General features: G+C 37.3%; 3 protein-coding genes across 5 annotated transcripts; all 3 read left to right on the forward strand.

Annotated features, from left to right (window-relative positions):
- The first annotated feature begins 2,442 nt into the window (after positions 1-2,442).
- On the forward strand, positions 2,443-82,105 carry cdc42bpb (CDC42 binding protein kinase beta (DMPK-like)). 3 transcript variants are annotated; one of them, XM_059513038.1, is made up of 37 exons: positions 2,443-3,265; positions 30,060-30,151; positions 43,325-43,408; positions 44,325-44,420; positions 45,254-45,402; positions 50,776-50,869; positions 52,824-53,024; positions 53,361-53,609; positions 53,747-53,981; positions 54,533-54,652; positions 54,919-55,052; positions 56,690-56,932; positions 57,644-57,754; positions 58,696-58,943; positions 59,152-59,257; positions 59,359-59,483; positions 59,687-59,792; positions 62,050-62,198; positions 62,443-62,540; positions 63,124-63,203; positions 64,612-64,662; positions 67,279-67,362; positions 67,604-67,678; positions 67,798-67,903; positions 68,035-68,171; positions 68,326-68,465; positions 69,007-69,088; positions 69,186-69,402; positions 69,922-69,984; positions 70,066-70,662; positions 71,944-72,041; positions 72,136-72,220; positions 73,752-73,872; positions 73,963-74,080; positions 79,133-79,241; positions 79,326-79,393; positions 80,417-82,105. In XM_059513038.1, the coding sequence occupies exons 1-37, from the start codon at positions 3,091-3,093 to the stop codon at positions 80,543-80,545; spliced, it is 5,175 nt and encodes a 1,724-aa protein (XP_059369021.1). In that variant the 5' UTR covers positions 2,443-3,090; the 3' UTR covers positions 80,546-82,105. The 3 variants fall into 3 exon arrangements, with proteins under 3 accessions (XP_059369021.1, XP_059369022.1, XP_059369023.1); XM_059513040.1 differs by lacking the exon at positions 64,612-64,662 and having other exon boundaries at positions 2,444-3,265; XM_059513039.1 differs by lacking the exons at positions 64,612-64,662; positions 79,133-79,241; positions 79,326-79,393; positions 80,417-82,105 and adding an exon at positions 77,221-77,542 and having other exon boundaries at positions 73,963-74,085.
- A 1,008-nt stretch (positions 82,106-83,113) lies between these two features.
- On the forward strand, positions 83,114-98,098 carry vipas39 (VPS33B interacting protein, apical-basolateral polarity regulator, spe-39 homolog). Its single transcript, XM_059513634.1, is given in 18 exon segments — positions 83,114-83,434; positions 87,468-87,573; positions 87,661-87,802; positions 87,895-87,907; positions 88,920-88,976; positions 89,317-89,409; positions 89,528-89,539; positions 89,541-89,562; positions 89,674-89,776; positions 89,970-89,997; positions 90,851-90,924; positions 91,007-91,090; positions 92,512-92,520; positions 95,388-95,505; positions 96,567-96,608; positions 97,012-97,188; positions 97,273-97,362; positions 97,721-98,098. Coding segments are annotated over 18 exon segments (1,347 nt in total). The 5' UTR covers positions 83,114-83,338; the 3' UTR covers positions 97,802-98,098.
- A 3,272-nt stretch (positions 98,099-101,370) lies between these two features.
- On the forward strand, positions 101,371-105,039 carry gpr132b (G protein-coupled receptor 132b). The gene is made up of 2 exons (XM_059513546.1): positions 101,371-101,541; positions 103,244-105,039. The coding sequence occupies exon 2, from the start codon at positions 103,246-103,248 to the stop codon at positions 104,332-104,334; it is 1,089 nt and encodes a 362-aa protein (XP_059369529.1). The 5' UTR covers positions 101,371-101,541; positions 103,244-103,245; the 3' UTR covers positions 104,335-105,039.
- The last annotated feature ends 6,378 nt before the right edge of the window (positions 105,040-111,417 follow it).

The raw sequence follows: 111,417 nt of genomic DNA on the forward strand, positions 1-111,417 counted from the left end.
ATTGCGAGCAATGGGCTGCTGCTGCTTGACTAAGTAAACAAAGACAAAACTACATTAGCATATTTACAGATGAAACTGACCTGCACCTGAAACCTGAACAGAAGTGTCGCTTCTCTGCTCCAGCTGTGCGCTTACACAGTTCACTCCGGTCTCTCTCTCGCATTGATTACTCGGAGTCTGATCCAAACCGTTCGGCGGAGGCGCGGAGAGCGCGCGAGCCCAACCATTGCCAGTCACGACTAACCGATTCATGATTTATTAGAGATTTAATCATCGAATGGCGGATTCGGAAATAATCGCTTTAGTATATTCGGCCTGCAATTATACAATAACAATATTAAAGTAGAAGTCCAAATCGTCTGCCAGGCCACTGGGAATAGTCCCGGTTCTCCCGATGTCAAGTCAGCGCCTGATTTCCACAGACACGCAGAATGTGCAGGATTCATATTCAGTCTTTTTGCGGCTTAATATTCACAGACATAAGTCCATATCGGGTTTTGATTCAAGTGTACTGACCTAATTTTGATTTATTCGTCCAAAATGTGGCATATTGCGTCCGCGTTATAGGCTGAATTCCATTTTTATGACTGGATTCTACGAATGTGTTTTCCGTGTCTCGGATATTATGGGCCATATGTCTTAGTGCAATTTGGGAAAGAAATAAGCTGTATGTGGATGTGTGTAAATATTCAAATGTAATCCTCTTTGTAATCGTAACAATTTTCATAAGTAACTGTAATTTAATTACTCATTTTTTCTTAGTAACTGTAACTGATTACTGTTACATTTATTTTGTAATTAAATTACGTAACGCCGTTACATGTAACTAGTTACTCCCCAACACTGTATATATATATATATATATATATATATATATATATATATATATATATATATATATATATACATACATACATACACACACAGGGTGCGATTTTCCGGGGGGGATGCGTGGGATTTCCCCCTTTCTGGTCAATGTATCCCTGCCTCTGCTGAATTATTTTTATCCCCGGTGGGGATACATTTATACCCCCCTCAAAGTGATCAGTGCTATACACTAGTGGCGAGACGGATCACAAAACTTATCACGGATCCGTGGTTTGATTAAAGTCAACTTTATTTTAAAATTCGCTACATTGGCTGGCTCTGATATAGCTGCCGCGCAGCCTCTCTGTATTCACCTCTCTGCAGACTTGCTCAATGTCCCGCCCACGGCGCTAACTGATTGGTTACACCTCACGAGTAATAGGCTATCAACACTTGCGAGACGGTTGAAGCCGGTCCGCTGGGCAGTGGAGTTGCTAACTTGGCGACTTTGTCTCTCGTTTTAGCGACTTTTTTTTTTTTTTTTCAAAAAAGCGACTAGCGACAAATCTAGCGACTTTTTGGGCAATCATTATTAAGTCTCTGAGACTCTCTGGTGCTGCCGTACGAGCGCGAGGTCTCTCTTTCCCAGCAGAGAGCAGCAGCATTTTCAGTTAAAAAAAGAAATATATTCTGTTGCTTCTAATTCTATTTTACAAGCAAGTATAGCCGACATCAGTCACAGCACAACCACTGACTTTATCGTATGTGTATTTGATTTCATTAGTGCAGATTAATGTTTGAGAGCTTAATGGACCGCGTTTCAGTCATTATAATATTCATTCCGTTTAACATTAAAATATAGTAATAAAAACAGTTTAATTGAGAATTAAATTAAATGGCTAAATTAAATTGCAGTATGTGAGCATAGGGAGGCGCACTTACGTCATAAATATGCTAATTAGCACCTGACGTCATCTAGTTCACGTTCTCATTATTTATTTTTATGAATTAAAATGTTTCAAAACATCCCCCCCTCTGTTTTTTCACAAATCGCACCCTGTATATATATATATATATATATATATATATATATATATATATATATATATATACACACACACACACACACAAATGAAATTATATTGCAAACATGTTCAATGATAGAAAGTTATGAAGAATAATTTTTTTAAAACTGCAATTACACAAGAATGCTACGTGAGAAAAGCAATTACATTTATGGAACAATAAAATATAACAAAATATTATAAATATTAAATATTTCAACAGGTAACTATGTTAAAATATTATAGAATGTATACCATATTAAAATAAATATTATTAGTAATACTAATGTTAAATTAAACACGTATGTCTGTATATCCTGCAATGAAATTTGACATTATCATCTGAAAACAACTTTACTTAAAATAAACTACATAAAACAGCAATTACATCTGCAATTGCTAAAGTTAGTTTTTGTTGCTCTAACGGAGTTTTTCAGTCTGGTGAGTGAGAAGCTCCTGATGAGGTCAGCGCTAGCTGCCTCCCGGCATAGACATGTAAAGCCTTTCTATACATGTCTATGCCTCCCGGTGTCAATCAAACAATGGCGTCATATATCCCCAGCGCTTCCGGTGCGAGTGGGCGGGGCTCCGCGATCCCGGTCTGGATTCTTCACTCGGGAGCGCGAGACGAGTTGAACGCGAATGCAGCCATATTCGGCTTCACCGAGAAGCACACCGGTAGCGCAGGCTTACACGTAACGATTCGCCTACTCAGAAAAAGCGCCCAGTCCAGGCTTTCGGAGGGCATATGTAAGTAGTTTAAACGCGTGTGTAGTTCATCTGGGAGTTTATAAGTGAAGATTTCCTGTTGAGCGGAATGAGCGTCCGGTCATCCTGAGATACGACGGGAGGGAGAAAAAGACCGACACATCCCGCAAAGTGGAAAGTACAGATTTGTCCGGATTAAGGCAAATGGAGCCGACAGGGCCTCGGGAGTGAGGAGGGGGTGGAGGCGCTGGAAGCCAGCGGACAACAACGGGGTTAGGCGCATTAGGGCTGCGTTTATCAGAGCACAATGTTGGGCACATTTTGCTAGCTGGCTAGCTGGATGGCTGGCTAGCAGTTGGAGTCTGGGACTTCCGAGCTCCACACATATAAGTCAGATAAATACTATTTGTATACATTTATAACGCTATTCCCCGTTATATTAATTTCGACAAAAGTTGTTTTATCCTCTCTGGCTCTGGGAGTGGTAGCCAGGCCGCTAAACTGGTAGAAGATGTCTGCGAAGGTGCGCCTGAAGAAGTTGGAGCAGTTGCTGCTGGATGGCCATCAAAAAAACGACAAGTCATTGAGTGTGGAGACGCTGCTGGATATCCTCATATGTTTATACAACGAGTGCAGCAACTCGCCCTTAAAACGGGAAAAACACGTGACGGACTTTTTGGAATGGGGTAAGTTGATGTTTTTGGGTCTATTGACTGCTTTAGGGAATATAAATCAGTGCGTGTCCCTTTAAGACCTGTCTGTCTGTTATTACATTTGCCTTAATCACCCAGATGACTTCAGGCTATTGTCAAAATTGCTGCCGTGATATTTGTCTTAGGATTCCTGGCCTCGTTGTTTGGACAATACTTCTTGTCATGTAGTTGTTTCAGCTTTAATATTTATTTATACAGGTTTATGGATAGTATAGGGAAAATGGTGCACAGTAGATGCTGCTATTGAGTTCTATTCAGCTCTAAATTTGCATACGTGTTGCATCAGATTTAGTTTATACATATTTAATACTTTCATGGCCCACATTGTATGATATAGTGAGAGCATGGAGGTCATCCTTAAAGTGGAAAAACGTGCATAAGTTTTATTAGATTTTAAGCCCAAACCGAGAATAAATATGCAGATAGATTTTTTTTGTAGTCAAAAAATAAGATGAAATTCTGATAGCTTGATATGTAGGCTACTTGTAATTACTGCTTGCATAAAATGCATGTAAATATCGGTTGTTACGATACATCTTCGAAAAATATGTAAATGCTCAGTTCCATTATAAAAAGTATGAGGCAGAACATATAACATAACGCAATGCAATACAATGATGATTGTAAAAATTTGATACATAAATTTTACAATTTTCAAAAAAAAAAAAGACGTACTGATAATCAAGTAAACCTAAATTGCTTAGGCCAGTAAATGTTCTAAAATGTATTTGTGGCAGTATAGGTTATTCTTATGTTTACCTCATTAAAAAAGGTTTCACAGCAGGAAGAAGTGAAGCGCAACCAGTTTTAAAATTCTTTACAATAATATTTTCATTACCATTATACTGAAAGGCATTATACCTTTTTAGTAACTATTAATCAGACAATGAAAGACGTGTAGCAGATTGTGTACAACAAGTTTTGGTCATGTTGATGATAAAAAGACTATAGAAATTCATCAAGTGTGACCCAGTAGGCTTTATGGGGTTAATCAGATATTGCTGAGAAAAAAAAAAAACAAGTTGTACTTTGTTTTCAAGGGCAGTGTAAACGTTTCCCTTCATAAAGTCTGGGGACATTGATTCCTGTTGATGTTCTTGCATTCATGCTACATTAGCTTTTGCTATTGCCATTACCGTTTGCATGAGGGTGATGCTCATTAATCAGTCTGACAGGATTGTCTTTGAGTCACTGTGATCTTTAAGAGTCTGTTGCTTTCTAGTAGAGTTCAGTTTAAAATTTAAACAGGACAGCAGTGGGTGGGATGCCCCTTTTGGGCTCTTCCTGGTCCTGTTGATTAAGGTTGGCCTTCACAGTGAGTCGATTCTCTGTTCTTGGTGTTGGGTTGACGTCAGTAATGAGATTACAACCCAGTGTGTCTGCTCCTCTAAAGAGCGCCACTGTCCTCGTGCAACCCGTCACTAGCAGGTGCCACCTCACATCCCATCACTGTGAGTGAACCATAGTATGACCCAATTTACAGGAGTCATGAACTCCTCCGTTCTTGTCTTACTATAACACTGGCAGGCCACTTGCTTTCTTATGGCGCCCTTGATTGTGGAGGTTAATGATTTACATGGCGGATGTTATGCTGGCGCCGGTTAAACACGAGCAGTGCACTAACGTCATTGGAAAGTACAATACTGGCAGAGTGGTAGCTCTCTATACGTGCTTTCCATTTAATAAAGTGCTGCTCAAGTGAAGAGCTTAGCAGGCCCTTTTAAATGTGGAATTGCTGTGAAGTTTACCTTTTCTGGTAGATGTACCATATCTGCTTTTCGCACATGGTTTTCTGTCTTTTAACTTTTATCATCTTTGTATTTCTACTGCTGACATGTCAACTCCGAAATAGTGTTAAATCTCTGATGTTGTTTGCTGGAAGTGAATGATAAACCGCTTTGTTGGAAATATAGTCCGATAAGAGAAGCTGTGGGGTTCTTCATTCGCTGATAGAGAGAAGCTTAATTTCAGCATCCAATTTGGTGGCATTTACACAATAAAGTTTTTTTTTTTTTTTTTTACTCCTGCCACAATAGTGTTATTGCATCAGCTCCTTCAAAACTTTCTGATTGACTGAAACGCTCTGACTTCAGACTAGGGATGGGATGGTATGAAAATTTAATATCACAATTATAGTGACTAAAATTATCACGATTATCAATATTATCACGGTTTTGTTGAAACGAGATGAAAGTGTTCAAAAATAGTTGATGCTCACACTGAAAACATTTCAGCAAGTTTTATATTTAATAATCAACAAACAACTAATAAAACAAGCAACTCTATGCACTTAATTTAAAGAAAGATTAAATTCTGTGGCATTTCCTTCCTTACAATAAAAAGTGTAGAAGCATAGAAAAGCATAGAAAAGTCACTGACTTTCGCCATTCCTTCTCGAAAAAAAAACAAAAAAACATTGTGCGCTGCGCTTGCGTCAGACTGTTGCTGGCTGGACATGATTTAATAGCGAGTTATTAAAACCGCGATAATCAAACACGGTTTTAATGATAATTCATTTTTAAACGATATTACTAACCTTCAGCACATTTTATCACGGTTATCGATAAAACCGGTTATCGTCCCATCCCTACTTCAGACTGCTTGTTTAAGAGTGTCCTGACCTTATTTGTGGTGAAATGCATCATTTTATGGCGGCTTACAGAATTTGAAACTGAAACTGTCGTTTGTAGCTTTAATACAGAACCTTTTTTTCTAGGTATTATTAGTGATAAGACAATATTTAGCCATTTTGAGAATATTGGCCGTTAAAAACACCATGAAGTCAGAATATTGCAGTGTTTACTATTATAAATGACTCACCCATGCGCATCACTCTTTTTTTTTTCCTTATGCACTCAATTAGCAAACTACAACCATACAATCAATAACCGCTGGATTAAATAGTCATGCACTACTTTATTTTCTCGGCCGAGAAGTTGTTTCACTCAGAAATAGTTACAATTGGAAAGAAAAGATGACAGTTTGCGCTTTATGCCATCTTGGAGTCGTGGCACACTTAGGGATGGGTACCGAAACCCGGTATTAAAATGGCCCCGGGGCTAAATTATGAAAGACCGTAGTCTCAGTAAGATCTGACGGTATCGGTTCTGCTTTCGGAACTGGAGAGGAAAAAATTAATGTACTATGTATTTTTGCTTAATAATGTTATCGTGCACATTTTATCTCACCAAACATTTCTAATGTGCGATTATATATACGTTTGTCTGTGAGATCTGCGAGATCTCTCATGCGCAGCGCGGAGGCTGTCTGTCAGTCACACACACACAACAAGAACAAGCGCGTTCAAGGGGCCGTTCACATATCGTGTATTTTGCGCGCTCAAGTTCGTTATTTCAAATGTAGGCGCGTGGAATGCGCGCTCATAATGGAAGCGACGAGGTCGCGACACGCGCGTTTTTTCCAGGCGCGTTCGCACCGCATCGAATTAAAAACATCTCAACTTTTCAGAATGTCGCAAGCGCACCACAGGTCATGTAGCTTCCTCACCTTTTCCGTAACAACGTTGAAAGCTCAGCCAAGATGAAGGAACAGCTGATAGTTGTATGTGGATTTTTTTATTAATTTAGTAGCAGTGCTACTGCAAGCAGTTTTTAGTGCTGCAAATCCATTTATCCATTGCTGAAATTTCCGCGTCTTCATGGAGAGAGCAGGTCATGGTTGCTTAGCAACGGCAGACTCCTCAGGAGTGCAAGTGCCCGAAGGCTTTTTTGGAAAAAAAAAAATCAGAAAGCGGCGTGCCTAGCGTTTTCCACGCATTTTTAAACGCGATATGTGAACGGCCCCTTACAGTACGAAAACTCCCGCTTAATACAAAGAGTGACGATGGCAGAGAGAGCAAAACGTTCCAAAGTGTGGTTATACTTCACTAGAGTTGATGCAGACAACGCTGGTTGTCATAAGTGCAACAAAATTTTTGCATGTAAGGTCGGAAACAGAAGCAATCTGTCGAAGCATCTTTCAAAAGTGCATTATGTGCAGACCGAGAAATGCAAAGTTTTCGACTGCCTAACACAACACAAAGTAACACAACAAAAAGTACCGATAAGAATACCGTTAAAGTACCGGACCGTTAAGCAGTATCGGTGAGTGTAGTAATACCGTTAAAACCTTAACAATACCCATCCCTAGGCACACTTAACCAACAACAAATAATTAGAAGCAGCGAAAGCTGATTATGAATATGAATATTATTCATCACTCTCTTGAAAGCGTTTAGGCAACATTTCACAGGCGTAAAACACCCCCCCCCCCCCCCCCAGAATAAGTAACATGCTTAGAAATTCCGCAAACATTTTTGTGTCCGAGATCCCTACAGGATCCGCACCTCATTATCGCTGACAGACATATTGACAGTGCCTCACATTCTTCTATTGACTGGATCTGTTAGTTCACAGTCCATCTTGTCTCACTGGGGCACTTTTCCAAGAGAGGACGAGCTCTTACTGGAGAAATTCCTCCTCAGTGTTGCACAAGACATGCTAATGAACCTGAATTAGTGCATATGAATCCATTTTTGTAAGAGCCTGACAGGAAGTCAAGCCTGGCTAGTTCTTGAATTTATCGCATTCTCCTAGTTTAGAAGTCTCTTGCCAGACGTATGAACAGAGCACTTATTAATCTTTGCGATGTCTTTCTCCATTGCTCGATTCCTGTGCATGAGAGCTCTCGAATGCAATGCAGCACTATGAGCTGGCTTACCAAGGTCAGTGGTGACAGAGAGCGGTATGCAGGTGTTTATGCCTGACTTCCTCCTTGACAGCAGACTGAAGACTAGGATTAAGCAGAATAAACACATTGGCTAGTATTTACCCTCCTTGGCAGGTTTTGGCATGAAGTTTCAATGTTGCTGCTGTTGCTAGATGCACAGGCTTGCACTGATCCAACTCCCACAGTGTTGCTAGCATTCAATTTGATATTGTGTATTGTATTTACCTGCTTTGTTACAAATGAAAGACATGTATGCTTGAGGCACATAAAAAGGTATTTATATGGGCCAAATTTGGAATAGCACAAATTTGAAGTGTAATTTTCTCACTTAAAAAAAATGCTTTTATGTAAAGTAGGAATGCACTGATCTAAAGATATGAATGTTTTTCAAAATTAAATACTCAATCCATCCATCATCTTCCGCTTATCCGGGGCCAGGTTGCGGGGGCAACAGTCTAAGTAGAGATGCCCAGACTTCCCTCTCCCTAGCCACTTCCTCCATAATAATTAATTACTATTAATTAAATACTAATTAATCCAAATAAATGTAAAATAAAAGCTTAAATCATTTATTTAAATGCAATGAGTTATTTGACTTGTATTGCATATATAATTTCTATATTAGAATTACAATTGCTGCCCAAAAATTGCATTATAACACAATCTATAACATAAGTAGTAGGGCTGGGACAACGCGTCAAGGTCATCGATGACGTCGACGCAAAAAATACGTCGACCTGTTTTTATTTCCCTAAAAAACGTTTGCAAAACGTTTACCTTATGTGCGCTGAATATACGCGATGGCCGGATCAACATTCTGTCCAACGTTATATAACCAATCCAGGGGTTTTTCTGCATTGATCTTTCTTTTTGGCGGCTGTCAAAGCCTTATTTGATCGGTGAGTGACAGTGACAGGGCGCGTACGAGAGAGAGCCCCGGCTGCGCGCGCACTCAGTCTTCAAACAACACGAGCGCTTCTTGCTCTCTCTCTCCCTCTTTCTCTCGCTCCATCGTGCATATTAACCAAAATCATTAAACACGATAGAAAAAGGGCGAAACACCCAAGTTTCAAGCGCACTCGCGCACTCACAGTCTTCAAACTACATGAGCGCTGTCTTGTAGGGGTGGGCGGATCGATCTAAATATCGATAGTATCGATGGCAACACTGGTATTGGTATCGGATCGATACAATTGTAATTGAATCGATATTTTAATTTAAATATCTCTCATCTACATTCCTTATACTTTGCTCGTGTCTTCTAAATCTACAATCCTGAGCAAACGCTGCTTTCACATCCTGGCCCACTTTGCTACCCCCCCCCCCCCCCCCCCTCCTGCTGCTTTGCTGTGAGTCGCAGAGGAGCAGCGAACAGAGTGAGCGTTGCTGATAGCACATTGAAGTCAAGAAGGGGGGCTCAGGGAATGTAATTGCACAGGTATATTTGTTCTTCAGTAATAATTGTGTGCACTTTATTTCATTTGCTTTTAAAACCAGAAAAAAGTGAGAGATTTTTTTTATTCTTTATTTATTTTTTATTTTTTTAAAAGGCTGTAAAGAATTCATTCTACAGTGCCTAATAACTAATAATTTTGTGGACTTCAATACATTAATAAAAAATATTGCCTAAATAATTGATCATTCATTCACCTCAGAATCAGAAATAATGACATAGACCTACTGCTCTCCTACACAAAATTTTTTTTTTTTAGTAGAAAGTATCGTACTGGTATCGGTATCGGCAATATTGACCCTATATGTATTTGGTATCGGATCGATACCAAATTTTGCAGTATCGCCCACCACTACTGTCTTGCTCTCGCTCTCTCTCTCTCTCTCTCTCTCTCTCTCGCTCCATCGTGCATATTAACCAAAATCATTAGACACGATAGAAAAAGGGCGGAACGCCAAAGTTTCACGTGGAGCATTCAGAGATTTTTTTTTTCTACATGACAGGCTGCTGGCTCCCACTGTTAATTTTTATTTTTTGGAAAATCACTCTCTGTATTGGCTTAAAGCCCTAAAGTTTACATTGGTTACTGTATTCTTTCAATTGCTCTAAACAAGTATTTTGGGTGAACTATTTTATTGAATGCTAGACATCAAGTTGTTGTTATTTTCATCTGAAAGAAGAACTTTTTTTCAGTAAGCTAGGCCCTATGTGTTCAGTAAGCTTGTTTCAGTAAGCTATGTGTTTTCAAGGCTACAAGGTCTTATTGAATGCTATCTCTATACAAGTGCAAAGTAATGCATTCTTAGTCAGTCTTTTATTTTGTAATTTTAAGAGAAATAAACATATATTGCAATGCTAAGGAATTCATGTTTTTTTTCATTCAGATATGTAAATCAACATGTATAAATTGTTAGTAGTCAATTAATGGGGAGATAATCGAAATCGAATCGGTCTGAAAAAATTAATCGTTAGATTAATCGATGCATCGAAAAAATAATTGCTATATTAATCGTTTAAAAAATAATAGTTTATCCCAGCCCTAATAAGTAGGCTATTTAGCAAATCTCACAATTAATATCGAGTTCCATAAACAGTAGGGCTGTGACGGTTGCCGTGACAACCGCTTCACCGCGGTGGTCGGTTGCTACCGCGGTTGTCTACTGCCACCGGCGGTAGTGCACGTGACGTCACAAACTCTATAGCAAGCATAATACAAAGTTTTGTATATACGTGTAATAACTGTAATAGTTGCAAATTATAAGTCTATGGTAATTAACAAATTACCTCAAACACAGCGTTTCCTTTAGATTGGCAGATTTGAGTGCAGGAAAACACATGCATTCATCAAATTAGTTTAGTGTTGGGCGATGGATCTTGTTGGGAAAGCAAATACCACATCGCCGATCTGGAGTCATCTGCATTCATGTCACCCATCGGCGTTTGCACAAGTTCTCGTGATCGCAAACGCTGGCTGGTCAGGTTTGGTGAGGCTTTCTCTCCAAACTGGCCAAATACAAACGAGACATCGATAAATAAAAGATGGTAACAAAAAATATGGCAACAATTCCTATTTCAAAGAGAGCACGTGCAGATGAGGAGTTAATGAGCTCGCTTGGTGGCGGAAAAGTAAACCGGACGCAACACAACCGCGTTGCGACAGGTTGAGTCTGTCTGTCTAGTGTCTATACATGACATTTGAACTCTGTGTCAGTACCTCACAGACCGGACAGGGATTTATCATGTCGTGTTGTGCTACATCCAGTGTAGCGCACTGATTATAATGAGTATTTTGTCGCGCTGCGTCGCTCGCGTCCATTAGACAGGGGGTATTTAACTTTCTTATTTAGGCTACTTTCTTGTTTAACTGCATTATTTCTTTGATACTTATTTTAGTGTTTTGCAGGCGGCGTTCACTGCCAGAAGTGCTCAAATAAACATGAACTGACGAGTTAAATAGGATGTGTTAGATGAGTGAGACAGTGCTGGTCTGATTTCATAGACGTGCATACATATATATATATATATATATATATCCTGTATATAATATATTACATGCATGCACAGTTTAAGTCCGCTTTAATCGCCTTTTTTGGTAATTCCATGAATTAACTGACCACAACACTGCTTGCACAGTTTATTTCGCAGTTTGATATACGCACAAAGAAAGCCCGCACCGGCGTCTTTGAGCACAGGACCTTTTCCACGCTCGATCGACTTGCACCTGATAATAGAATGAAGTCAGCGCGTGTCTGAAACGTCTCCTGTTCAGTCATTCTGGGACTCAATAAATTCACTTCTTGTCAAGTGTCAGAAGCAGCAGCTGTGAGTGGGTGGCCATCCCTGCCCCTACGTTAAATATTTTGATACGTTAACCTGAAAAAAAAATGATCGCCTTCGTTAACGAGCAAATTTTCACACTATATATATATATATATATATATATATATATATATATATATATATATATATATATAATTTTTTATTTTATTTTTATCAACACTGCGCCACCGGCGGTTGTTAGTCCATGACTACCGCGGTGGTAAAAATCAGCCACCGTCACAGCCCTAATAAACAGTACATTATAATGTTGAAATTAGGGCTGGACAATCATTCAATATCAATATGTATCGCGATATAATTTTTTTTCAATAATGGTGATATGATTTTTAGACAAGTTTCGTATATTTCGATATATATTACCAGTGTTTCCAATTCAATGATTTATTTGTGGCGTTTCACTTCGTTGAATATACATGATCACTGCAGGTTTCAAAATCTAAACCAGTCGTAGGTGATTTATATGTGAATGTATCTCTGAAGGGAAAGGATTGTCTTCAGAAAAATGTTCGATGGCGTTTTGATTATCTGATAAAGAAGCATTCATGAATGGAGCTGCTTTGATTACAGCTGTTACTGGATAAACCCCAATACCAATAATGTGATCTTTAGACCCTAAAATGCGAATTTTACCTAGGCATTCCTGCCAAAAAAACATGTATTTTAACCCCGGGACGCAATTTTTATCGGGGAACCTCCTGGAAACACGATTGGGCTATTTTTGGACTAGTTTTGAGAAGCAACTAGGCAGGATTTGTTTTGAAAACCTGGCAACCCTGATCTGAATGCGCCTGCTGGAGATATACTTCTAATCACAGGAGCGCCTTTAGTGACAAGATGCACATGAAAATCGCATTCGATTTTATGCACAGCCCTAGAATGTTACTATTTTTGCTGTATTTTTGATTAAATAAATGCAGGCTTGGTAGGCAGAAGAGAAATCTTTAAAAACATTAAAAATCTTTTAACTGGTAGTGTAGGTTTTCCTATAGTTTGAAGTTAAAGATATTAATATAAATTAGGTGAGTCTGATATTTCACTTTTTTGTTTGTATGAAGGCTAAATACAAATAAAAGGTGAACGTTAATTTATTTGTGCTGTTTTTTTTTTTCTAAATTATTATACGGTTATATTTGAGATGTCATGGACTTGGCAAATACATTTTTCATAAGTTTGTATGCACAGACATCTGTTGTGGGCACTCTTGGCAGTTTTTACGAGGCTTTTTTAAATAGTGTTCATATATTGGATATAGGGCTGGATGATTATGGCCTAAAATCAAAACGTCAATTAATTGAACATTTTACCTCGATTACGATTAATGAACGATTATATTGTTTTGGTTTTGTTTTTTTTGCCCTCATAGTTCACTGACAAGGTTTGTACTGTAAATATGATTGACTATCAGCAGTTATTTTATCTATGTTCGTAACATTTCTTACTAGGGTTGGGTATTGTTTGAATTTTATCGATTCCGATTTTTATCGATTCCGATTTTTATCGATTCCTAGTTTCGATTCCAATAAGATGAAAAATCCAGTATAAAAAAATTAAGTCAAACATTTAGATGTCAAACATTTTTACAAAGCATTCTGTTGCAGCTGAATAACATGAGCAAAAATAAGCAGCCTACAAAACACTGCAAGAGGAATTTTGCCTGTGATTAAAAAAAAAATACCATAGCAAAAACAACTAGATTAATATAAATTTCAAATTTTAAAGTGTTAAAGACAAGTAATAAGATAGGTCAGTAATAAGAAAGGAACAAAAAAATCAATAAGCAATATCATAAATAAATACAACTAAACTAAATTTCTGGTACAGAAACTGTAATTAAAAGTTTAAAAACACTGCATAGTTTTCTTTTTATAAATAAAATAAAGATTAATCAAGTAAAGTTATTAAATATATTCAGTCAAGATCAGTGAATGATTTTCTTTTGTTCTTTGATTAACATTAATGACAGGCAGCGCGTTTATTAGGCTGTTGTCTCTTTAAGCAAAAATACTGCACATGTGTGTTTTCTTTCTCCTCTGTTTATGTTCACGTAAGACAAAAACGGCTGCGTTTATGATGATATACTGATGTAGTTTTCTGTATCATAGTTTCAACTCGGAACAACCGTTTCTACAGTTAAAATACACAGTCCGAGAACGGACACAAACCGGGAACTCGCAGCACGACCACTGCTCTCTATGCACACGCTTGTGCTTCATGTGCGCTGCACACAAACATGCTATAATAAGTTTTGAGATTCTAAGCTACTTTAGTGATAAATCACAGGACAGCACTGACAACTAGTTTCTGTGTTTCTCTGTGCGCGCGATCTGCATAGCTCCTGTTTATATGAGTGTTCGTGCCACAATGCAGCTGCGCGAACATGGTAGCTCGATATAAGAAATCACATCCGTTCATCTAATCGCTTGAATGTCCAAACCATAAAAAAAATACAACTGACAAAGTTTAGAAAGACGCAAGGCTCACCGCTCACGCGCCATAAGTATGTGTTGAACCGGCGTTCACCTCAGTGTTTTGCTTTTATGCCACTGACTGGAGAGCAGAGTGATGTGGCTACACACGCGCTAGTATGCTTAACAGGATTAGTAAGTGTTAACAGGATTAAAAAACGAAATAGCCGACATGGGAAAATTACGTTGGTTAGAGGTTATGAATTTCGGTTTTGATTATTTTTCGATTAATCGTCCAGCCCTAATTGGATATCAGAATTGTATCGTATCGACTGAAATTAAGAAATATATTGGGATATAAATTTTGGCCATATCGTCAAGCCCTAGTTGAATTTCACATGTGGAATTTAAATGATTGGTTTTAATTTTTTATATTTATTTTTCATTCATCAAACAAAAAGTACTGAATTTCCCAATGCTTTGAATAAAAAGAAATCTGCCAAATACATAAATGCAAAATTATTCCTACTTATGAGTCTGTTGATATTCGTTTTTAGCTTTTCATTTTGTCTGAATATGTGGAAAAATGTTGCATTTTAAGATCAACCATTTAATGTTTATCTGTTGTACAATAAAAATAATTACCAGCATACCTACCAATATTACAGAAAAAATGTATCTGTGTGCTGACTGTGCTGTCTGGGAGATGAACTTGTGGCCTTGGCAATGCCAGTCATGCTGTAGCAGTTGAGCTACAGGAAACGCCCAGAGCCTCAGTCTACTCCCAGTGTTTGTACAAAAACAGCCCTGCGTGTTCACCCTACTGTCCTAATCAAGCTGCAGAGCAGGTTATGCCTCTCTATTGTATTTCACCTCTTTAATAAAATAGGGAGTGGGGCTTGTAAACAGTAATGGCTTCACAGCTGGCATCTGCTCGTGGGATCAGCACCGTTCCTCACGCCTCAAGCATCATGGTCTCTTGAAGTCAAGTATACTATGTCCCAACAGGGGCTTTAAACAGACGATATTCCCCTCATGAGCCTGGGTTTCAAAAAGAGGGGTCTTCAAAGTAGGGCTGGACGATTAATCGAAAAATAATCAAAACTGAAATTCATAACCTCTAACCGACGTAATTTTCCCATGTCGGTTATTCGGTTTTTTAATCCTGTTAACACTTCCCCCTTGAAAGCATACTAGCGCGTGTGTAGCCACATCACTCTGCTCTCCAGTCAGTGGCATAAAAGCAAAACCCTGAGGTGAACGCCGGTTCAACACATACTTATGGCGCGTGAGCGGTGAGCCTTGCGTCTTTACTAAACTTTGTCAGTTGTATTTGTTTTATGGTTTGGACATTCAAGCGATTAGATGAACAGATGTGATTTCTTATATCGAGCTACCATGTTCGCGCAGCTTCATTTTGGCACGAACACTCATATAAACAATAGATGTGAAAATCGCGCGCACAGAGGGACATAGAAACTAGTTGTCAGTGCTGTCCTGTGATTTATCACTAAAGTAGCTTAGAATCTCAAAACTTATTATAGCATGTTTGTGTGCAGCGCACATGAAGCACAAGCGTGTGCATAGAGAGCAGCGGTCGTGCTGCGAGTTCCCGGTTTGTGTCCGTTCTCTGACTGTTCTGTGTATTTTAACTGTAGAAAGGTTGTTCCGAGTCGAAACTACGATACAGAAAACTACATCAGTATATCATCATAAACGCAGCCGGTTTTGTCTTACGTGAACATAAACCAGGCGGCAAGGAAGTCGACCGGAAGTTGAAGTCGGCCGCGTGCCGCCATCTTGTAGCAGAACTTCACTTGCGTTAGCCATTCCCATTGACTCCCATTCATTTTGCCGTCACTTTGACAGCGAATAACTTTACATCTGAGGCGTTTAAAGACTCCGTTTGTCCATTATTTCTAAAGAAACACGACAATGTATAAAGGGCTCCATTACCTTCTATGTTACATTATGGCCCCGTAGAAACCGTTTTTGTAAAAATAGGCTAACGATTGCGTCATAACTACTCGACTCTGTCGCATTACCGTACAGACAGGAGGAGAAGCTCGCAGGCAATTAACTTAATATGGCGTACTGGCGTTACATTTTAAAATACTATACAAAATAATTAATCAGAATACTTACTCCTGCTCACTCACGCCAAAGAACTCCCCGCTCAAGCTCGCCGTCTCTGCAAGATTAACGATGGCAGTTTGCACGCACAGCTACTAGAAGATTTACATCTGTCAGACAGGTTGCTGACGTCATCAAGCTTAGTTTGAGTCTGCGCGTCAGAAACGGAAGTGCTAAAAAACGCTAAAAATGGGCTTCACTTGTCTCAATTGAGTTCCAATGAGGTCGCTGTGTCCATTTCTTTTACTGTCTATGACATAAACAGAGGAGAAAAAAAAACACACATGTGCAGTATTTTTGCTTAAAGAGACAACAGCCTAATAAACGCGCTGCCTGTCATTAATGTTAATCAAAGAACAAAAGAAAATCATTCACTGATCTTGACTGAATATATTTAATAACTTTACTTGATTAATCTTTATTTTATTTATAAAAAGAAAACTATGCAGTGTTTTTAAACTTTTAATTACAGTTTCTGTACCAGAAATTTAGTTTAGTTGCATTTATTTATGATATTGCTTATTGATTTTTTAGTTCCTTTCTTATTACTGACCTATCTTATTACTTGTCTTTAACACTTTAATATTTGAAATTTATATTAATCTAGTTGTTTTTGCTATGGTATTTATTTTTTAATCACAGGCAAAATTCCTCTTGCAGTGTTTTGTAGGCTGCTTATTTTTGCTCATGTTATTCAGCTGCAACAGAATGCTTTGTAAAAATGTTTGACATCTAAATGTTTGACTTAATTTTTTTAATATTGGATTTTTTATCTTATTTGAATCGAAACAAGGAATCAATAAGAATCGGAATCGATGAAATTCAAATGATACCCAACCCTAGTAAGAAATGTTACGAACATAGATAAAATAACTGCTGATAGTCAATCATATTTACAGTAATATTATTTACAGTAATATTCTGTAAATATCTGCATATTTACAGAAACGGGCAAAAAAAAAAAAAAACGAAACAAAATAATCAATTAATCGAGGTTTTGATTTTAGGCCATAATCGTCCAGCCCTACTTCAAAGTGTCTTCATGGCACCAGGGCTAATTGTGCCCTCTTGATGAAGGAATCGTCTTGTTTGTTGCTGTGTTCAGCAGACGTGCACTTGTCCTTATTTACAGCAGCTGCTGCCTCTTATTCCCGCAGGTTTTTGACTAGCCTACTTTCACAGCAAGCAGCAAATAACCTAATAAAAAACTGCAGTGACTGGAGAGACTGTTTGAAACTGCTAGCAAGAGAGAAGGTGGAAAGCTGTTGACCCTGTCATTTAAGCTTGGGTTCTGGCCCTCTGCTCTGTTTACAGGCACTCTTTGCAGCTTTGCAATGCTTTAAGTCTTGCACCTGCTGAGATTTTCTCTCTTCCTCGTTTTCAAGACTTTCCTGGTTGCCGTCCTGACACGCACACCATTTTGAAGGCCTTGCCAAGGATTTTTCTTTGCTTTTATTATATGTTAATTATCATTATCACCCTCATTAATGGGAATATCCTCGAGTGAAGCTCAACTGTAAAGTTTCTTTTTTTGGTACTCTTTATAGTGTTGCCTAATTTAGACCCTCATAATGTCATACATTAAACTGCTACTCTTCACAGCAAGATTAGAAATTATATGCTAATTAGGCAGACTAGTAAACTGTTCATCGTTTGAGATGGTTAATTTTATTGTTCATGCTCACAGATGTTCACAGGAGGTTGCTGAAACGAAGTGCACTTTTAAATCAAACATTTTATGTGTCTTTCAAACAATGCTACTGAAAAGTTTGGTTTTGGTAAGATTTAATACTTAAAGAAAAAATACAGTTAGAAATTCTATGAGCATTACAATTAAAAATAAATGTTTATTTGAACATATTGCAGTGATGGTAAAGCTGAATTTAATGTCACACGATCCTTCAGAAATTATTCTAATATGATTTGTTGCTCAAACATTTTATATTATCAATGTTGAAAACAGTTGTGATGTTTAATATATTTGTGGAAACTGGGATGCACATTTTTTTCAGGATTCTTTGATTCGAAAAGTCAAAAGTAGCAACATTTGAACAGCATTTATATGAAATAGAAATGTTTTGTAACATCATAAATGGCTTTTCTCTCCCTTTTGGTCAAATTAATTTGTCCTTGCTGAATAGAAGTATTACTTTAGAGTACCCAAACTTTTGAACAGTAGTGTATATTTGAAATCACCAGTCTGGTTTTCATTTAAAAAGGCAAAACGCACTGACACGGCAAAGCAAAAGGTAACACTTTCATGGTCCACTTTCTTACTCTGTCTGTGAGGCATCTCAGTGGATTTCACCCTCTTGAATTCTGTAAAGACACAACCTCATTAATTGGGTCAAACAGACCAGTTCGTCCAGCCCTGGGATCTGCTTCACTCTTAACAGGAGGAAATGAGCAAGCTGCAACTCCCATTACATTGGAAATGTCTGGAATGTCTTCTGTCCAGAACGAGTCCTTTTGCCCCCTGTGAACTGGCCAAATGGTCTTTACTGTGTGAGGCATCTCTCTTTTCACAGCACAGGCCACCCTGAATCACTGCACACCACTCCGACATGTACTCTGTGTGCTTTAGGTGCAGAGTCAGGACAGGGCTTGTGTCAGGAATGCCTCCTGTTCACTCCAGATCTTTATAGATGTGTAGACCGTGACGCCAGGGATTTGAACGCATCATAATCCACCTCACGGACTGCAGGAGGAACATTTTAAAGGGTGGTACATCATCTCAAAGTCGCTGTCCCCTTAGGACTTGAAGTCACCTGACCCAAAGCGGTGGCTGGACTGAAGAGAATTCCAGTCATTCCTGCTAATATCCTCCCCCAACACAAGGCATGTGTGGGCGATCTCCCCTCCCCCTCCTCCGCTTTTGGGCTGAGGGGCGCAAGCATGACACAGATTAGCCTGTAAAGCCTGGTCTATAGGCACGAGGCCTTTACTTCATGTTGTGACATACCATACAATTGCATTTATTGGTAGAGTGGCACAAACTTTTCTGGAACATCAGCTGATTTTTTCTTTTTTGCTTTCTGATTTAGGGTGAAGGTGAATAGAAGGCACGGTCTTCTCTTTTCCAGATTTAGATCTGTCATGCCCGAACAACTATAAATGTTTTCTCCTCGTCTCCTCCTTCAAGGTTTTTTGACCCGCCCAGAGAGACGATGGGCTGTTTTTGTCGTAACCTCAAAGTGCGTTCTCGCACTCTCTCTCCAAATTTCGCAATAATATGGCATGGACAGGATCCTCATCAGTTGAAGTGCCAACCTCCTGAGGAGATCTTAACTCCAGATGAATGTTTATCTTCTATTCCTGCTCTTTCTGACATGTTGCAGATGCACTGTTCCTGTCAGCGTTGCGTTTTAGGAGAATAAGAGCTGCTCCATTGAAAACTTGACCTCAAAATGTTTTTAATACAGTCATCGTTCCCTTGTGCTCAGGTTTCACCTCTGTATCAGTTTTCAGTTTAGACTGTTTGATCAGTTTTTACGGTAGAGTTTTGCTAAGACTGAAGAGAATATTTAATTGATTTGTCCATTGGAAATTTGCATGCATACACCATTTTGTCTGGGCAAGACTTTCAAGCGATGCACCTAGTCTTGCTTGATGGATGTGACTTGCGTAAATGTCTGGCTCAACAGCTGAAGACGCAACTAAAGAATGACACAGAGGCTCCGTCCCTGAGATGCACTGCATTGTCTGTTCGGAAAGTCACTGACCCATTCATGCCAATGGTGGTGACTGTTACCATCAGTCCAATTGTGGTGGGAGGCCACATTTTTTTTCCCCCTTCAACATCTTTATTATTGTGTAACACCAGCTGAGTTCTGGTTCAATGTCCATATAAGGATTTCAGCGGCTTTTGCTGGATCAGTTACGACAATAAATGTTGTAATCTTGATGACAGTGTTGTTTTAACTTTCAGTAGTGCTAAAATAAATAACGTTGCATCAAATGATCTTAGTATCAGCAGCTATTCTGGTTTTCTGCTGTTGGATGATGATAATGTTTGTGGCTAGTTATTTGCCCTCAGTTCACACTGATTAAATCAAGAGATGTATTGTGTTATCCTGATAAATCTGTACATTTGTATTAAAAGTAGTGCTAGGCGTGTTGTAATTATTTACAAAATCCATTAATAATGACCGTTGAAGAAAACTACAATTATTTTATAGAATTCACTATGCTTTTGTGATGCTTTTTATTTTGCCATCCAAAAACTTTACATTTAAAATCATTATATTTGTGTATACTAAAGTCTACATGATGTATATTTTTTTTAACATTTTTAAAATATATCATACTAATATAGGAGAGAAAAATATATAAAAATATAAAGTATACAGTGTAAAATGTGCTTTCATTTATTGATGATAAAATGCACTATAGAATTTTCTTTGTTGATTTGATTAGTTATTGCAACATTAGTTTAATTATTATTTTTTTTTTCATATGCATTATGAACTTTTGGATCAAAATGCTTTGTTTTATTGCTATGATTCACACATCTGCACTGAATAAAGCTGTCTTTAATGTATATTCAATACACCCTACAGTGACATCAATACATCTGGTTAAAGTTACTATTTTAGCTTTATGACTCTTTGTACTGTAGTGTACACGCATCTGGCAGCTCCTCTGAGGAAGGATGATGGGAATCGTTGTTATATTGAGCTTTCTCAGTGTCATATTAGCTTATTTTAACCCACAAAAGGAGAAGTTGTGGACAGGGTCATGATACGGGGAAGTTATTTTGGGGTTGGTTCTGCAGAAATCTGAGCTGAGCTGAAGACAGCAGATGTTAAATGTGTAAGATCAAGTGTGAATATTGGATAAACATCAACCTGTTACCACAAAAGTAAGATTTCACTCTACTTTACTGGAGGAAGCATATGATGGGTAAAAAACACAAATCTGTGTGAACCATAAAAAAAATAAATACTCGTATAGAAATATACATATTTTAAACGGCTATACAAGTATTTTCTAAACACTTAAACGCGCAGTATGGAATTTTTGGCCACCAGGGTTTACTCAATCAAAACAATAACATGAGACGTACTTTGATGACGTCGGGAAAGAGCGTAGGCTCATGGGGGGAGTTGTTCATTGGAACACGTGCTCTGTCGCTCCCCACATTCCTCACTCATTTTAACTGAGGCTGGCGACACACTGGATGCGTGGCGCAAGCGTCTCAGCTGCGTGGCGTGTCAGTTTTTAATTCGGCTCCCATGTTAATAGGTTAGAGCTTGCAGACTGCCTGTGTGAGACGCGTGTCTCAGGCGCGACTCGAGCCGCGCGGAAAACGTGTGCATGCTAGAAATAGAACCGACGCCTATTTTTCACGCGACACGCACGCGTGTTGGAAGCGTTTCCAGGCAAAATATAATAGGAAAATATGTTTATATGTAATTTTGTACACAAATACATATTAATTCATGACATTTTGATGTTTGAAAGTCTATAGGTTGACATAAATTCAGATATAAATGTAATTTAAAAAATAAATAAATAATTATCGATTTTCAAATATTGCACCTGTCAAACATAAGTCTATTTTGCCGTCAATACTGTTGACGGTGTCCTTTATCAGTAGGCTTTATATTTATGTTCAACATGAAGTATAGATATTGTTGTCATGAAGACAAGAGCCTGGTCTGTCAGCTCTGTCTTCGTCTCATCTTTGCTTCTGTTCACCTTTGTATTTGGCGGCTCCGCCGGGTTCCGCAGGAAGTTAGATAAACTAGAGGGGTCAAAGTTTATATGACGCCATAGACGGGCGACAAAGCGGAAATAAAGAAACGTGCCGTGTCTTCTAATTAAACTATCATTTTCTCCGGATTTTAAAGTTCGTGGAAACTGTCGGGATAATGTAAGTACACAACAAAAAAAAATATATAACATAGATATAGTGATATCTGCTATTTTTAAAGCAGAAGGTTCAGTTTAGGAAATGCTTGCATATATTTGACTGTCTTGAAATGATTTGGTGAAAAAAAAATCCCTTATCTCTTAGATTTTTGAAATGAAATTATTAGAACGGTTTTCTAAACATTTCCTTCCTTGTTTTATCTCAAACTACAGAACAACGTGGGATAAAAGACAGGCAGTCTTAGTGAAAGGCTTCTGCAGGAAACTTCTACTCTGAACGTGTTTTTGTGTCATTTTTAGAGAAAATCTGAACCTGAAAGACAAGTCTAATACTAATATTGTTTTTTCAGAAATTATTATATGAGGAATATGATTCCCCTGAAGGCAGTCTTGAAGGAGATGTTGATCGTAAACCCGTGTTAACCTCTCTGCCATCTAACTCCATATCTAGATGTGAAAAATCACCCCAGCCCACCTCAAAGCTAGGTGAGCCGGCACCGGTCTGTGCGGCCAGGGCGGTGAGTCTCTCAGCAGGAAGCTGCCAGTAAATGGCTGTTATAGTGGGGGCTGGGAGTAAGTGGCAGCTGGTGCAGGATAATGGATTAACCCGGGGCGAGGCCCTGATGCTTTTACCTCCTGCAACCAGCCAAACTGTCCAGCAGCCATCAGTCCCTCTGCGGCTGTCTCAGGATGACTTCCTCATCAATGTTTAATAGGCCATTTAGTGGCGGTCAGGCTTGCTCACTGAATGAGCCCATCAATAGAGCACTCTTCATGATATTGACCATACCACAGTGAGTCCTCCAAGAATTGTCTGAGATCAAATATTGGTCTTCGTGTGGTTCGTTATGTCTTCAGACTTTGCGCTTTTAGTGAAAAGTTAAGAGGTCTTATTGGACTTTTAAACCATTTTTATTTGACTTATCAAGTTACGTAAATGTAAAGCTCCAGTAAACGTATACATAATGCGGCAAAAGATTTCAAAGAATTCTTGTGAAAATGTATCACAATTCCCACAAATGTTAAGCAGCACAACTGTTTTCAACATTAGCTATGTTTCCATCCAAAGTTACGAATTACACTTGTGCGCTAAATTGGAGCACTGTTTCAATCCAGCGAGTTGGAAGAGAACAAAAATGCGGTCATGTTATCTTATTTTAGGAGCCAGCTGTTTGTGAACACAGTTTTGGGAGTTAATTATAACGAAGCTCTTTGATGGGACCTTGCTCAAGCAATTTAGAATGACAAAACTAGCATTTCAGATGCTGCGCCATGACATGGGTCATTTGGTTGGTCCAGTTTTATACGGTCCTATTGCAAAGTCTTGTCTTTTTTTATGCGCATTAATGAATTTATTTCAGTAAAACTGTTTACATTGTAGTTTATGAGTATGTTTTCTTACTGGATCATTTTTTTCTTTATCTGACTTAGTTCAGGAAATACGTTTTTTTAATGTGCATATTTAGATTTTATGCACATCTTTGCGTTTCCATCCAGCATTTCTTTATGCAATATCCTAAAATGTGCAAAAAATAGGTGGATTGAAACATAGATTGTTTCTTGAGCAGAAAATCTGGCTCTTAGAATGATTTCTGAATGATCATGTGACACTGAAGACTGGAGTAATGATGCTGAAAAGCACAGGAATAAATGGCATTTGTTAAATATATTAAAATAGATAATAGCTATAATACTTCAAATTGTATTACTGATTTCTCTTAAAAAATACAATGACTTGGTGAGCATGAGACTTCTATATGATAGTGATAAAGTTATGTCTAATAGCAACTCGCATGTCACAAAATTCACTCTTTATTTTAGCTTTTAGTATTTTTTTTAATTTGTTAAAAACTACAGCATTTTAATATCAGCCATTAATCAGCTATGATATGAAAATAATTATTTTGTCTTATCTGTAATATCGGTGCATCCCTAGTATCCCATACACATTACTTTCCATGATTTTTCAGTGCCTTTTTAACTGGTGGTTTCTTGATTATGCCAAAGCACGATCCAGGAAAGGTCTTTGAAGTTCAGACTTCTCCTTGGCTAAGTGACTTGAGCAGAAGATTACTGCTAATGTCTCTCATTCAGTCCAATTGATCAAGGTTAAAGTCATGAACCCACTTGAAAAATCCCTGTTGTGCCAGTGATTTTTCTCCCTTCCAGGCTGTTATTGTGTTCCATTAAAGTCTAGTTTGGATTTTTAATGTGTCCCCCGGTGATCATTCCTTAAATGCTTGGTCAAAGCTATGGCACAGACTTGCTCTTGCATTTTAAGTATTCGACCTAGATTTTCTTTGGATGAAAGATGAGTTAGCTTAGCACTGATCATCTGTAGCTATGGCTGTAGCTCAGAAGAACTGTGTTCTTGGGGACTTGTGCCTCATGATGATAGCAGCCTCCATTTTCTGCTCCCCAGCTCCTGTCTGCGGTCTCTGGGTGAATATGCTTGTTACTCACTGGATAAAGTTTCATCTTAAGCAGCCACTGGATGCCCAGCAGTGCTGTGGTGTATAGGCTTAGGGTTTCTATGGAATGCATTATGCATGCTCACAGACTGGTGCACTGCTTTTAAATGCTACCCACCTGCTTAGAAATACCCGATCAGACATTTAAATGAGATGCTGGATTATTTTATTTGAACACCAACCTATATATATTAGTTATAATTTGCAGTATTGGTGAGAATCTTCGGTTTAACCTTGTTTTATGTATGCTAATCTATAGCACGCTTGCTCACCAGGCTAATTAATAAATAAAAGATGTGTTACTAGGGAGAATCCATGTCTAGAGCAGCACTTTGAGCTCCAGAGCTGATCAGGGTCTCATAGTCTGTCATTTTCAAGTGTCTGGTTCAGTGAAGAGTGTGTGGATGTTTAAAACCAGGTAAATGAAACACAAATATAGACTGAAAGCATCTTCACTTCACAAAGCAGTTATTTTATATCTCTGAACACATGTAGAAAATATCTCTTTCATTGCATCCAAGAACTCAATTTATTTCAGGCAATGGATTCTTGATTCCGCCGTTTTCTCTTCTCTCTCATCCTGATGCACTTATTTGATACATAATGGCATTTTTCATGACTACAAACCAATGGCTTTAGGGGTGTAACGGTACGCAAAAATCACAGTTCGGTACGTACCTCGGTTTTAAAGTCACGGTTCGGTTCATTTTCAGTACAGTAAGGGAAAGAAATGCAAACATTAAACTGCAGGTTGTTTATTACTATAAACTTTTTTTTTTAAATACTTAATAAAATATATAAAATTAAAAAAAGAATAAGAAATAAAATACTGCTGCAAAGTTCTCCACTAAATAAAATACTCTCAGTCTCAAACCAATATCATATAATAAAATATAATGAAAAATATAAATAAATAACTATGATTACAGTGCAGCATTACCAATCCCAGCTAGTTGGCCTGTTTCACCAGAACCGTGCCTGACGCGGCTCTGACGTGGCACTGGCGCGCTGCTGCTGCTGTAGGTGACATAGAGGGAGGGCGCCGACAGACCAGGATCTTGTCTTCACGACAACAATATCTATACGTCATGTTGAGCATAAATATAAAGCCTACTGATAAAGGACACCGTCAACAGTATTGACGACAAAATAGACTATGTTTGACAGGTGCAATATTTGAAAATTGATAATTATTAATTTATTTTTTAAATTACATTTATATCTGAATTTATGTCAACCTATAGACTTCAAAGTGTCATGAATTAATATGTATTTGTGTACAAAATGACATATAAACATATTTTCCTATTCTATTTTGCCTGGAAACGCTTCCAACACGCTTGCCTGTCGCGTGAAAAATAGGCGTCGGTTCTATTTCTAGCATGGACGCGTTTTCCGCCGCGCCTGAGATTCGCGTCTCATGCAGGCAGTCTGCAAGCTCTAACCTGTTAACAGGGGAGCCGAATTAAAAACGGACACGCCACGCAGCTGAGACGCTTGCGCCACGCATCCAATGTGTCACCGGCCTTAGAATCAGCTGCAGGGCGGGATTTGCGCTGAACACAGAGACTTCCGCCACTTAATATGTTCGTTTGGAAACACGAAAATGTACTTATGTTCCGCGCACAAAATATTGCATTCCGTCATTCGGTACACACGTGCACCGTACCGAAAGCCCTGTACCGAAACGGTCTGGTACGAATACACGTACCTTTACACCCCTAATGGCTTGGTAATAAACATTTTCTCATCCCCTGATCGTAGTGTGGCCTCTCTAGCTCTGTGTTGTGACCTGGTGGGTAGGGCAGAACAGTGTAGGTTGTGTTATCCCAAACTGGAGGAAAGCGTCCCACTCCCTATGGCTCACTCCGAACAATAGCCTTCTCATCTCGTCAGTTGCAAAAAATCTCTTTGATGAATGACTCAGTTAGGATGAATGTAAAACTAATATTGTCCTGTTGGTCATCTGTTCCGATGGAATCATACGTTTATAGGCTTACAGAGGCGTGCTGTTGGGAAAATTTCCATTCAGAGAGCCACAGTCATTCAAATTGCTGTTTGTTTGGAGGCTAGTGGCTCTACAGTACGCCAACATTTAGTGGTCTGATTCCTCTGATTGATGCAATAAATCAACACAACTCAACTGAAGCCTAATGTCCTTGGTGCTATAAGCATCTTTTTTGTGGAAACTATTGCTGTTATTTGTATGAGGAGAAAAGTGTGATTCTTTAATGACAGTAAAACCTAACTTAAAAACAAGTAATTGTAACAAGTAATTGTGAAAAAAGTTGTAAATTAAGCAGATTATTGGGAGTATGTTTTGCAAGAAAATACTTCTATTTCAGGTTTTCTAAATCAAAATTTCACAATGTGTAATTGCCATTTCTTTGTAATTATTTGTAAAATTATCTAGCCATTTATGAGTAAAAACAATTTTTTTTTCTGTATAAAAAAGTATTTTTTATAAAGGACTATTTTAGTTTTTGTTCAGTATGCATTTTAAAAACTATCGGTTAATTAATTGGTATCGGCCTGTGTGGTCCAACCTATCTATCGGTATCGGCAAAATCCACTTATCAGTCGACCTCTGGTAATATTGTATTAGTAAATGTTTAAACAAACAAACTAAGGTTACTAAATGCCTTAGAAGTATTCTTTGTTGTCATGTTAACTAATGTAGTTACTGGCAGAAACTTGACAAAATAGGGCAGAGCATTTTCATTTTGCTTTAGATTTGCTGTGACCCATCATCGTTAAATATTTAATTGTCATATTGATTGGAGATGCTCTGCACTGACACTCATGGGATAATGCAGTATATTTTAAACTCATTTTTAAGCTGGAGCTTTTATATGTCAGGACATGTGTGTTCAGTGGATTTTTTATTTAATTTAAATTAGTTTTTTTACCCAGACATTTAAAAATAACACATTTTAGAGCTGTAACAATACAAAGTGATATTTTTGCTGAAGGTTGTCATACTGTGAAAATCTCATACCAGCCCATGCCTACAGTCTAATCTTTGAGCACAGGGCTCCAGTGTCATGTCTAATGGAGCGTGCATGCTAACCGCAAAACTCTGCTGGATGCAGGAAGTGATGCAGCGTGTCAGGCAGAGAGACACTTACACAAAAACTCTTAGGGATGGGCCAAAATAGTCATTTATATATTTTGCTGTCTACAATCTCTAATATATTTTTCTATTTTAATATATATATACTTTTAATATAATCTATTTCTGTCAAAGCTGTATTTTCAGCAGCCATTACTCCAGTCTTCAGTGTCACACGATACTTCAGAAATCATTCTAATATGCTGATTTGCTGCTCAATAAATATTTCTTCTTCTTATCAATGTAAAATATTTTTGTGGAAACAGTGATCGATTATTTTTTTCAGGATGCTTTTCTGAATCGAAAGTTTAAAAGAACAGCATTTATTTGAAATAGAAATCTTGTGTAACATTATAAATGTCTCTGCCGTCCCTGTAGATCAATGTAATGTGTCCTTGCTGAATACAAGTATTAATTAAAAAAACTCCAGACTTCGGAGTTTCACTTTTGCCTTTTGTTTCTGTTGGCCGCAGGAACTTTTCTAGCAGCCTGTTTTCATATTTTCAGTCCTGCAGCTGGTGTTCTGATGTTGCCATAATCATTTAGTATGTGAGCGATGAGAGTTTATTGTAATTGAGAATGTGATCCTGGAGGGGATGAGAGGATTATCATATTACATGCATGGAAAAAACAAACAAACAAAAAAAACATGCAATTTTAAATATGAAAGGCAGTTTTTGTCTTCAAGGAGTGATTTTAAAAGTATTGTGTGTATGCTAGTCTATTGTTTTTTGGTGCCTGTGTATATAATTTATTATTATTATTATTATTATTAACAGAAATTGTTTTATTTCAACTTAATGTATTAAATTTTTTTCTGTAACATAAATGATTTTTCAGATTTGTGGGTGCCCCTGAGGATCTAATGGTTGCAGTGGTTTAAAGTTAAAATGGAGTTTTAGTAAGTTTTAGTAAGATTAGTAATCAACAGCGAAATGCATCATGGTTCCTGGTTCTGTAAGCTGGGAAGTTATGCATCCTAATTCTCAGAAGACGACATAACTTGCATCACACATTCCCTGAATGGTCCACGTCGTCCCGTCTGAGGCTGAGAGTAGGTGACAGGAAGAACCGCTTTGCATGGTCAGTGGCTTAAGATACACAGTGGTGCACCACCAGTTTATGACTCAACATTATAAACTTATGTTGTCAGTGGTGCTGTTAATACTGGAAGCTTCCTAAATGAATGATAATATCATACTACTTTTCTTTTTGTTGCTGCTGTCTTGGGAGTGACATACCAGTTCGCTGGCCTCGTCCGTGCTGGGCTTTAAAGCTGTCCATAGATGCTGCGCCACTTTGAGGGATCTCCTCATTAAAAGCAGATGATGCTCTTTCCATGCAGCTCCAAGCATGTGGCTCTGTCTGAACGGCTGAGGCGCAGGCCTGCCGTGTGTTTAGAGTTTAGAGCTCTTATGAGTGATAAATGTCTTTTGTAACTACATGAGACTCAGTGTATGTCCTCATATGGCGAGGCGTTCGGGCTGACTTAGCTGTGTCTTGGGTGCTTGCCAGGCCCCCAGCGGTGCCTCGTAAAGCAGAAGGGATGACAGTTTGACAACATGAAATTTAATGCACACTGTTTAGGTTACATTGTTTCTTTAATCTCCTGACGGCTGCATTTGATGGATTCACTCCGATTCACTTTGTTGGAGCTCCGCCTGTATACAGATTGTGGTGACATTTAGATCAAAATACATAATTTCAGTTTTTCATACATTTATATGTACTCATGCAGTATATTGCTACTTTTGAGATGATCATGGTAGTACCATAGCAGTTTTCTGGACATTTTTTATTTTTATTTTATTTATTTTGTTTAAATTTACATAAACACATTTACATACATAAATTAAGAAATATATAATACATTTTCATGAAATGAATACAGACATTAAACATAAATATATATATATATATGTGTGTTTGTGTGTGTGTGTGTGTGTGTGTGTATGTGTGTGTGTGTGTAACAAATATACACATTACACATTCATATTATATAACCTAAAATTTTATTTTGGATGCGATTTAATCATTTGACAGCTCTATTTGGCCATAATTCTAAATTGTAATTCTATATTATCATTATCGGCTTATTTGTATCTGCCAACATTTTAATATTGGTGCATCAATTTCAAGGATTGCTTAGCATGGCTGTGACAGCATCTTTCTCTATTGCCCATTTCAAAGCCTTTTATTTATTTATTTCCAACCATTAATCATAACTAATTCTCTCCATCTCTCTTCACAGTGAAGCCATTCACAACCACTGTGAAGGAGATGCGCCTTCACAGAGACGACTTCGAGATGCTCAAAGTGATCGGCAGGGGAGCCTTCGGAGAGGTAAGGTACTCTGCGAACCCTCGCTGCCATTATGGCATTTGTAAAAGTGCAGGGAAATCCCCTCTGAATCATTGCAGCCTTTGCCATATTGTGTGTATTTCGGTATTTCAAAGCTTTGTTTTCATGACCCATTTTGTGTGTCCAATGAAAACCCCAAACTATCAGAAAAGTATTCATGTCCCCTTCAAGCATCTTATCAGCAGCCACAAACCAAACCCCTTCATCTCATCCGAGTTTCCCTTCTCTCCCCCTGAAAACCCCCTGGGGACCTCGGCCTGGCGTTGGACTGCTATTCTTGGGCCGGCACAAATCTAGGCATTTTAGACGGCTCGTTTGTTTTACAGGGGAATGTGCTACTCCTTCCTGCAGTAAAACACTTGGACTATTCACTTCACACACACTGCACTTTTCTTTTCCCCTACCACTCTGTCTTCTATCATTGCTACATTTTCCTTTTTTGCTTTTTCCTCTTCCTCCTTTTCACCAAAATGGAATTAGATTGCTCTCAGTGGAAAAAACCTGTCATGTGTTATGGAAAAAAAAAACGTTATTTAGGCCCTTATATACTGCTTTTAAGCTTCAGTTCACTCAAAACCAACTTTGATTTTAATACTATTCCACTTGTATTTTGATCTGAATCAGTTTTGCATCATTAAAAAGTATGTTTACATGCATGGTTATAATTGAAGTACAACAACAGTGCAACAGTCGGGCTCTGGAAGTAAAAATTCTATGAATTTTCTCCATAGGTAAATACATTTTTAAAGAGAACTTATAAAACTGTTAAAAAAAATCTACTGTGAACTACTAGGTTGTTAATTGATGGTATATATTTGTTTAACACTGGAATTCCTGGTGACAGTCTAATACTCATGATTCTCCCAAATCAACACCAATCAGAGACATGCAAATCAGCTCTTTAGTGCCATCCACTTCTGTGAAGCACTGCAGATGACATAACTGAGTCACTATTAGGGCTGCAACAAAGGTTTATTTTGATAATTGATTAATCTAAAGATTATTAGAACGATTATTTAACTGATTAGTCATTAGACATTTATTGATTATTCAGCTTTTGCAATTAAAATATTTACACACATTCTAACAAATAAATTAAGGTAATTCAGCTTTTGAAAGTCGAATTAAGTTTTTACAGTTATACAATTATACAAATATATTTGGCACATAAAATGAGATGACAGAGAAACTCTCTTATTCACCATTTAATCAGCTATATGAAAAAGTAACTAAATGCGCTTCATTCTGCCTAGCATCTCTTTTTGTAAGTCATATTTTAAAAAAACAATAAAGGTAAGTGATAGGACGTTTTATTTTTGGAGGAACTAATCTCTAATCTCTAATAATCCCGTAACGTAATCTCTCTTAAAATACCTTAAAGGGTTATGATAATCAAAACAAAAGTCCTGAGCTAGATCAAACTAAATTAAAACTTTAATGAAAAAAAAAAAAAACCCACAAAAAATAAAGATTTAATGATTAGCTAGCTCCACACTGGAGATTTCTGCTTTATAACAGAAAATCAAGTTGTGATTCTAACTGAAAATGACACTGACTCTGGTTTCTCATGTTCAGTACTGTAAAGTTGCTTGATTTAAGGCTATCTATTGCATGAAGTACTGTTATATAAATAAACCAGACGTGACTGGACTTTACTTTACTAGAGTGCCTAAGTTACATCCACATTGCTGTAATCAAATGTGTTCTTAAGTGCTGCTTTCACACCGCGTTCAGTTTTTGTTGTTTATTTTGTTATTGAGAGGAAAGCACGCAGCATATATTAACAAATTCATCCAGCAGCTCAGCAGCTTCAGGTTAGGCTGCATTTACTCTGAACTGAAGCGCTGTCTTCTCTTGAATTACATCCGGGAGGGCTGATTTACAGTCTTGCGTAACAGCGCCACACTGGTCAAACCGTGTTATTGCAGGCTCTCACATTGGGTCATATGAGATCTAACGACTACTCCACAACAAAAATATTTGTCAATTTTTTATTGTCAACGTTGTCGATAATGCAGACTAATCATTTCAGTCCTAGTCACAATATATAATGAATATATTTAAATCATTTGTTTTATGTTTTCTCTGTTGTTTTTAAATCGGTAGTCATTCACAGTACTTCAAGGAATTGTAGTTCTTGCTGCCGTTAAATCCATTAAAGGGATAGTTCACCCCTAAATTACAATTCTGTAATCAATTATTCACCCTCATGTCATTCCAAACCTGTAAGACCTTTCTTCATCTTCGGAACACAAATGAAGATATTTTTGATGAAATACAAGAGCTTTCTGACTCTGCATAGACAGCAATGCATTTACCACGTTCAAGGCCGAGAAAAGGTAGTAAGGACATCATTAAAATAGTCCATGTGACATCAGTTGTTTAACCTTAATTATATTAAAAAATAAAACTACATTTTATTCAACAATTTCTTCTCTTCTGTGTCAGTCTTTGATGTGCCTTCATGAGAGTACCACGACACGTGCGTGGTGCTGCTTATGATGTTTACAAATACTGTATAGCATGTGCATTTACATCCGGTTTCTATGTCAGAATGCCAGTTTCTGCATCAGCAGGATCTCACCCATGCGTCATTATACTTTCTTAAACGTGCATTAGGTGTGCAGGATATATATCAGTAGGGCTGCAACTAACGATTATTTTGATAATCGATTAATCTGTCGATTATTTTTACGGTTAATCGATTAATCGGTTTATGTACTTATATTTTAGTTTTTCCCATTTTTTCCCCAAGTAAATTATTAGTAAATGGTCTTTATCATTCAGCATAGATTTAAGAGATTTTAACCATTTTGCACTGTCATATCCTAATCAAAAATATACCTGGAGTTGTTTTATTGTGTTAGTAATCCTTTGTCGAACTCTTCTGCAATCAGAACACTGACCCATACTCTAGCAAATTTCACAAGGAGATTTCAAATAATGTTTTCACCATGGCAGTCCTTAGAGCTCCTAAAGTAGTTTAACATCCCGAACAAAGCTTATTAAGGAATCTTTCAGAACATATTTTCACGAAGAATAAGGATAAAACAGAATAAAATTGCAGTGCATTGTATTTTATTATTTACTGGGAAACAGCTTTATAGCTTATGCTGTGAAATTGTAAACAATCCTTCGAATAAAGTGCCAATGGCATGAAACCTGAATGGAACTCACAATTTAAAGTAAAATCCATCAGAAGGTTGTCCAGAAAAAAAAAAATTGGACAGTCACACACAAAAAACCTGCTGTGTGAAAAAGAGCAGTGAATACTTAGAAAAAAAGTGCATTTCAAATATCTTTAAACATTTACCTCTCTCATTCAGTCATAATTAGGCTGCACGACTGAATTATGAACTGGTAAACGACAAACTGACCACAGAACATGTTTGTAAAGCTTTAAATGTTAACTGTTAAAAAGCAATGTTATCAGCTTTTACGACTAAACATTTGCAAACAACATTGTACTGGAGAATCTGCACAAATAAAAGTCTTAGGGGCCGTTCACATATCGTGCCTAAAAACGCGTGGAAAACGCTAGTCGCACCGCTTTCTCCTTCTTTCCAAAGCGCTCGGGCAGAAGCGCCCCTGAGGCGTCTGCCTTTGATAAGCAACCATGACGTGCTCTCTCCTTGAAGACGCGGAAATTTCAGCAAAGGATAAATGGATTTGCAGCTCAAAAAATCACTTGCAGTAGCTCTGCTACTAAATTTATTTCAAAATGGAAATCCATATACAACTATGATCAGCTGTTCCTTTCATCTTGACTGAGCTTTTAACGTTGTTACGGGAAAGGATGAAGCTGATTGGTTAGTTCTTGTCACATGACCCGCGATGCGCTTGCAGCATTCTGAAAAGTTGAGATGTTTTTAACTCGATGCGGTGCGGTGTTGGAAATAACGAACTTGAGCGCGCAAAAGACGCGATATGTGAACGTCCCCTTAAACAGTTCAGTAGTGCAGAGTTTACAGGTTACTCTTCTTTTTTGAAGGCTCAAAGTAAAGTACTCCCAGTCTCCCACATCCCGCTAAATGCTGCAGAGACGCTGTTCGGGAAGCACGTGACATAAAACGAGGCCAGCTATTGGCTATTCGCTACTTCTCCGTATGTACTGGCTGAGTAAAACCTCCGATGGCTCATTACTGCCACACTTTGGTCACCGCAGATTTGAAATATGCACGAAATGAGCCGCTTACGGCAAATAAAAGTTATTTAGCAACGAATCGATGACTAAATTAGTTGACAACTATTTTAATAATCGATTTTTATCGATTAAATCGATTCGTTGTTTCAGCTCTATATATCAGTCGATGATTAATGCGCATCTCGTCAGTAAAGCCAGTTAATTCCATCAGGTGCGTGATTTCACATAGAGCAGCTGTTACTACAAAGAGCCGTTGTTAACTGAGCTGCGCAACGTTCATTATCAGCTTGGATTTGCGCAACTTGTCAGTTAACAACGGATATTTATTGTGCACCCCTTACGTGCATCTAAGACTGACGCAGAAGAGAATAAATTGTTGAATAAAGTCATTATTTTTGTTTTCTTTTTGCGCAAAAAGTATTTTCGTAGCTCCATGAAGATTAAACCACTGATGTCACATGGTCTATTTTAAAGATGTCCTTACTACCTATCTGGGCCTTGAACATGGTCATTTTTGTTGCTGCCTATGCAGATTCAGAAAACTCGGATTTAATCAAAAATATCTTAATTTGTGTTCCGAAGATAAACCAATATCTTACAGCTTTGTAATGACATGAGGATGAGTAATTAGGCTAATGACAGAATTAAATTGCATTATTTTTTGTTGAATTGTCACTTTAAATAGTCTTTTACCTTTTGTCTTTTCAAATACTTTTTTGCTTCAAAACCAAGTTAGTAGTTGTGATTTACCTCATAGCTGGTTGGTTTGGTTCATGGTTTATAACTCGTAAATGACTTAGAAAAATCCCTATCGGAAATTAATGAGGAAAGGACTTGTGCAATCAAGACTGCTAAAGAAGTGGACGGTTGCTCTGTTGCACTCTACAATCTCCATCTGACTGTCTGATTATATATAACACCATGTGTGGTCAGATATTTGAAGAATGAAATGTATATTACATTAATCACACAATGCTTAGCTAGATATAGTCGGATTAATGAGTGTACTTGCTAAATGAAGCCAAACTCACATTATATAGGTCTGTAAGTCTGACTTCACAAATAAAGGAAGATTTCGGCTTTAAAATGACCAATTATTCATTTTAAAAAGAACAATTATAGATTTAGCATGAAACTCAAATTCACTGAAATTCACAGTAAGATAAACTATTGTGTGGCATAATAGACAGATTATCAGATATTTCTCAATTATGAGAGAAACATTTGCTGTGTCACATATTTCTGATGTTTCGTTATACCTCCTTCGTAAATGAATGTTGTGTCTTTGACTCATTTCCTTGGGAAAATGCATCCAAAGTAAAACTTCTGCTTTTTCTTCAGATGAACGGAAGTTAACTCGGCTTAAACAAAAGAATATAGGATGCATCACTTCCTGATTCAGAAGCTGAATTAAAGCTTATTTTGAGGTCTGTGGATAAATTGCTTGTTTATCAGTAGGTTTTGCTTTGATAAATGCTTACGGTCTCTTAGTTGATTACAAAAACAGGGAAGAGGATGTGCATGTGAACAGAAGAAGTGTTCATCTAAATGCTCTGTACAACCAAGTTCTCCTCTTTACCGTAGATTCCTGTCAGGAATGTCACTTGTGGCACAGGAAGCCGGGCAGGACGGTGCAGCTTCCAGGAAAGGCTCAGGAAACCAGAACCTTCTCCAAGGAGTGACTTTCGTAAAAATAGTGTTGCAATCCGCATGTAATTTGCGCTGTTCATTGTCCCTTCCTCAGCCACGAGACCTCAATAACCCTTCCTTCTCAGTCTTTTGGCTTTTTTTTTTTGTGAGCGTCACGTGGTTCTAATGATGAGTCAGTTCTGTGGGGGGTTTTGCAGTCTTTCTGTTATCATCAAGCCAGGCTATTGTTAGTGTGCTGCAGCTTGTGTCGGTTTCAGAGCACTCGGACTCATGTGTGAACATGGTGCTGCTGTTTTGTTCCCTCTCCCAGCCGTTTCCTGTGGTTCTAACGTTACAGGATGTACTTCCAGATAAATCTCTTGCATTTCCTGTTTATGATTGATGGCGTGATCCCAGCTTAAAGGCCGAAATTTGGGACTACATAAAGGAATAGTTTACTCAAAAAAAAATCTAGAAAAAAATCTAATGTCACTGCAAGCTTGACTTTCTAACTTCTGGGAAATGGCAAATCAGATGCTCAGCAGAGTGTTCATGCTGCTCTTGTCTATACAAGCATTATTTTCTGACCATAAAAGTACAAATTGGTCCATACAACTCTTACACTATATTCCAAGTTTACTGAAGCCATAAAATAGCTGTTGATGAATAGCTGAGAAATTTTAAAGGTATAGTTCACCCAAAAATAAAAATTACCCCATGATTTACTCACCCTTAAGCCATGCTAGGTGTATATGACTTTCTTCTTTCAGACTAATACAAGCAAAGTAATATTAAAAATAGGGGTGCACCAAAATTTCGGCCGCCGAAAATTTTCGGCCGCCGAAATTTTTTTTCGAAATGGCATTATCGGTTTCGGGCCGAAATAAAAAAAACAGCTGAAAACGTAAACCGAAAATGAATGTCACCCGCCCCTCCCATCCGTGCGCAAGTGCTTAGGTTTCACTCACGGTCGAGCTGTTATCACGCGTCTGCCTATCAAAGATTAAGCATGTCAAAGGGCTGTCACAATCAAAAAAAGCTTGTCACAAAAGCTGCACAATCGATCGGACCAACCAACACAAGTTTCGAAAACGAAAATAGGGAATCGATTTTAACGGCCTTCTCTCGGAGCGCGTCCAGCTCGTCACTATATGCTCGCAGCGAACGCGCGTCACACAGCAACTGCAGGTTCTGACACACACACACACAGAGCCTATTAGTGCATAATATCAATGTAGCCTTCAGTAATGTTTTTCATTGATGTTATGGCTGTCCACATTGCTGACTTGTGCGCGTCTCAAGCGCCCTCTTCACGTTCGCCCTAATGCCTGTTTAGTTGTCGGTGGATTTGCCTATATTTGGCGTTGAAAAACGGATCAACGCCAAATATAGGCAATTTACTAACTATTCTATGAACACTTTGCCTATGTCTCAAAAATCTAACAGGATTTTTTTTTCACAAAAGTGACAGCCCTATACGAGAGGACACCAAAGTTGCAATATGTAACATTTGTTCTGCAAAAATCTCCAAAATTGTGGAGTTTTTTGCACAATTTTTAAAAAACTATTTTATTTGATGGAACATAAAACTTGAAGAATAATTATTATTTATATTTATTGTAAAAAATATTTTATATTTTGTTATGTAACTGTTAATAAAAGTTTGATTATTATATTGTGATTTTTCAATTCAGATCCATTAAATCCAAGCAATATATATATACGTTTTTAAAAGAAGCCATTTTCGGCTTCAGTTTCGGTTTTAGGCCAAGTGCATCCTAAATTTTCGGCTTCGGCGCAGAATTTTCATTTCGGTGCATCACTAATTAAAAAATGTCATGGCTCTTCCAAGCTTTGTAATGACAGTGAATGGGGGCTGAGATTTTTGAAGCCCAAAAAAGTGCATCCATCCATCATAAAAAGTGCTCTGCACAGCTCCGGCGGGTTAATAAAGACCCTTTGAAGCGGATCGATGACAAACTATATTGTCTCAGTCAAGGGTTTGTCTTCGTTTTATCATTCAAAACGTTTATATGTTCTGTTTACTCAGTTACAGCTGTTATAGCAATGCCTTTGTCCATATAAGTGATTTCCTGGAAGGTCATGAGTTCCGCTCTAATGTAAACTGCTAATTGTTTAGAAAGGATATCGGCACATTCTCGCGAGACCGGTGCGATTTTACCACTATTTCTCTTCACATCCTGTATACTCGTCATATACTCTGTTTTAAAATTACACCACTTTTTAAATACCTGAAAGTACACTCTTAACATCAGTCAGTCAAGCATTAAAATATGATATCTGGATAATCAAGTATTATTTAATAATAGATCTTTACCAGGGAAAACCAGGGAGTTCTTTAAAGCTGAAAAAAAATCCAGAGGAACTCCATTATTTTAACAGGAAAACACAACAAAGAATATAATTTACATGTAGCGCGTCAATTCTGCATGTATGGTCTCGTGGACTTAACGGACACGCCCACGTGGCGGCCATTATAAGTCCATAAGACCACGAGTGCACAAGAAGTGTTCCATTTGGGACACGGCTTGAATGAATTGAAAAATGGCACAGATTACTTGAGTGCTCAGTCAGAGTGTTTGAAAAAAATATGTGTGCTAAACTTATACTTAGCCTCCAACTCACACACTGGCAGGTAAAATCTGAGAATTTATTAGCCATTGGCTAATATTAGACAGTGAAGATTTAGTCGCATATTCGAGTGATTTTCCCGCAATGTAGAGCATTGCTACTGTTGTAGAGAGAGTGCCATTCCATCAGATGACGTGTAGCATAAGCTACAGCAGATTTGATAATGATTGATTTTTAAGAGACTGTAAATAAAGCTCTCAAGTCATATAGCTACTTTTGTTACTACTTTTAGCTTAACCGGCCATCTGGGAAAAGTAAATATCTGGGTTTGTAATGACATGTTTGAGTGTATTAGATGACTGCATTTTTACTTTGACTGTCCCTTGAAAGAGTCTAGTGTTTGACGCATTCTTAAATGGCACTCCTTTGTGCCTCACCTGAGACTCTAAATAATTATTCTGTTAAATAGAAAATGAAAGAAAAACATGGAACAGAGGGGGGAATCAAGGAGAACTAGATTGAAGCAGACGTTTTTTTAAATATAATTTCACAGTGAGTCACTACAGTCCAGACAAAACCACCTGTAATAACTGCTACAGAGTGAGAGTTCTACTTGAGTATGAGTGCTGTTCTCTTTATCTGTTGTATTGATTAAATCACTCATGTAAAGAATGATTAGGTCAAAGTACATGACAAACCCTGTCCTCTGTGTTGATTTTGAGAAGACAGTGGCTTCTGTTCTCTAAAGGTATACTAAAAAAAATAGGATTGTTAATTAAGATTCTAAATTAAGATACAAAATTAAGATTCAGCTCCACACGCTGGTATTTCTCTGGCAGAAGTCTAGTGTTTTATTGTTTCAGGGCTTCTGATGTTCCTAAAACATCTTGAATAGTGTTATTATTTGGCATTGGCTTGGCCAGTATCAAATCTGGTATATATTACACAAAGAGAACTGTATTTATCTCAAAGAGTCTATGGATACTGATTCTGAACTTTTATTGGATTGAAAGTAGGGTTGCACAATATTATCGGACTGATATCGGAATCGGCCGATAATGGCTTTAAATGGTCAGTTATTGATGTCCTAAAATAATTTAGTATGTTTTGATTTAAAGGTCAGAATCTACAGCTTACATGAAAAAAAAAAATCACAAACATGTTAACTTAACTAAATAATTTTACATTTTCATTAATGTGTAATATATTCCAACATAAGCTCTAAAAGATTTTCAGAATTTGTACAACTCTTATGCTTTAGACCTTCTACAAATGTTAAGTCTTAAAATAAAATGTTAGGGATAACACTGAAAAATAAATCTTTCTGGGGAAAAAAAAAATTGTGATTTAATATATAGTTAATTTATAGTTATTTTCAAAGCTTCAATGTACAGTCAAAAAAAAAACCTTCATTTTTGTTTAATTCTAACAATTAAGTTCTTGTTAAAAACTAACCAAAATTGTAAAATATTTTGCTTATTTCTCCACAGGAAAGAAATTGGTGTTGTTTCCGATTTAAAGGAAATATATCGGTATTGACCAAAATGAGTTGAAAAATATTGCCATATCAAATATAGGGCGATATATCTAACGACATGATCATGCGCACCTAGTCAGTAAATCCAGTTACGTGATTACCGCTAAATTGCCATCACCTGCTTTTAAATGGAGAGGCATTCAAGATGAATCGCCTTTGATAATGAACGCGATATTGCGTAGCTTGTCAGTGATCTACGGCTCTGTCTATGATCATATCGTTAGATATATCGTCCAGCCCTATTCAAATATTGGCAAAAATCCAATATCGTGCATCTCTAGTTGAAAGCTATGAGACTGTTTATATCAGTGTTTTCTGGCTTTCAAAGGGCTGATAGTTCACCAAAAAAATTCCATCATTTACTCACCCTAATATTGTTAAAAATGTACATGAGTATTGTTGAAAACACAAGATGATACTTTGAAGCATGTTGGTAACCGAACATTTGTCATTGACATCCATAGGTTGTTTTTTTTTTTTTCTTCTTTTTTTTTTTTCATACTATGCAAGTCGATGGCTGCCAGCACTGTCTGGTTGGGATGGTCTGATGGCCCAGGGCTGGTTTAAGAGGGTCTTGGTACGATTCATAGGACTCTCACTTGCCTTATTGTGTCAACGTTTACACTTATTTTAAAGATGTTGTATTCATTTTTTTTTACATTTAACAAACATTTATTCTTTCTTTCTTTTATTCATTGATTTAAAATTGTAAATTTGAAATTTACTGATGGTAAGTAAAGTTATCTTGCTGAATTATCTGATAGAATAGAAAATTAGAAACCAATTTAATGATCATCTTCCCCATATGCAGTAATTTTGTGGTAAAGGTTTTTGTTTCGATTTTATGATTATATATTATTTTAATTATTATTAATTTATTATTTTAATTATTCAGTTATGTTAAGTGAAAAATAATCTGACAAGTAGAAATCAGAACTATTCAATCGACTGGACCAGTATCCTGAATTTGTGTTATTGAGCCCAGTATCACAATCTGTGTTGCACAATTAAGGCCCAAAGCCAGTTTAAAATTTTACATTGCATGTTCAGAGTGATGCAACCCCTTCCTTGTCCTCAGGGTTTCACGGTTGCTTAGCACCTGTCTCACTGTATAGATCTGTACGTCAGAATCTCTCTGTGAACTCTGACCTTTGATCCCCTAGGACCTTAGCGCTTGCATACATGATCTCTCCTTTGGACTGGAGTGCATTGGTGACAATTGCATTGCAGTGTCCACTTTGGTCACCCGCTCCTCTCATTCTCCATGTACCTCCCCTGCATTTTCAATCAGGTCAAGCCGACTGCCTTTGTGAAAATGTGTGTCTAAAAAAAGGAGAGAGGGAAAGAGGACAGGAATTGGGGGTTTTCTGAGCACTCCGGGTTCGGTTTGTTTTTGTAATGAGGTCAGTTATCTGCTGCGGTTTGGAGCCTTACAGATAAGAAGTATGTGTGTGTGATTTAAGCCTCTGTTTGAGTTTGTCGTCAAAGTGAACCTTTCAGATACTTTGATTTAGGCAAAAACACACTCAAAAGGACATCAAAGGGGGTCGAAAAGCAGAAAACAGCAGCAAGGCTCATAATTTGCCCTTAGAGTATGCAAAGTTAGCACTGTGTTCTTTGCTGAAGCAGCACATTGTGCTGTGGGCAGGTATGCGGGTGTGGGTCCACGTGAGGGGAACACTGTTTCTCCGCTGAGGGTAAACACACATCATGTGATGTGTCCCGGGCAGCAAAGTACAGGGAAATTCATAATTCCACTTAACATTAGCCGACTAGACGGTCAAAGATAGCCAGTGGACAGAAGATAGCTGAATAACAGAGGTTTATGTTTGAAAGTCATAGGGGAAACAATGAAATCTCACAGAGATGTTTATATTGTAGATTTATGAAGCCTGGTTTAAAGGCTTATTTTCTTTAAAAAAAAAATTATACTCCGTTCCAAACTCGTAAACTTGACTTCTTTAAAAGGAGATGTTTTGAGGAATGTTCATGCAGCTATTTATTTATTTATTTTTTTTATAGTGGCTGTCAGGCCTCTTAAAGGGGGAAAGGAATGATTATACAAATGTTCCACATGTACACTACTGTTCCACAGCAAGGATGCAATAAATTGATTAAAATTGACTGCAAAGAGATTTTATCATGTTGTGGATGATTCTATTTCAAATAAATGCTGTTCTTTTGAACTTTCTGTTCAAGACTCCTAAAAACTAATGTATACAAGTTTCTACAAAAATATTAAGCATGAAATATTAACTGTGATTAACTTTAAGAATTAAGTAGCAAATCAGCATGTTCGAATGATTTCTGAAAGATCATGGGACACTGGAGTAGTGACTGCTGAAATTTCAGCTTTTTAAAAATGGAACACAGTTATTTAAAATTCTCATCTTTCACAAAATTAATGTTTTTCCTGTATTTTTGTTCTAGTAAATTGAGTCTTGGTGAACAGAAGAGACAAAAACATTTTGAAACATCTGGAATGGTGATTTTTTTTTTTATTGGACACAACAGCATGACAGCAATTTAGTCACTAAAATTCAGTGTGTGGAAATAAGTGTTGTGAGCAAAAGAAATCTAATAGTGTTGGGCGAAATGCTCCATAGTCATATCATCCTATCTTCAGCCTGTAAAATCTCCAATACACGATATCATAATTCATTTTTGATTAAACTGTTCCTAAACCGGTCTGTATTTAACGCTTAGGTTTTGGATCTTTGGTAACAAGTTAGTTTTTTACTAATGTCATTCACCAATATCACAGACTCTCACTGCATTTTTACTGCATTCTCCTTGACTGGTGTGTCTTACTTCAGGCAGGGTGTTTGCTTTCCCCACCCCACATGAATAACTTCCAACAAGACACTGCTTTCCAACCTGTCCTTGTCCTAATATTGAGTCACTCCCCCTGCAGGAAAAGACCTTAGTCACCCTTGACATTTTTTGATGGGCTGCAGTCGTATGGCCTACATTAACTGGTTCTTGAGTGCCATCTCTTCTTTTTTTACGCAAAAAGTCAGCAGCCTTATGTCTCAGCTTTTCCTTTTTCTGATTTTCAGAGGCATCAGAGATCAAAAGCATATCATTCAGAGGGTTTCTTTCCCCGTGGGGTTTCGGTCTAAGTGGGCCGCAAGTGCAAGCAATGAATAAATGAGGGAAATAAAAATGCTCAAATTCAAAACCACAGCCTCTAAATCATGCTGAGTTTTAATTGTTTGTAAGCATTGGCTAAATCCTCATCTCATCGGTCTAGGTTGCTGTGGTGAAGATGAAACACACCGAGCGTGTTTACGCCATGAAGATTCTCAACAAGTGGGAGATGCTGAAGAGGGCCGAGGTAAACCGATTTCTGTGACATGTGAATCACAAACAAATGACTCTCTTCAATGAATTAGTCCAAATGATTCACAGTCATACTTCAAAGGCACTTTGAATTAGACTCACTCATTCAGTGAATATTTTATATCCATTACTGTTACCTTGAAATGAACCATGAATAGTTGTGTGTACTTTAGGTGTGTCAGACTTAATATTAGTCATATTACTTGTTGTTCATCTGACAATGTTAAATGATCTAAACTGGACAGCCAAAAATATCCATCTAAATTGAGCAATTCTGTAATTTGGCAACTAAAGCTGCATTATTTGCAAGAACTAGTGAGTTGCTAGTCCTAGTTTTTCAATAAGATCTCCATAGCATTTTCCCATATAGTCAGTAAATTGCCTCTTCCTAATGGCTCGATGACTGCTATCAAACCCTATCAACTGAAGTGAATAAGAGTGCAAGGTCATTTTCCATTCTACTCCAGCTCATTCTTGCCCCGGTTTCAGCCTGATCAGTCCTGACGGTGCCCACGTGCCTCCCAGAGGCATGTCAGGAGAACTTTTGTCGCTTGGGCTTGTCAGTAATCCTCTTTGAGCTTCACTGGGCTCCTTTTATCCTCCTCACATGTCCAGAGTCCCAATTCAAACAGATATGAGATCCAAGAATAACATCTACAATGGGAAAGTCATGTACATCATCACTGCAGGTGGATGTACATTAATGTATTGAATGAGTTAATTAATTCTTGATCTCCAAAAACTAGGGCTGCACAATTAATTGAAAATGAGGAATAGAGTAAAAAAAAATAATAATAATTTATTTGTGTCAGGTTTTTTTTTTTATATAAGGTTGTCAAAGCAAGGTGTAGAAAAAAAAAAAAAAGTCTTGGAATGTTTTGATGTAAGAAGTCTCTTCACATCTAATGTAGACGGCGTGTTTCCGGGAAGAGAGGAACGTCCTGGTGAACGGAGACTGCCAGTGGATCACTACCCTGCATTATGCTTTCCAGGATGACAACTACCTGGTGTGTGTCTCTATCTCTGCATACACTTATTCTCAGAGGACATAACTGAACGTTTGATGTCATTTAGTGAGTTGTTAAACCTCAACACTCGCAATCTTTTTAGACCTACACATCTCGAACATTATATAAATCAGAATCTAAATTATTAGCAGTAATGCAATGTTATTATGTTATTTATATACGAAAGTAATATTTCTTAAGATTAAATTAACATAATATTTAAAAAATAAAAACTTTCAATTACAATTTTAGTTTGTGAATTTACAGGATTTAATAATTTATTATTATTTTTAATAATTCTATTTAGCTTTCATCTTAATTCAGTTTTAGCCATTTAAATATCTAAGACAAAATTTTGAAATTACTTATGTATTTTTATCTTTATTTTAGCTTTAGTTTAATTAAAGAAAGCTATTTTGAATAGTTTTAGTTAACAATAACAAAACTGAATGCATAAATATCACCCATTCTGGGTGTATTTAATGTAAGCTATCTAGATAAAACCACTAAGCCATATATAGTTAATGTAATTAATCTGTAATTATATGATGTTTAAAGAATTATCAGTGTAATGATGGCCATGATGAAAATGTCATGTTTATCAGAGTGACTGATGATTATTTGTAGCAAACTCTGATAGCGCAGCCTTCAAACATGCTAACATCGAGTACTGGAGCTTAGGGCACGGTGCATTCTTTGTGGTTGTGTGATAAATATTTGTTAATCATACTACTCTTTGATGTCGTTGAGTTGATATTATGAAGTGCCGAGTCAGTGTTTGTGTAATTGAATGGTGTTGTGTGATAAGGGATGATAATGTTCTCCTCCTGCAGTACTTGGTGATGGATTATTACGTGGGAGGCGACCTGCTGACTTTGCTTAGTAAATTTGAGGACCGACTCCCGGAGGACATGGCCAAGTTCTATGTGGCAGAGATGGTGCTCGCTATCCACTCCATCCATCAGCAGCGCTACGTACACAGGTGACATGATTGTGTGTTTCTGTGTGACACAAGTGAGAATCAGATGCAGACTTGATTCTTAGTTAGCTTTAACCAGCAATACTTAGTTTATCACAAAGATCATGCTGGTAGACTGGCACCTAACTAGCACAAACCAGCCCAGACATTTACATTTATACATTTAGCGTACACTTTTACCCAAAGTGTCTCCGCTCACACATTTCCTGGTAATTGAACCAATGACGTAGGAGTTGGGTTACTAGGTTATAGTCCTGGGGCATTCATGCTGGTCTTCTCAGTAGGGTTTTTGCTTTGGTCTAGGCGTTTTATACATTTTTTGATTTACCATTTCCTAAAATTATGTAAAAAGCAAACTGTGGTTGATCACTTTAAATATCATATAACCCCTTCCTGTCCAAGTGAGCCATTTTAAGCCTGAATAAGCTGCAATGTGGACCGAACTTTATGCTGATAGTCAAGTTTTTAATCACAAGACTAGATCCAGACAAAACGATATGCCCCAGCAAATTTACCCAATGTAGGATTCTGCCCAAGTGTTTGAACATGTACTCACAAGCATAGTTGAGTGGTCATTGGCCCTGTGTGAGTAATGTGCACACTGGAGATCAACAGCACCTCACATATATGTACACTCCCACATGAAACATTTAATGAAATGACCGCAGGTGGCTGTGGATCTGTTCAGGTTCAGGGGCCTCTTCCTGGCTGCTTGTCCTGGACTGCCATCCGTTCCAACTGAGCCCCCTCTTCCTTCCTTCTGTGGAAGCGTCACCTCTAATGCAGTAGCAATATTCAAATGGTAGTTTGCCAAAAAATGAACATTTACTAACCCTCACCTTATTTGCAACCTATAAAGAGGTGTTTAGCAGCATGTAAGCACTTCATGAATAAAATAAAACTCAAATAGTGGTATGGCTTAGTGTGATTATGGAATTGCAAAAGCTGTTATTTAATTAAATGAATACATGCACTGCACTGTACTTGTTTTATAGCGAGGCACAGCACTTTTATACACAAGCACCTTATGATCCCCTATTTTCAGTGTTTGTGTACTTGTTTCGCGGTAAATGCTACTCCAAACAAACTACATTTGGGATACAGCTTACAACTTTGAAATGCAACGTGCCAATAAAAGCTCAATGCACTCTATTTTTGAAAATTTGGGAAACTAAGATTTAAAAAAAAGAAGTATTTTACCGCAATTTACTGTGATTATTTTTTTTTTTTTTGTATTCTCGACATTTTTAATCAGTGAAATTACGATAAGAGTATTTCTTATTTTGTGTATTATTTTACTTTATTAGTAATAATACTTCTACTACTGCTACTAATACTGCTACTATTAATATTTATAGTCATGTAAATATATGTTATTGATATCAAGTCCTAGTTGAAAAACTCAATATCTTTATTTTTTTTAAGACCATAGCAAAATGTTCACACTGCTTTTGGATTTGAATGGCCACTGCTGTCAAGCAATATTTTTTAGAGAATAACAACCTAGATTTCAGTATTTTTCTCTCAAAAAAACTCATTACTTCAGAAGATTTGGATTATAGTGCATTAATTTAACAAATAATGTGATTATTTAAACTTTGTTCCTATGGTGCTTTTTTTTAGCTTAAAGGGTTAGTTCACCCAATTTGCTAAATTATGTCATTAATAACTCACCCTCATGTCGTTCCAAACCCGTAAGACCTCCGTTTATCTTCGGAACACAGTTTAAGATATTTTAGATTTAGTCCGAGAGCTCTCAGTCCCTCCATTGAAGCTGTGTGTACGGTATACTGTCCATGTCCAGAAAGGTAAGAAAAACATCATCAAAGTAGTCCATGTGACATCAGAGGGTCAGTTAGAATACTTTGAAGCATCGAAAATACATTTTGGTCCAAAAATAGCAAAAACTACGACTTTATTCAGAATTGTCTTCTCTTCCGTGTCTGTCGTAAGACAGTTCATAAACAAAGCAGTTTGCCATATCCGGTTCGTGAACAAATCATTCGATGTAACCAGATCTTTTTGAAACGGTTCACCAAATCGAACTGAATCGTTTTAAACGGTTCGCGTCTCCAATACACATTAATCCGCAAATGACTTAAGCTGTTAACTTTTTTTAATGTGGCTGACACTCCCTCTGAGTTCAAACAAACCAATATCCTGGAGTAATTCATTTACTCAAACAGTTCACTGACTGAACTGCTGTGAAGAGAGAACTGAAGATGAACACCGAGCCGAGCCAGATAACGAACAAAACATTGTTTCTTTCATGAGTCAAAAACCGTTTCTGTCAGATGCGTCCGATTCGAGAATAGAGGAGCTGATGATAATGCGCATGTGTGATTCAGCGTGAAGCAAACCGACACACAGAGCGTCTGAACCAAACTGATTCTTTTGGTGATTGATTCTGAACTGATTCTGTGCTAATGTTATGAGCCCAGGTAAACCGAAGGCTTGCAATCATCGCCAATGACGCCATTACGTCGAGCGCAAAAGAACCGGTGAACCGTTTTCTTCAACCGGTTTATTGAATCGAACTGTCCGAAAGAACTACTGGTGATCCAAAAAAAACCGATGCAACCGGTTCTTGACTCGTGAACGAGTCATTATCTGGCTCGGCTCAGTGTTCATCTCTCTCTTCACAGCAGTTCAGTCAGTGTACTGTTTGAGTAAATGAATTACTCCAGGATATTGGTTTGTTTTAACTCAGAGGGAGTGTCAGCCACATTGAACAAATTAACAGTTTAAGTCATTTGTGGATTAATGCGTATTGGAGACGCGAACCGTTTAAAACGATTCAGTTCGATTTGGTGAACTGGTTCAAAAAGATCCGGTTACATCGAATGATTCGTTCGCGAACCGGATATGACAAACTGCTTTGTTTTGAACTCTCTCTCACAACAGACACGGAAGAGAAGACAATGCTGAATAAATTCGTAGTTTTTGCTATTTTTGGACCAAAATGTATTTTCGATGCTTCAAAAAATTCTAACTGACCCTCTGATGTCACATGGACTACTTTGATCATGTTTTTCTTACCTTTCTGGACATGGACAGTATACTATACACAAAGCTTCAATGGAGGGACTAAAAGCTCTCGGACTAAATCTAAAATATCTTAAACTGTGTTCCAAAGATAAATGGAGGTCTTACTGGTTTGGAACGACATGAGGGTGAGTTATTAATGACACAATTTTCATTTTTGGGTGAACTATCCCTTTAACAGCATCAGTTCTCATTTTACGGAAAAGAGCAGCATTAATTTAATTAGTCATACAGGTTTGTATTGATATGAGGGTAAATTAATTAAAACCTTTTCCCCCAACCAATAATAACAGTTCTCTTAAACACATTGCAACATTCTCACTTATAGTAAACAGCTTGCCAGCCCAAAGCAGCTGACTAAAGTCATGCTAGCGCTCATAAACATGCGTGTGTCCACGGGTACATCCCTTCGTGCTTATACTGACACCCAGTGAGGTTGTGAATGGTGTGGTGTGTGTGTGTGTGTGAGTTTTGATACCATGTTTACTCTGTACCCGCTGTGCTCGCCATGGTGCCAGGGCTGTGAATCAGAGGGCACTGTGTGTGTGGCCCAGTCGTCGAGAGACAGGGACTGAGTGTGTGTGAATGGGGGAGGGTGAACAAAGGCAGGCTGTTTACATGGAGAGCAAGGCATGGCTGGGCATGGAGAAACAGCCACCCTGCAGAGCAGACGCAGGGTGGGTTGCCCACTGGAGTAATAACACCTCACAGCGCAGGGCAGCGTCAGCTGTGTGATTAACGGCGCTGAGTGCCATATTTTTTTCGCCTCTGTCAGCCATCTTTATAGAGATGGTTCTTAACTGATGGGTCATGACCCAAGAATGAGCCACAGGTCTGTGCTTAATGTGAATAATAATATGCAACCTACTGGGGTGGGCAATATGATCAAAAGCTTATGACAATATAAGTAATTTTATTTCATGGTAACGATATATCACAATGTAGTTATTTTTGCTTTAAATTTTTTGCAAAACTGGAATACCACATAAAACATTTGTGATTTAAAGCACCATTTCCATTCAACAAGTCAAAGAGAACAAAATTCTTGATGAACTGGCACTAAATATCTCGGAGAAAACTAGGAGAAGCCACTGAATATAATAATTTTCATAAGTAATAAATTACTTGCGCATCGAAGAGATTAGACGTAACACAATAAATGCGGTCATTGCTTTTAGAGGTGGGAACACAGTCATGTACGACAGTAATTATACAGAAATACTTTGACACACTTTCCTCTGGCATTTCAGAATGACCAAAAGTAAGAAATACTTCGTGACCACTTAATACAGCAAACAAAGTCACATGAACGTGTAACACAGATTGAGACAATAGTCAAAAATCTCTACCAGTTAATCAGGTCTATTGGTATATCGCTCACCCCAACAGCCTTCAATACAAACATGCGTACATAAGCTAGCATGGTCACTCAAAAAATTGTTCAAAGAAATCAATACTTTAGCAAGGATTCATCAAAAGGGACAGTAAAGTAAAAGTAAGAAATACTTCTTGAGCACAAATCAGCATATTAGAATGATTCATGTAGGGTCATGTGACTTCAAAGGCTGGAAAGACTGAAGACTGCTGGAAATTCAGCTTTGACATTACAGGAATAAATAACTTATGAAAACTCGTTAAAATAGAAAAGGTTTTTTGGAATTGTAAAAATATTTCACAATTTTCCACGGTTTTTGACTCTTTAGCATTTATAGTCTTTGTTAATGTAAGTTAATAAAATACAATTCATTGTTTGTTCTCAGCATATTAACAAATGTTACCAACATATTTGATTTATTTTAAATGTATCAGTTGAAATTACAAACAAATAAACATAGTCAAATGAAACCTTTTGTAAAGTGAAAAAAGAGATTTATCAGCCATTTATTATATCTAGCCAAATAAGGTGGATGCCAACCTGGACTGGTTGCATGATATACCCTCATCCTCAAAAACCAAAACTGCAGATGGTTAAGAAGATAATGATACTACCTAGACGTCATTAATTGCAAGTTAACATGCAATGAGGGTAAACATGGTTTCCGCTGACCACATTGTGTTTAAATACTGAGAGCATGAAACCACTGAAATTTGAGACATTTACAAACCAAAATTGTTGATTTTCCTGGTCATTCTAAGTGATGTTAGTAATTCGACATATTATTGGGCCCATGCTGTTCATTTTAATATTCATAGTTACCTCATTAAATTGTGCTAAACAATTTGGATTTTGGTCACCACTCGATGTCCAAAGTAAAGTCCTGAAGAAAAGCTGGTTAAGAACCACTGCTTGAGTTATTTCATGCTTAAATGCCGTGTTTCCTGTTCCAACAGGGACATAAAACCAGACAACGTGCTACTAGACAAGAATGGTCACATCCGTCTCGCTGACTTCGGCTCCTGTCTGAAGATGATGCAAGATGGCACGGTGAGTATGTGATGACGGGCTCAGCTTTGAACTCAAATGTCGATCTAAAACCAGTCAGTTTGAAATCTTTGCAGGGTGGTCTCCATCTGTTTGGTGAAAGCACTGCCCTGCCCTCTCTTCTCTTTCTGCTCCTGACATTCATAGAGCTGCTTTTGGCCCTGCTGCTCTAGAAGGGGAGGGCTAAGTAGAAAGGCCCATCGCTGCCCACTCCTCTGATGAGTCAACATAGCGCACTGATAAGACCAAGGCCAAAGCAGCTTTCATCTCCTGCTCTGTGTGTGTTCTCTGTGCCAGCAGCATGTAGAAGGGCAGAGCGGGACTTTAGTTTTCAGCTGCACATGTGCTGTGTTTCACACCAACTGAGCAGATCCCTGCATATTTGTAGATGTTACACCTATATTTAGATGTTGAGTACAAGAGATCTTTGCAGTTATTCAAAACAAAAGCAAATTCATGATCGGTTCACAATAATATCTGCATGCGCTGTGAGTTTTAAGTGCTTATAACACGTTTGCTGTTGTCAGCATAAGAGAAGCTTTAAAGGCTTCCAGCAGTTTTCAACAGGAAATAAAATCTTGCTGGTTGAACATGAAAATGAAGAAATTGAAAATAAATCATGTAATAAATTCTATTACATTAAATCATGTAATAAATATTAGTGTTGTTGTTTTATATATATATATATATACTGTATAGTGTGTGTGTGTGTGTGTGTGTGTGTGTATATATATATACACACACACACACACACACACACACATTGGTAAAATTTTTGTTTTTAGAAAAAAATATCAATTTATTATAAATGCAAAAATAAAATTAAATTAGAAACGAATAATAGTAATTATTAGTAGTAGTAACATATATGTTTGTTTACATTCTGCAGTCTTAAAAATAAGCACGGGCCACCTGGGGCTTTAAAAAATTAAAATAATAATACTACTCAAAATTTGTTCATCAGAAAGTCACATTTTGATTTTTTTTTCACAAATAATTCAGCCATAGAAGATTGTGGTCTTGCGATCATTGTATTGGACAAGTCATCAATGTTTTGTTCCATTTTTTACTGCTGTAGTTTAAATGTGTGTACCTGCTAGAAGTCAATTTTGCCTGTTTATAGTCACACTTACATAAAGGTGAGATTTTGCGAACATTAAAGTAAAAGCCACAAAGCCTTCAATTTTTTTGTCAGGGTGTCTGTAATGTTGCTTGAAGGCATCTTTATGCATTTCTCAACATCTTTCAGTGTTATCTTAGACAGTCTTTACGTCTTCTCTGCAATTAAACATTCTAGAAAAATAACCGGAGGTCAAGACATGTTTGGTACATGTTTTATGGGCAAGACTTGGCATGGTGAATATTATGCATCTACGTCTTGATAGTAGTGTTTTTGTGCACTACTGGTTACTGTGTCCATAGTTGTTGTCACTAATTTAAAGGCATCAAGAAGTTCGGGCTCTGTAAGATTTTTTTATGTCTTCGAAAAAATCTCTTAGGCTCAGACTTATATATATATATATATATATATATATATTTTTTTTTATGAAATCTTAATTTAAAATAACTGTTTTCTAGATTACTTTCTATTTTAAAATTTTGTTTGTCCCTGTAATGGCAAAGCTGAATTTGCAGTATTATTACTCCAGTCTTTAGTGTCACATGATTCATTAAAAGCATTCTAATATGCTGATTTGCTTCTCAGAAAAATATTACTTATTATTATCAATGTTGAAAACAGTTATGCTGCTCCATATTTGTGTGGAAACGAACTATAATATATTTTTCAGGATTCTTTGAATTGAAAATTCAAAAGAACAGCAATTATTTTAACAATCTTATAACATTATAGAAATCTTTCTAGTCTCTTTGAAAAGCATTAATTTTCAATTTTGAATGGAAATGAAGACCTCTTCAGCCTTGTTTGTGACCTCACTTCCTGTCGTCCCCTGTGCAGGTCCAGTCATCAGTGGCTGTGGGCACCCCAGACTACATCTCCCCTGAGATCCTGCAGGCCATGGAGGATGGCATGGGGAAGTACGGGCCGGAGTGTGACTGGTGGTCTCTTGGCGTCTGCATGTATGAGATGCTCTACGGCGAGACGCCCTTCTACGCTGAATCCTTGGTGGAGACCTACGGGAAGATCATGAACCACGAGGTGAGATGATCTATCATTTTGTTTTTGGTGTTTGTCCAGTTTACTACTGAAAAAGCAAACACACATTAACAATCTCACATTTGCATCTTGAGAAATTAGAACTTTCTCATGATAGAAAAAGCATGAACCACAGTGAATCCGTTGATAAGGTTTGTTTATAGCTTGTAAAAATAAAGCGTAAGCTAATTATCATGACAAATAAAATTCCAGCTGTAACTCCTTTGGGATACATAACATGGTTCATAAAATCAGGACTGCCCTAATTTTATCAGCATATCTGGTTAACCCTGAGTTGTGTTTTAGTGTTGAAAATCTGGTCTGATTTGCTCTATTTAGGAGCGATTCCAGTTCCCCTCTCACATCACGGATGTCTCCGAGGATGCTAAAGATCTGATGCAGCGGCTCATCTGCAGTAGAGAGCGTCGGTTAGGTCAGCAGTGCATCGAGGAATTCAAGAAGCACCCCTTCTTCTCCGGCATTGACTGGGAGAACATCCGCAACACAGAGGCACCGTACATCCCTGACGTCAGCTCCCCCTCAGACACCTCCAACTTTGATGTAGATGACGATGTGCTGAAAAACCCGGTAGGTTTAATTCATTTGATGGAGAAAAAAAAAAAAGCATTTTGTCCCATATGAAATAAGAAGCTTGAAACCTTAAGTATACTGGAGTGCCCACTAGTTTTTATTTAACTTTTGACTCTTTCTGTTTCCCCCTGCAGGACATCGCTCCCCCAGTATCTCACACAGGTTTCACCGGGCAGCACTTGCCCTTTGTGGGCTTCACCTACACCACAGACAGCTGTTTCTCAGAACGCAGCAGCGTGAGGAGGGTGGCGCTGGCGGATGGAGGCGCTGGGGAGGATCTCCAGGATGGGGGTCTGCAGGTGGAAGCCTTTGAGAAGAGGATTCGTTGTCTGGAGCAGGAGAAACAGGAGCTCAACCGCAAGCTGCAGGGTAATAAATATAAACTCCACCTGATATCTGAAGAATGCATTCACAGGATTGGTTCATCCAGAATTTTTATTGTCATCAGTTACTTGGAAGACTTTTGTTCATCTTTGAAACTTTTTGTTCAAATGAAGGCGTTTTAAATAAATAACTAATAGATTTTTCCATTGTAAGTCCATTCCACCGAAGCTTCAAAAGATTAATAAAGACATTATAAAGGTATTCCATATGAATTAATTATATGTGAATAAAGCCTGAATTAGTCTGTTCCTTATAAAGTGTGTTGGATTAAACTGCTTTATGCTTTAATCTCTTTATGAACTTTTTGAAGCAACAAAAACCGAAATCTCTCAGGCTTCATAAAATATTTTTATTTGGCCTAAAAGTGGTTTTGATGGCAGAATCGTTTGCCAAAAGAGTAATTTTTGGTTGAATTAGCACGAAGCCATTATTATATAATCTATCTGGCGTTAGTAGTTTTGTTTCATTTTGTAAATCCATCAGTGAAATGTATTCTGAGAATATACTGATGGTTTGTTCCACCCTTGATTTCCCAGAATCCACTCAGGCTGTTCAGTCCCTCCATGGCTCGGGGCGTGGGGCTTGCACACTTGGTCGTGATAAAGAGGTTAAAAAACTCAATGAGGAAATCGATCGGCTGAAAAAGAAATTGGCAGGTAATGGGTCACCCAATCCTTATCAATTGATATATGATATGATAAAGTCTGTTATGAGTCTTGTCAAAGCGCCACACACATGCCTAAATTATAAATTAACTATGATCACACATTCATAGAAAAATTCCTCTAAGTCTTTGTGTCAAGATTGCGAGTCAGTGCCACTTCCTCTTATCAGAAGTTCTTGATTTGATTATTTGGCTGTACATTTGTGTCAGCTAATGAGTCACATCCAAGATAACTCTGAGTAACTTGTCTCTCCTCAGACTCTGATAGGCTTGAGCACCAGCTGGAGGAGGCGGTGACTCTGAGACAGGACTTTGAAAGTTCCTCCACCAAACTAAAGGCCCTGGACAAGCAAGTCAAAGCTCTCAAGCAGGAGAAGGAGGATATCCATAAGGTACGAGTGACTGGAGAGTTGGGTTACCAGTCATTCCTGAATGCAAGAACTGCTTTCTTGTAGTGCGAGAAATTATTCCCACAAATGTAAATATTCCTAAACATTTTCTGTCCTGCATGGGACGCAAAAGGAATTTCTGATTTCAGTTTACAATTTTGTTCCTGAAAAGTTACATTTAATGTTTGTTTCTGTATGATGAAGAACAAATATTTGGGAAGAAACAGTCATCAATTGGTAACTGATGAGATGCATTTACTCTTGGAAAAGTTATTTACACAAATCATTTCAAATACATTATAAATAGTACCATCAAAAACGATTAATCACGATTATGTGCATTCAAATCAGGTTTTTTGTTCGTTTAATATGTGTACTATGTTGATATATTTTTTTTTTTTATAAATACACACATGCAGTATATATTTAGAAAATATTTACATTAATCAATTTATTCATATTATTTATATATAAATATATTTAATATATAAACATACCATTTTTAATAAGTATATACATGTATGTTTACTTAATATACGCAGTACACGCACATATATTACATATTAACAACCAGCCAGTAACTACACTGACTTAAGTTACACAAGCCTTAAAAATATATGAAAATGCACCTTTCAACTTATTAAACATGTCTAATTTTGAATCTAAATTTGAATTATGCATTCGTGCATATGTTTTTTTTTTTTTTTTGGACCTTGTGATTTTAAAGAATTTAAAATCCAGTCAATAACCGTTGCATTTAAGTGTGCACTCTGTTATTGTTTTGTCAATAACCCATTACACTCAGGTGTAGGTCACCAAAAGAAAGAAAATATTTGCTGCTTTTGTTTGTTTGTTTCACTGCAAAGAACATGCTGTATGGTTTAAATTCACTAAAATAAATGTATTTGAAAAAAGTAAACGACTGCTTTTCAGAACAAGAACAGGATAACAGTTCTCAACTCTGCTGTAAAGAGATACGAGGTGTAAAAATCTCTTGAGCACCTTCAGAATAAGTGTCGTTATATACTGTACATGAAACACGTTACGTGCTGTAACAGATTACGTAATTGCAGGAGAACAGTTCTCCTGTCCTCGTGCTGGAGATTACATGTCCTCTACATCAGCTTTATTCAATCAGGAAGTTCATAAACACTGGCCTTCTTCATTAAGATTAATGTCATCACCCCTCACACAGGGCAGGTCAAGATTCTCACTGCGTATCACATTTTTAACTAATCGAATTTGTCGGACTGTTCCACTTGACTCTTGACCCAGAGACCTGGCTCGTACCCACCAAAGCTCTGCACGGCTGGTGGATGAGAACCATTCCAGCCTGTTTATTTAAGTTTATTTAAAATACTTCCAGTAAGATTTCTCTTTGTTAATTTCACGTGTGCCAGTTGATATCCTCCTTACGAACGTGTCTCTCATTCTTTTAGCACACAACTCCCAATTCTCTTGATGATTTCTATTTCTCACTCAGCCTCTTTTCAGTCCTTTCTCTCCAGGCGCGGCTGCTCTTTCCTCTTTCTCTCCTTCCACTGCTCTTCTCGCTCACTCTTTCAGTGCTATCGTTTTCACACCTTCTGATCTCACCCCTCCATCCCATTTCATCCGTTTCTCTTGCTCTCCCTTTGCAGCAACTGGTGGAGTCTCTGGATCGCCTGAAGTCTCAGACCAAGGAGCTGAAGGACGCCCACCAGCAGAGGAAGCTGGCCATGCAGGAGTTCTCGGAGCTGAATGAGCGCATGGCCGAGCTGCGCTCGCAGAAGCAGCGTCTGTCGAGGCAGCTGCGGGACAAAGAGGAGGAGATGGAGACAGTGATGCAGAAGATCGACGTCATGCGCCAGGACATCCGCAAAACCGAGAAGGCCCGCAAAGAGGTGAGCAGCATGATTGAAGGGGGTCACGCGGCTCCTCTTGTAATGTTATGACTGTTTTGGGTCTGGTTTTTAAGTAAATGGAGATGAATTGTCAGGGGCTTTCAATCAGGAAGATGTATTCACCAGTCATCCCGGTATTCCAAACCGGTGCCGTGCCGTGTTTATTTTTCCGCTTCATCATGTTAACACCCCCGGGGCTGACGGAGGGAATAGTCGGATGAAAATAAGGCCTTGGAATGCGCCACATTTTTGAAGTTCATAAGTCACGCTCTAGAGAGAGACTGACTCAACAGCTCCAAATCTCCCTAGACGACAGCAGGAATGTCTTCACACCCCTTCATGCCCCCTCTCGTCCCTGCAGACCAGCCACACGGACCCAATGACCTCTTCTGGACCTCAGTGACTAACTCGAGCCAGGTGGACGACCCTGACCACAGTGCTGACTGCAGCTGGATTGAGGCTCTCCCCCATTTAAACGCTCTTTTCTTTTGTTTCTTTTCTTTCTCATGTACAAGGCGGAAGCATCTCGGGGTGAACAAAATCGTTGTTCTTGATGTCAGGATCTTTTTGGCATTCAAAGACATAACGTCTCGCGGGGTGTGTGCAGTTGAAATTAGGCCAAGATTGAAGGGTTCATGAGAATGTCTGTACAAATCCCAGTTCGTTTTTTTTTTTCATATTGATTTTTTTTCTTATGTGTGTGTGTGATAGCTGGAGTCTCAGCTGGAGGATGCGCGTGCCGAAGCCTCTAAGGAGCGTAAGCTCAGAGAGCACAGTGAAGTCTACTCTAAACAACTGGAGAGCGAGCTGGAGACACTCAAGGTCAGAGGTCACTCATTCATACACTGCCTTTTTACTGACTTCAGCCAACTTATGAATTTTTTTAATGGGTGAATCTCATGATAACATATCTGGGTCATATTTAACCAAAATTTGCAACAAAAAAATAAACCCTTTAAATTAAGTAAAAACTAAAATATGTTTTTTTTATTTTATATATATATATATATATATATATATATATACAATTTTGTCTAAAAAAAAAAAAAAAAGTAAAATCATCACATTAAATGTTACAAGTGTATTTAGGCTGCACATCATTATTTACGGTATAAAAAATTGTTACATTTAATAGTGTTATTAAAGTATTAGTGTTTTAATTTTAATGGTCAGATGACAACAAAGGTAAACTACATTTAAAAATAAAGGAAATATTTATGATATCGACTGATACAAAAAAAAAACTCTACAATATCACCCAGATAACCCATATGGTGTAGATATATGCATGCCTAATTTCAAGCAGAATAAGATTTTGTCTGCTTTTTGGATAAGGTATAGCATGCTCTTGACAGCTTCTCTGAGATTCACCATTTTCCTTATCCGTTATCTTCTAACCTCTCTACTGCCTTCCAACCTGTTAACCTCATACGTCACCTTGCATTCCCTTTTGTCTTTTTCCTCCGGCCTTGTGTGGGATATCCTGTCGAGTTATTTTTAGCAGGATGATCCTTCTTTGTTTTTTGTTTTTTTCATTTGCATGAAAATCAAGAAGACCCTTTAGCCTCCTTGCTCACTCTTCTTCCTGTGCTCTCCATTATGTGTCTGTTTGTGTTTGGTTGTAGGGCTGGATGTTGATTTAAAATTTCTCACGGTTTATTGAAGCAATGAATTGTGTTAATTGAAAGTGTTAATAGCTCAAATGTATTTGTAAATGTCTTTTGTTTTAGGATATCTCTCACTCCGATTGTTTCTTCTTTCAGGTCAAGCAGGGAACGGGTCGCGCCTCAGGTTCCAGTTCAGAGACTCAGCAGGAGCTCACCAAGCTGAAGTCAGAGCTGGATAAGAAGGTGCTGTTCTATGAGGAGGAGCTGGTGAGACGTGATGCCAGCCACACTACAGAGCTGAAGAACCTGAGGAAGGAGCTCCATGACTCTGAGGGTCAACAGCTGTCACTGCACAAAGAGCTGCTGGTGCTCAAAGACAAACTGGAAAAGGCCAAGAGAGAGCGGTACGCTGCACTGTCACCTGTCCAGGGTGTGGGTTGACACCAAAAGATTTGATTCCAGCTAGTGATAGATGACAGTGAGGTTGTCAGAATTGGCTTAAATCTAAGAAGAAATTGTATGCAACAAAAAATGTAAATCATGAATAATCTTTTTTTAAAGAAGTCTCTTACGCTAACTGAGGCAGTTATTATTACTATTTCCATCACACAGGCAAACCGAGATGGATGAGGCCATGGGTGCACTGAAGGAGAAGTTTGAACGGGAACGCAACCTTCTGAGTGAAGAAAACCGTAAACTCACTGCAGAAACAGACAGGGTAGGACACCATCTTTCATATTGCAAGAGGCCACCTTGAGTATTAGGTTTTGGAGTAATACTCAGTCCTTGACACTGATCCTGAAATCTCCTCCTCTGCAGCTCTGCAACTTTGTGGACAAGCTGAAGGCTCAGATCAGACAGCTGGAGGGTGAGCTCCAAGATCTGGCCTCGAAGAAAGAGAGTGTAGCACACTGGGAAGCACAGATCGCTGAGATCATCCAATGGTGAGAAAGACCTCCCTTATATTCATTTATATGTGGCTCATTTGTAGCTATCAAAAACTACAAGCGCCAAAATAAACCTTCTTGTGTCTCTTCAGGTGCACACAAAAAGATTTTTGCCTGAATTACATTTTTTGCAATAAAAAATGTATATGTCTTGGATTGGTGGGATTGTGGCCAAATTTATGACGGTATATATTTTGTAGGGTGAGCGATGAGAAAGATGCACGCGGCTACCTTCAGGCTCTGGCCTCCAAGATGACGGAAGAGCTGGAGTCTCTGCGTAGCTCAAGTCTGGGATCCAGAACACTGGTAAACATTACAATTTCTATATTTAAAGAAGGGAAGTTAAGTTGCTATCGGGAATATTTCCCAGAGCTGCATAATCAAGCTTTCACCACAGAACTCCCAGTTAAACAGCTGATCTGCTCCAGTTTTAGTTTATAGGGATTTATAGGGCATCAGTTATGATAGAGTGAGACTTCTAATTTTGTCAGTGAGTGGAAAGCTCTCGCTCTCGTTCTCTCCAACTCCATGGAGCCGTAGCACAGTAACATTAGATTTGCTTTAAATAGCAAATCTAATAGAAATTGATTGAAGGGAAGTGACATGTTAATGTTGTAGGTGTAGGAGGTCACATTTGATTTAATATCCTTTTCTAAGAAGGTTAAAGACTGACTGTAGGAGACTGGCATTAGTGCCTTTCCCTCTTGAAAGTGCTGTTTGTTAGTGCAGTAGTGAAATCTGCTGATGAGAACCATTAATTTACGACCCTGAAGTTTTGGGTTGAAGCCACGGTCCAAAGATGTGGTCAACGTTGCTTATTCTCAAATTGAACTAATTGGCTTTATTGCAGGGTTGCTGAGGGATCTGGTATAAATAAAAGTCAATAGACTCTGGCTATTGGAGAAGTTTGCCACAAATGTCCTGTGTTTGGGTTATGGAGTTAAAAAATGTACAAATTGAATTCATTAGAATGCCATGTTTTTAGTTGTGGTTTTGTTGATTTTCAAAATAATTTCTGTAGGTTTCAAAATGTTTCTTGAGCAGCAAATCAGCATGTTAAAATGATGGCTGAAAGACCATTGGACACCGAAGACGAATATTGATGCTGAATTGTAATAATACTCGACAGTATTGCTGTACAGTATTATATATCTTACAATATTTACTGCGCATTTATGATTTTACAAATGCAGCTTTGTTCTTTCAAAAACATAATCTTTTATAAAAACATTAAAAACTTTGGTAGTGTATCCATTGAAATAATTATGAGTATTATACATTAAAATCAATATTTATTATAACATTTTATATAGCGATTTCAATATATATCTGTATTAATATACTTTTGTGTAAATTTGAATGACTATATCAGCAAGGCCCTGGAGTAAGCATGCCAACCCAGAGGTCAATGGTGGCACCTCGGGTCACCAAGCGGGTGAGTGTATCCATCAAACCTCCAATCAGTGTGGAGAAGTTCCAAAAAGATTGTTTTCTTGGCCATTGGCCAATCAATCTGTCATTCATCTGTCCAGATTACTTAAAGGATAGGGTAAGCAGATTTTTTACATCTGAAATTACAAAGGACAGATGAATGAAAATGCTGCATCAGCTCTCCTCACTGATCATAATTCATATAACATGGAAAACATTTCGGATAAGCTCACTTCCATTGTTCTTATGAGGTCAAGTGTGTATACCCCTTAACTTTCCGCTTGCACGCTATTGGATGACATCAAATCAGTCATGCTGAGAAGTCATTAACTTGATAAGCTTAAACAATAGAGTGAGTGCTGCAGTATTAGGTCTAATTGTGAGCATGTTTGAGAGCCGCACTGGAAAATACACGCAGCTCAAATGTAAAGCTGATGAGTTCTGCCAGGAACACTCCCTTGAATGCCCTTCACGGCCGCTCACTTCCCATCAGCTGTGGGAGTGCAGTCACTTCATGGGCTTAATCAGTGAAATGGATGTAATCCTCTTCTTACATTCCTCAATATTCAGCTGTCCTTCATCCATTCACTGTCTATTTTTTTGTAAATTACTGTCTCGTCGCCACATAGCTCATGGAGACAAATGTTGTCTTGTAGCCACACGTGTAAATAGTGGACCATTGGCGACAGCTGAGATCAATAGCTATTAAACTGTTGGAGATCTAAGATAAGCCCTCAAGAGCCATCGGATTTATGGGAAATGCATCTTAAGGGATTCCATTCCTGTGCTAGAGATGATTTACGGTATCTGTCATGTGATGCAGTGCATTTTTTCCATGCATGATGCTTTCTCTGTGCTTTTGAAGAGCATCTTGTTTTTATGATCAACACAAAACATTGAGTTAATACATCATTGCACTGATTCTTGACATTGTAGAGGCAGGATTTTATATTCAAATACAACTACAGAAGTCCCTAAACAAACATATGATCTATCTTGAAAGCTTTAAATTAAAATGGAGTAAACTGATTGATCGCAAAAGTTGTTTTAAGACCTGCTGCATCATAATTGAATGTGCAAAGTCTCCTTTTTCTGGCTTCTTTTCAAAACACGCATCTCTTTTCCTTGGCAGGATCCTTTATGGAAGGTGCGCCGCAGTCAAAAGTTGGACATGTCTGCCCGTCTGGAGCTGCAGTCAGCCTTGGAAGCTGAAATCCGTGCCAAGCAACTGGTTCAGGACGAGCTGCGCAAGGTCAAGGCTACCAACATCTCTTTTGAGAGGTAAGTCTTTGATTTTTTATATATATATATATATATATATAATAAGTGACCTTTTTAATTAGTTTATTGTTCAAAGTCTCTTCTTCTATTTAAATAAACTGAGCAAATGCTTTTGGGGGCAATAGCAGGTAGCCTGGTGCGCGATGTGTGTGTTGCATGGGACTGGTTCAGTCTTATGTGCACATTACAAAAGGATACGTTATTAGTTAAAATGATCATACTTTTTGGACTTTCTCACTTACAGCAAACTGAAGGATACAGAAGCCAAGAACAAAGAGTTGGAGGAACAACTCGAGAATATGAAGAAGGAGATGGAAGAGAGCCGTTCACGATCAGACAAAGGTGAAAATGATTAACTTTATTACCGTATTTTCCGGACTATAAGTCACATTTTTTTTCATAGTATGGCTGGTCCTGCGACTTATAGTCAGGTGCGACTTATTTATCAAAATTACTTTGACATGAACCAAGAGAAATGAACTAAGAGACATGAACCCAGAGAAAACATTGCCGTCTCCAGCCGCGAGAGGGCGCTCTATGCTGCTCAGTGCTCCTGTAGTCTACACTGAAAACATAGAGCGCCCTCTCGCGGCTGTAGATGGTAATGTTTTCTCTTGGTTCTAAATAAATGTGACTTATAGTCCAGTGCGACTTATATATGTTTTTTTCCTCGTCATGACCTATTTTTGGACTGATGCGACTTATACTCAGGTGCGACTTATAGTCCGAAAAATACGGTACTTTGCCCTTTATATGCAAGACTTACTTTATATAATGCATCTATAAACCATGAGGTTGCATATTATCTCATCTTTTTAAGGAACATCTGAAGAGAACCTTATATAATTGCTGCCAGTTGTTAAATGGATAGATTTTCTGGTAATTATGTATTATTCCTGACCATTTTTTTTTTACTTAACTGTAGGCCTCAAACTGGCTGACTTCCAAGACTCCATCTTTGAGTACTTCAATACCTCTCCCCTCGCTCATGACCTGACATTCAGAGTAAGTGTTTCTGATAGTGTCTAGCCATCTGCTACTACATTACATGCATTAACAAGCCTCTTTCCATTCATTTCATCATCCTAATGACTTTCTGCCTCAGAAAATCAGAGACCTGATAGACCTAATGGTTTATCAAAGCGAAAAGGGGAATCAGTAGTATCCAGATTGAAACATTATATACACGTTTATGAATGTCTAGCAGATACTGGAGACTGGTTCTGATGTCCCTGATCTACTCAGTTGCCTCGGGCATCTGTATTCTTACACTTTTTCCTTTTTCTTTTTGATTGTTATTTTGTCGGAAGGGGTTGAAATGCATCTAACAGTTTTTTTCAGCATCTCGCCATGAGTGCTGCATTTCCCATACCTACAAACTCAATTGAAAGTCATCTTTTAGCAAAATGTACTGCTCTGATGTTGAAATGGGCCATTCATGCTGTTCGTGCAAATCCTAGAGGGAGTTCTTTTATTATATGAATGTATCTCTGATTTTTCTCAAGCGCCACCTACTGTCAGAAAGAGAATTTGTGTTTTCATTCTGCCGCTTTAGTTCAGACCAATGTGGAAAAATAAGTATAATGATTAATATAATGTATAATAATTTTTCATTTTGACTTTTCTTAATTATCTAAAGGTTTTATTTGAAATGTGAAGTTGCCTAAATTTTAGATTTTGATGTCATTTTATGGTTTAGAATGTTACAGTAGACATTGGTACTGTCAAAGCTATATTACGTAGTTCTATTCTAATTTAAGAATTTTCTTAAACTATTGCTGCTGTTGATTCCATTTTTTTTTTTTTTAAGAATTTAAAGAGTATTGATGGGTTTTATTAGATACAAATAGTTTTTCTTTTTTGCCCATCTGGAGTTTCCAGGTTTGATTTCAAACGCTGTATCAAGCTCAAAAACTACATATCAAGATGACTGCAGTCAGTTCCTGCTGCATTTGAGCTCAAGAGTGAGTCCCGTGTTGACCAGCCCCCCTTATCCTATTGGTGTAGATATGTGATATGAGTCTTCCTGCCCTGCCTCATCCTGAAATCGCTGACTCCAAACAGTTAGTTTGTAGCTTTCAATCACAACTTACTTTGGAACAGTAGCTCATGACTAAGACTTGAGCGATGGATTTGCTACAGTCACTGAGTCAGTTCAGTTCATGGCCAATTGGTCCATCATGCTTTGATTGCCTCATCGGAGACCAAGGCAACTGGACTATTTGCAAATCTTTCAGTTTAATGGAACCGCTTCCTTATTGCAGTGCATTAAAGTCTGATCAGGTTGACACATGTAGCCAGTCTGTGTTTCTGAGACTCGTGGGAATATAGGGAACGACCTAAATTTAAAGTTCATAAAAACAAAAGCTGTGTTACCTGTCATCTTATTTTTGTCCCCTTCAAAAAAAAAAAGGACTCCGTCTCCTCCTCATCCGCATCTTCTCTGCTTGCATTTTGGGATGAAGTAAGTTTGCTGAACAAAGCTCCTCCTTCTCTGAACTTTAACCTTGGCAGGAGTGATCTGTCAGCAGACAAAGTGTCTCAAGTCACATTGTAGTTCATCTTGTGCTTTGTTTGCCAAAATAAAATGGCACTCACATTACTTACTGTATGTTAATCATGCCTGACTCACCATTTAAGGCCAGACATTGACCATACGACTTATATTCAGCCTAACCAGCATGCCCCTCAGTTTGTATCTATTTTGTCTGCTGACCGTGTTCCTCTGCCATATTGCAACCAGACCCTAGATCCAATTAAGTCTAATTGTAGGTGCTAAAGGTTAGAGACTCACGTTTAGCATCCAGCAGTTAGTATTAACCACCTCCCCACTTCCTTCTAACCTCTTAAACGGCTAATGTGAATAACATCACTCTCCATGTGTCAAGTCTGCAAATGCACTAAGCCGTTAGTTAACTCTAAGAGCCCGCTAGGGCAATAAACATCAATCATTTAAACTGAATGACTAAGGCAACCAGCCATAAAAGGAATTGAATGAAATAAAATGAACTAGAGATGATTACACTGTGGGGGTTGTTTTGTGAATATTTATAGCCTACCAATATAGGTGATAATGGTAAGTATCTGTTTGTCGGCTAATTGAACATGAAAGTAATTCTCTGAGGAAAAAGTGATGTCAATTGATTCCTTAATGGTTTTTAATTACCTTCCGGTCTTTGTGCATCTATTTTTTTTTATCACCCTTAATTGATTGCGTTGTGCATTCACATGTTGCATAGATACACAGTTAGACTATATCATTATGCTTTGTTTAACAGTATTGGATTGTGCTTGGTAAGTAATATTATTTGTGCATAATTTGGGCTTAATTGCAGATAATGTTAGCTAAGGATGGTGTATCAGTTTACAAATGCTTCCTGAGATAAATTATAGTTGGCATAGGATTCATTCAGATTCTTCACACACACATTTTATGTAAATTTGAAAGAACCTTGAAAAAAAATGAATCATGGTTTTCACAACAATAATTAATAAGCAGCACTGTTTTATCATTGATGATAAGAAACGTTTCTTGAGAACCAAATTCAGCTTTGGCATGTTAATGTATCATTTTATTAATAGGTATAAACCTCATGCTCATGACTTTCATGAGTGAGCACATGACTTGTGAATGCTTAGTAGTTATGACTAATAATACATTTCATAAATGTCATCTCAGTCACATTGTGACAATGTTTGCCTTACTGCCGCATGTGGCCCATATGCTGGATAAAAAAAAATAATAATAAAAAAAACTTTTTTACAATTAATTTTATTTTTTACATTAATTAAAAAATGTAGGCTACTAATGAAATATAAGCTATATCCTAATGTTTTTTATGTGAAATTAATTTTTTTCATATATTATTTTCAGACATGAGCTGACCTACTCACATAACATTACGCATTTAACGAACACATACAAGCGCACTTTGGCAGAATTCAATTCAAATAGCCATCAACAGCCATTAGTTAAGGTAAAATTGAGCATCAGAATGGACAAATTTGTTTTTAAGGGAGAAAAAAAGAAATGTGAAAAATGGAAGCGAATGAACACATACAAACAAGAATAGTCGCAGTATCAGTATTGAAGGAGAAGTGCTGGATTTTCGGTTTGCCCCGCAACTCACTTGAAGAAGTTCAGGCAAATAACACCATACGTAGCAATCCTTAATTGAAGAAATGTGGCAAAACATCTCTGGAGAGAACCTCATATTATTAAATTCGAAAGTGCTTTCCATATTTGGATCATAGGATACATTTGTGAACGCACATTTTCTGCAATGTTGCGCATCAGGGTCATGCTCCCGTGCGCGTCAAACAGACTGCATCTTAAAGCCTCCTTATACTTTCTGCGTCCGCGACTCCGCTATGGACCGCTAGGTAGGCGTGACGTAAAAACGTCATCGGAGAGTGTGTGCCGAGGCTCTGAGCAGACGACCGCGCGGACAGGTGCGTGTGGTCAGTAGGCTTCAAAAGCACAATTGCACATGTGCAGGCAGTGTGAAGAAGCTCATTGCTACTCGAACCTGTGCAATCCGTCAATAAATGAATATAAAGACAGCGATGTGCAATAATTCTGGGCAATTTGTTAACATGTTTGTTGCAGAGCGAACCATCAGCATACTCTTTCGGAAGTATAAATTGAAGTCTGCGTCCGCGCTGGCCGTGTCTGCGTCCGGATTGCTCATGCGGAAAGTATAACACAGGCAACTTCTTTGTGCTATTACTCCTTTCGAGCTGAATCTCACATTATTGGTTAGCTCCCGACAGCATCAGGTGCTTTATTTATGGGGAGTAGAATGAATTATTTATTTCAATGAATGTAATAGATTAGATATCATATTATTTAGGCTATAATATTATAAATCAGGTTGGTTTCTATTGGTGACGTGAGACTGGCACTGGACCATAGTGCGGCCCGCAGGAAAAAAAAAAAGTTTGAGAACCACTGCCTTACTTGAATCTGTTAGTATATCTGCTGCCCATAAAGATACCATGTAAGTGGAATAAAAATAACCCCCAGCAAATGATGCATACACATTTTGAGCTGTTCCACAGCTGTGGTCTTTTCCCTCAGACAAGCTCCGTCGGTGATGTGGATGCCACACCCCAGAAGACAGACATCCCTACTTCCTCCCCATCAGTGGCTTTAGAACAGGACGTGAGTGTCCACCTAACACTTCCTATTACATTCTGCTGCTGTCAGACTTCCTGTCTGATACATTGGCCATTGATTTAGTCATTTCCTGAATAGTAATGGATAGGACGAAGCTTAAAATTAAAACACAGACATAAGTACTCAGATATACTTATCTGCTATTACACATTTGATATATAAATATTATTATTATTATAGAATTTATGTAGCTTTTATTTCTGGAACGGTTGTATTACTCCTTCAGGAACCAGTCAAGCCTCAAGCGACCACCCCTGCTGCCCCTTCTCCAGTCTATCAGCCCACGCTCAGTGCACCAAAGGTAAAACCACCATTTGATGTGTCTGACTCATAATTAGCCTGTTTCCTTTAGTTTTTCAGCATATTATTATTGGCTTATTAACATCAACATTACTTTTCATATTTTGTTTATATCAACAGCCTAAAGCTCATCAGCTGAGTATTAAGACTTTCTCCAGCCCGACCCAGTGCACTCACTGTACCTCCCTGATGGTGGGCCAGATCCGACAGGGTTATGCCTGCGAGGGTGAGCTGAGTATTAATGATAAATGAGATCAGAGACAGCCGCTTGGGGAAATGATAAGGAGCTTTTGATCTCTTGATGCCAGTTTTACTGAATGTTTGGTAATTCCCTCTCCCTCCCTGAATCTCTTTTAGTATGCTCTTTCATCTGCCACGTGTCCTGTAAAGACAACGCGCCACAGGTTTGCCCCATTCCTCCAGAGCAGGCCAAGAGGCCTCTGGGTATTGATGTGCAGAGGGGCATTGGCACAGCGTACAAAGGTTTTGTCAGGGTGAGAATGATAATGTAGCCAAAAAAAAGGTTGAATTGTGAAATGTCAGTTATTTTTATCTCCCTTTAACACTTGCATTGAAATTGATTGTATTTCCTATTGGATGTTTAATAAATATACATTGAATTGCAATATTGATTTGCTCCTCTTTCAGATCCCGAAGCCCACAGGAGTGAAGAAGGGCTGGCAGAGGGCATATGCCGTAGTGTGTGACTGTAGGCTCTTCCTCTATGAGGTGCCAGAAGGGAAGTCCACTCAGCCTGGTGTGATGGCCAGTCAGGTCCTCGACTTGAGGTCAAGATTAGTCACATTCTCAAATCATGTATAGTCATCGATTAATGTCATCTGCTACAATGCTATTCAAAGGTTTGGGTTCTGTAAATGTTTAAGAAATATATAATCCTCGCCAAGGCTACATTTATTTTATCAAAAATACAGCGAAGTCAGTAATATAGTGAAATATTCTTATAATTTCAAACAACAATTTTCTTTTTTTAATATATTTTAAAATGATGGCAAAACTGAATTTCCAGCTGCGATTACTCTAGTCTTCAGTCTCAAAAATTTTCAGGATACTCTGATTAATTTAAAAGTAGAGGATTTATTTGAAATCAAAATCTTTTGAAACATACACATTTTTAACTGTCACTTTTGACCAATTTAACGCATCTTTGCCAAATAAAAGACTAAACTGGAACTTACCCCAAACTTTTAGCGTAAATACACTATGTACAATCAGGCAGTCATTAATTCAAAATCAACCCAAAAAGGGTGTATATAGTATTTAAGCGGCATTTTTCATTTTTGTGACATTGTTTCCTTCTTTTCCTCACAGAGATGAAGAATTCTCTGTAAACTCTGTGTTGGCATCTGACGTGATCCATGCCAGTCGTAAAGACATTCCCTGCATATTTAGGGTATGTTCCAAAATGCTATTCCATAAATGGTTGCTAGTGCTACATTTGCCTATTCATGCATCCCCATAATTAAATTTTTTTGCCCTGAACTGCACAGGTAACATCATCCGCTTCGAACTCTCCAGTCCGGCCGGTGCCTCTGCTGGTGTTAGCTGAGAGTGAGGCAGAGAAGAGGAAGTGGGTGGGCATCCTAGAGGGCCTGCAGAACATCCTGGCCAAGAACTGCCTGAAGAACCGTGTGGTGCATGTCCTGCATGAGGCCTACGACAGCAGCCTGCCTGCCATCAAAACTACACTCTCTGCTGTCATCTTAGGTGAGTACAGCATTGGGGAGCAGTGATCTTATTCTCTGAGATTGATAGTAATCAGTCAGTTAAAACAAATCAATATATATGTTCCACTTTCCCCCATTTTCAAGAGAGCAACAAGCATTTCGTGACCCATTTGTGACACATTTGACATTTTATTTACATTTAACATTTGATTTATTTAGTTATTTATTGGTTAAAACTGTTTTATTTAGTTAATATTTTAAACACCTTTTCTAATTCTTGTTTAATTCTGACCTTGAAGTTAGTACTTTGATACTTAATACTTTAATTTTTAAAGGACTTTCAATGGAGGGGCAAAAATTGCTTTGTTTATTTTTTTTATATATATATATATATATATATGTCTTCTTTTGGTTTACAATATGAACGAAAGTCTTTTGAGTTTGGAACAATAAGATTTTCAGTAGAATTTTTGGTTGAACTATCACTTCAAGGGTTGACGCATTGTATTCACAAATATTCCATTCACAAATCATATCTGTTCTGCTTTTGTCTCTACAGATCGAGAACGAATTGCATTGGGGACAGAAGAGGGGCTGTTTGTAGTCGAGATCACCAGAGATGGTATGAGTAATCTGTATAGCACAGATTCACAGCACAGCATTATCTTCACTATTATTCATTTCCCATGATCCTTTTTTTCAGTCATTGTTCGTGCTGCTGACTGTAAAAGAGTTTGCCAGATTGAGCTCATGCCCAAAGAGAAGATGGTGGCCCTTCTTTCTGGCCGTTACCGCCATGTCCATTTATACCCCTGGGCGGGACTGGAGGGTGCGGATGTTAATTGTGAGGCCAAGTTGACCGAGACAAAAGGCTGCCAGACTATGACCATAGGTTCCCTACGCCCCGGTGGTCCAGCGTGTCTCCTAGCAGGTGTGAAGCGGCAGGTCATCTGTTACGAAATCACTCACGTAAAGCCCCATCACCGTAAGCTGTGGGAGGTGCAGGCGCCTGGTATCGCCCAGTGGCTGGGTATTATTCGTGATCGGCTGTGCGTGGGTTACCCGTCAGGCTTCGCTCTGCTGGCCATGCAGGGAGAGTCATCACCGGTGAGTCTGGTGAGCCCGGGAGATCCCTCGCTAGCTTTTTTGGCCCAGCTGTCACTGGATGCGCTGCACGCTATGGAGGTGGGGGCCAATGAACTGCTGCTGTGCTTCAGTCAGCTGGGAGTGTACGTGGACATGACGGGACGGCGCTCTCGAACGCAGGAGCTGATGTGGCCCGCCATACCCCTTGCCTGCAGTAAGTGTCTCTAAAGAGCTTGTGTGGGAAGTAACGCATAATTGGCGAATGTATCTAAGCAACAGTGTGTTTCCATGTTTTCAGCACTCCTGAAATTCCAGTGTTTTTCATGTGTGGACTTGGAGGAAGGGAGGAGTAGGAAAGAATAGAGGAGAGATAGCAAAGCAAGGAGGAGGTAGAGAAGACTGATGAGAACTAGAAGTTTAAAAGAGGTGCATCCAAAAAAAAAAGTGTTTTCAAGTGTAGTTGCTGAATTGTTTTTAATAGTGTCATTTTCAAAAGTTTCTATAAAATATTTGAATTAGTTTCATGTTGTGACCCATAAATGGACTATACTGCTTTGCAGGAAAAAATTATAATAATATTAATAAAGCTAACAAAGGAAAATCAATGATTTAAAATGCTACAAGTGAATGTGGGTGTCACATCATTGTAATGTACACTCAGAAAATGTATATTTATGAATTACATTTAACAGTGTTATTCCATTTCTTAGCGTTTTTATAGGTTAACTTTGAGTGACAGATAAGAAAGTTAATCTAAATATAAAAATAGATGTAATGTGAGTTTAGCCTTAATAAGTGCATTTATTTGATGGTAACCATTTCAACTTGTAATTTGACATGGAGGAAAAGAAAAGAAAACTTGAGTAGGCAAATGTTGCTGTTCTCATTAAGAAAATTAGGGCAAGGCTTTATCAAGCTGGAAAATAAGAGGCCACCATGGGAGAGCTGTGGCCAACTCCATTAGGGGTGTGAGTGGAACAAATGGGCGGCAGTAAACAAACCGAAGCAGAAAGGTCAAGGGAGCAGATAAGGGCAGTATTGGAAAATGTAGCTGTTATGATGTAATGCGTAATACATAAAACAATCCAATCAATACATGAAACATCTTGATATTTAAGACAAGCGTGAGGCCCTCCTAACTTATATATATATAAAAAAAAAAATTCAGGAATTTGAATCCTTAAGTATTTTCTTAGGAAAGGTGTTTATTAAATATAATACAATTATTCTTAAATCTTTTCAACAACACTTGATATTATTTCACTTTTTTCTCAAGTAAGAAAATAAGAAAAGTACTTGAAGAATTTTATTCTCAGCACTATTTTGGGAATCGGGCCCCAGATGTTTCAGTCAGAATAGTGAGCAGCTCTCCAGCCTCTGACCCAGTTTCAAGGCACGTCAGGCAGTCTTTTGAGAACAGCATCTTGAATGATTTGTCTGCTGCATTCTTCTGATCATGAACATGAGATCTCAAACCCATATTCGTTATTTCCAGGCTCAAACTCGAACTACCTGACGGTGTACAGTGATTATGGAGTAGATGTGTTTGACGTCCACACCACAGAATGGGTCCAGACCATCTCATTAAGAGGAGTGAGTGAAAGATTATAATTTTAGGGTTTCTGAAAGCGGTTTCATATTTAACTGTTTGTATTAATGATTTAAAACTGATCACCTGTGTCTGTAGATTCGGCCTCTGAATGTAGAGGGCAGTCTGAACCTGTTTGGCTCCGAGCAGCCCCGTCTCATCTACTTCAGCAACAACTCCTCAGGTCTGATCCCACCTCACACACACTTCACCATGTGAACACACACATCTCCCACACACTGAACCTTGTGTCTGCTTCACTGCTTATTTCTTCCTTGCACCTACACAGACACTGACGCACACATGTGAATTTATATACAGGCAAGCCCCTACATGTCAAGAGCTCAGCAATGGTGGAGATTTTGATTCATCTTAGCAACTTTAATTTATTTGAATCTGTTCACTAGAATGATTCGTTCAATGATTTGTTCAGAGGCCCAAGTGGTCGTATTTGTTCAGTGCGTTCAGTGCTTCTTGACAGCACGCTCTTGAATGCTGTTTTTAAAGTCATATTTTGATATCTCTCCTCTGTGAAGCACATGCTTATTTTTCTGCCTTCAGTGAAAAACAGTCCTATTACTTGGAAGACTTTTTTCTTCAAAATGAGTGAGAGAATGAGTCCGTGTGAATAAGTAAATGAGAATTTGTTCATGTACAAGATTTGTTTTAAAACACTGAATATTAGTCATTAGAGGGAAATGAATGAGGACTAATTATTTACCAGATTTATTCCAAAACACTGAAATAATCTGTGCATAGAAGTGAATGAAAATGATTTGTTCATATAAAAGATTTGTTTGAAAACTCAGTGCGAGTCAGTAGATAGGAATTAATAACAAGATTAATTCAGTAACACTCAATCAGTGGATAATAATAAATGAGATTTATTTGTATAATAAATGAAATGTGTTCACTTATGGGATTTGTTCAAAAACACAACAGATGTATCAATGAGTGGGAATGATTTGTTCATTTATAAGAGTTGTTTAAAAACACTAAATATGGGTTAGTTGATTGAAATGGATGAAAATGATGTGAGTCAGTAGATAGAAATGAATAAGACCTAACTGTTAATAAACCAGATTTATTCAGTAACACTGAATCAGTGCATAGTGGTAAACATTTTATTTGCAAGATTTATTTAGAAACCTTGTATATGAGTCAGTACTCAGAAGTAAATAAGAGCTATTAGTTCAGTTATTGAATTTGTTCAAAAACCCGAAATGAATCAGTGAGTAAGAATGAGTTGTTCATTTATAAGAATTGTTTAAAAACACTAAATATGAGTCAGTAGATGGAAATGAAAGACTAATTGTTCACTTATGATATTTGTTCAAAAATACTGAATGAATCAGTACACAGAAGTGAAAGTGCATGATTGGTTCATTTTATAGGATTTGTTCAAAAGCATTGATTTGGTCACAGACACCACTAGGTCTCTGCATTAGATCAGCCCAGCTAATTAAATGTACAGCTCCACCCTTGTTGTCCATTTACAATTAACTTCCTGCCCACTTTGGTAGATTGGCCTCTTGATAAAGATGCTTTTGTTTGGTAAACTGGAATGAGCTCATTTGTCACCTCCTCTAGGCCTGCTGCCAACAAGTTCCGCAGTACGTTTAGACACAGCGGCTTTAGAGCTCAAAAACCCAGGACTGCCATAGTTTGAGCCACAACCATCTTTCTCAACCTCATTCACACTCTTGTTTCCACAGACGGCTATGATCTGGCCATCCCTGAGACCTCAGACAACAGCAAGAAGCTGATGGTTAGGACACGCAGCAAGAGGAAGTTCCTTTTTAAAGTTCCAGAGGAGGAGCGGCTGCAGCAGAGAAGGTCAGGTGGCTTCAGCAATAAATCTCTCACACTGCTGCACTCCTGCGCTGCTCCTTATCCATGTGACGACCTTTCCGTTTTCTTCAATAGGGAAATGCTGAGGGATCCTGAAATGAGATCCAAGCTGATCTCCAACCCCACTAACTTCAACCATGTGGCTCACATGGGCCCAGGCGATGGCATGCAGGTCCTCATTAATCTTCCTCTGGTAATGTCTAAAAGCTGGACATTGGGAGATTAGCTTCAGCTATTTTGAGATTATTTAAATGTTTAAACACACTCTTGGTGCCCTTTTTACTAAGGGCCCTTGCTTGGTAACATACAGTTGCCATTTTAAAATCTGAATGGGACGACCCATCAGCTGAAATTTTTTCTGAAATCCCCATCATGCCAATAGCAGTGTCACCATTGTGCCCCTTGACCCTGAGTTTCAGAAAGGCTGTGTTTCTGAACTCTGCTGCCTCAGTTCACTCCACACTCACACACTGGAAGTATCTCACTAATCTTGAACATCCAGTTCCGGTCACAAAGCTGCTACTAATAAGCCAGTTACTTGACGCAGGTGTATCCACTAAAATACTCAAAATATTCAGCGCTAGGTGAAATTTGAGAAACACTGGTCTAATTATGGGAAGGGACCCGAGAACCGAGAATTTTCATTTTTATTCATACCATGGAACAGAACATCATTTTACTTTGCTTCTTTTCAACAGTGTTATAAAACCACTAATAAATATTAAACAAAACATACAGGATTACAATCTAAATCCTGATTCTAAAAACATGAGTCTAATGAGTCAGCTCTTATTAGTCTGTCTATCATCTGTCTATCATCTATCGCCTATCTATCTGTTTGTCTCCCTGTCTCTCTCTCTCTCTCTCTCTCTCTCTCTCTCTCTCTATCTGTCTGTATGTCTATCTATCTATCTCTGTCTCTGTTTATATATCTCTGTCTGTCTGTCTCTATCTGTCTGTCTGTCTCTATCGGTCTCTGCCTGTCTGTCTTTCTGTCTATATATCTCTATCTGTCTGTCTGTCTCTATCTATCTGTCTGTCTGTCTATATATCTCTATCTGTCTGTCTGTCTCTATCTGTCTGTCTATATATCTCTATCTGTCTGTCTGTCTCTATCTGTCTGTCTGTCTGTCTGTCTATATATCTCTGTCTGTCTGTCTGTCTGTCTCCATCTATCTGTCTGTCTCTGTCGGTCTCTGTCTGTCTGTCTTTCTGTCTATATATCTCTATCTGTCTGTCTGTCTCTATCTGTCTGTCTGTCTGTCTATATATCTCTGTCTGTCTGTCTGTCTCTATCTATCTGTCTGTCTCTGTCTGTCTCTGTCGGTCTCTGTCTGTCTCTATCTGTCTGTCTGTCTCTGTCGGTCTCTGTCTGTCTGTCTTTCTGCCTATATATCTCTATCTGTCTGTCTCTATCTATCTGTCTGTCTGTCTATATATCTCTATCTGTCTGTCTGTCTCTATCTATCTGTCTGTCTCTATCTATCTGTCTGCCTGTCTATATATCTCTATCTGTCTGTCTGTCTCTATCTATCTGTCTGTCTGTCTATATATCTCTATCTGTCTGTCTGTCTGTCTCTGCCTGTTTGTCTGTCTGTCTATATATCTCTGTCTGTCTGTCTCTATCTATCTGTCTGTCTCTGTCGGTCTCTGTCTGTCTGTCTTTCTGTCTATATATCTCTATCTGTCTGTCTGTCTCTATCTGTCTGTCTGTCTGTCTATATATCTCTGTCTGTCTGTCTGTCTGTCTCTGCCTGTTTGTCTGTCTGTCTATATATCTCTGTCTGTCTGTCTGTCTCTATCTATCTGTCTGTCTCTGTCGGTCTCTGTCTGTCTGTCTTTCTGTCTATATATCTCTATCTGTCTGTCTGTCTCTATCTGTCTGTCTGTCTGTCTATATATCTCTGTCTGTCTGTCTGTCTGTCTCTATCTATCTGTCTGTCTCTGTCGGTCTCTGTCTGTCTCTATCTGTCTGTCTGTCTCTGTCGGTCTCTGTCTGTCTGTCTTTCTGCCTATATATCTCTATCTGTCTGTCTCTATCTATCTGTCTGTCTGTCTGTCTGTCTATATATCTCTGTCTGTCTGTCTGTCTCTATCTATCTGTCTGTCTCTGTCGGTCTCTGTCTGTCTGTCTTTCTGTCTATATATCTCTATCTGTCTGTCTGTCTCTATCTGTCTGTCTGTCTGTCTATATATCTCTGTCTGTCTGTCTGTCTGTCTGTCTGTCTCTATCTATCTGTCTGTCTCTGTCTGTCTCTGTTGGTCTCTGTCTGTCTCTATCTGTCTGTCTGTCTCTGTCGGTCTCTGTCTGTCTGTCTTTCTGCCTATATATCTCTATCTGTCTGTCTCTATCTATCTGTCTGTCTGTCTATATATCTCTATCTGTCTGTCTGTCTCTATCTATCTGTCTGTCTCTATCTATCTGTCTGCCTGTCTATATATCTCTATCTGTCTGTCTGTCTCTATCTATCTGTCTGTCTGTCTATATATCTCTATCTGTCTGTCTGTCTGTCTCTGCCTGTTTCTTTCTGTCTATATATCTCTATGTCTGTTTCCGTCTATCTCTATCTGTCTGCCTGTCTATATATCTCTATTTGTCTGCCTGCCTGTCTATCTCTGTCTGTCTATCTCTATCTTTCTGCCTGTCTCTCTATCTCTATTTGTCTGTCTGTCTATCTCTGTCTGTCTGTCTCTCTGTCTGTCTGTCTCTATCTGTCTATGTCTTTATCTGTCTGTCTGTATTAAGATAAGCATTATTTAGTAATTTTTATTTTTTATTATTAATCAATGCCAAATAATATACCTAAAACCTGAAATTCTAAATGATGTCATCTCACAATTTCCAGGAAGATTGATTATGCTGTTGTTGCACTGTAAGTGTTTTTAAAAAGGGTATCCTAAATGGCAAAACCAGGTGAACTAGATCGATTTAGATTTAGTCCTTCACCTAAATCCAATCTAGTCCCTCAGATTTGTGCAAAAGATGCTAAATGAGCAGTTTAAATCCTGAGTCTGACAACTTGAGAGTGATATTAAAATCAGATTGGGTCTTGAATGCGGGTTTGGGACGGTTTATGGAAGTGTTATTTGGACACTCCAATAACTGATTGACTCCCGGGACTTTATTACTCATCCTAACATCCTTTTCTTTCATTTTACTGCACAGCGCCAAGTCTTTCCCTTCTCTCTGCATGTTTCTTCTTCAAAGCCAGCCAGCTCCACTCTTCCACCCTCACACCCTTTTCTCTGTCTCTTTTTCCTCTTCACGACGCTCCTTCTGTTTTCGCTCTGGTCGTGGATTCGCTCTGTCCTCTGGTCATGGCAGCCGCAGAGCGAGACTCCCTCCCCCTCATCCTCTCTCCACCATGCCCTGATCTCCCCTCCGATCAACTTTGAGCACGTCTATCACATGAGTACCGTCTCTGCCGGGCTCTATCTGCAGAAAGAGCCTTCCTCCCAGCAGAGCCTACTTCAGTTCTCCTCTTCCTCCTCCTCTCCTTCCACATCCTCCCTGGGAAGGGTAGGCTCGCAACACCCCACCCCACCCCACTTCCTCCCCGTTCCCCATCCCTCCCCCACCACACCCTCCAGGCCCTCCACTTCCTTTCCTCCCTGTGTTATACCATCCCTGTCCTGCTGAACTCTTTGTTCATGCTTGAGTGAAGTGACTTTTTTCTTTTTTTTTTGGGTGGAGGTGGGGAAACATTTTAATGAATGATTAATAAAATGAATGAATGAAAATTGTGTCATCATTTAGCCATAGCCATTTTCAAAATATTGTCTGTTGTGTTGTCCTCTTTAACAGAAGAAAGAATCTCGTACAGGTTTGGAACAACTTGAGGGCAAGTAAATGATGACAGAATTTTCATTTTCGGGTGAACTTTTAAAATCTGTTTGAAAATAAATAATCATATTAAAATAAATGCAGTGTTTAAAGTAAAAAAAAAAGTAACATCAACAGTTTTACTAATGTTTGTGTGTTGCGATTTGAATTTTATGTTTGTTGTAATGTCAAACACTGTTGAAGTAAACTAGCATTTACAGTAAGGCTCTTTCCATGAAAGTGAGGCATGATAATAAACATGAAAATATACGCCACTAAACTGAAACTTCATACTTCAGCATGAGACTAGTGTGATGCAATTGTTCAATTAGGGCTGTCACAATATCAGTTTCACTACACATTTCTTTTGTTTAAAATAATTTACAGTAACTATATATTATATATATTGAAATTTTCAGAAAATTCATTTCTAACTCTTTAGTTTTTTCTTTTTTTGACTGATTAATTACACACACACACACAAAAGATTATAGGGAGGCGGAGAACCATAATTGTGTGTGTGTGTGTGTGTGTGTGTATGTATATGTATGTATGTGTATATATATATATATATATATATATATATATATATATATATATATATATATATATATATATATATATATATATATATATATATATATATATATATATATACACACACACACACACACACACACACACACACACACACACACACACACACACACACACACACACACACACACACACACACGGAATCCAAAAAGCTCCTGTACTGTTGTACAGTGTTATTTTAGTTTTGTTCATATACTATTACCATATTTATTCATATCCTTTAATTAGTGTTTATTTGTATACTTTAAATTTCGTTTATCATTTTAGCTTTTAGGTTTTAGTAATTTTGTGCTTTTGTCATTTACTTGTTTTTGTTTTTTTATATTTATTTACTTTTTAAATTTCAATTTTATGTAGTCATTTTAGTACTTTTTTTTTGTATTTTATCCCATTTATTTAAATTAATAAATTACTTGTGGTTAACAATAATCACTTTATCGTTTTTTTTTTTCTCTCAGGTGTGTTGGTGTGGTAACTAGCTGCGTTATTTGCGTGATACTATCATGCATATCAATATTTCGTTAAACTTCACGATCATTGTCAATACCAGTATACTGTGACATCTCTATTCCAAATAATGCTCTAAAATGCTGTTGATTGAGGTTGACATGTAATTCATCCGAAACATTCCTTGGAAAAGAAAGACGTATTGTTGTATTCTCAGGTTTATACCAAGCAAATAAATAAAAAATTTGTGCATGAAACATATTACCCAAACCAAATGTTTGTTCTAACAATAGTTTAAAAGAAACTAGTGTGTACATGCCTCTTATTACACAAGTGGTGTGCTCTATATGTGTCTGACTTCTTGTTCCTGTGCTGCAGAGTGTGTTGCCCTCTTCTCAGGACGACCTATCTAAAGACAAGCCCCGGCCGCTGTCCAGCATCTCACGGCAACAGAGGAGTAAGACCCACATCACCCGCACTGCCTCAGGTGGGTGCCGCTCCTTGTCCACGCAGACAAGCTGATACACACCTAAAACTGTCAAAATGCCTGAAATGTATTGCTTTTTTAAAGGAGGAGGAGATTTTGGAGCAGGGTCATCTCGCAGTATTTCTGATCAAGATCAAGACTTTGAGAGAGAGGTAAATACATCTATCATCTACCTTAATGAGCTCCCCGGGGATGTCAAATATGCTTTTATTTCATTCACCCCACATTTTGAAAGCTGCTCGAGATGCATGATGGATGGTTTAAGGAGCTTTGAGGTGCTTTTGGCTGCTCAGTGAGTTTTCTTGTGTCCCGATTTTGTGGTCCGTGAGAACTGCCCCAGATCTCACAGTAAAACCTGCTACTTCAGTTGTATAAAAATTATTTTAGTATTTCATTGTATATGATATCATTTATTAATATTTATAAATTATATAAGTTTTCATTTTAATATAACATTAGTAATTGTATGTTCTAGTTATTTTTCATTATACTATTAGTTTTTTTTTAGTATTTTGAATTGGCTTTCTTTTTTCATTTGAAGTTTCATATAAGATTTGGTAACTTTGTGCTTACTGTTTTTCATTTTTCTATTTAGCTTTCATTTTTTATTTATATGATATTATAGTACGCATTAATATTTTAAATGAGCTTTTCTTTGTTTTTTTTAGTGTTCATTTTAATATATAAATGTATAAATGTTTATTTACAAAGTCAGTTTATTGCTTTTCCCCCCAATATTTAAATGTAACTTTTTAAATTGTATTTAAGCTTTAGTAATATTAATACTAAAACTTAATTTGTTTAAAATTTAGTAATTTTATATGCTTCTCATTTATTTTTTTTCTATTTACCTTAGTATTCAGCTTTACTATTTCTTTATTTTTATTTCAGTTTTATTTATTTTAACACTTTAACCATTTTAAAGATTTAATACTTTTCTTTTTTAATTCAATTTTTGTTTAGTAATCATAATACTTCAACTCATTTAATTTTTTCAGTAATATTTACAATATTAAAATTTAATTTCAGCTTTATTTCAGTTTAGTTTTAGTTAACAATAATACTGCTGTAAACATTCACTTGGGCCTAAATGCATGTATACTGTGCAAAAATGTTAAAACCAGGTTGACAACAAGCAAATGATCTGTTAATTGTTTCTTTTTTTATCCTTGCAGCCCGACTCTGACTCGACCAAACATTCCACCCCCTCCAACAGCTCCAACCCCAGCAGCCCCCCGAGCCCCAACTCTCCCCACCGCAGTCAGCTCACTCTGGACAGCCTGGATCAATCCCTGGACGGCTGAAAACGGACAGCTCCCTTTCTTTTCACCCCGCGCACACCCTAGACACACCCTCCCATATCCATCCGCTCTGCTAGAACTCAATAAGAAGTGCCAAGACTCTTACAAAAAGTCACCTGCTCATCCACCACCAGAGCCAAAGGTTTACCCAAAATCCTGCTTATGGGTCTACGCCTCGATCGCCACAAGAGCAGCGTTCAGGGTGTGTGCTGACAGGCACGGGCGAGCCACCAAAAGAAAAACAAAACAAAGATAAAAGCCTGTCCCCTGGCGGAAATGTTATGGTATTACACTAACTGGGTCAGATTAGCAGTATGATGGACTTTTATTTTATTTTAAATCTGAATATCATGCCATGCTCCTGCAAGTTTTTTTGTTTGTTTGTTTGTTTGTTTTTTAATTATTAATATTTACTTTAGTAAATGAACATGCATTACATCTGCTGTGTCAGAATTGCTTCTGGATTCTTAGCAACCCTTCAAAGTACTGAATTGATGGGAAAAGAGACTTCTCATGCTGATTTTAAATGTATATTATCAGGAACACTCATCAAGGGGTCCGAAGAGAGGAGCGTATCGGGAAGAACGAAACTGAAGACGATATAGAACTTTGAACATATAGAGAACATACAGAACATTCTTGGACCAGTAACACGATTCATCACGGACCGGTGAAGACGTCCCATATGAGCAATATATCGGTGATGTGAGACTTTCGGGGGTTTAAAGCCAAACCAGAGGGCACTTTTATTATGTAATTTCTCTTTTTCTCTCAAGTTCTGCATTTAAACCAGCCTTTATAATATTCATGTTTTAACTTAGATGTTTCCCACAAAGATATCTAGTTCATCTTATCACAAAAAAGACGGCAACAAAAAGGAAGACTCTACATATAGATAAGTGTTTTAATAAAAATACAAAGGAGAACGGCACACACTACAACTATTCATAGGATTTCAGTAGTTCCTCTTAAGATGCTGCTGCTGCTGCTGCGTTGTGTGCTCTATTTAAAAATGAAAGCTAAAAAATCTATATATGTTATAAGGTTATCACCATAGCCATGCTCTGATTCTGGTTTCTGATGTTTGACACATGCGAGCAGCCTTGTGGGACTCACTGTCGAAGACTCCTATCCTATCAGGACGCTGATGTGAGTTTGTTTGTTGACATGCTTAAGATCCGCAGGCATGGCCGGCATATCCATCATCACTCGAGTGTGCCTTCAGTGCCAACTGTCGTTTCAGTCATAAACTGTCCGCTAAAGTATTTCAGTGGTTTAGACCAGGCTGACAGTAATGTATTATGTTTCCCCTCGCCCTTCTGAAACACTGTAAGACACTTGCACACGTTTTTAGTCTGAGGAAATAATTCTACGCGAATGGTTTTTCCTGTACCTCCTTTTTCTCCCCCATACTTCACTTATCCGCTTCATCAGACGGAAGTTTATCCTCGGAACACTACTGCTTTTACTTTAAAAGAAAAAAAAAAAGTCACAGGTTGAAATCTTTGTAATTATTGACTTGTTAGCCACATAAATTTGAACAATAAAAGAGTACCTGTTGTGCTTTTTTGTTGAATTTGTGTGTTTTAGGAAAATGCTCTTTTGTATCTACATGGAAAGTGTTTTTTTTTTTTTTGGCATATTGAGTTTAATTAAATTAATACATAAAAATATATTAGCTGTGTATAATTTCTAAGGGTATAACTACTGAAAATGCTGACACTTAAGGGTAAATACTCGTGTTTTTTAAATTTTCTTTTGGCAGTTTTTTTTATTATTATTACTCTTTGTTAGATTTAAGTGGTCTGAACAGTTTTATAAATCTTTGTTCAATTGCATTTTTGGACAGTTTCTATTCTAAATGCAAGTAGTTTGTGTAAGTAGTCATTTGAGAATGATTAAGAGTCTTAAAAAAAGCTCTTATCTCTTAAAGAGTGCAAAACACTGCTTCGGGCTGTTTATTTTCTAACCGATATAACTTTATTATTGGTCAAAATTTGGAGTATATGACTATTTGATGCATTGGTATGACTTTAACTGCAATTACAAAATCTAGTTAATTACTAACATCTAGTGCTATACAATACTTTATTAAGATTAGATTTGAATATACAAAATAGAGACAGATGCAGAGGTTGGAAAATGAGGTGCAGCCCCACATAACATGTAAAGAACTATATATTTAAAAGTATATAAATATTAAATTAAAAATAAAGTATAAAGACTTCATTTTAAAGTCAGCATGAATTGCTGACAGAAAACAGGCAACAATAATACCTGAAAAAAGGTGTGTAATGTAATAGACAATAGTTGTTCAAAAAAGTTGCTTTTTACATTAGTTTTAAAACTTTTATTATCATGTAACTAACTCGCTAATGACTATTTGTAATACATACTATGTAACACATCTACAATACAGCAGGAAATAAATATCACGTTTGTAGGACTTTTATTTTGGCGACATATTAAAAACAGGAAGTAAGTTGGTAGAAAAGAACTGACGTTTCATGGGACGATTTACCTTTTCCAAGGTAACGTTAAGTCTGATATATCGTTATAAAATTATATTGCAGTTTTTGTTTGTCATGGTCCAAGCAACAAAATAAAATCAATGCATATGAAATAGATACTTCTACAATCTTAGCGAATCTCAAATGCCATAGTGGCAATTTAAGATGACAGCAGCACATTAGTAGATAAAGATTCACCTAAATGAAGTGTCCTGGAGCTGAGGGCTTCTGAATAGGTCAGATGGATCACACTGAGGGATCAGTCTAAACCGTGTATGTTTTTCAGATGTCACGGGCCAAACCGGAGGAGGATGAGTACCGGAACAGCTCCAAATTTAAAGTGTTCACATTTGATGATGATGATGACGATGAGTTTTCACGGGTAACGTAACTCAACTTCATTGTGTTTCTATTCAGTCCAACGGCCGTTCACCTCAGCAGTGTGACAGGGGAGAATAACTGCACTTTATGATCCATTCAGTGCTTAATTTGTAAATTGCGAGGTCCCGGAACAAAGCGGGGTTACGGATCCAGCATGTGATTACAGGAGGGAGAGGTAACGGAGCACTCGCGCAATCACATTGCTGGACCAGTTTAAGTGATTTTAAGAGCGTGCACCAGTTGCGTTTAGTCTGTAAGGTCATGAATAACATGGAAATGCCATGCGATTTTAAAACAACAATTTCCAGGACTAAAAACATTTTGTAAAAGTTGTGGAATTTTATTTTTCAAATCACTGTGTAATAGAGTTATATTTAGTCAGGTCCTAAATTTCTGGGTGTAGCTGTATTGTATGGTTTTAATAATTCTCGCAGCTTTCAAGTTTATAATGAGGGAAATTCCTGCATTTATTCAACATAGATTTGAATAATAAAATAAATCAACACAAACTATTAGATTAAATCAGTCATTCGAACCCAGTCTTTGAATTCATGAACTCTCTCGGAGCGCGCTTCTCATCAAGTACTCCTAGCTGCAGACTGTAGCGAGGTGACGTCACGTATGTGTTTACCGCGCATGCGCAGTAACGTATATGTATTTACCGTAAATACGAGTGTGCGCCGTACTGACTTTCATTAATGCGCATATCCAGGTTAATTCACTTCAGGATGTTCATAAGGTATGGTGGATATGAGATATTACTTTTGTTTACTTAAAAATGTGCGTTTAAATGTAAGAATGCTTTGTTCATAATTATAGAGCGTGTCATTGGAAATGTGTGCGATTTCAAACATTTATGACATGTTTTATGATATAGTATTCGAATGATGGTCTTTCAAAGTCTTATTTCGCCTAAAATGAACTATTAAAGATGTCTTAAAATAGAGCAGAAAGACTTTATTAATATAAGTAATGCCATTGATGGTTGCATGCATTGCAAAAAAATATCATATTTGTAATCTTTTCATTAACATTATCAAAGATTAGTAGATACTGTAACATGTATTGTTCATTGTTAGTTCATGTTAATTAATACATTAACTAGTGTTTATTAATGACACCTTATTGTAAAGTGTTCCCTCTTAAATTGACCTTCATATGTCTTAATATGACTTTTTGGGGACATTGTCAGTGAGAAGAAATTCAGAGAAGAGACTCACTTCATGTGGCTAGAGTACTGTAATTATCTGTTTTTCTTTCTCTGACAGACTGTATAGCCCTCAACTGTAAAATTTTCAAATTGAAAAAAAACTTCAAACTTTCAGGCCATGCTTTCTCAAGCCAAGCCAACCTAAATTTTGACTTGACAAAATTTATTAATTTAGTTTATGTTAATGCTGGTTATAAATTAAATCTCTTAGGTAGTTTACAGACAAAGAAAATAACACTTTTTCTAACACCATGCTATAATATATTTAAAAATAAATTAAAAATATTTTCCTTGTATGGCTCTTCTGCCTTTCTTCAAAATGATTTAATATTGCTTTAGTATTGTTTGTTCTTTTATGGAAATTAGGTGTCGTGAACTGGAGTGCATTGTCTGAACAATACAACCTGAGTTCCGGGCGTCATGTTCTCTGACCCAGTGCCTCCGGTGCAGTGAGATAAAGCTGTCCACCTGGCTGTGAGGAATCGCAGGAGGAGAGTCCTGTGTGGGTTTTATCCATTCAAAGAATTTGAGGGCTACTGCTTGGCTTATTGTTTTATTAGTGATGGAGGTGAATTTCAGATTTTTTTTTTCTTTTCTTGTGTCATGTCTATAGTCTTAACAGAAAATAAAATTGTATATACAAATATATTTTCTGTTTTGTTCTTTGAAATAAATAAAAAAAGATCACTGTCATCAGTTTTTTTTTTTTTTTGGAGGCACCATCCATAAAATGGGATGCAGACACTGAAAATATACTGTATGTAGTCAACTTTACTTAAACTACTTTACTGGCTTAAATGTTTCACATGCAGTATTGCTAAAGCAAAAGAAAAATGTCCAAATTTATAGTTAATAAATAGATAAACAAGAACCATAGCAAAGGAAAGATTAAAATAAGAAAGGCAGTGGCTATTTACACTAAGTGCAAATGGCTATAGATTCTATTTATTCTATGTTAAAATAGCAGGATTTTCCATTAGAGCTGACGACTGTACTTTATCTGTTGTAATTTTGACTAGCTCAGTAAGAAATATATAAGGTGCCATTAAAGTGTAATATTACAATATACACAGTGAAGTAAAGTGCAACAGAATGTTAATATATTGTAAGACAGATATTACAGAATAAACTTTAATTCCGTATAATTTTACCTCAGATGAAACATGGTTAAAATAATCGATATGGGCTGTTTTTTTACATGCTTACGGTGACGTCACCGCGCTACAGTCTGCAGCAAGGGGTGTCTCCTTCTCATTAGCGCATCTTGGCTGTACTAAAGCGACCTGCTGCGCGCTGCGATAGAAGACACACATTTCGATCGGGACAGCTGACAGAACTGTCACTTGACTAATCAGGTAATTGTTGCATTGTCACAAAAATGTATAATTTGAACACCTACCTTTTAAGTATTTTAAGTCATTTGGTACTGGTGCGCTCCAAATTCTGTGTGCAGTCACAGTCACATCCAAAGCTCGCGCGTATAAAGCTGCCTCGCGAGTATAATAAACGAGTTATTTTTCATAGTCTTTTTTTTTTTTTTTAAGCATCCAAATTCAAACAATATGATGTCTGATGGGTTTTGACAAATAAAACTGTTTCATGGCACACTCTACTAAAATACAGGGGGAAAAGAAAGAAAAGGCAGAAAAATCAATAATTAAACAACACTGCTTGTGTTGTATCAGACACGTGCAATTAACATTAGGCTATATGAAAACAAGCTCAAATGGAGTTAACAAGGTCTTTGGCCGGCGAATGAGGAGATCTGTGTTTTGTCTGCATCTGAGGCAAGTGCAGCGCATTAAATGCCATCATCACCTTTTACAGGTTAGGGTATAACGTTTATTGTTGCTATGGGCGCTTAGTTTTTTCTTGTTGTTTAATACACTTAGCCAAAATCTCATGATATAAACGATTAAGCACTTATATGCACAGCAAGATATTTAAAACATACAAAAGTATTTTGTCTAGATGGCAAAAAACCTACTTCTCCAGTCTTCAGGCACACACAAACAATAGCCTTAACAGACATAGTGTTTGAGTAAAGAAAATGCTGTAGCTACTATTCAAACAGTTATTTGTTTACCCTTGCTTTGCGGATAAACGGAGATCTGTCTCCTTCAGGCTGTGCGCGCGCGTCAATCTGAGTGAAGGCGCGAATTGACGAGGTTTCGCGAGAGCTTGAGGATCAAATGGGATTACGAAGTTTTACAAGCTCCTTTAAATACTTATAATTGGTTAAATATTTCTAAAATCCTGTGATTTAAAATAATAATAACGAATTAAAATAGAGATATTAATTTTGGATAATTTTTAACGGCACATATCTGGCTATTCTCTCTATTCAACCCTAAAACCCTTTCATGTGGTTAAATATTATGAACACAACGACGTCTTCTCGAATTTAAATAGTTTGCTTTTTGTTAGAACGGAGCCAAAGCAAAATATTTGCTTTTATAATTAATTAACTATATAATTTCTATTCGAAAATTCGTTTTTTTTTTTCTCTTTAAATCAGGTCAGTTGTTTTGTATGTTTTTAAGTGGGAGCTTTACAGAAAATGGTAAATAAAAGGAAGTATATTAAACTGTCTAAATTAAAGCAGACGTTGGCAAAGAAAAACTCTCACAGAGGTCTGTTTTTAAATCTTCTTTATGTACACTATATAGTAAGAAAGGAAAGATTAGAGACCTATTCTTACAGTCAATATTCTTTGTATAATATTTATTATATATATTTCACATTGTCCAGCCATTTTCTCTAGAACCACTCTGTGGTGCTCAGTTTAAAAAGCTCTAGACAACATTGTGTTGTTATTTCCCAGCTGAAAGAGTCGAAGCGGGCCGTGAACAGCATCCTGGTGAATGATGATGAGGATGATGACGAAGATGATGATGAGAGAGTCAGCTGGAGCGGGGAACCTGTGGGAAGTATGCAGTCCTTTCACTACTCTCTCTTTATCTGTCTTTACCGTCTGTCCTTCATCTGGACGCTCATCAGTTTTTGTTTGTGTGTAGGCATCTCTTGGTCAGTGAAGGAACCCGCCTCCAGTATCCGCTCAGGCAGCGAGCAGAGCTTTCCCAAAATAGACACCACTCCGTCATGGTCTAAACAGGGGTCTGGATACTCCCTGAGCTCCCTGTTTAAAGGTAATCTACAGTGAAGAGTTCTTGTATGTTTTAGTTCAGTCATTTTAGACTCACCAATCTAACTCTGTGTATATTCCTTCAGCAAAGAGTAAACCTTTCCAGTCCTTCTCCGAATGTAAGTCCAAGTCATTGAAGCATTTAGAATGATTTATGCTTCTCATGTGTTTTGAATGAAGTGTGTCTGTTCACTCTTTTGACATCTGTTGAGAAAGCCCAAGTCAGATGGAAAGGTAACACACATTGGCCACTATTCAAACATCTGGGGATAAGATTTTTAATGTTGAAGAAAGACAGAGAACACCATCCTGTTAAACGCTAGTGAGACTCATACACTTACTTTGATTTGTAAAAGGACTGAAAATGTTTTCAAAAGACAAATTTACCTCTAACACTAGCCTGCTCTATTCTTTATCTATTATACTGATTTAATTTTTATGCATTATATAATTAAAAAAAAAAAAAAAAAAAAAAACCTTGCTATGTGTACTGCGTTGATTTGATATAGCACTTTCATATGATTGCTCTTTTGTTGATTTTGATTGCTTCCATTGTCCTCATTTGTAAGTCACTTTGGAAAGCATCTGCTAAATGACTAAATGTAAATGTTTTTGTTCTTCAAAGCTTTTTTTTTAACAAAAATACAGTCGAAAAGTAATATTGTGAAGTATTTTTACTATTTAAAATGACTGTTTTGTATTTTAATACATTTTATATAAATATGATTTATTCCTGTGATGGCAAAGCTGAATTTTCAGCATCATTACTCCAGTATTCAGTGTCACATGATCCTTCCAATCAGTCTAATGTCCTGATTTGATGCTTAAGGAGCATTTATCATTATCAATGTTAAAACAGTGTGCTGCTTAATTTAAAAAAACAATTCAGAAAGCTTTGATGTATAGAATGTTCAAAAGAACAGCATTCATTTAACAATATAACATTCTAAAATTCTTTACTTTCACTTTTATCAGCTGAATGCATCCTTGCTGAATTAAAGTATTATTTTCTCCCAGAAAAATAAACTTCCTGAGCCCAGACTTTTGAATGGTAGTGTGTGTGTTTGGCCAAAAGTTTCCACTGTGTAATTTAAGATTTTTTTCTATTTATTTGTTTTCTAAATGCCATAGGATTTTGTCAGTGACCTGAGTCCTGAGGAAACCGTGAGAAGAATGCAGAAAGGACGGGTAGGGGGCAGCAAAGAGCTTTATATAGAAAGTATTTTTACTGTTAACTGATACAGTAAATACAAGATGTACAACACTAGAAAGTAGGTGTAAACGTGAAGTCAGGAGATCTGATATATTTGAATAAAGCCATTTATTTAATTCTCAATAGCAGTAGGTGCAGGCCCCTTTCTTTCCATTTTATATTTTTAAAATATATCTGCTGTCATATAACAAAATATCAGTCACATGATTTTATTTTGCTTACAAAAAGGATTTCGTCAGAATATATGGCTACATTTGAATGGCTGTAAATGGTAAAATATGCTTTTCTCATCTAATTAAAATGATTCTTTCACAGGCTTGTTCTCTAGAAAAGTTCTGCTCTCTGCAAGACAAACTTCTGCTGCTAGATGAAGCCGTTGCAGTTTATGATGTCAACCTCATCACTGCTGTAAGCCGCACATCTCTCACACACCTTATATTGAACCACTGCTATGACTTTATGAGGGTTCATATCAGTAGGAACAGCTTGTGCTTATTAACTGATATTTTGCATTTTCCTACTGCAGGTCTTGATATATTTTAAAAAAGTCATTAAGCAAAGGTGAGATGTATTGTGATCTGTCATTGCTCACCAGTTCCTTCTCCTTCTCTTGTTTTCTAAATAAGTACAATATTTTTTTAGAAAGTATGTTTTTATTTTTAATTTTTGCAGAAATTCTCTTTCGAGAGTTAATGGAGAGAGATGTGGCTTTGCGTCATTACGTGCATTATTTAAAAGAAATGGGAGAACAAAAGCTTTTGGTTGAGTTACTGAAGTAAGTTTATATATATATAACTTCCTCTTTTAGTGAGAAACGTGTTAAAAATAGTTGTCTACAGTGTCTTTGTTTGAGGGCGGTTGGCATCTCTCCATATATTAGCATTGCTTATTTGATTTGAAGAGTTGGCTTGTGTGTGTTTCATTTGAATAACTGTCTTTATCACGTTGGTCACCTGACTATATTTTAGGGCTCTTGGCAGGACAGAAGATATGGCGGTAGGTACTAACTGCACTTACACACTCAACTGTCTTTATACTCACAGCTGGTGCACACATGACCATACATATTTAACCCTCTATAGCAGTGTCATCTCCAGGTCATATGACTACATTTGTCTTGCTCCAAAAAAAATGCACCTCCCAATTTATAAATGCTTTCTTAAAGAGGAGGGGAGAGCCCAGAATTAACAAATAGAAATGCAAACACTTCCTATTTGATGTGTACACGTGTCCAGCAGTACCATTTTTTTTTCTTGTGAATTTTTTTTCTTAACCGATGTTCCAAACATTTCATCTAGATAAAAAAAAAGTTGATTAAGATAACATTTAAATTTTTTTTAATGATTTTGCACTTAGTATAAATAGCATCTGTCGCTAAGAAAATGTATTATTTTCACTTAGCCTTAACAAAATGAACACTTTTCAGCTTTCTGCTAAAATGAAAGTGAATAGACAAGGATGTTGAACATTTGTAGTAAAATAAATTAGGTAACACATTACAATAATTAGATTTACAATAAATAGGTTAGTTATAGTATTTATGCATCTTCGTTAATGTTAATAAAATACAACTGTTCATGTTGGCTCAGATTCATTAAGTAATATTAGCAGATGCAGCTTTTGATTTCAGTAACGTGTTAGTAAATGTTGGAATTAACGTTTACAAAGATTAATAAATGCTTTAAAAGTATTTTTCATTGTTTTCATTTGAACTAAAGTAGTTAACTAATGTTAACAGGTTGAACGTTAATGCAAAAGATTACCAATTTTTTTTTTTATCAGTAAGTTGTAGTAATGTTTCTGTTTGATCACACATATGTTAAACTGGCTTCTTTTGTATTTTAAACAGTTGATGCAATACAAAGAACACATAAATATTAAAGATGAAGGCCGAAGAAGAGACTTCCTCAAAAGTTGCCTCAGGTAAAGATCTTTCAGAGGAATTCAGTAGAGAGTTCAGAATCATCTGCTGCTGACCTTTAATGATCTCTCTGTTTGTTCTCAGCCTTCCTTTCTCTCAAGATGATGCCTCTCATGTTCAAGACCACTATACACTCCTCGAGAGACAAATAATCATAGAGGTGAGGGAGTCCAACCAATAAACTATTGTTTACTGTTCCCACATTTAAGAATAATAGTCAAGAGATTGAAATGATGAAAGAGCACTAATAAAAGCAGTGCCAAAAACGGCACAAATCTCTGTGTGGACTTTTCGTGCAAACAAAAATCTCACTGGATTATTACATTAAATGGCAAAAATAATGTTTGGAAATGTAAACTGATATTTACTACTGACACACTACAGCAAAAGATCAAAAATTTTTGTTGGTGAAAATACTAGTGGCCTTAGACTTTTGCACAGTACTGTGTGTATATATATATATATATATATATATATATACACACACACACTTTATACTTTTATATATTTTGTATATATATTTATATATTTTTTACTTGATTTTTTAACTTTCCCTATGGTATAAAAAAGGGGGGGGGGGGGGGTCAAACCTTTGTCACTTTTTTCACTCCTGATGAGTTTGTATGCACAAGCTAGTAATGGGCTTTTGGTTAGTGATTTATTTAGTGCTACTAGAACTCAGGGGTGCGCCAACACTGATCTTGCATACCCCTCAGCAAATTTGCAGTTGTGCCCCTGAATAAAATATGAAAATGATGTAGTGATCACCAAAAAAAAAACAAGACATTTTAGTTTGTTTTTTAAGATCATGAAAACCAAAAGGTGTGAAAAACCTTTGACTGGAAGTGTAAGTATATGAATAATTGAAACACTTTACTGAGCACTGTAATCTTTGTAGCGTATCTGACCCGAACCAGACAAATTAAAGAGTCGATCAGGACTTTGGTTGAAACATGAGCCAAATTCCTCAGGAAGGCAACAGGGGGTCATAAATCAGTCCTAGTGCCACAAGTCCGAAACAAGTTAACCAACCAACCAACTCTTTCACAGAACAGCTTTCGACATTAACACCATTCGAACAATTATTGACAATTTCAATTCGGAGAAGAGATTGTCAAATTCGGGGCAAGTAATTGAGATGCAACGCCGGACATCACATGTAAACCCATGAGAGTAATAAACACTTCTCCCACCTAGCAGAACCAGACTGAAATTCCTAAAGCCTGGAACACACCAAGCCGACGGTCGGCCGTCGGGCAGTTTTTGTGCGTAGGCCGACTAAGTTTCCTCAGTGTGTTCCGCACCGTCGGCTGAAATTGGTCCTCGTCGGCTTTTCTTCTGCTGATTCGACATGTTGAATCGGCGTCGGGCCATCGGTGAAAGAGGGAACTCTGATTGGCTGTTCAGCTTAGTGAACGAGTCAGTGGACGAGAATAATAGCAAAACAGCAAGCAAAGTCAAAACGGTACAGATAGAGGCTGTTCTAATGATATGTCATCTTACCTGATTGTTCCTTGGCGAATATTTCAATATTAACACGAGAGGAGTGGAATAAAGAAAGTGTTTAGCAGGATTAATATTCAAAACAGTAAGCACGTGCTGCTTTGTTTACGGTTTGTATAACTTCAGCCGGCAGCATCAGTTTCCCTTTTTGAATGACGAATATAGACAGATATATCTGCAGAAATAGACAGTTGTCTCATTTACATGCAGGCGCAGAACGCGCATTCAGCCTAACAGTCAGCAGTAGTTCTCTCGTGTGTTCAAGTGCAGCTTTTTACCCTGACGCGAGGTGACAACACAGTTGGCTTTCATCAGCGATAGTTCGTCAGCATCGGCTTGGTGTGTTCCAGGCTTAAGGGGGGGCCTTTTAACCTCTGGTCTCCACAGAAATCTTTGTCAGAGAATGACACAGAAACTGTATTTTATAGATATAAATGGACCAAAATGGACTCAAAATGACTTATAAATGAATATCAGTCCACTTCACTCGCTTCACTCCATATTCATTTATATGTAACCCACACATTTGACTATAATGTTATAATCACTTATTGTGTATGTCTTTTAATAACTATTGGATAACTTAAGGATATATATTCATGTTTCATATGTATGTGCTTGAATCTGCTTGCTTGAAACAGTCATGACCATCAGTTATTTGTCAAATGTATCATATTCTTGTTATAGGAATCATGTCCAAAATTAGACCCTGCAAGAGCGGAAAAATTCTGACCACATGCTTGATGTGATAACATATGATTTATGATACCCCCGAGCCAAGACAATATCTGATTGGTCAAGACAACATTTGAGGTTTAAATACTTAGGACAACATTAAATCTTGCTTTTAGCTTTTAGCTTGCATTAAGCTTTTGCTATTAGTCATGTCTGCTTTTAGCTTGTAGCTTTTTTTTAGCTTTAAGGTTAGCTTTTGCTATCAGTCATGTCCACTTTAAGTATGCTTTTAGCTTGTAGCTTTGCTTCTTAGCTTTTGCTATTAGTCATGTTTGCTTTTAGTTTGCTTTTAGCTTTGCTTCTTAGCTTTAGCTTTTAGCCATGCTTTTAGTCATCGCTGTTCTTTGAGCGTGGTTCCAGCGTGCTTCGGCCTGCACGCCTGCTGCTACTTAGCCACGATGAGAAGAAACATCAAACTTCTTTTCTTTTCCGTTTGAGAGTTTCGTGTTCTGAGTTAAGTTTTGTAACGCCGTGTCTCCGAGCCTGACCTCGAGTGCCCGTTTAACTCCAACTAGCCACACAACTCTGCATCGTCAGCCAACGCCCAACCACGGGCTTCCCAAGACGTCACTTCAGCGACTACTGAACTTCCAGCCAATCAGCGACATCGGGAAACCCCCTTTCAACTACAACTTTACACAGGAGACGCAAGTACTACCTCCAGACATTTGTACTGGTGTATCTAATATAATTTTAATCTCATTGAGGAACTCAATGCTAGGGCTAATTAAGTGATTGATGGCTGTTCATGTCTATGCAATTTCACGTATTGCTGTAAACTTGGGACTTCACATTTTCATTCTCTTAAACTCATTCTTTCCCTAACGTTCGATCTTCCTGCAACTTGTGTGAATGTGTGAGTGCGTATGTTCATGTGTTAGATTAGTTTATGTCTTAGATTTATCTAATAAAGCCTTATTCATATCGAAAAGAGAAGTATCTTGTGTTTTGTGCTTACAAGTTAATGTCTTAAACTGCCGATCTTGTTACTGTGCTAATTGATAGTGTTTTCACTATAGTTTGGATATTAATATCCAGCGCAGATTTGATGTTAAACGGCTCGTTCAGTGAATCGCAGGGGTCTCAGTGATCAGCCGTGAAACAGTGATTCTGTTCAAATTTCCTTTAAATCTTAAATGATCCCCTTTGAGCTAAATTGACCTGTTTCCCTTACAACTTCTACAACTAAATAATAACAATATGTAATATAATGGAGAACAATAATTTATGTACTGCTAGCAAATGGAATTGGAAAAATAATGCCACACCCCATCCCAAATTTCACCTTAAGGAAAAAGACTTATTTTCCCTGTATATTAAACAAAGATTGTTGAAACATCAAAAAATGACACAGATGTTGTTGATTTCTTCCTCACCTTACCATGATGTTCCTCCGCACCTCCTCACTCTTCCTCTTCCTCTTTCCTGAGGATGATGTGGTAGGTGACGGGTCTCTGTGTACAGAGGGAAGCCAGACGGAGGGGCTCTCAAACTGGGTTACATGGCAGATGTTTCCTTTATTATGAAACAAAAAACAAAGGTTGTTCTCACTTTATTCTTATGGCTCAATAGCACACATGAACAAGTGAGTTTCAGTTTGTATCGGTCAGCTGTATAATGTGAATATAGTTTTGTTAGAAGGCAAGGTCTTTACTCTTGATCTGTATTTTCTGGCTCAGCTCACTATGGCTCAGTGCATAAAATAATGTGATTTCTAGGTTACTGCATTGAAAGATTGTTTTAATCACTTGGTAGATAATAAAATGTACAGATTTACTGAATATAAATTTTTTTTCTAACAATGGCAAATTAGTTAGCATTGTAATATGTTTTCTCATACAGCCTGTATTACACAATTGTGTTGATAAAATAGTTTGTAGTGCATTTTCACTGTGTTTTCTGCTGTTTATAATATTTGGCAATAAGCTGAGCTCAGAAACGTGACTGTTATTGTTGCATCTGGGACAAAGTGCATCGCCTCTCACACATGCAGTGTGAATTCAAATCTTTTATTATGAGTGCTGAGATGAATGTGTGGCACAACCGCAGGATGTGTGAAGCAGGCCTCAAGACTAAGTACTCGATCAGACATGAAAAACTGACTTTCTGAAGGAAATATCCTAATGCTATGGTCTATCAATTCATACAATTGTTGTGTACACTGTATTTTTAAAAATGCATGTATATTTTATTATTAATATGATTTTTTTTATTTTTTACAGACTAGTGACAAGAAGGCAGATGCAGAAATCTTTAAGAAGTTCCCTAGAAAAGCATCCATCCTTAATATGCCAATCATCACCACATTGTAATACTCCTGCTTTTATCATTACGGAGAGACAGAGGTACAAGATCACCTTTCACTTCTCCACTATATTGTAAACATACGGAAATTACTACTATTATTTATAATCTAGAAACGTAATATCATCAAGTATAAGCGTCACTATCTCTTGACCAATTTGTACGTATTTTACGAGGTGGTTAATTCGTACGAACTCGTATAACCTCACTTGTACAATTTTATACGTTTTCTGTGCCGGGAAGGTATAGGGACGGTGTTGGGGTGGTCGTTCATACGCATTCCTACAAATTTGCCACCTTGTAAAATATGTATGATATGTTCACAAAACAGCGAACTAGTCACCTCATAAAATATGTATGAATACAATATTCACTAAAGTTTTAAATTTTGGCTGTTGGAAAGATTTTGGTTTTAAAAAAACTCACCATGGTAAGGATTTTTTAATATTGTGAAATATTATAACAAATTAACTGATTTCTTATTGAAAATATTTTAAAATGTCTTCCGTGTCACTTGATCCTTCAGTAATCAGTCTAATATGCTGATTTGCTGCTTATAATAAACATTATTATCAATGTTGAAAACAATATATATTTTTTAAAACCGTGAGATATATTTTTTAGTATTCTTTGATGAATAAAAAGTTCAAAACAGGGTTTATTTAAAATAGAAACATTAACATTTAATATAATAAATGTGTTTACTGTCATTTTGATTAATTTAATCTGTCCTTGCTGAATAAAAGTGTTGTTTTCAAAAACGTTTGAAAAGTAGTGTATACGGTAATTATATAAATATTTGTAATTATTGTATTATATTAAGTTGATCTTTTTCATTTAGTAAATCATTTACTAATTGAATAATTCTTTTTCTTGTACATCTCGTTTCCCACAGCATCAGAGAGCTTTTAGAAACTTAAAAATAAAAAATATATCTATTGTTTTTTATTCTGAAACCTAACCAGCTTCATCGTTTGATTTCTGAAAAGTGCTATAAATGTCACCTGGTTTGATATTTACACATTTTTAAGTGTGGTTTAAATCTCCAGATATGTTTTGGGCAACTGTATTTCAATAATTGTCATCATTTTTTATTCCACAGGGAACTTTTAGCAGCCCTTCGAACATTAGAAAAACTTTCCGGGTAAAATAAACTATCATTTGTCATCAAATTGTGTTTCATATTTACCAAATTACAGCACCATGAAAAGTCTGGACACACTTGCTCATTCTTTAATATTACTTCTTTCAATATGAAAATTATCAAAGCTATAAAATAACACAAATAGAAATGTGGGAATTGTCAAGTGACAGGACTATCATATATTTTGGATTCTTCAAATGTATCTTGATTATAACTTTTATCATGTAGTTTTCATATTTGCTAGCAAACACCTACACCTTTAGATGTTTCTACATCAGTCATTAGAAACACAAATTCATTCAAGTGTGTCTAGACCAGTAGTGTCTACACAGCATGTGTGCAGGTTTGTAATAACAGTCTATGGGAAAGAGTTTCTAAACCATTCATCTTTGCATGTTGGCAGATTTCAGAAAAGCAGTATATTCTCACGGCTCTTTGCGCAAGAGCCAAGTTGAAATCCTAGTTTGATGTGGATAGTCTGTTCAACACCAAGAACTGGCTAGGATACACCAAGAAAAGATCTCCCATTGCCTTTCACAGAGTGGTGGACATCCTGCAGAAGAACAGCGCCCCTCTAAACGTACGTCAGTTTCCATGATGTAATAAACCTGTTCGGTTTCCTCACTGCTCAGTCTCCTCACATGTGCTTTCCCATGATCTGCAGGTGCTGCAGGAGTACATGAACCTCATCGATGACCCAGAGCTCAAGCTCAGCGTGGCTCTGAAATATAAATGTCATGACATCGTCATCAATGTGAGTTCATTCTCCAGTCACTCTGCCAGTGTTTCTCAGTGTAAATCACTGTATTTGTTTTGCTCATTCAGACATACAGAGACCTGAAGGACCGGCAGCAGCTTGCTGTGTACAGAGAGAAGCTGGAACGAGACTCGCCTGAATACAGGAAGGTCCAGGAACTCCTCAGTAATGCTGTAAGAGGAAGTGAGACTCTGCTCTTGAGCCATTTTCTGAATGAATCACAGTGTTGCATGAGTAGGTTTGAGGAGAAATCTTGAGAAACATCTGACAGTAATTTATCAGTGTCTTCTACAGGTCACTTCATCTGTTGCAATGCAATTTTGTGCTTGTGGTGAAGTACTTTTTTGTTTTTCAGCAAATCAGATGGAAAAACAGACAGTTGGAAAGAGTGACACGAGGCAGTGGTGGGCAGATGTGTGTCAGAGCTCTTTCATAGACAGTGTTACACAAAAAACACTATAAAGCTGCTTAATATGGAGTTAATCCTTAACAAACAGGAATGAGATCCTCACAGCCATTGAACTATTCAAAGAACCAGTGGAGCGAGTCATTCAGAGTGATTCTTTTGCAAATGCATCTGTTCTGTGTATGATTAAACTGCCAACTCTACAGCTGAACATTTCTAAAGGAAGGCTATCGCTGGTGGCTTATGTGAAGAGCGTACTCTTTCACCCCTCACACCTTTTTGTTAGCACATGTATGAAATTTAGAACATTTCTGACACTCTTTTTATTTTAGTAATAGTTTATATTACCATACCGGTTTTCTGGTAAATATCTGACTGTAGATATGAATAAGATAAAAGCTGTTAAAGTTGTTTCAACAGTACAGCATTGACACAATTACAGGGTAAACTCACAGTTTCTGTAAATGGAGGCAGATTTATAACCACAAACGAGTGCACAGCCGCAGAATGAGCCAGGAAGTTCCCACACTGTGTCATTTTGAACCATGATGTAAATTGTGCATCATATAACCTTTTTCATTGGAATTCCACAAGTTTTGGTTATTTCAGAATCGTTGTGTGTACTCTATACAGCTTAAATTCAGAGCTATTTGTGAAGCCATTAATGGTTTCCAGAAAAAATCTATAAACTCCTTTAAATGAAAAACAGTAGAAAACACGTTTAGAAACTAAAATCAAAGTGTCATATTTATGAACAAATATAGTAGATTTGTCATCCCATTATAAATTTTTAAGTTGGAGCTACCAAATTTACACTTACTTTCAGTTCATTTGCAAGACGTTTATAATGTTACCAAAGATATGTCAGAGAATCTTGAAAAAAAAATCATGGTTTTCACAGAGATATTAAGCAGCACAACTGTTTTCAACATTACTAATGGCAAGAAATGTTTCCTGAGCAGCAAATCAGCATAAGACCAGGCGCGCAGATGTCACTAGGGACGGGGGGGGGGGGGGGGGGGGGGGGGGATGACCCCCCCAGATTCATAGTGACCCGATCTGTCCCCCTCACTGTCTCAATTAAAGGCTCTATTGGTAAACAGAGGATTAATCGGAATTTCCGCTATGACATAAGCTGTTTTTTTAATGTGGCTGACACTCCCTCTGAGTTCAAACAAACCAATATCCCGGAGTAATTCATTTACTCAAACAGTACACTGACTGAACTGCTGTGAAGATAGAACTGAAGATGAACACCGAGCCGAGACAGATAACGAACAAAACATTGACTCGTTCACGAGTCAAGAACTGTTTCTGTCAGACGCGTCTGATTCGAGAACCGAGGAGCTGATGATACTGCGCATGTGTGATTCTTCGTGAAGCAGACCGACACACATGGCGTCTGAACTGAACTGATTCTTTTGGTGATTGATTCTGAACTGATTCTGTGCTAGTGTTATGAGCCCAGGTAAACCTAAGGCTTGAATCAAGGGCAATCATCGTAATTGACGCCATTATACGTCGAGCGCAAAAGAACCGGTGAACCGCTTTCTTCAACCGGTTTATTGAATCGAACTGTCGGAAAGAACTACTGGTGATCCGAAAACTGATGCAACCGGTTCTTCACTTGTGAACGAGTCAGTCTTTTGTTCATTATCTGGCTCGGCTCGGTGTTCATCTTCAGTTCTCTCTTCACAGCAGTTCAGTCAGTGTAACGTTACTGTTTGAGTGCATTCATTACTCCGGGATATTGGTTTGTTTGAACTCAGAGGGAGTGTCAGCCACATTAAAAAAAAAGTTAACAACTTAAGTCATTTGTGGATGAATGCGTATTAGAGATGCGAACCGTTTAAAAAAATGCAGTTCGATTTGGTGAACTGAATGATTCGTTCGCGAAACGGATATCCAGCTGCTTTGCTTTGAACTCTCTCACACAACAGACACGGAAGAGAAGACAATACTGAATAAAGTCGTTGTTTTTGCTATTTTTGGACCAAATTGTATTTTCGATGCTTCAAAAAATGCTAACTGACCCTCTGATGTCACATGGACTACTTTGATGTTGTCTGGACATGGACAGTAGACCGTACACACAGCTTCAATGGAGGGACTGAGAGCTCTCAGACTAAACCTAAAATATCTTAAACTGTGTTCCGAAGATAAATGGAGGTCTTACGGGTTTGGAGTTATTAATTACATAATTTTGCTATCTGGGTGAACTAACCCTTTAAGAGAGTTATTTTTACATCTTTTTTTAAAAGTTTAAGTTAAAGTTAATGCAGATTTTTTTTTTTTAGACCAGCTGAAATATTCTTCATATAAATTGTATTTTCTGGAGGAGGATGCTGGCTTTTCATTGTAGGCTATTAAAATAACTGGTTCAGGTTCATTTTACTGTGTTAATGTGATACAAGAAAACTAATATTTTTATTTAATCCTAAAAAAGGATAAACTAATAAAATTTATTTAAATGAGTGGCCCACCACTAGGATGATTTGCAGTGGTTTCTATTAAATACAGAATTCAAATTCAGAAAAATGTATAGATCTATATATTTTTGTATATAATTTCATATAGTTACTATCACACAAAGAGTGACGTTTTTCTCCAAAAGTCAGCATGTGATATTTTATTCAACAGTTCATTAAACAATAAGTTAATCTCAAGAGACTTAAGTTTTAGACAACATATTCCCTGTTTTTGCTGTATTTCTAAAAACAAAAATCATTCCAAACAGTCACTGTTTTGCGTCTCTGAGCAACATGAAAGTGTTTCGTTCCTGAATGAATCAACCGTTTAAATGATTCGGTTCAATCAAAATGACTCCCTTATTAACAGTGACTCGCTGCCATCTACTGGAGGTTTTAATTTTACATTTAAGGAACCTTTTTTATTTTTTAAATAATTTCAAATATCAGTTTTCAATGTTTTATGTTTAAAATATCAAAACATTATTTATTCATTTGTAACTGCAGGTTAAAGTATTCAATGTCCCACAGAGCTGCATTAAACAGTGTAAAAACATCTAAATGGCACCTCAGATGCAGCTTCTGTTTTCTCTGCATTGCAAAGATCAGTTTTGTTGATACTGATTGCATTTGCTTGGTAACAGCCCAAATGCAAGTATTTGACCTAAAAAAATGGTGCACAGGTAAACAGTAAAGGTAAAAATAAAAAATTCAGGAGTCAGCTGTAGGCACAATTAGAAATAAGATATCAGCAATTGCACACTCAGCAAAATATTGTCAAATTGTCGTTATCGATAAGAATCCCAGAAATCACAGAGATATCAACCCTTAATTTTTTTTCTTTCTTTATTTTGATGTGCCACCCCAAGATTTACTGTGGCCTCATCTGGGCACCCCATAAAATTTTTCTAGGGGCACCACTGACTGTAGGTTTAATATACAAATATTTAATGTATGTCCAATAATTCGAAGTATGATGGTGGGTCTGAATTTTTTTGAAACTGTTTGCAGACTGTTTCAAATTCTAATCATCGATTCTCTCACGTAAACCCACACCGCGCCCATGATGCTAAAATAAACGTTCTATCTGCGACTCTCTTTGCTTCATAGTTTGTATTTTTTTCTTTCAGTTATAACACCTTATTTCCCACAGAAAGCAGATGTTTGATGATCACATGATCGTGTGTGTGGTAGAGATGTGCGTGCGCGCGCTGCCCCTCATCCTTACACGCGCTGCGCTACTCCACTGTAATTTAAACGGTTATGGCTGAAGTGTGGACACATTCTTAACACCATTTAGAGGTAAGAGCCACGCCATTTTATACGTTACATTTATAGAAAATGTAATTTATGCTTTTACATATTGAGATGCACCAGTGTTGTTGTTGCAGGAATGTTCAATTTGAACTGAAACACTTTAATATAGCTTACGATATTAATAACTAAGATTACTACATTAGATAATGCTTAGAAGATCGTTAGTTCGAAAGTTGGCTGATAGATGAGATTGAAATCCTATCTTCGAGGAACCTTATGAGGTTTTAAAAACATATAGATCTGAAGTGTTAAATGTCATATTTAACAAACATCATTTTTAACTTGAGAGGTCCGGTATGGTTTGATCTCAGTGTCAGCAGTAAACAAAGGAGTCATGAATATTTAATGAAGTGTCAGTTTGATTAAGACTCAAAAATATCATATGTTTCGGTTCTGATACATTTGGAGTGCATTAGTGATAACTAAAATAGATTTCAGATAATAAATATCGGTATGTCTGGCATCATCTTGCTGTTGAGCATCATGTTTTAGCTTGTTTCCCTGAATCTGCCTGGAGCGTCTGAAAATAAAGGTCTCATACACTTGACTGAGCATCGCCAGTGTCTTGACACTAATGATATGGGATGAGCAAATAAAAGGTTTCATCTGATCCAAAAGTCACAGTGTCTGTCTTAACACCCGTACAGAGATTTAATGACTAAAAGGAGGTCACAGTTTGTATTCTTCTTTGTGTCTTTTCATCAATGCCATTATGCCAGAACTGTTCTTGTTAGCATCATTAGGTCAAATAGAGGACTTGCACTATTTACTTGGCCAATTCTCTGTAGAGTTCAAGTGCAAGGTCAGGGTTTTTTCCCAGTGTAAAAAAGGGAGTGACTGTTAGTCAGCTAGTCTTTAGTTTGCAAAACCTATGGGTGGTTTAACTGTTATTTTACCCTCTAAATGTTAAAAACATCTTGCTCATTGACTTCCTATTGTATTTTGGTCTTATTAACAATTCATTTCAAGATTCTGAAATGTCTAGTGCGAGACTGTTATTCACATAATTCATTTAGCAACAAATGTGGTTTCCACTAGCATGTTTTCATTCTGATGCACTAGTTTTCCCCTCTGTGGCGGTCTTGTCTGGTTGGGGCACACGTAGGGAGTGTGACAACGTGCTGTGTTGAGATGAAGGGGAACAGGATGTTTTACTGTGGTTAAGACATGGCAGGATCACTGAAACACTACAGACAGTGTAATGCGGTTAGATTGGAAAGTTTTAGTCTTTTGCTGCTTATCAGTGATCAGGTCAAAGAGAAATTACTTTTATCTGTGCCAAATTATCAACCTTGTATAATTCAGTGATTGTGTGTATGTTGGATGCCTCAAGAGTGAAATACAGATTTTAGGTCCAAAACCAAGAGAATTATTGTAGAAAAAAATGGCTTTGAATGTGGATATTATTTAGATTCTGATCTTTGACAGATACCACCTTTTTGTCAAAATCCACGTGTGAAATAAACAGAAGCAATGGAAAAAGTGGAGAAAAGTGACTTTGAGCTTTAACATAAACATCTAGTAGAATTAGAATTTAGAAAAAAAATCTAAACATTCTATTTAACTTTTAGTGTGTAGAAACAGGCATTTACCTTTTGTTATTTTTATTTATTTAAATGTTATTATTTTAAAGTTTTAAAATGTGTACAATTTTACAGTTTCTTTTCTCTCTTTATTTTCCCCCCAGATATGATGCATGCATCCACTATGGCACGGAGCATCTTGATGACCACGAATGAGAGTATGAATGTGACCTGTAAAATATCTTATGAAGATGACCGTGTTCCTCTTATGGTGCTCTACATTGTGGTTTTTATCATCGGCTTGCCAGCCAACCTGGCCACGGTCTACCTAACCCTCCACCAGGTGTGTCGTAACAACGTCCTCGGCATCTACCTGTTCAGTCTGTCCCTGTGTGACCTTACCTACCTCTTCACGCTGCCTTTGTGGACTGTGTATGTCAGTAGAAACCACGAGTGGCCCTGGAGCTCCATGGCCTGCAAAGTGACTGGCTTTGTGTTCTTCAACAACATGTACATCAGCATCTTCCTGCTGTGCTGCGTGTCCATCGACCGCTATGTGGCAGTGGTCTATGCCATTGAGTCTCGCGGCCTTCGCCAGAAAAGGGTCGCAGCTCTTGTGGCGTTTTCGACCTACATGGTGGTGGGCTTGGCTCACGTGCCCGTCTTCATCATGTCCGAAGGCAATGCTGACGAAGGAAATCGCCGTTGCTTTGAGCCCAACCAGGGATCAGCGATAGTAATGGGATTCAGCTACGCTCGCGTTTGCATTGGCTTCTTCATCCCCCTCGCCATCCTGATCTTCACCAATAGAGCCATTCTTGCCAACGTTCAGGCCAGCACGAGCCTCAATCCTCATCAGAAAGAGAAGGTGCGCTACCTGGCGGTGACTGTGGTGGCTTTGTTTTTGATCTGTTTTGCTCCATACCACATTATCTTGCTGCTGCGCGCCATCAACTTCCACTTCACCAAGCTGCATGAGGATTGTTACTTTAAAAAGCACATCTACATGGCCTACAAAATCTCTTTAGGATTGTCGACATTCAACAGCGCCTTCAACCCCATTCTCTATGTGTTTTCCAGCAACAATATCCGTCAGGAGATCAGAAGAAGCATGGCGTCACTGTGTAACAAAGTCAGCTTGAGTCAGCGATCCACGCACAGCAGCCAGCACAACATGCACAGCTCTAAAAGCAATTCAGACCCCGTCCCAACAAAGGACGGTCAAATGAGGACAACTTGTCCCTCTGCAAGCTAAAATTTTAGCTTATGTTTAAATTTTTTGCTTATGACTTTGAAGAAAGACAAATCAAGGTTGTTGAATGATCAATAAAACAACAACTCGAAGTTCGACAGATCTTGCAATAAACAACAAAACAGTGAATTTCCTGTTTTCATTATGATCATTTCACACCTCCGAATCTACTTCCGTCACAGAATGTTTCTATAACACCCAGTCTGAGCTGCAGCTTCAGAATACCTTGGACTCCTATCTACAGAGCATTTTCTCAAGATAGTGTTGATAAGCACAAACTCAACAGACAGGAAGAGGAAATCTGACCCACTTTTAAAATGATTCACTTCACGTTTTGTTTTTGCATGGCCTTTATCTAAAATCAGTCATACCAAAATAACTGACACTGTGCATGAAAGAAGTTCACAAAACAAAATATTAGATGAGATTGTGGATAATTCTCAGAATTTCTCCCCAGAATTTCAGACATAATGTGGGATAACATTCTATTTACTTTCTACTAAGTGCCTCAAAACTGATCTCAGATTAAGTTCTACAAACAGGGTTCCCTCGCTTCTTGATAGTACTTGAATATCAGACACATGAATTCAAGGCCTGGAAAGTACTTAAAAGCAAATACAAGTCCTTGAAAGTGCTTGAATTAAATTTGTTTAGTAGAATGGTGCTTTTTCCAAAAATAGTTCTATATGCGCTGTCAAAGTCAAAACGAAACAGTTTTTTAACAAATCTGAATCAATTACCCATTCATAAAGCCAATCACTTGTTTCGTTCCTGAATGAATTAGTCCTTTGAACAAATCAATTGAATGAATGATTCAGTGACACACTCAATCATTCGCCGCCACCTACTGGCAGTTTTACTTTAATTTTTAAAGGATCTTTTCTGTTATTTAATTTGTGAAATATTTCTATATTCAAAATGTTATATTTAAAACTTTAACCTCAACAATAATTTATACTGATAATACTGATTTCATTTAATTGGTAACTAATTCTTATTCTACTTGATTTTATTCTTTCATTTTAATTAGAAATAAAAAAGCTTATATATATCTTTTTAAATTTGACATAAAAGATTACATACTTTTAATAAAGTTAGAGAAATGCCATTACAAAGGTGTAAAAACTAAATTTCCTGTAAATAACTTTGTCAAATATCATCTCGTAATGGGAAGGCTAATATTTGATCAGGATTTTTGATTATTGATTAAAAGATGCTCCTGAAATGTTTGACTCTGCTTCATATTTTTTTACATTTTAAAAGAAATGTACAGCACTGTTTAACCCCTTTTTATTAATTAAAAAATTTAGAAATTCTTTAAAATTTAAATATTTGACAAGACTTACAGCAAAAACCAGTTTGATTCAAGAATATATATATATATATATTTATCAATATTTGAGAAATTGTATTTGAATGTTATCAGTGTGAACTCCATTGACTTCAATGGATTTCATTAAATTCCTTTGAACACGACTGCTCAAAATGGTCTAAATTTATGAAAACTAAACAATCAAAACCTTATTACTCAGATTTTTTTTCATGTAAATGTTTAGTATTAGTTAAATGTTAAGTAAGAGGTCTTTCATGATGCTACATACTGTATGCTGGGGTGTAAATTTGAATAGGCGCTTGATCATAAAATAAATGGTGCTTTAAAAAGTCCTTGAATCTGGTGTTCATGAAAGAGTGGGAACCTTTATTGTAGTGGCTTACTTTGTAAACATGATTTCTGATTCCAAGTGTGTAGCTGCAATGTCATACGGTGTATCAAGCCAGCCAATCAGATTAGAGCTTGCTGTTTCAAACTGTCAGAAACTTTTTTGCTAAATTTGTACTTTTAGGGGTACAATGGCTTTTCACTGGGACAGAACCCTCAAAAGGATACCTTTGTACCTTACTGGTGCTAATATGCACCCTTCAGGGGTAAAGATGCCCCTAAATTGTGCAGTATCTTAGAGTAGTAACGTACCCTTAATATAGGAATATGTACACTTATACTATTATGTATATAGGTACTATTATGAATCCTTTAGGGTTAAAGAAGTTGCAAAAGTTTGCTTTTTAAGGTACTGCCTCAGTGACAAACCGTAATCCTCCTAAAGGTACAATATATATTTTTTTTTTCTCTGAGAGTGTGGCAAGTGATTGCCTTTTGTGTGCAATAAAGCTTCAAATGGTGAATGGTGTGTTGCCTATAATGACATACAGCCTCACTTTTTTATGTTCTCACATAATTAACAGTAATACAGATTCAGTGTTTTGTTTTGTAAATTGAATGTCAGTGTTAAACTGCATGCAGTCAAGTGATGACTGTTCTTTGGCAAGTTTTTATGTACAAACATATTTCTTTAAATGATTTGTTTGTGTGTGTGTTTTTATAAGATTTTATAATGGATGTGTTTTGCATTGATTATTTTTGTTTTAATGTTATTTTAATGAATTTCAATGGCTTTTTTCTTTATAGGTGGATCACTCTTATTTTGCTATTTTGATTTTCCCATTTGTACTATTCTCCCAGATTTAATTTGTAAACAAGACCAAAATAAATTGCAGTCAAGCTTTTTCTCATAAAGTCACCAGTATTGATAATTTGCACATAATGCTACTCTTTTAAGAAACTATAAATAAACTCAAGCGACATTACAAGAGAAGCACATGTGAACTTGGCATGGACTAATTATGGTTTTAAGAGTATGATACTAAAATGAGTAAATAAAATATTTCAACAGATACTGCATTATGATTCAGCATTACATATGAGTTGGTTTCTGAGGACTGATGATTAAAATTTGGGTCACTGAAAACTGTCTCTGATATGTTGACTTATTTGTGTGCTCTTTTAAGTATGAGAGATGTGTATAAATAAGAAGAAAAGAAAAATGCTGACTACTGTAAATCTATTTCTGATTACATGCTAAGCCAGTGCAGTAGTTTAGCATCCTTCCTCCTTCACACTTCTGAGTTTCAGCTTTGAAATCGCAGGAATAAATTACATTTTAAAATATATTAAAATAGAAAACGGTTATTTTAAATATTATAAATTGTTTTTGCTGTATTTTGGATCAAATAAATGCAGGCTCGGTGAGCAGAAGAGAATTCTTAAAAAAATCTTATTGTTCAAAACCTTTTGACTAGTATGTGTGTGTGTGTGTGTGTGTGTATACAGGTGCTGGTCATATAATTACAATATCATCAAAAAGCTGATTTATTTCACTAATTCCATTCAAAAAGTGAAACTTGTATATTATATTCATTCATTACACACAGACTGATATATTTCAAATGTTTATTTCCTTTAATTTTGATGATTATAACTGACAAATCCCAAATTCACTATTTCAGAAAATTAGAATATTGTGAAAAGGTTCAATATTGAAGACACCTGGTGCCACACTCTAATCAGCTAATTAACCCAAAAAACCTGCAAAGGCCTTTAAATGGTCTCTCAGTCTAGTTCTGTAGCCTACGAAATCATGGGGAAGACTGCTGACTTGACAGTTGTCCAAAAGACGACCACTGACACCTTGCACAAGGAGGGCAACAAACGGCGTCAGAAGCGTCTAAAGACAAAAAGGACTGGACTGCTGCTGAGTGGTCCAAAGTTATGTTCTCTGATAAAAGTAAATTAAGCATTTCCTTTGGATATCAGGGTCCCAGAGTCTGGAGGAAGAGAGGAGAGGCACACAATCCACATTGCTTGAGGTCCAGTGGTAAGTTTCCACAGTCAGTGATGGTTTGGGGTGCCATGTCATCTGCTGGTGTTGGTCCACTGTGTTTTCTGAGGTCCAAGGTCAACACAGCCGTATACCAGGAAGTTTTAGAGCACTTCATGCTTTCTGCTGCTGAACTTTATGGAGATGCAGATTTCATTTTCCAGCAGGACTTGGCACCTGCACACAGTGCCAAAGCTTCCAGTACCTGCGGATCATGGTATCCCTGTTCTTAATTGGCCAGCAAACTTGCCTGACCTTATTGTGAAGAGGAAGATGTGATATGCAAGACCCAAGAATGCAGAAGAGCTCAAGGCCACTGTCAGAGCAACCTGGGCTCTCATAACACCTGAGCAGTGCCACAGAGTGATTGACTCCATGCCACGCCGCATTGCTGCAGTAATTCAGGCAAAAGGAGCCCCAACTAAGTATTGAGTCCTGTACATGCTCATACTTTTCCTGTTCATACTCTTCAGATGGCCAAGATCTCTAAAAATCCTTTCTTTGTATTGTTCTTAAGTAATATTCTAATTTTCTGAGATACTGAATTTGGGATTTTACTTAGTTGTCAGATATAATCATCAAAATTAAAAGAAATAAACACTTGAAATATATCAGTCTGTGTGTAATGAATGAATATAATAAACAAGTTTCACTTCTTGAATGGAATTAGTGAAATAAATCAACTTTTTGATGATATTCTAATTATATGACCAGCACCTGTGTGTGTGTATGTATGTATGTATGTGTATATATATATATATATATATATATATATATATACATATATATATATATATATATATATATATCAAAGTGTTGTTGGGCCACCTGCATTAAAAAATCCCAGGGCCGCTTTTTTGTCAGAGTCCAGCCCTGGTCATCTGGCATGTCTGCCCTCTCCTTCCACTACAAACATCATGAATAATTAACTCAGTTACCAAGATATGTTCCTAATTGGCCCTTCCCTCAATAAATAATTAAGCAGCTAGCAGCTGTCCTCAGCCAATAGAAAACAGTCATTCCTTTGGTGACCGCCCCTGTTGTGATGCGCTGGGACTGACTGCACTCTTAAAAATAAAGGTTCCAAAAGGGGATTTTCACAGCGAGGTCAATAGAAGAACCCCAAAGAACCTTTCGGTGAACAGTTCATAAAATAAAAAAAATAAAAAAACATTTTTTGTGAAGAACATTTGAATAATTTAAAGACCCTCTTGTTGAATGAAAATGTTTCATGGTTGGTAAAGATTCTTCGTGGAACCATTGATGCCAATAAAGAACCTTTATTTTTTTAAGAGTGTGACTGACTAACTGTATGTTTAAATAGCAAGTATCTTGCCACAGTCTGCAGACATGCGTTTTTTAAATTTAACATGGCACATCACTCTTCATAATCTACAACACTATATTTCACAAAGAATGTGTGAGACTGTGAAACAATATCTTGTTTCTATGAAATGAGGCTTAGAATTATTCTATGTACAGTAAAAATGGCATTGAATTATTTACTTTGGTCTTTTTTCTTCAAAGGCTATTCCTTTCACATGTATTTTAGAATGAATGAACATATCATGAAACAGGTACAGGTACAGGTCTTTATGGGAAGTATGGGTCATCATAACGGGAAACAGCTGACTGCAGGAACATCTTACATTTCAATCTCAGGTGATGACAAGGCCTCACCCTGAGGCTCGTGTGAGAGATAAAGGTAAACTGTGATTTAACTTTGCCACTGAGGTATTTAAACAGAAGCTTGACAAAATAGTATGTATAGTAGTAAAATGCTAGTATATAAAATAATATGTATAGGCCTACTAAAAGACATTTTGGGTTCGCACACATTCGTGTTTATACGCAATATTCTCGCGGCTCCATCTACTGGTTATTATGTGAACATGCGAAATTGTATAAACGTTTTCATTGATTTTAATTCGCCCCCCTCTCTTTAACCGCAGAAAAAGTCTATATACTCTCTGTTTTTGATAATACTACAGTATTTTATATGACCTTAAATCATATCCAAATCGGTCAAGCATATTGTATTGTGAGTGTGACATCACATAGTATACTTTACACTAAAGAATGCAATAATATACGTATTAGAGTGCAAGTACAGATGCATATTAACTAATACTGCATTATAATAATGCCCAATACTGTTACAGTATTTGACAACGTTATTTAAAATATGAAAAAAGTCCACTTAAAAACAAACTAAACGTGCCAGCCAATAGGGGGGAGTATTGTCCCACTTTCACCTTGCGGTCGTATGGTTTCTCAAATGTCTAATCTAACACTTATAAAAAAAACTGAATTTGACCAGGCAAATCGTGACACTTCAACGCCTAAAACCAAAACGGAGCTTTTCTCGCCTGTTTGACTGGCTGGCCTTTTCAGATTATGCGAGCAGTTATTTGGATCCCATCCCCCAGACGAAGGCCATCCTGGCTCCTTTCCTGTTCACTCATTTTATACAACAGATTTTAAATACAACATCGGATAGGCATTTGCGGAAGTACCCAGATGATGGATATGTGATTGTTGGATATGTGAGAGAAGGGAGAGCACAGAGAAATGATAAGTGACTCAATGTGAAAAAACAATATCAGTAGGTAGAGGAAGCTTTCACCCTGGTTTCCATCCAGGGAGGATGTTGACATGGCATAGTCCTACAGTTTCTGACAGCAGGTCACACTAGTCTGTTAACAGCCAGAACATAAAGGATCTTAGTCGGCTGTATTTTTTAATAAGGCACAGGTAATACCTCACATACACAACATGCTCATTTTCAGTTCTGGACTTATCATGCTTTGATTTATATTCACTATTATACCTTTAAGAGTGATACTAATTCTGTATATTTCCACTACTGGCACTTCACTATGGCACTGTGTTGTACCTAATTTACATCTTTAACCCTGCAACTTTAAATATTTGGAATCAAAACTCAATCTAACTGCACTGTCTTTTTAGTCATTTCTCCTCTGCACTCGACCCACTCGAGAGACGCTCATTGACAGATGGTCTGGGCATTACCCGGCATCATGTTTTCACAGCCGACTTTATCTTGGCCTAAAGCCTGGGCACACAAAAGGAAAACCAAGTTCATGTTTTTAACCCAAACATTTTCTGGGATGATCGCTATGTCTCTATAGCATACAAATAATAAATCAGCATTTGTATTCTTCTTGTATAAAATCAGACTAGAGTTGATAGTTCATTAAACCTGTCAGTTTTCTGATACAGACTTCTGTGTTCTTGTATGAACTATTTACAGATTTGTAACACACTGCACTCATTGGTAAATGTATGCCTGGGTTATTTTTCTGAAAATGCATTTTTACAGCACAGGCGTGCCTAAAATGATGTCTCT

Source organism: Carassius carassius, chromosome 27 (genome assembly GCF_963082965.1).
Source record: "Carassius carassius chromosome 27, fCarCar2.1, whole genome shotgun sequence".
In the NCBI taxonomy this organism is placed as follows: Eukaryota; Metazoa; Chordata; class Actinopteri; order Cypriniformes; family Cyprinidae; genus Carassius; species Carassius carassius.

What these genes read in the sequence shown, in the direction of transcription:
- cdc42bpb (XM_059513038.1), top strand. Translation starts at nt 3,091, where the DNA reads ATGTCTGCGAAGGTGCGCCTGAAGAAGTTGGAGCAGTTGCTGCTGGAT. An exon ending in TCCAGGATGACAACTACCTG is followed by an intron (nt 44,421 to 45,253) that starts GTGTGTGTCTCT and finishes CTCCTCCTGCAG; the next exon opens with TACTTGGTGATGGATTATTA. An exon ending in ACCAACATCTCTTTTGAGAG is followed by an intron (nt 62,199 to 62,442) that starts GTAAGTCTTTGA and finishes TCTCACTTACAG; the next exon opens with CAAACTGAAGGATACAGAAG.
- gpr132b (XM_059513546.1), top strand. Translation starts at nt 103,246, where the DNA reads ATGATGCATGCATCCACTATGGCACGGAGCATCTTGATGACCACGAAT.